This window comes from Mya arenaria, chromosome 10 (genome assembly GCF_026914265.1).
Source record: "Mya arenaria isolate MELC-2E11 chromosome 10, ASM2691426v1".
In the NCBI taxonomy this organism is placed as follows: domain Eukaryota; kingdom Metazoa; phylum Mollusca; class Bivalvia; order Myida; family Myidae; genus Mya; species Mya arenaria.
This window is the reverse complement of record NC_069131.1, coordinates 57,615,768-57,727,660: the sequence shown is the minus strand read 5'-3', so window position 1 is coordinate 57,727,660 and position 111,893 is coordinate 57,615,768. Positions and strand designations below refer to the sequence as shown.

At 35.3% G+C, this 111,893-nt stretch overlaps 3 protein-coding genes and 1 long non-coding RNA gene across 5 annotated transcripts; 2 read left to right on the top strand and 2 right to left on the bottom strand.

The window, feature by feature from the left end:
- Positions 1-3,150: 3,150 nt before the first annotated feature.
- Positions 3,151-5,512, top strand: LOC128207007 (uncharacterized). Its single transcript, XM_052909791.1, has 3 exons — positions 3,151-3,471; positions 3,706-3,902; positions 4,121-5,512. The coding sequence occupies exons 1-3, from the start codon at positions 3,157-3,159 to the stop codon at positions 5,172-5,174; spliced, it is 1,566 nt and encodes a 521-aa protein (XP_052765751.1). The 5' UTR covers positions 3,151-3,156; the 3' UTR covers positions 5,175-5,512.
- A 1,206-nt stretch (positions 5,513-6,718) lies between these two features.
- On the bottom strand, positions 6,719-9,427 carry LOC128204848 (uncharacterized). Its single transcript, XM_052906255.1, has 3 exons — positions 9,011-9,427; positions 8,506-8,669; positions 6,719-8,033 (listed from the first exon to the last, which is right to left on the bottom strand). Exons 1-3 carry the CDS (start codon positions 9,425-9,427, stop codon positions 7,646-7,648), a joined length of 969 nt encoding a protein of 322 aa, XP_052762215.1. The 3' UTR covers positions 6,719-7,645.
- A 2,318-nt stretch (positions 9,428-11,745) lies between these two features.
- LOC128205272 (uncharacterized) lies at positions 11,746-13,784 on the bottom strand. Its single transcript, XR_008256206.1, has 3 exons — positions 13,756-13,784; positions 12,496-12,580; positions 11,746-11,898 (listed from the first exon to the last, which is right to left on the bottom strand). It is a non-coding gene; the product is annotated as an uncharacterized LOC128205272 (long non-coding RNA).
- Positions 13,785-23,500: 9,716 nt separating this feature from the next.
- Positions 23,501-73,076, top strand: LOC128206975 (uncharacterized). 2 transcript variants are annotated; one of them, XM_052909739.1, is made up of 3 exons: positions 23,501-23,591; positions 66,106-66,188; positions 66,421-73,076. In XM_052909739.1, the coding sequence occupies exon 3, from the start codon at positions 66,602-66,604 to the stop codon at positions 67,934-67,936; it is 1,335 nt and encodes a 444-aa protein (XP_052765699.1). In that variant the 5' UTR covers positions 23,501-23,591; positions 66,106-66,188; positions 66,421-66,601; the 3' UTR covers positions 67,937-73,076. The 2 variants fall into 2 exon arrangements, with proteins under 2 accessions (XP_052765699.1, XP_052765700.1); XM_052909740.1 differs by lacking the exon at positions 23,501-23,591 and adding an exon at positions 26,696-26,783.
- The last annotated feature ends 38,817 nt before the right edge of the window (positions 73,077-111,893 follow it).

The following is a 111,893-nucleotide window of genomic DNA, read 5'->3' as shown; positions in this document are numbered from 1 at the left end:
GGAATTTCATTAAACATCATTCAATGGTATTTAGCACAACGAGAGGGAGTGCAGTGCACAATGACTATAGCTGTATTTCAGCTAATTACATAATTATTGCCCTTTGCCGCTTTTTCTTGACCAGAGCATTACTTTAAAACTACTTATGGTATAGAAATAAAACTTGGTATATGGGTAGGTGGCAATGACAAAAAGTACAGTGCACAAGCACCCTAATTCTGTCGTGTTCATTAATGTACCACACCCCTAATGAAATGTTCAACTTGAAACTCTTCAATTTCAATGCTTTTGTCTATGTTGTCAAGCAGAATACTACAAATATTTTGAGAATTTCATGGATGCGGTTCAATGCACCATAATATGCTTGTTGGCCTTGACATTCCTTGTTTTTCAACATATAACAAATGCATAAACTATTAAACGGCGCCCTTTGATGCTTTGCATCAATGGTCTTTCTTGTTGATATTTGTATTGGTGGGTAATAGGACTTGATGGGAACTTGTAATGCGGCACTCAAGGCATATATTTGGGCCATGTATGCATTGATCACTACTACAGTCAACATCACATATAGCACAAGGAAACTCATCCATCTTTAGGGATTTCAGAGTGAAAAGTTCTATTAATTAATTTGGACTCCTTTAATACCATCAGCAATAACTTACCTTTTACTCGCGATTGTTATTTATGAATCTTCAAATGAAGCCGTTCATTTGTGTGAAAATCACCCGCAATTATAAATGTGCACGTACTGCAGTCCTTTAATGCGTAATTATTATGGTATTTACTCAACACGTGTCACAGAGCCGAAAAAGGTTTCCCCAAATAAGCATACTTCCAGTTATACCAAACTGTCCCCCCAAGAACGTGCCGCTACTTTGTGGGGTGTCATATACCGGGTGATAATTATGTTGTTTTAAACATAGCCTGATTTTGTGTATTTGATGTGGTCTGGTTAATATTGTCCATAAGTAATCAAATTTATTTGAAGATGAGAACTTCGCTGTTTAAAAGCTTCTTTTTCCAATTTTCATATATTACTATACTATATTATACTTTGAAAGCACTAAACCATAGATCTAAGTTAGTTTAAAAGAAAATGATTTTAACGACACTTTCGACCGTTTTCAAAGGCAATGTTTCAAATAAATTCATAAATATTTTCAATTGCTGTTTATTGGTCTAACATTTCCATAAGAATATAAATGCTATTATTTGAATCATAACTCATAATCATTTTCATAATCAAACAACTAATAAGTTAATTTTAACTGACGCGTTAATTCGTCTTTCGGTTGGCGAAGGGAGACAACTATTTCACTGACATATCTTTATTCAAAATGACCAATAAGTAAATATTTTCATTAACTTTTTCATTTTTATGAGTGTGTTTTAGTTATATGAATATTATGTCGTCATCAATCGGAATAATTGTGTATTTTATCTGTCTTTCGGTTTGCGAGTCGGCACGCGGAATTCGATCTCGAAAACTGAAATTTCAACTGCCTATAACATTTGGTTTGGTAATGTATTTGTATATTATTAGTATAAAAACAATAAAATCATTAGAATGCGTCTTTCGGTAACTTGCATGCGTATTTCGGTAATTTTATCCGTCTTTCGGTAAATAATCGTATTTCGGTAAGTCCCGAACAAGGACCTCCTCATCAACACAACCAGCTTGTACATGTACACTATCTGGAGCCGCGTTAAGTATGCATTCCATTTCGTCATATTTATCAATTGGACGTGTTTTTTTCCTTCCTGTTATTCGATTTTGGCGTTTTTTACTCAGTAAGGTTTAGAATACGCTTTTCTGTCCTGTCTTCAATCCCTATACTAATTTTTACCGCTAGTATGTGGTAGCATTGATTAACGGAAACACACTGGCACCTGTAAAAAACCTGCACCTATCAGTAAAAAATGCTCATGGGTAGGTTATTTCCTTTTTATGTCTGTTGTGAAAAATATATTTATAGGCGCGAAAAATTAACTGTTTCCAAGTTTCCAAGTTTATTTCGTATAACTCATGTCACAAAACATGACAAAAAGAGTATTGAAATATATATATATATATATACAACTATGTAAAGAACGAGAATAGTCTCAACATTTTAAGACATAATCTATAAGAATAAATAAATTCAATCAGTGTCATCCAATATTAACATTATACCTTTATAATGGAGGAGGCATTTAAAGGGAAACAAAATGCATCAATGTATGTATCCTTATGAGAATCTAACCATTATCTCTTTAATAAGCTTACATAGTTTTTTCAAAATGTATACCTGAATCAGGTCTTATTTGCATTACTTGTTTAAATTTAATAATATTTGGATGTCTAATATATTTATTATCAAGACAACTTTTTTTTACCAACAAATTCTTGACATTCCAACAAATAATGATATTCATCTCCTATGCTATTATCGTTACAAAATAAACATTTTCTATCGTTGTATTCTACATTATTCCAGCTTCCACATGTAATTTGTTATTTCTAGTTCTAAATTTTATCATATATCGCAAGAGTTTGTAAGGTGTCTGTACAAGATAATTTTCAAATTCAAACTTTTCTTTATACAATCTACAATCTATAATTTATACATTTTCTAGAAGTATTTATAGTAGAAAACCATTCATTAATAAAGAGATCGGACAACTGTGGATGTACTTTCTCACTTAATTGTTCAAAATTATTGTGATTAAATGAGCCCACTACAGTGATAATTGTTGGAATTTGTTTCTTTTGTTTCTTACCTAAGTTGTTATCATTATCTGGAACCGATGTTTGATCATTTTTAATTAGCAAACATTAAACAGACGACCTTTTAATTTCGTAAAAACGTATTGTTTACAAATTGTTTTGAAATTATAAATGCACTTCACAAAACATGTTTTCATATTTGCATACTAGATACTTTTGAAAATAATATGCACTAAGCTGAACATTAATTGTTGTTTGTTAATATTATTATTATTGTCCGGTTGCCAGTCTTTAATACTGAGCCAAAATTACGAACGATTTCCGTATTGTCCTTTCCGATAACTCGATTATCTTTCCCTGAATACTCTTCAAGTGGGCATGCGCAGAAAGCGGAAATTTACTTCCGGGGACTACACAAACCAGGAAGTAAACAGCAACAAGTGAAAATGGAAAGTAAAGATTCAAAACTAATAAAGAAAACGGGCAGGAAAACCCCTAAGTACTGTTGTATTTGTAAAGGAATTTACAGAGGAAAGGTTATTGATGGGAGAAAAGTGTCATTGCACCGTTTTCCTCAGAACAAACGTTTAAAACGTGTGTGGGTGCAGCGATGTAAAACGGTCATGAGATCGTTCCAGTGGAATGAACACAGACGATTGTGTTGTGAGCATTTTGTTGGCTTCAGAGGACCTTCATTCCAGCATACACTTCCATCTATGTTTCCAACTGAGACTGGTGCTACCAAAACCTTCCAGCCAACGGTATTTTTTTATTTCTTATATTAGTTTAAGTTCTTCCTTACACGCACCTCAAAATGAATTATGTTATATCAACGGTGCTTAAAAACAATGTCACAGCACTTATTTGTAAATTTTGTAATTTAAGAAATGATTAAAGAATTGTTTTCAAATACAGCCTGGAAAAATGTGTACCATATAGCCTGGCAGATTTTGTACCAAAACAATTATCTTATACAGTTTCATTTGCAATTTCAGCTCCTTGATGAAGACGTAGGTGATGATGATGATGGTGATATGGTCAATGACGATTTAGACCTAGAACTGTCAAATGATGATAGCATACAGCCACAACTGTCATTTGTATCCCCTTCCGGACATGCCATTGATACCTCTGTCCACCTGCATGATTACTGCATGGGACCAGTACTACAGCCACAGAATCAGTCCTTTAGGTATTGTTCAATATATATATATATTGCTTCTTGTGCTATGAAATCGATCTGATTAGTTAATTACTTCTGATCATTTTTCTTCATTCTTTAACAAAAATAGGAAAATTTAAGTGTTTGTAAATGTTTAAGGCCAAAAAAACAAACATTTGGTTAGGGTTACCAGACTGTACATGTAAGATGTGGTAAATGGGTACATGATCAATTTGTATATGTTTCAGATGTTGTGACACACAGACTGAGAACAACTGTGCAGTGATGGAAGTACAAACTGAAGAAAGTTTCCTGGGAAAAACAGCAGACTTCAGTTCACAAACAGAACATTCTACTAGAGACTTTGGTGTACAATGTCAGCTACCTATGCTCACATATGATGACGTAAAATACAATGACGATTTGGTCAGTTTTTACACCGGAATCCCTAATCGAGTTGTGTTTGAAGCTTTGTTTGATGAAATCAAGGATGAAGCTGAAGTGCGGACATCAAGGCGGAAACTTAACTATAAAGATTCAGATGGAGGACGGCCAAGAACTCTAAGTGTTCTGGATGAATTTTTCATGGTGCTGATGCGCCTACGTCTAGGTCTGTTATTTGAAGATCTAGGTACTAGGTTTTGCATATCCACTTCACAATGTAGTGACATTGTTGAAAGATGGATCAACTATTTACATGTACAATTATCCTTTCTTGTTCAATGGCCATCTCGTGAGGTAGTGAAAAATAACATGCCTGAACAATTTAAAGAGAAATATTCTAACACTAGAATTATTATCGACTGCACTGAAATTTACAGTGAAACATCCAGTTCTCTTTCTTTGAAAAGTTTAATGTACAGTGATTACAAGTCTCACATGACTCATAAGATTTTGGTGGGTATAAGCCCAAATGGTGTTGTAACTTTTGTTTCTGACTGTTGGGTGGGCTGTACCAGTGACAAGAAACTCACAGAAAAATGTGGACTCTTGGACTTGCTTGAAGAAGGAGACGCCATAATGGTTGATAAGGGTTTCACTATTACAGACCTTACTACTCCAAGAGGCATTCATCTCATTATTCCACCATTTAAACAGAAAGGAAAACAATTCTCTAAACGTGAGGTTCTCCTTACAAAAGATATTGCAAGTTTACGAATACATGTTGAAAGGCAAATGGAGAGAATCAAGAACTTTCGAATATTGCATGGCAATATTCCTATAACACAGTCAAGGAGAATTTCTAAAGTGTTCAAAATATGCACATATTTGACAAATCTATGGCCACCACTTGTTCAATAATAACTAATGTGTCAATGAAAGCGTTTGTATATATCAAGCATTAGATTTAGGGATAAAAACTTGTATACTTCTAACTAGAACAATGAAATTGTAATTTTGTTTTAAAATCAATTTTTCGAGCAAGTTATATGATAACATATGAGATTACACATTTGATTCAGGTTTGACAAAAATGGATAAGGAAATATGCTCATGTGAATGGATTTCAAGATTTGATTTGAAACATGTATGCATTAACTGATCAATTTATTGATATAATTTTTTGTTTGTGAAACATCTGCTTTGTATTTTGTGGTTTTATTATTTGTAACATTTCTAAGAATAAAAGTCAAAGATCACTTATTAAGTTTGGCTCTGAAATGAGTTTTTTTTATTTGCCATGTGTAATTGATCTACCACGTACTTCAAATCATTAGTATTGAATTGCTTAAAGGATTTTTCAGTATGAACCATTTTCATATCAGTTTCATAATTGAACTAAGTGGAAATAAGAACAGGCAAGAGTGCCATAGATCAAACTGAAATGCACGACAAATGTTAACTTTAAGATACATTAGATTAAAAAAACTAGCCCCATGCTAAATATGTCCCAATTTTTAAAGGGACTGTACACCAGATTGGCACCAATAAAGTTTTTTTCTGTAACAAATCTCAGGACAAATTATTTAATAAAATGTTTTACTCTTCTGATATGATAATTGTAAAGAAATACCAAAATGTAAAAGAAAATTGAGCTATGGTTCGAACCAGTGTCACCAAAATAGCTGTCCAGTGTTGTATCCACTTTGCTACGAAGGCTTACCCGAAACCATATGAATGTTTAAGCTAATATACCTTACTTGGTTATATTCCATGATATCATTAACTAGCAAATCACGCATAAGAATGAATTCTACTAGGTATACATACCCAGTAAAAAAAAAATAATGGAGAAATATGGAAAAAATAATGCGAAAATAAATTAATTGTATACTATGTGGTACTTCAGTTAGTTAGTATTAATGCATTGTACACATTGATACCAAGTTTATGTCAGTTTTTGACAAGTTTCTTTTTTTTCGATATTTCATCACACGGTGTATAGCCCCTTTAAGTTTTGCACCCTGCAAACATAAGAAAGTAACACTCATTTGTTGTTTTTAATTAGCAAGTCAGAAAAGGAGAACAACTCGACAGTCTTGAGTTATGGGCCGTGCAGTAGCTACATGCAAACCAATATTCAATTGAACATCTTCAATTGTTTTAGAGTAAAACTCAGCTACTTCTTTAAACAATGGCAATATAAACGCTATCACTATCCTGCACACAAAATGCAATAATAACACACTTGAAAGGTTAAACATATGTCCATTTATTAAGCTCAGAAATACATCCCTGAAAACTAGATAAATGGAAAGGAAAAGTAGAAAAGGTCAAACATAAAACAAGGAAATAATTAAAGTAGATTTACAGCATCGCATAATCACAATATGTTGACAAAAGTACACATACTTTCAAAATACTGCCCAAAATTTAGATTTACAACTTTTTTATTCATGGTTTCAAATTCATAGTAACAATACAGTCATTTTGGAGTTTCATTTTGAATATAGTTATGAAAATAACTGAAAGCAAACAAGATATTCACATAAATTGCCATTATTGATCATTCAAATGTACATGTATGAACAACACATAACTAGACGATGTACAAATCAATTGAACAGACTCATTCCCCTTTTAACACGTTGTGCGTACAGTTCAGGAATGTATGATTCAAGGCAAAATCTGTCAAGTTGACACAACATTTTCAGCCAAAATGATTCACAAAATGCAATTCTCTGTATAGAAAGACCTACACATGTCCAAACTACAAAATCACACCATTTCCTCCCGGTGATTCCCATCTGCCCTTGGACCTGGTAGTAATATTTGTGTGTTTCCTTGAGTAACACCTTGCCATTCTCTAACTGACAAAAAAAATCATTGTCTTCACAGCATTCCTCAGGCGTTTGCATCCTCCATTTCTTAGAGGCAGGACACTTAATCTCAACCAGACCAACACTTTCTGTACAATGTGAACAGAACACAAGCCCATCTGGACTGGCACCAAGGTAGGGTCTGTCGGCACATACAACTAGACCACTGTCTTTAACTGCTAGTCCTTTGTGGTCAGTTTGCATTGCTTTCGCATACATTCTCTTTGCAGCCTTCTCATGTTTAATTCCATATTCTGTGTACTTGCTTGTGAAATTGGAATACAACATCTGCCGCAGGAGTCCGTCAGGTTCAGTTGATTCTTTCCTACGACAGATGCTGCCAAAGTTTGAAGCTGTTAGGCGTTCTTTTCTGGCCTCTTGCCATTTCCCACTTTTTTGGCCCCTTGTTAAGATTTCAGTTAATTGAATTTCTTCAGCGCTTTGCTTCAAAGAGTCAAAATGATCCAAAAACACTGTCTTACTAGAACTGTCCCTCAAGTTTACACTATCATGTTAGTTGAATGGCACAGAATGTAACACAGGGAGATCTGGTTCATTTTCAGTTGTTTCAATTTCAAAGTTTTTTAACCAGCCTACATTCAACTTCGAACCAACCAGTTTCTGCCTAAATCTGTCAATGTTAACAGTGCATCCATTGATAGAGTTCAGTTCATGGTTTTTGTTTACAGAAACTTTACGCACTGACACGTTGTACAGTTTCTTCTTTGAGAACATAAGATCTTCAGATTTCCTAGGCGACAGCTTACGTTTCCGTGGTGCAGACAGCATGCTGAAGTTGTTCCAGGCACAGGGTTTGGATGTTGGAGCAAGGGTTTTTTTACGCGTCAGGTCTTCAAGTCCATACAGCAGGGCACCAATATGGTTGCAGCATTCACCTTCACTAGATGAAAATAAAAAAAATCATTTACATGTGTGCCTTTTTACTTGTTATACTTACATGTATATTCCAAAACATTAAAGTTTGAAAATGGAGGTGAATACACAGTATTTTACACTTAGTATTTCCTGGTAGACCATGAACATACAAAACACAAAGAGTGCCAGAAGTAAACACCAACACGGTGAAGGGAGTTCATTGAATCAATACATAAGCTCGCCTGTTCTTTCATTCAGAAAAAAATAGCAAAACTCAGCTAACCATGAAAGCCAAAATTATGACAGTTATAACATGTGCTTTTTTGTCTCTTGTAACAAGTGTACCAAGTTTGATAAGAAGATATGAAATAGTTTGAAGAATGCCCCAAGTTTAAGTATTTGATAATACTGACAAAATAGCCTAGCGTGTGTGGGTTTGACACCTTTCATCAATGCAGATCAGAGACTTTGATTTATCACAAATTAATTCAACTTACCCAGCTGGACAGTTGCAGAACGCAGAGTGTATGCAGCCAGTCACTTTCGACAGAAGGATCCAGGGTTGGTACTCTGGTGACTTTCTTTTGTCTGCAGTTGGAAATGATGGCAGCACGGAAGCTTGAACATAACAGTGGCTGCACTCTTCGCTTATGAGATGGACCTGAAGAATAAATTATAAATAATATTTTAATTTAAATGACAATAAATAAACAACATACATCATAGAACATATGAAAATTGTACAAAATACATTATTTTTTTTAAAATTAAGATAAGTATATAGTCAGTGTGGTTCGACACATACATGTGCTTGCATCCACCCCACCCCCCTTAATTGTGGCTAGCCCCGCTATACATAAAAATGTTAAGTACATTTTTTACACCAAATTATTTTTATGTCCAAGTCAAAATAGTCACCTTGAGCTAATTATATAACTAGATAAAGTAAACATGGCAGAAAAAACAGCCTCAGACTTATTATAAACTCACTATTTGACATACCTCAACTTTCTGTACATGTCCGTCCACATAATAAGTCCTCGCCTTCAATTGACGTTTCGAGTCTCTTTTCAGTACAATGTAGTTGTATATATCCTTTTCCTCTACAGCAGGAAACAGATCAATAGTGGACTTCCATGCCTTCAGTGTTGATGGCGGTGGAACACCCTCGCCACATGGGAGGATAAAGCGTTCGGTTGCTCTTCTCTCTCTTTCTTCCCGATCTGTCTCCTCCAGCACGCGTTTGTCAGTTATAGAAAGTCTATATGCGCCTTTTATCCTCTCAATCAATTCGCATTTAAGACCTGATACATTCAATTTCCGGTTCGCAAGGAATCTTTTCAAATCGACGACCTTAAATGGTGTCAACTCATTGTTATTCATACACGCCCCAGTGATCTCATTGTCTACGTCGGCCATCTTGCAAAATGTATTCCCCGGAAGTAGGAAATGGAGTAGCCTCCCTTAGAAATCAGGGGAAGTAACCAAGTTATCGGAAAGGACAATAAGTTCGGAGATTTCCGTTGATTCGGATTTGGTCCGGTCCGGCCAGTCTTTTATTAGTCTGGTTCCCTGCTTACTGACATTCCATAGTACGTCAGGCAAAGACCAATAAAGGTTGTTATTTGATGGTAACGAAGAGGATGTAATGATAATATAAATAATTAAAAAATCAAGTCAAAACAAAAAAAACACAGACTTAAACAACTTTCCAAATTAAGTTACGTTTTTATCATTATAAGTAGCAAGAGTAAAAGCACAATGTGAAGTAGTACTATGTGATGATAACGGCGAATAAATTCGTCGAAGTACAAAGAGATCACAGGCGACAACAAGCCAAAAATTCGACAAAACAACAACAAGCGCCCTATAAGGTTACCATTTATTTTACTTTTGTTGATCAAGTTAATATCACAACGGCATTTGAACACTCTTTATATGTAGAATATAATGGTACACTCGAGTTTTGGTGATCACATGTCTGGAAAGAAATATTTTGACAAAAGTGAAGTTGACTTAATTCGGACGTTGTTTATTTTCGGATGTTTGTCAATTGGAAATGAATGCCTTAATATAGACTTATTTGACTTTAACTTCTTTGTGATGGTTAAAATGGGAAATTCAAATGAATGATGGAACTATGAAATTTAAATATACCACTGTATTTATTGCATGATTTGTTTGGTTGCATTACAAAAATAATGTTTTATGTTTCAGATTTCCCAGTTCTGATGTTGGAAGAAGTTTGCTGCTTAATGACTTGCATCACCTGATTTAAACATTCTTATTGACAAGTGTGTCGGTTTATTTCCATTTGTCATAAGAGTTTTCTATCTGGGTGTGTAAGCTTTCATCATTGATAACAAGCCATGTCACCCCTGTCACTCCAGAGAAATTAGTGTTGTGCCACTGATCGACTATAATCGACAAGTAATCGGAAAGGCCTACGTCGGCGACAATCGATAGTGAAATTTGAACAATTGATTTTAGTCAAATCAAGTCAAGTCAAACAATGTTTATTCTCTCATACCATATTATATGGCAAATGAGGTATATTAAATGAACATAAATGACATGACGGCAGATACATGTTTAAATTTAGAATTATGATACCCAACATGGGTTTCGGAGAGAATATAGAAACAGGGGACGTAACCGCTACCAACAAATTTTCTTATTTCTGGTTAATGCTAGTTTATGTCGAAATGTTAAGGTCTTGCTATGTTATGTACTCATACTCATATCAAGTCAATAAGTCACTAGAGTACCTTATAACAAATTTTCTTTCTTCTTCAAACATATTACCATTTACTTCTAACCATGTAAGAATTTAGTTTTTTTTCTGAAAGAAACTGATCCTGTTCTTGTAAAACATATAGAATATTCAACTGCTTGTTGTACTTGATACTGACTGATTAATATTAAAAAGAAATTGTTATCTTTATTTGTTGTTATTTTACACATCATCATGTATACAATACTGAATGTAAGACAATAATTAGAGTCTGTGGTCTCATGTTCTGTATTGTAATAGTTACTTTTAAACTCTAATAATTGGTTGCTTTCTAAATAAATAATGTAATTTATATAAAGAAATCTACAAACAATATTGTAAGGGAACATTGGTGCTTAAAACTGATGCATGTACTGTATCTGTTTGCCTTTAATATGATGAGCAAAGATAATTAAAATCGATTAATAACCAATCATTGATCGTTTTCAATAACCAATTATCGATAGCTTTTTTTCTGTCTGGTTCCCAACTCTAAGAGGACGACCCTTGAATTGGCAAAAAAAATCCTCAAAGTGTCCACTCTTTAAATTTTCATTCACATCGCTATTCACCAAACCTGGTGAAATAAAATGAGGACGGGCATATTTTGTGACAGTCAGTGACCTCATCTTGTTATTTTTATATTTTGCCCCAGTTTGACCAAGTTGGTGTGCATTACTTTGCACATGCTGGTCATTCTGTCAGTAGACCAACGCTTGTGAGGCTGAATTTATAAATGCTCAAACCTAACTTGGTACTCGCACTTGGTAATGAGATTGGTCATGGGTACTAGATGACTCCTTATTTGAGATCTTGTGGTTAAAGGAAGAGGAAGGTAACCATAAACACATTAAGCTTGGCCAACTACAGAATGTTATGGCCAAATATATCTTCAGGATGACTGAAGATATAACTACCTTTACCAAATAAAAAGACAAAACAAGGATTAAGGCAACAATTTATTGACAACAATTTTTACATTGTAAGATAAATAGATTGAATCTGTGTCTTTGTGCCTGCTCGGCCACATCAGTTGCCAAGGTCATCTTACAATTTATCCTAGATCGGAATGGTCATAGCCTCACTGACTGAGCTCTCTGAACTTGGCACACGTAAACTGAAACAAAAATAGCTTTAAATCTGAGTAAACATATATTTTAATGTTAATTCATCCCCATAACAATCTGAATAGTAAAAACATTGTTTTTCTCATAATTACCTCTACTGATACTTATCTCGAGATCTAAAAATAAAATCCTAATATGATCTGCTGTTTTCTAAAAGTTTTCTTTTGCCAATAAAACCTTGAGTGACAATATTTCCCCCAACATGAAACTGGTTTAAAAATTGAGAAATGAAAATAATTTTGATTAATAGTTTTAAGCGTGTTTATCTGTAATGTGTTAGGTTCTTAAAAGATCTGGTCTATAAGGAGGTTAAACTCATTAAATGTAGCAGAAATTTTTCAATAATCCTTAAAATAAAACAATAAAACTAAATCATCCTGTTGTATCTAGTCTCCATTTGTGCTCAGAAATCAGTAAAAGGTGCATTACAACACCAGACAGTTCTATATGATTCCTTCTGTATCTATATTTATTTAACTGCATTTAAAATATAGACACAAGTTTATGTAGATCACAATTATCAATGATGGTCAAGAATGTGTAACATAAGCAGCATTAAGCTCTGTAGAACCTTTTAGCTCAGTTACCTGGTATTTGGACTACAGTTTTGGCCAGACGAGCTATCAAAACTATCCCATTCCAGCAATTTGGTCCCTAGGTTGATCTCTTGTTCTGTGAATAATATAAGAAATGTGTTTAAGTATGCTATGATGTACAAAATAAGCAATACTTTGTTCCTAAATGTTGCATTTTTAATACTTCATACAATCCTTATAATTGCAATTGATCAAATGAGATAGTTAGGTAAGCTAAACCTGTCCAAATACTAGGTAACTGTGGTTTTTAGCAATGAACCTATGTGTAGATTTTAAATCTGCTTTGAGTATGTAATAAAGAACCATCTATTGGTTATAACCAGAACTATTATCAACAAAACTCCAGGTGGGGGTCGAACTCGGGACCCTCTGATTCAGAGTATGATTAGCTAACCTCTCCATTGCCACTACTGTAATACACGTAACAAATAAACATTGAACTGTTTTATATTGACATTAATCCAGAGGGGATTTAAACCAAACCAGGTCAATGAAATAGTAGTTCTATCTATCTCTGTTTAATGTCAACTCCTCTTCCGAGTGTTACTGACATGAACGGTGCGCGCCGGCTTGTTAGTGAAAAAAAATTAAAACACTGATGAGGCAAATCACATCAGAAAAGTGAGAACTAGGGTATAAAAGAGAACACAATTTAGGTAACATGATAAAAAGTGATTGGTGAACTGGTAAAAGGATAAAAACACTGATAACTGATCACAAGGGCAGGATGTGTTGTTTGCCACAGCCCTATGGTCCTTATCATTTCCAAAAGGGCAAAATTATTCCCAGGCTGATATATAGATATGGGTGAATTGTTACTAGTCCTAAATCACAACCACATGCCTCTTGTTTCTGTCTAGTCAAGAAATCACTAAAAATGAATTGTGCCATTTCTACCTAATATAAAAAATGTTCAAATACTGTTGTTTAATTATAATGCACCAGTCAATTGTTACCATGGCCTCCCCAGGTCCGGGAAATAGCGGGGACTTTGACGTTCAGCCAGGTCCTGGTAAAATCCCCGCCCTGCGGAGACAAACTGATGGTAAAATCCCCGCCTAATGCCCTTGCACCCAAAGGACCCTAAGTAAGGCCCATTTTCCACTATATTTGGCGCGAAGACAAAACAAGTGCATTGAACCCCCGGTACTGCAGGACCACCTGGAAGGTAAAAACACGGCCCATTTCCACGGCTATTCCTGGTTACAATTGACTGGTGCATGTGAAAACAAAAATAAAATAAATGGTAACCTTAAAGTGGCCATTAGGCACTGCCATTCTTGTCCTAATGTATGTCGGTGAGCAGGAAACACCTTGCGACATCAGAACAGGAAACTTGTGAAATCTAAAACATGCAACAATGAACATCTCCATTTATTTTTCAAGTGACCAAACAAAATCATGCAATAAATACAGTGTTATAATTCTATTTACTTGTTCCATTGTTCATTCGAACTTCCCATTTTAACCATCAGTCTTAATAAGAGAAGGTGAAGTCAAATGCGGCATTTATTTCCCATTGACAAACATCCGAACGTCCGAATTACGTTAACTTCACTTTTGTCAAAATATTTCTTTCCAGACGTGATCACCAAAAATCGAATGTATCTTATTTTCTATATATTAAGAGTGTTCAAATGGCGTTGATTTATTAACTTGATTAACAAAAGTTAAATAAATGGTAACCGTATAGTGTCCACTAGCTAAAGAACTTCAGCGAACACGTTATATATTACCTTTTTGGATGTGTTGTAAACATCAAAAAAATAAATATCAACATTAAAGTTATGGAAGCCAGAACTAAGTGTCCACAGGGCGCCGCCATTATTGGTCTTTGCCCGGTTACTCTTAATACCGAATAATACCGGATAATACCGAATAATACCGGATAATACCAAATAACTACCGAATAATACATTTATTTTGCAAATAAAACTTATATTAGTATAAATTTAGGTGAAATATATATATATATAAATAGTTTAAATATTTAGTAAAAAACCCTGTTCTGAGCATATCTATGGCCTATTGTTCAAAATGTCTGTTTCATATATTTTTGAGTGTTCTCCCTTTAGATGTATAAGAGTGTTTCCATTTGTTCAATCCATCAAGAAGTCTTTAGATTCAAAGTGTTTATTTTAAGTTGTGTATCAAGTTATATATAAAATAATTGTGAAAGAAAAATAAAACATATTGAAGTAATATGTAAAAGGTTTCGTTTGAATATAAGCATGTAACAACATTGCAAAATAAACTACTAAGAAGTTGTTTAAGGTATTAGCACGTATGAAATGATTATGTAGTGAACTAAATGATTATGACAATATCTAAAAATAAATTTAGAAAGGAATTATATTCTGGAATTGTTCTATTTATTTGCGCTCTTCGATGACAGGTTGGTTGTCATATCAGAGATTGTTCATAGAAAAGGGGTCTCCATTAAAGCATTTAAGCATACGACATACATGTAAAAATATAAATTAAATTGAAATGATGACTTGTTTTTAAAGGATATGATATAATGAGCGTCGAAATGACCCGTAAAAAGCAAAATGTTTCATTTCATTGGTAAGCTTCTTGTTTACATATCATTTGAAACTCACGAGTTTGAGTGTAAATGTAAATATGATTTCATGAGGTTACGTACTCAGATTGCGTATAGCAGTGCGCGTGGAACGCATGGGACGTAAGCAACATATGAAACGTGGAACAGCTCAAATTCAGACACGAACTAAAATCATATTGTACAAAAAATATCATCCACAAATATAAGCCATATGTTTAAACATTATGTCCATTGATTAACACTGTCTATTATTGATTAGTAGTTTAACCACCAATGTAGAATACGTCAGATTTGTGTCATTGAAGGGTTAAAAAGTGACGAATGCAATCCATAGAGATAATAAATTTGGCTAATTTATACCATTATGAAACTGTGTCCTTTAGTTTGAAGAAATATTACGAAGTTTATTTATTTAATGCACAAACTATTTTTTTCTATTTGACATGTTAACGTCATTCTCGTTCAACGGAGCTATAATGCTACGTGAACAATATGCGTTAATAAAGCATTGTCGAACTTGAGGACTTGTACATAATATAAAATTGAATCAGATATTGATACTTTTTTATCCAATAATTATGCCAGTGACGAATAGTGTTAATATAACATTGTATTTATAATTGAAAATGTTATAAATTCAACACGTGAGACTAATTGAACATTTCCAGGCAAAAAAGAAGAATCCCACCTGGACGGAGGCGAACACGAAATATCAGCAGTATTGTTCATGTAAAATTTACCCTTTATAAATTATTTGAAAATATTCATGACTTTGTCCATTGCATTTATTTTATGTGTATATGCTATTGCTTTTCTAAATGGTAAAATAATTGTGAATAAAACATATATGGTATAAATCGTTATGAATTCTTTAACACGACGATAAAAAGTGTGTGACTTATTGGACCCACTCAATAAACTGTGTATTGACCCCCCACTAATACCCCTTATCTGATCGTTGAAATATCCTATTTCTGCGCGTTACTGATACCCGGATTAAGAGGAATATTGATGGGCGTGTCTTAGCCAATCGTACTGTTCAAAAGTTCTGCTAACCCCTATTCGTTCATCCAATCAGGGAGCACGCTGTATGAACAGATCAGCTGGAGGCTGCCCCATGAAAAGAATGTTTTTAAGTTCCGATTAATGGAAAAATACTAAATACGCATAATTTTTATCAACTAATTCGTAAATTTAAGCCTCAATACCAAACATGTCTTTAGCATCTTAAATGAAATATAGTAAAAGAGAAGTGGTATCAGCGTAACATTCGTATACACTGAGCAAAATTTCTAAACGTCCATTGTTTAAATTACATTTTTTTAAAGAACGGTTTATAACGTATCGATTTATAGCGCTGTATGAACAGGGTTTTAAACGGGTTTTCACCATTATGATTTACGATCATGTTTGTATTAATAAGGCAAACAATGATGGAGAACGTAACCAATCCGAGCAGAACTCCATCATATGGTGTTATATATATATATATATATATATATATATATATATATATATATATAATATATATATATATATATATATATATATACTAATCAAACTTTACTCATTAGAAAGAGTTTGCCTATGTTTGCCTTGTTATTCACAAAACAACTTCGAAAATGAAACAGATTAAAGAGAAATGGTTTCTTAATTAAAATGATGAAAAATTAAATAATTTCAAACAATTGTAGATATATATACATCATATAAAGTTAGCATAAATCTTTAATTTCAAAACTTTTTTTCTTCATTGTCTATATGGTCAGCAACTCTCTTCTATTTCTATATCGTCAGGTTACTCGTCAGCACTTTAGCACGTTTGTTATTCCCACGTGGGCTATCACGTGATGTTTTAACCAGGGAAACTGTGCAATGAGACCATTGTTGCTTTCTAGGTCATTCCAGGTTTTAAGATGATAATACATTTGTAATTCCTAAGCGAGGGTGGGTCTATATGTCCAGGTTACCATATGTAGCAGTTAAAATTCAAACAACAAACACAGTGTTCTTCAATATCTCTATATTCAACATTATCGAAGGTAGATATAATATCGGAGCGTCATGAAAATATAAATATAAACAACCATAAGATAATGAATAATAACATGTTTATAAGTTAACATCTTATATCTTATACCAGGTACGATTTAATCGTGTGCAGTGGCAGATTAAATTAAATGGCTAAAGCATATAAAACACACATATAATACAAGCGATTACAACAACAACAACAACAACAACACAGTACATCATAAAACAAATCATTGACATGGAACTTACTGATTTATGGAAACAAACACTTCTACTCCCTCGTATTAGTATATGGAAAGAGGCTAAAAGAATCTAACGGAACTGCCATTCTCGGTTTAAATACAAAATCTGCTGATGTCGTAAAAATACATGACAAAACTAAATAAATGCAGCTGAATGAAATCATGATCATTCCAATCCATTGCTAACCCAAGACAAACACAAAAGACTACAAATGCAAATTAATACTAACCATCAGAACATCAGATTCCAAGTAAAACAATCAAGTTTTCTAAAAAAAAGTAAAACAAACATCTCTGTAGACTTCAAATGTGCACGACAATCAATCAAGCTTGGATTTCCCGCTTCTTCTTTACAAAGGCAAGGTAGAGAAATCTGATTAACTTACTGCATTATCTCATTACAGGATTATCTCTCTTCGACTGTAAATTCACTTGGCTTCATTATTGTGTCACGTGATTGAATGATGCGCTTAGAGTGGATAATAATTCTTTGTTTACGTTTCGGTGTTCATTCATCTTTTGGTGCAGGGATACTTCTTTAATGTTATCTTTATCTAAGTTCAACAGATTAAATTATTTAAATAGATATTGCGTTATGATTGCTTCTTGCTTTGTCAAATCTACCTCGGTTATTTAAAACATAGCTTGCAATTAATATAGTCTGCACTTTCTCAAACTATATTTTTGGTGGTAAATCGGCTGGCGACATTTGTAACTATTAATAGGAATTTTCTGTTGTGAGTGTCGAGTTTGTGGCTACACTGAACAGGGTTGAAACAACCCTGTTCAAAAACCACGATCTCTTTATGGTTGACATGCGGTAAGGTAAACCCGATTTTCACCATTTGGCACGTGGTACACGTGTACAATTCGGTAGGCGGTAAATCTTTTTTGGGTTTAGTCCAAATTGAACGCCCCGACACGAAAAACAGAAATTATCGGATTTTAATCTCTATTCAACAATGGCAATATTGAGGAATGTATAATGTAATATTGTATAACTAATAAAACAGCGGGAAAGATCGGCGGAGTCTGAAAATCTTAACATTATTTCCATGAAGACTTTTATATCATAATGTAAGATCATCCGATGTTTTGAAGACAATACATAAGTAATTAATCAAATTCTTATCACTACAACAAGTTCTGGAGTTTTTCATATATATCCAGTAGACAATATGGCGTCATATATATACATCCGGAACCAGAACGTGTCGGGAAACAGAAGGCCAGCACACCTTTTCACATCAGTGACACTTCGTTGTCATCGCTGGACATGTCCGCCGTCAAGGAAGACTGCGCACCAAAATCTACAACATGGCGCATGCCAAAACGGAAACACATTTCGCGAAAGTCATTCGTTTCCGTGGAGTCGAACATTAGTCTGACTAGCAGATATGACGTGTTAAGCGAAAACGAGACAAGTGCCAGTGACACCGACGATGATGTTCGTATGATGGATGATGATGTCAATATTGTGAGAGATGATGATGATGATGATGTTAATGTTGATGTTGATGTTGATGAGGACGTTGATGTTGGTGTTGCTGTTGTTGATAATTATGATGATGATGATGATGATGTTGATGATGATGATGATGATGCTGATGTTGATGTGGGTGTTGCTGTTGTTGATGATGATGATGCTGATGTTGATGTGGGTGTTGCTGTTGTTGTTGATGATGATGATGATGATGATGATGATGATGATGATGATGATGATGATGATGATGATGATGATGATGATGATGATGATGATGATGATGATGATGATGATGATAATGATGTTGGGTTTAGTGTTGATTCAGAATTGCAAGGACAATTATCGGGGAGATTTTAGACGGCAGCTCAGCCGTAAATCTATTATTATCAGATAAATGTGGCTTAAAATCTGTACCTACGGGGGTTAAAGAGAACGTGTATTTCGTCCTTGACAACACAAGGAACTTTGAAGAAAGGACTAAAAAGAAAGCCAGTTGCTTTGGAGATGACTGTGGTGCATGGGACAGTGCATCAGGGACATCCCCAAAGTTCTACTATCTGTTAGCTTCGGATGGTTCGCTAAGTACCGTCTTCCTGCGCCAGGAACAGTACTGTGTCCGAAAAGTTGTCCAGAAAAAGGTTGTGTACGTACCTGTGAACCCGCAGCCAGAAAAGGCTAAGGTTGTCGTGGTTCACAGGTACTACACAACTTCTAAACTTGATAACAAATACAAAAAAGGGTCACTTGGCTTGGGGATAGGGGTCTTCAAAGTTCCTTAGCTGTTGTCGAGTACTTGGGGAAATTCCCAGGTCTTGCCCCACACGGAAAGGCATCTAGTAAGTCTAGTGAGTATGTAAGAAGCGACAAAGAGGTGTTCACAAATATTGATGAAATGACAGATAAGGTCAAGCCCCACCAAATTTACAACCATCTGAAGAACAATTTTGATGAGGCCACTGGTCCGTCAGATCGTAAACAGATCTACAATAGGCAGTATTATAAGCGAGTCAAAAGTAAGAAGTCTAATGGTCACTCAAATAACATGGCGGACCAAATTCTTGAGTTAGAGAACATGGTCTCTGAAGGTCATCCCTTTATTAAGTCCATCATCAGAAATAGTGGAAAGTCCCCTTCAATCCTCCTCTACACCGATGAGCAGTTGGCAGATATAAAGACTTTCTGCTGTTCAGGTCAAACTGTTCTCGGTGTCGATAAGACATTTATGCTCTGCAAAATGCATGTCACAGTGATGTGTTACAAGCAATTAACAGTCACCAGATCTCTAACAGGAGAACCCCCCATCTGCATAGGACCTATGTTCATTCACGATTGCAGTGATTATGAAACATACGCCCAATTTTTCCACCATCTTAGGCTAAAGTTACCAGGTGCCAACTTAGGAAAATTGGTTATTGGGTCAGATGATGAAAGGGCACTGGTAAAGGCAATAACGACAACTTTCCCAGAGTCCACCCATATACTTTGTACCCGGCATTTAGAACAAAATGCTAAGCATAAAATGACTGATGTAGGGTTAGGTAGGAACGATAGGAAAAAGATGATGAAAAACATCTTTGGTCATGATGGCATAGTGAGTGCAGATGACACAGTATGCTTTGAGGAGCGCTGTGACGAATTTGCCCCACAATACTCCTCCACATCAGGGCCCTTCTTGGATTATTTTAGGAAACAGTTAAAAGCAAATATGCAAACCAAGGTCAACGAACCCTCTAGGAAAGCACCATTATGCCAAAAGTGGATGAACAACAATTGTGAATCCATCAACCATTTGTTGAAGCAAACTGTAAATTGGAAGTCAAAAGGTTTAACCGAATTTGCCCAGTTAGCTCATGATCTAGTAATAGGTCAGTTCAAAGAGGTCAAACGTGCCCTGTTAGGAACTGGCGAGTTTCGTCTTGCCCCGTCCCATAGCAAATTCAAGGTTACTAAGACTGAGTGGCTGGCCATGACAGTTACTCAGCGGTCAAATTTGTATAAGAAGTTTAGGTCACATAGGACAAACAAGTCCTTGGTTAACTCTACTGATGGACGTTGTATAATTGTTGAACCCCGCGCCAATGGAAAAAGCCTGGAGCGCGAAAGCGCAAGGTCAACATCAAAACAAGAACATCCAAGAAGGTCAAACACCAGGCTCCCATTGACCCCACTTAGGTCTAAGGTCTTGGTCAAACAACGCTGCTCACAACTTCTTTGTGTCTTTTCGTGTGGGGCTAGGATGAAGCTTGTGTGACGTTACGTCATTAAGCCGTTACGCACGATGTTGCCATTATTAACGGTATCATAACTTGACGTTGGCTTTACTATGCCATGGTAAAAGTATATTGTAAATACCATAATCGCTTTACAATTGAATGTTCTACGATTAATATCGGAATTGATACGCTTATGCAGAGACATAAAATAAAGATATGTATTATATGGCTCTGGCTTAAGCGATAGGAAATGCTGCATACATATATTACACCTAATTTCAAACTGGTACGTGTTTCAATTCGGAGATACTTATAAATAAAAATGAACACTTTCTTTTGCAATTGAGTATAATTATATTTATTGAATGTTGAAACAAGGATCGCGGACTTCCATCTTGATAATATGATATTATTATTCATGAACTGATAGCGGGAAAATACAAAGGGAGGCAAATCTTGGATAAAATAAAATGTTGATAAAAACAATAAGAATGTACCTTTTTACGTCATATTTATATATACTTCAGCTAAAGTTATACTAATATAAGTTTTATTTGCAAAATAAATGTATTATTCGGTAGTTATTTGGTATTATTCGGTAGTTATTTGGTATTATTCGGTATTAAGAGTAACCCGGTCTTTGCCTGACCCGATAACGATAGTGTTAGGGGAAGGAACTCGGATGTCGGAGACTTCGTACCACTTCAATATCGTACCACTATTATATCGTACCACTCTTGGAGACATCATGCCACATATGCACTATATAAGGGTTTTCTAAGGCGATTAGTAGGTGCTAATTATGTGCTAACATGGTCGTTAAAGGAGACAATTGGGATACTTGAGGTTAAGAATGGTGTTGAAAACGGGTATAACAAGTGTTATACGATTATGTAGATTTATTCAAGTCCATGGAAATTTTTCAAATTATAGCACAAACATACAATCATACCAACCAAACATTAAAACAGCACATTACATATACAATAATGAAATGCAAATACAACTTAGATACATAGATAGATGGATTTATTATCTTATTTACATAAGCACACAAGAAGTTAAAACGGCAAATGATCATGAATACAAACAGACATCACATATAGCACATTACAAAAAAAAATAACAAATAGAAATAAGAACATAAACTAATGGATTTTAAATCCTTAAAAACAGTGAATATCACTACATTTTTCTGGGCGCCATAGCGTGCCTCCATGTTCTTCCGATGTAGTCTACCAGGTCCAATATATATACGCTCACTCTCCGACTCCACAGCCTGCTCCCTTAGTGTAAGGAAGGCAGGCCTGACATGCTCGGCGGGTAGGTAGGGAAGAGCTAGCAGCTTCCTGACAAAGTAATATACTCCTCCCTTCTGAGTATAGGCTGGTGCCAGTCCCAGACGTGTCGCCTTCCGGTATACCCGCTGCAGCCCTTCAAAACGGTGTAGGGAAATACTTCCCGGACTGCTTGCCATGCCGCAGCTTCAAAATCTAGCATGAACCACTGAACAATTGGATCACCAAACCGTTCCCTCACCAGTCCGTGTCTCGTCTTCAGCCATCTCCTCTATGAGATTGTTGTCAATGCTAAACATATCTAGTGACGCCAATCTCGTCTACATATCCATGGTCGTGGAGTTGGCTTGCACATTTATATGAGTGCATGGGTCACACGACCACGAGAGCTGTTCTAGGCCTTTTGTCACCCTCCTGTATGTGTCTTGGCTAATGCCAGTTCCACATACTCTGTGCTGCCAACCAAACCAAACTCGCATTCAAGAGCCTGCTGACGTTGACGCACTTCTTTATCACACTTAATACATTTATTGTTGTCCATGTTTGACTGAATGATCAAGTCAAGTCAGTGAAAATATATATGCAGCACGGCTTGTGTTTACTACATTCCGCGAACCTGTGAGCAGCTCATGCCACATTCCAAATAATTAATCACAGTAATTACGTCCCTTAATTGAACAATTAAAATTGATTAACAAATATGTGAATAACCGTCGGCAATTATTTAATTTGCTAATAGTGTGAAGATAATTTCATATTTGGTTTTACTTTTAAATGCAAACGTTGGTTTTATATGTTTTCTTTAAATTTATTTCAAACAAGAAATTTACATTTAAAGTTTATTTTGTTTTCACTAAATTAACCATTAAAACAATAACCAAAATACAAACATTGTTCAGAACTTGAACCAGCATTAAATTTCGTATTTATATATTGCATATATATCTATTCTCTTAATTGTCTATACATTTCTAAACACAAAAATTATCAAAAACGTATATAACTATACAATATATATATATATCCGGTACGACCTCTCCAGCCGAATGGTACGAAGTCTCCTGGTACGATATTGAAGTGGTACGGAGTCTCCGTAATTCAAGTAACTCCAGACTAGTGTTTTATACCCAACCCCGTATCCAAATGATATTTGATGTTGTGAGAAAAGCAATCTGCAGAGTTTTGGCGCATTTTAGTTCTTTGGTTTAAACTGAGTTCTGGAGTCATTTCCATAGAGCATTTCCAAGTTAGGTATGTATTAAATGAATTCTAGGGAGCTATTCTTTTAATTGTAGTATGTTATATTGGTTGTGCATTCTGTATTTTTGGAAGGTTTGGTAAATTCTGTTTCTTTATCAGTTTTTCAACACACCTTTATTTATGATATGTCATTATGCTAGTGAGACTTGATGAATTGATCTGGTTCTGGATTTGTGTGAGTACCAAATAATGCCTAAAATACCACAGTGGCTTGATGACAAAGGCTCATTAAAGTCACAATAAAAAAAATCAACTAGCCAAAATTATATTTTATACATACTTGAACATGTATATCATCAATATAATACATTGCAATAAACATAAAATGAGATTTGAAAAAAAAATACCCTTTACTGTCATTTTATGTTTATGGCAATGTATTATTTTGATGATATACATGTTCAAGTATGTATAAAATATAATTTTGGCGGCTACCAGACAAATCGGCCCCTTACCAAATCGGCCCCTAGCTCAAACGGTTACCTTTTCGGCCCCTTACCAAATCGGCCCCATCCCGTAGACGTTTCGGCCCCTGATTACCGAGACGTTTCGGCCCTTATTTATATTTTATTTTTTTATTTCTAAATATAAGTAAAAAACATGTAATTTCATTTTTTTTATTTTGATAGACAAAGCGGAAAACGGAAGAGTTGAAAAAAAAAAACTTCATTTTTTTTTTTAAATAATCTTTAAATATTATACATAACTATGTTGCTAATATTATGTATAATGACATGTCCATTGTCTAACATCAGTCTTGACTAAACACCTATCGCCCGCCGTAGATGGCACCAACATTTTTCAGGAACTCCTCGCAGGTGACCTTATGCGAATCGTATGAGTCCCACTCATCCATGATCCTGGCGTTGATGTCCCTGTAACGCTCTCGATATAAGTTATAAATTTTATGAAATTCAGTAATTATATTCAAATCAGGTATATATAAGGATGAAAAAAAAAACTAGTATTAATCTTATATTGAATACGTATGCAAAACCATACTGGCTTAAAAGGTGTTTTTAGACAGACGGTCTTATGGCGAATTGTCACATTCCACAGGGGTATCAGGCGTTGGAATTATGACACTTTGTGTTTACAAGCTTATAAATATGTGTACAAGGTTTGTTCCGACTTTCCCAACCGCTAATTCTCACACTTACAGAATAATACCAATTATCTATTCGCACCTCAAACAGAATATTATTATTTTATTACGGATATATTGTTTTACTCTTTTTAAAATGCATATTTATTGTAGAATATCTGTAGAACTATCAAGTTGTCACTTGTTTACAAGTCATATCTATAAAACAAACATTATTTCCTAATTATGTATAGATAAGACACTAATTGTCAAAAATAATAATTTATAATTATTCTGGAGCAATAGTATACCACATACATAACAAATTAATGGTTGAAACGTAAAGGCATTTTTAAAAACCTTGCTTAATAACATAAGTTCTATTCTATCATAAGTTTGATAAAAAATATTGTGAGAATGCTATCGATATTAAGGTATAATATGAAAAGGTAATGATTTCGGTGTTATACATACCGCAAGGTACATACAACACAAAAGAAACAAGAATATGTACATCGCGTATGTCCTAAGGATCTACAGAATTATGTTTAAACACTACCGCATTTGATACAATAAACATAACAAAGAAACAAAGCAAAGAATTTATACTAGGGAATCACAAGTCAGACACGCGTGTAATCAGGAATGATTGCAAAATAAAAACCACGAAAGCCAGTCCAGTGTCAATGACAACAGCTTTGATATACCTTTGGCGGTACGTGCATTTTAATCTAAATTACATGAGTTATGGGAGTACTTAGCGGTAAACATAGCCATACCTGGATTATATAAGTGTTATACATTTATATTTATACGTTTTTTTGTGTCTATAAAACATATTACTTGCATCTACCTGTATCGCAGACTCGATGCTGCCAACGGTCTCACAACCTAACCTCACTCAATACAAAAATCTGAATCAGACATTACAAATTTTAACAAAATTCCATTACACAGTAAAATAAAAGTAGAACAACAACGCGTTAATAATGTCCAATACACGAAAATTTAACAGTAGCACAGCAACACGTTTAAAACAAATGGTACCCACTAAACAAATGGTTCCACTTTTAGAAACGATTTAATATATATACTTATGGTGTTTATATTACTCAGATCTTCTTGAATCAACTGTAAATAACATTAAAAAATTAAAGACAATTATTGATTCACACGTCTTTGAATGTCTTTTTCACACCCACAACACTTACCGTTTGCCTTGTAAAGAACGCATGGTTCAAAGACACATTTTCTTTGAAGTCTTTAATGATCAATTAATAATTATAACAAATAAACTTTCTTAGATTATTTAACATTTTATATTAAAAATCAGGGTTAATAGTTATTTAGATTTTAATTATATTTTTTATATCAGTCATATCAATGTTTTTCATGCATATTTGTCTATTTGTAAATTTAAAGATGTTATTTACAGATCTCATTTACATTTATAAGACGACCTACAATGTTTTTCTTTATACTCAAGATAAAAATAAAATAAAATTAAGGGGCCGAAATGTCTCTGTTAAAAATCACTAAGGGGCCGAAACGTCTCGAGTCATTTTAATTAAGGGGACGAAATGGCAGGGCCGAAACGTCTTAGGGGCCGATTTGGTAGTAGGCCGATTTGGTAAGGGGCCGATTTGTCTTGCTCCCATTTTGGCTAGTTGAATTTTTTTATTGTGACTTTAATGAGCCTTTGTCATCAAGCCACTGTGTAAAATACTAAGAATTTGCAATTTATATACTATTTTTTTATTTTAAATAATGCACCAGTCAATGGTAACCACGCCCCCCCCAGGTCTGGGGTACACATACCGGGGAAATGGCCTGTGTTTTTACCTTTCAGGTGGCCCCGCAGTGCCGGGTGTCAGTGCGATGGTTTTGTCTTCGCGCAAAATATAGCTGGAAATGGGCCTTACCTAGGGTCCCTTGGGTGTGGGGGCATTTGGTGGAGATTTAACCATCAGTTTGTCGCCTCAGGGCGAGGATTTTACCCGGGGTTGGCTGGACCGAAAGTCAAAGTTGCAGCTATTCCCCAGACCTAGGAGGCAGTGGTTACAATTGACTGGTGCATAACTTAAGGATTGCAGATTCTGGTATTTAACATGTCGGTAGTGATTTTGTAAAGTAAGAGTGAGATTTCACTTGCATGAATAATAATCTGGTAAAGGTATTACTAATTAAACCCCTACATCATAAGTGCATTTTAATATAAGTTACTATTCACCACAAATGCTACTCATTTAAAGTGCTGCTATTTTGAAATACATTGTGAAAAATATTTGTTTACATTTATCAGCTGTTGAAATACATTGCCAGTATAGCTTATAGTGACCTGACCCAGTTTGAGGCCGCTGGGTGTATACACTATTACAGGTGCAAATTTCTAAATCAAGGTTATTTTGCAATATTCAAGGATTAGGAGTTTAATTTCCTTCTGCAATTAATGTAATTTGATTATTTGTGACATTTATTTGGACTTTCCATTGATATTTGTGAGGTCAGACCTGGGATTATTTCTTGTACCTGCATGGGACTTGTTGACATTGAATCATTGAAAATTAATACGCCATTTATACGTCATGTGACTTGCATTCTTGTCAGGTGATAAGGGATTCTATTTATTATCGTTGCTCTCATTGGTTGATTGTGGAGTTTTCCCTCTGTGACATGTATCATTAAATTTACTGTCATGTGACACTATCAAGTGATATTCTTACACCGTAGTATAGGTATGACGTCACCATTGCGTCATATGTACTTCCGTTGTGTGGAAAATTCTCAATAAAAAAAAATGTTTTTATGACTGATAGACATGTTTTCACATGCTCAATACACTGTAAATCAAAAATATCATTATTCCTGGTACTTTTATACCTTGAGTATCTATTATTGCTTGATTTGTCATTTAGAATAGAGATTTAATTAAGCATAAACTGCTGCCCTATAGTTGAAAGGTCATTTTGGAAGAACTGTCATGGCGGACAGTGGAATTTTTAGAGTTTGTTTTTCAAGTGGAGAGATTTTTCTTAGGAATGACTTGACCCCCCTTTTTTATTGGCTTAAAGGGTAATTTAAAGCTTGTACTTTAAGAATACATATGTTTATCATAGTCTGCATTCGCTCGAAATGCCTTTAAATGTCGTCTAAAAATAATTATATCACATCGAATTATAGAGGAAATAAAAATGGTGGTGTGTAACCTTATAGTTAGATAAATACCTGTAGTGAACTTTAGAAAAGTACTACCCGACAAAAGATAAATGTAGATTGATACTATTTTGTGCTTTATAGTTAATAAGTCAAAGTATATTGTAGTATTTAGAAAGACGCTTTAGCAATTAGTTGCATAAGTGGTTGTTAAATTAGACAAATTAAAAATTCATTTATTTATTTAAAGTTAGACATCTTTTTTGTACTCAAATGATTTCATTCAAAATAAACATTGTTTTAAGTGGATTGAAGGAAATGTGTGAAATTATCATTGTATTTTATTTATAAAATACTTTGATGATACAAGTACATAGAGAGAACATGTACATGTACAATTATAAATATTTCTATGTAAATAATAGTATTCGTAAGGTTTTATTTGCAAATAACAGGGTGTCAAAAAAGTAATTTTGACTATTGTATTGAAATCTATAATTTTTTGTGAGGAAAGTGTGACATTAAATTAAATATTTAAACTGGTTATATATTTGTGTGTGAGGTGAAAGATGCTTTTGATGGAAAGTGAAACAAGACAATCCAATTTTAGAGTGAGGAGTTGTCATGTTTTAGTTTGTTTGAATTAAAGGTAGACCTTTAGTGTTGACGTGAATAAAATTAAAGGGACAGTGTCGAATGTCATGTGAATTAAAGGCACAGTATGGAACCGTGTGTGAATTAAAGGGACAGTGTCCATCTTTAATTAAGTTTAAGGGACAGTATTGAACTCTGTGTGAATTTAAGGGACAGTGTGACAGTGCCATGATGAATTAAATTAAAGGGACATTACAAGTTGAAATGCTTGAATGAGTTGTCTGATATGTGCATTGGCATTGTGTATTGAAAAAACCATGAGGCCTAAATTAAAATTAAGTTTGTTTTAGTGTTTTAGCTTAAGCGGAATGGAAGGGCAGCCCCCTAACACCCTTCTGGCCATTCAGATCGTTGTTCATCACAAAGTTACACCCTTAAAGTATTTCATTGGTCAATGTGACCGTTTACTAATCTGTCACAGATCAGTGTGTGCCAAGGGACAGTACCGTCATCACCGCGGGTCTGATTGATAGTAATTCACGCCTATAATCAAGATGCTAATTGCTGTTCATTATCTCCTAATCCAATAATTGGGTCGTCTATCATCCAATTATCGAATTGTCCCCAATTGGCGGAGCCATTGGATGTCAACCTATCAGAATGTACATAGAGAAGACATTGGTCAAATGATAAAAAGTGTGTTAATTGCGATAGAAAAAGCGAAGAAACTATGAAAAGTGTTTTCAAGCATTAGTAAAAAAATTGATACTTACAATGTAAAAACAAGGAACACTTTTTAGAACGTTGTTTCGTTTGAAGCAGAAGGTCCATTGGCAATGTGGCGCTAAGAAAATCAAATACTTGACTCCATGACAAATATTTGATAGTTTTTGTGTTGAATGTTCATAATGAAAATTGGTTTTGTAATCTCAAAACTTTTTTATTTGCTTTATATAGCGTTTACTTTTTCTCATTTGTACGATGTTTAAAAGTCGAAGATTCGGCGAGTCACCGCCATTTTGTCATAACATTTTTCGGAGTTTATTTCTCGATTTCCTAGTTTTATTATTAAGTACTAGTGAGTTTTTCAGAGATTTTAAATGTCATTTTGTTTTAAAATGTCAGCATATTGAAATGTATTTAACCAAAGACAAGTAAACAACAGCAAAGCTGAATGTGACATTCGTACCCTATCCTGATCGTACCAAAACAAGATTCGCCCCCTGCACTAAAATGTTTTAACAGCTCATATATAAAGCAAGGGCTCTCGAGAGGGGGTGACATGGGCGAAGTGGTCGCCTAAAATACCCAGACTTCGCCCATTTGTATTTTCAAAGCGACATTGACTTCGCCGAAAATTTTAGCACATTATACATCTGTCAGTCAGCGAGTATTTGGCCACTGTCCCATTCGTCAACACATGGCAGTAGGCGGAGCTATTAAAAGTTAACCAATCAGAATGTACATTGAGAAGACACTGATCAAATGATATAAGTTTGTTAAAATGTCATTGAAAAGGCAACATAATTAAGAACAATATTTTCAAGCATTTAAATCAAGTTAAAAAGTAATTGATATATATGTATTGAACAAACAAAGCAAGACATTTTAAACATTGTTGCTTTTGAAGCAGACGATCATAGCCATCTCGGGCCATGGGCAAGGTGGCGCTAAGAAAATCAATAACATGACATATTAACAAATATTTGATTAGTTTTATTGAAATGTTCATGAAAAAAAAATTCTTTTGTAATCACAAAAATAGATTTTTGGCCTTATGTAAAGTTTACTTACAATATTTTTTTCCTGTTCACGATGTCAAAAAATTCGGCGAGATCAGCATTTTGTCAGAACAATTTTCCGAGTTTATTTTTACAACCTCCCATTATGTATTGGTAAATTTTTCAACAAGGACAGTAATTTAAATGTCATTTGATTCTTCAAGGGACTGTCTCACAGATGAAAAAATAGCGAAAAAAATTAAAATTGTTGAAAAATGACAAACTTGGCATCGATGTGTTCAATGCATTGAAACTTAATTATTAAAGTACCACATAGTTGACAATTTATTTAAGTTTAGCAGTTATTTCGTATTTTTCCATTAAAAAAAAGTTACTGGGTATGTCTACCGGGTAGAATTCATTCCTTATGCGTGATTGGCTAGTCGGCGTTATCACGTGATATTACCGAAGTAGGTTTATAGCTTAATTATGTCACCTTAATTGTGTAAGCCTTGATAGCTCAGTAGGGAAGACGCCAGACTTTAATTTTGGCGACGCGGGGTTGAACTCGGGCTCAGACACATTTTTTTTAGCTCACCTGTCACATAGTGACAAGGTGAGCTTTTGTGATCACAATTTGTCCGGCGTCCGTCCGTCCGTCCGTAAACTTTTACTTTAAACGACATCTCCTCATAAACCGCTTAGCCAATTTCATCCAAACTTCACAGGAATGTTCCTTGGGTGGTCCCCTTTGAAAATTGTTCAAAGAATTGAATTCCATGCAGAACTCTGATTGCCATGGCAATGGAAAGGAAAAACTTTAAAAATCTTCTTCTCCCAAACCACAAGGCTTAGGCCGTTGATATATGGTAGGTAGGATCACCAAATGGTCCTCTACCAAGATTGTTCAAATTATGGCCCTTGGGTCAAAATTGTCCCCGCCCCGGGGGGTCATGGGTTTTCTCAATATGTTTATAGTGAAAACTTAAAAAATCTTCTCCTCTGAACTTACTTGGCCTAGAGCTTAGATATTTGTCATGATTCATCGTCTAGTGGACCTCTACAAAATTTGTTCAAATTAAGGCCCTGGGGTCAAAATTGGCCCCGCCCCGGGGGGTCATGGGTATGCTCTATATGTTTATAGTTAAAACTTCAAAAATCATCTCCTCTGAACTTACTTGGACTAGAGCTTAGATATTTGGCATGATTCATCGTCTAGTGGACGTTTACAAAGATTGTTCAAATTATGGCCTTGGGGTCAAAATTGGCCCCGTCCCGGGGGGTCATGGGTTTTCTCTATATGTTTGTAGTAAAAACTTCAAAAATCTTCTCCTTTGAACTTACTTGGACTAGAGCTTAGATATTTGGCATGATTTATCGTCTAGTGGACCTCTACAAAGATTGTTCAAATTATGGCCTTGGGGTCAAAATTGGCCCCGCCTCGGGGGGTCATGGGTATACTTGATATGTTTATAGTTAAAACTTCAAAAATCTTCTCCTCTTAACTTACTTGGACTAGAGCTTAGATATTTGGCATGATTCATTGTCTAGTGGACCTCTACAAAGATTGTTCAAATTATGGCCTTGGGGTCAAAATTGGCCCCGCCCTGGGGGGTTAGGGTATTCTCTATATGTTTATAGTGAAAACTTCAAAAATCTTCTCCTTTGAACTTACTTGGACTAGAGCTTAGATATTTGGCATGATTCATTGTCAAGTGGACCTCTACAAAGATTGTTCAAATTATGGCCCTGGGGTCAAAATTGGCCCCGCCCCGGGGGGTCATGGGTATATTTGATATATGTTTATAGTTAAAACTTCAAAAATCTTCTCCTCTTAACTTACTTGGACTAAAGCTTAGGTATTTGGCATGATTCATCGTCTAGTGGACCTCTACAAAGATTGTTCAAATTATGGCCCTGTGGTCAAAATTGGCCCCGCCCCTGGGTGGTCATGGGTTTTCTCTATATGTTTATATTAAAAAAAATCAAAAATCTCCTCTGAACTTACGTTGCTTAGAGCTTAGATATTTGGCTTGATTCATCGTCTAGTGGACCTCTACAAAGATTGTTCAAATTATGGCATTGGGGTCAAAATTGGCCCCGCCCCGGGGGGTCATGGGTTTTCTCTATATGTTTATAGTTAAAACTTCAAAAATCTTCTCCTTTGAACTAACTTGGACTAGAGCTTAGATATTTGGCATGATTCATTGTCTAGTGGACCTCTACAAAGATTGTTCAAATTATGGCCCTGGGGTCAAAATTGGCCACACCCCGGGCTGATGGGTTTTCTCTATATATTTATAGTGAAAACTTAAAAAATCTTCTCCTCTGAAATTACTTGGCCTAGAGCTTAGATATTTGTCATGATTCATCGTCTAGTGGACCTCTACAAAGTTTGTTCAAATTATGGCCCTGGGGTCAAAATTGGCCCCGCCCCGGGGGGTCATGGGTATGCTCTATATGTTTATAGTTAAAACTTCAAAAATCTTCTCCTCTGAACTTACTTGGACTAGAGCTTAGATATTTGGCATGATTCATCGTCTAGTAGACGTTTACAAAGATTGTTCAAATTATGGCCTTGGGGTCAAAATTGGCCCCGCCCCGGGGGGGTCATGGGTTTTCTCTATATGTTTGTAGTAAAAACTTCAAAAATCTTCTCCTTTGAACTTACTTGGACTAGAGCTTAGATATTTGGCATTATTCATCGGCTAGTGGACCTCTACAAAGATTGTTCAAATTATGGCCTTGGGGTCAAAATTGGCCCCGCCCCGGGGGGTCATGGGTATACTTGATATGTTTATAGTTTAAACTTCAAAAATCTTCTCCTCTTAACTTACTTGGACTAGAGCTTAGATATTTGGCATGATTCATCGTCTAGTGGACCTCTACAAAGATTGTTCAAATTATGGCCCTGTGGTCAAAATTGGCCCCGCCCCTGGGTGGTCATGGGTTTTCTCTATATGTTTATATTAAAAAAAATCAAAAATCTCCTCTGAACTTACGTTGCTTAGAGCTTAGATATTTGGCTTGATTCATCGTCTAGTGGACCTCTACAAAGATTGTTCAAATTATGCCCTTGGGGTCAAAATTGGCCCCACCCCCTTTGGGGTCATGGGTTTTCTCTATATGTTTATAGTGAAAACTTCAAAAATCATCTCCTCTGAACTTACGTTGCTTAGAGCTTAGATATTTGGCATGATTCATCGTCTAGTGGACCTCTACAAAGTTTGTTCAAATTATGGCCCTGGGGTCAAAATTGGCCACACCCCGGGGCTGATGGGTTTTCTCGATATGTGTTACAGTGAAAACTTAAAAAATCTTCTCCGAACTCACAAAGACAAGTAACGTCTTAATTTAAACTGGATAACATATTTAGTACACATACCAATTTTCAATATGGGCCACATACAACAATTAATAACAAATATACATATATAGATATACACGTAAAATCAAGTAGTGACAAGAGCTTAGACATTTGGCATGATATATCATCTAGTTGACTTGTACCAATATTGTTCAATCTTTGGCCCTGGGGTCAAAAATGGCCCCACCCGGGCGGTCATGGGTTTCCTTATATATGTATATGATGAAAACTTATAAAATCTTCTTCTCTGAAACCAAAAGGCCTTAGATATTTGGTATGAAGCATTGTTTATCGGACCACTATTCAGATTGTTCAAACTTAAGCCCTGGGGTCAAAATTGGCCACTGTTCAAACTTAAGCCCTGGGGTCAAAATTGGCCACGCCCCGTGTTCATAGGCTTAGGTTTTCAATATTTTTATATAGTCTTATATAATAAAACTTTAAAAATCCTCTTCTCCAAAATATAAGACCTAGAGCTTTCATATTTGGTATATAGTGTTACCTAGTATTTAGTGGACCTACACCAAAGGTATTCAAATTATTGTCCCGGGGTCATTTGTTTTTACATTGTCTTGTCACTTAAACATCTTTTCCTCTGAAAGTAAAGGTCAGAATGACTCCATACTTGATATGTAGCATCCTTACATGGTCCTCTCTCAACTTTGTTCAAATGGTTTTGTTTGGCCCCTTTTAGGGGTCACCAGAGCAAAAAATAGAAAAACCTTTAAACAACTTGATCTTATTAACTGCTTGATGGATCTTCAAGTCTGAAGCATCCTAGCATGGGCCTCTGTCAGGTCTTTTCAAATAATTTTGTTTGGCCCCTTTTAAGGGCCACCAGAGCTAAAACTAGTAAAAAAAACTTAACATTTTCTTCGCATGAACCCCTTGATAGATCTTCAGCAAATTTGGTTTGAAGTGTCCTTGCATGGACCTCTTAAATTTGTTCACATAATTTTGTTTGGCCCGGTTGCCATGGCAACCTAAAGGAAAATGTCAACAATTGGTTATAATCATCTTCTTCTCCTAAACCGCTTTGACAATTTTGATGAAACTTCATAGGAATGATCCTTGGTTGGTGCTTTTTCAAAATTGTGCAAAAAAATTAATTCCATGTAGAACTCTGGTTGACATGGCAACCTAAAGGAAAAGTGTCAACAATTGGTTACAATCATCTTCTACTCCTAAACCTCTTGGACAATTTTGATGAAACTTCATAGGAATGATCCTTGGTTGGTGCTTTTTCAAAATTGTTCAAAAAAATTAATTCCATGCAGAACTCTGGTTGCCATGGCAACCTGAAGGAAAATATAGGTTGTCGTGTCCGCGCTGTGACTTACTGTTATAGGGACAGATTTTAAAATGACTTGCCATATGTTTTCGACATACCAAGACAACGTGTCGTGTGCAAGACCCATGTCCCTACCTCTAAGGTGAAAGATACACTAAGTGTTTATTCACAATGGAATGCTGAATATGAGGACATAAAGAGTGTTGGCTGTCATTTAGTATGATTGGTTTTTAGACTGTCGGCTGCAAGCCGACAGTCTTTAGAGAGCGGTATTTCAGAAACGCGACTAGTCACCTGACACGACATATTGAACATGAATATATTAATACACACCACCTGCGTAGCAACAGAACTACTTACGTGAATGTGGGGCGTCAAGTACCTGCTTATGTGTATTTAACGCGTTATTGCCTTTTTTATGACAAACATTGCGTGTTACTCTTACACGGCCTGTAAACACCAGCTCCACCACTTTACGGTGGTGCAAAGAAAAAGAGCTGTCGACACTTCCGTGGTGGAGCTGTGCCCTATGTTTACATGAACAAACGTGAGTATGATTTATATTTTATTTGATAATTTCACTTAACGGACATATTTCGGAAATCGGAGAATGTGGTACCGTGTAAGAACACTTCTACTGTAAGCTGGTTACTATTTCGTTTCAATGTTGTGCAAACTGTGGTGCCAGGAGCTTTTCTCCCGAATCGAACATGTGCATATTTTGAGATCTGATTGCATAGCAAGTACATTTCGGTGCTTACACACCCCGTAAGAACATTCTCACGCATGCAAACATAACTGTTATGTATTGTACCTAAGCCGGAACACAACAAAACTAATAAGCACTTCTTAAAAAGGAAAAAATGCACATATTTATAAAAGTGGTGTCTTGGAACGGGCCAATTTATGTGAAAATGCATGTTAACCATTCATATAAGATTGCTGACAATAAATTTGTCAGAAAATGTTTATATTTAAGTTCAAAATGTTTTATGCATTTTTCTTTAACCGTTAGTAACGCTTTAAGCCATAAAACCTTTGTTTTCGACCTGAAATATGGAAGTCTGCAATCTAATATTTTGTCAGTAGTCTTATATCACTGGTTTGCAGATATTTTAGCAAAAAAATAGGTCATTCCAAGACAAAAAATACAAAAGTTGTAAAAACAGTAAATCTGTGAGAGTGCAGCTTTAAATGACTAAATGTTTTGATTTGGCTCAATTTTGACCTAAAATCTTATAGTTTTGTGGCATCTAAATGGTTTGTTTTTAACAACATTACATGTGCATATGTATATATTTGTTCTTAAATTTGTAATTTAGATTGGAAGATTCATTCTCTGGAAAGTAGAAAAGGGCATGTTACATACTGTTATCACTGCCATGACAGAAACCATATTGAGGAGCTGGTCCACCTGTAGGAAGAATTGCGCTATTGGTTGGAGCAGCACTATTACCCAGCCATACACCAGCACTTAGTTTGTCATAGGGAGCATTTCTGAGCAGTTATGGAGACCACTAACTATGCAGGTATGTCATAATCAAAATCTTGGTTTATATATTTTTTTATAATTTAGCATCTGTTGAGAAGAAATTTATTTCTAGATTGAAGGCACACACTATAGATTGATGCCCAAAAATATATTTCTTATTTTAATGCATTATCATGTCTAACTCATTTGACTTAAATGATCAAAGCAAAAGAAATGCAAATGATTAATCTGCAGATATACAAATTTTATGTAAGCTTTTTTAACTGGGGAAATTGTTGCCACTTGTCTATTAATTAAAGAACACATTTATAATTAATAATGTTTAATCTGTACACAAATCATATGCCTTCTTTGTTTTAACCATCAATGTCAAAGAGTCCAGCATGATAATGCATTAAATTGAAAAAAATGCATTAATTTATATGAACCCTTTAAAACAAAGACATTTCCTAAATCCCCAAAAAAATAATTGAATATTGATGCAGAGTTCAGTTAGAATATATTATAACTTTTTTTGCAGTTGTTGCAGTGAAACTTGCACCAGTGTGTTTTCTGTGGAGATAAAGAGATAGTGTCCAGCAATGAAGACCCAACTCAAGATCTGATCTGGAAACCTGCAGTCAGGAATGCACGGAAATCATCAAAAGAACAGTGTTAAATTAATATTGAATAACTTGACATTTATTTTGTTTGACATATTTATTCATGGTGCAGTGAAAACATTCTTTTTTTCTCATGGTTATTTAAAGTTAGAATTGATAGGAGGGAACATCACTATGTAGTTTCATGTTCATAGTCAGATCAAAACCCATGTACATGCCCAAATGAGCATTCGAAAATATCAAAATGGTACTTGTTGTATGTAAGATAATTAACATAATAAACAAAAATATTTAATCAATTTCAATTTATTATGCCCCTTTCAAAGAAGAGGAGTATATTGCTTTGCACATGTTGGCCGCTACGTCCGTCTGTCTGACAGTAGACCAAAGCTTTTCTGGGTGATAACTCTACAATTCCTAGACCTATTGTCAAACTTGACATGAAAGTTTGGTTTAACCAGTAGATGACCCCTTTTGATTTTAGGGGTAATATGGTCAAAGGTCACAGTGACCTTGAACAGGAAGGTGTCAAATCATACATCTGACTGATAAGTTGACAATGCCTGCACCTATGGCCCTCAAACTCAACATGGAGGCTAAGTCTGACTATTAGAAGATCCTATTGATTTAAGGGGTCATTGGGTCAAAAGTCAAGGTCACAGTGACCTTGAATGCTAAAAGGTTGTACTAATAATGACTGGACAAAGCCTGCACCCATGGCCCTTGAACAACTTGACTTTGGGGTTGGGCCTGACCAGTAGGTGAGCCCTATTGATTTGTCACAGACCATTGAACGCAAAAAGCTTGCCTGTCTGACAACTCGACAAAGTCTGCACCCATGGCCTTCAAACTTGAAATTAAGGTTTGGGTTGACCAGCAGATGACCCCTTTGGATTTGGAGGTCAAGGTCACATCTCCAATATTGGTCATTAAAACTATGTCATTTACTTATTCCCTGCTGCTAAGAGGATACATGTTTATCAGCAAATATCAGCCATCATCTGAATATGAGTGAAAACTGTACCAACTACCCTCATACTTTGAATAGCATAATCTTAAAACTGCCTCAAAGGCATCTTTTGTCAATGAAAAACCAGCTGTCATTTCGGTCCATGCATATTTCATTCAATTGTCCAGATATTCTTGACAACATGGCACTAATTAATGCTGCAGGTTTGAAATTTAAGACATTAGTTTTTTTTTCTTCAGCACCATGCAGATTTATTAACACTTTTATAATAAAAACAAACTAGCAAACAAATTTTAAAGATATTAGTTTTTTTCATGGTATGATGCCACAGCACCATGCAGATTTGTTTTCACTTTTATATCAAAGAAAGTAACTCGAGCACAAATTTTGTAGATATGTGGACTCTGTTGATTGAAGTTCTGGGAGGCATTTTTAGGCTTGAAAGAGCATCATTTTAAAGTTATATTTTTATTATGTCCCTTGCATCTTGGGTATAGTTTGTATTGTATTTGCATTTTAAAGACATTGGCTTAAACAGACCCTAATGAAATGAAGGAATGTAATTGCTTACTGAAACTGTTATAAGTGACGTCATAAATTGAAGCAATTTTAACATAATGAATATGCATTTAACTAATTTAAAGCGGTTCAAAATTAGGAAATTTGAATTAAGAATCTTGTAGGCCATTGGATACATGATTAAGTAGGGCCAATATATTTGTACTTATTATAATCACATTTATCCTTCTTCATCTACCTTAAAGAGTGTTCATCATTTGTATGAAATCATTTGATCACGTTTCATTTGAATGAACTTTGCGGTAGTGTTTGCTTGCTTCAGTTACGTCACTGACAGTCTTGCAGCGCTTTCAGCGCTTTGATTTTTCTTTGCTCAGAGGCAATTTAATATAACTTGCAATATGTATTTGACACATAAAGGCAAGATCAACTTTTTATGTACTTGTTCATAGATCAATGTCACATTGGGGGGCATTTGTCACATACTTTGACAGCTCTTGTTCAATATTCTTTGAGAAACAAGCTATATTAATAACAAAGGTTAAACTCTTTTACTCAGGTGAGCGATTTAGGGCCATCATGGCCCTCTTGTTTAACATTTTGGTTATTTTTTTTTACAATTTTGACATCAAAGCGTAACACATTCTATTAGATAATTGTCCTGAGGTTCGTTACAAAAAAACTTTATTTGGTGCCAATCTGTGAGACAGTCCCTTTAAATGTCAGCATATTGAATATTATTTAGCCAGAGACATGTTAATAACAGCATAGCTAAATGTGACATTTGTACCCTATCCTGAATGTACCAAAATAATATTCGCTCCCTGCACTTAATGTATTTTGACAGTTCATTTATAAGGTCATTTTGATTGTTTCAAATGCTTAGCTGTCTTGGGTTTGTTTTTTTAGATGCTTTTTGGAGATAAACTATGTGACATTGACAAATACACTTTTGCTGAGCCAAAATGAAACATTTTTTTATGAACATTTCATATAGTTAAAGCAATCAATTTGAATGTGAATATAAACTGAGGTGTGTGGTATGGCATAGTTTTGTATCAGGTGTTATAAAAAGTATCACTTCTCCCTTAAGTCTCCCCACTTCTCCCTAATTTGACTGAAGGGAGAAGTCACTTCTCCCAAAATTTTCAGCCTAGTGAGAGCCCTGAAGGCCATTCTGATTTTTTCTAATGGTATGCTTTTTAAATTTCTTTTGTTTTTATTTTAGATGCTTTTTGGAGGTAAACTATACATTGCAAAAAGGAGACTCTAGACTTTTGATATGGGCTATTTCAAAAAAATGGCTAGTTTGAGTATTTCCTAAATAAAATGAATAATATACAAAGTATCATCATTTCTTCTTCCCCATATCTTGTATTTCTGTGTCATCTAAAAGTCTGGGAAGTTTGACTGAATTAGCTTTAGCGGAAAAAAAGTTATGCACAAAAAACAGGTCAAAATTGTCAGGAGTGTAACAAAAAAACGTGACACTTTACAAAAAGCACTCAATTCAAAGCATTACTGTAAACAACATTGGCGAATGACAATGTTATAACTTTATTAACCAGAAAAACACATATGTTGACCTCAAGGTAATATAAAAAATTAAGCAATATTCCATTATTTATGCATGAAATATTACTGATACTGATAATGTGTGTTAGGAATTTTTCCACATTTTTTTTTCTTTAAAAAAATCTTTTTAAAGTATAGCTTGGATGAATTATCATATAACTTACAATCTTTTTATTTAAAGTTTAGGTTAATATATCATTATTTCATGCGTACAATATTTTGTGTGTGTTATTACTCTTTTTGATGTTTAGCTTTCTAGAAAGAAGCTGGCCTAAAAATGTCAGGAGTGTAACATTTGGTATAAAATGAAACACAGTGTTGGGGAACAGTTAACAAATGTACTAATTAGGGTGTTTCCTGGAAGGCTATGTCATGGAGTGATCATGAAAAATTATCATGAGTGAAAATAGTGGTTGGTTACTGAGCATGTAGATTATACGTGCCCGTCAGGAGTGTAACATTTTTTCGCGAATTTTTGGAACATTATTATATCATCATTTTCAGAAGTATAACAGTATATTTGTACAAATGTTAAGATTACAAATGAGAAGTGAAGGATACATTTTCAATCTGATGTAAATAAGGTAAGTTTTAACCAATTTATGCGTATAAATGTTATAAAAAATGTTTGAATTTAAAACAACTTAATTAATATGCAACAAAAAGAAAAATCATACAGTGACAGACAATCAACAAATGGTATTTTTTGGCTACAATGAGGCAAACTGATGACCCTGTTCTATAATTTAATTCATTTAAAACTATGTGACTTTAATTTTCAGCATGACTATTGACATGTCCTTCACTGTTACACTCCTGACCAAATATTGGTTATGAGTGTGAATACTATTTTTTACAGATGAAATATCATAGGAAATAGGGACAAATTAATTGTAAGCCTTCCAGGTTTCAAAGGGGCACAAAGAAACAAGAAAAGTTTAAATACAAGGAAGAAAGTCATTAAAAGTAAATCAGAGTAAAGAATTAGGAAATACAGAGAAACTCTTAAAAATGACAATGTTCAAAATTAGTTTTAAAAAATGAAAAAGAAATAAGAAAACACAGGAAACACGAGAAGCAAGCAACAATCAGAAAAATAGCTGTGTTATGAAGAATCTTCTAGAAAAGCCCAGAGCTTGGGCCAAAACAATAAAGCTTTTATTGAATAAGGCAACTGCTCACAGACGATAAAATTGGTTGACAAAGATGACCATGAAGTGGTGGAGGAAACCCTTGTAGTAAGCAAAGTAAGCTGTCCAAAAGTATGATAACAAAAATGTCAAAAGTAAGTTGGCATCTGCAAACAAGAAAAATAGTTAGGCCAGAAGAAAGTCATGTCTAAATAGATACATGAAGATGAAAGATACTCAATTGAAAGTACACTGTCAAAACCAAAAGCATATAAAGCAGTTTGGGAAGATAAGCTGTACAGTTTTTTTCTTGAAAGCAATTCCAGAATCATGCCCAACAAAAGAGACACCTTGCATATAAATGGAAGTCATGTACCAGTACCTAAATGCCAATTACTAAGTTCAAAACTGAAGTCTAGAACAGCAGATAAATGAATCGATAAGGGCAGCCCAGGCAAATTCACTGACCATAGAGAGCTGTCTGACATATCAGTATGATAATGTCCTTTTGACACTATACCTGGGACTGTGAGAATTGGGGTGCAGACTAATATTCATAATCTGTATGAGCCATTTCTTTCAATTTGTACCGGATCATTTTGTGGCTGATAATTTGACAGTTAATGCAGAAAGAAGTCTCTACAGTGACACAGAGGTGACATCACTTTATTGATATTGTGGCCACAACTTAGTAACTTGAGGGCACAACTTAGTTACTTCGTTGTGGCCATGACTTATTAAATCGTGGCCACAACATAGAAATTAATAGTTGTTACTTAGTTGTGGTCACAAGTAACTAAATTGTTGCCACGGTTTAATAAGTTGCGGCCTCATATAAGGTACTTAAGGTTGTGGCCTCAAGTTACAAAGTTGGTGACACAATTTACTAAGTTGTGGCCACAATATATATCAAGTGTCACGTTAGTGCCACTGTATTAGTGTAAGTCTCTTTACGTAGCAAATGTAAAATAAATATTCAACACTAGATGTGCAATAAATTTATATTATTACCGGGTATATTATTCATCATATATGATAGGACAGATATTTATGCCCCCTTTTGAAAAAAGTGGGGTATATTGTTTTGCACATGTCGGTCGGTCTGTCTGTCTGTCGGTCGGTCGGAATACCAAATGGTTTCCGATCAATAACTTGAGAACGCTTTGACCGAGGGACCTCATACTTGGTATGTGTATTGGTCATCACCAGCAGATGAACCCTATTGATTTTGAGGTCAGTGGGTCAAAGGTCAAGGTCAGTGTGACCTTTACATGAAAAACGGTTTCCGATCAATAACTTGAGAACGCTTTGACCCAGGAACCTCATACTTGGTAGGTGTATTGGTCATGACCAGCAGATGAACCCTATTGATTTTGAGGTCAGTGGGTCAAAGGTCAAGGTCAGTGTGACCTTAACATGAAAAACGGTTTCCGATCAATAACTTGAGAACGCTTTGACCCAGGGACCTCATACTAGGTAGGCTTATTGGTCATGACCAGCAGATGAACCCTATTGATTTTGAGGTCAGTGGGTCAAAGGTCAAGGTCAGTGTGACTGTAAGCTGAAAAAAGGTTTTCTGATTGTCCATATTTTATTTAAGTGTCCAAATCCTACTAACAATTTGGCTCCCAAGGGGGCATAAATGTTTCACTAACATCTCTTGTTTATATACATGTTGTAAAATATGACTTTCTAATGAACATGTCTTAAAAGTGGATGATCGCTCAGATATTTAGATCAGATTTATGCAGTGAGCTACCTTCAATGGGATGTACACCTGCTCAAATGCAGATGATATATCATGGCCATCCCAGGAATGATATACTAAGAAAACCATCACTGCCAACACTTGTGTCTCAGTTTGGGGTTAAAATTGAAATATGATACATAGTAACTTGAACTTGAGATATTTTGTCAGGAGTGTAACAATTCGGAACAGTTGTATTTAGTTACTTAACACTGAATACCATTAGTTAAATGAGATAAAAGTGTTACTGTTGTAGCACTTAACTGTTATTTCAATTGAGTTTTGCAATTTTTTACAAGTTGAGCAAGAATTAAGTAACAGTAACACTTTTGTATGGTTTTGAAAAACCTTTCTCAGATTATGTAAAATCCCAATTTGTCATTTGCTAAATTTGTTTTATAATGTTTCACTGGCTATCAATTACTTTGTAATTGCATTTCCTTTGATTTATACTGAGAAATACTAAGTGAAATCTATTTAATGGTTGTAATCTACATATGTCAGGAGTGTAACAATTTCTTAAAATATTGTTCCTGTTTTTATTTTTCTTCTGTGAAGTGAAATCATAATGCCTCCTATGATGTTTTTGTGAATGTTACTTGTTATTGTTTAAATTCTATGAACATGTATTTTTTTTTAAATTTAATTGCACAATTTGAATAGAAAATAAAAAAATACCTTTGAATATCACATTTCATTGGTAAAAAAAGTACAAAAAATCAAATTTTTCAGGAAATTGGAGCGACTGAGTAAATTCAACATTCTATTAATGTATGCTGCCATTAGAGCTACTAAAATAATAATTGGGAGACATGTTTACTCAGGTTATTTCAAGAAAAAATGACATTAAAGGTGTTCATGTATTTGGTGTTTTTATTCCATGTTTAGTTAGATAAAAGTTTGATAAAAATGTTAATATGAGTTGTTTTCTCCATTTAAAACCTATTTTGCACACTACAAAGATTGTTCATCAAAACTAGGCATACAGCCTTGTATTTTATTATGATTTAAATTTAGACCATTTTTCAACTTTTCTAACCATTTTTTTTGAAATAGCCCATATGCCAAAAAAGAACACTTTTTACGGACATTCCGTCTAGTAAAAGCAATCAAAGTAAATGTGAATTTAAAGTTTTGTGGCCTGGCACAATATTTATATCAGGGTTTACGATAAGTACCTCTTCTCCTTAAACTCTCCCAACTTCCTCCCTAATTTGACTGGTGAGAGAAGTGACTTCTCCCCCAAAAATCAGCCTTGTGACAGTCATTGAAATTAGACTTTCGGATAAACAAGCCCGAATTCTTTTACTATTGCATGGAATCATATTTTTTGAACAAGCCCTGCTATATAAACTTCAGAATTTGAGCAAGCCCGGAAGACATTTTACCAGTGCAGGGCTTGTGGGCTTGTGCTAATTTCGACCACTGTTGTGAGAGCCCTTGTGACAACAACCTGAGATGGTAAAGAAAGTGTCTGAAGTGAAAATGAACAAGGAAGAAGAATTAAGAGTATTTTGTAGGGTGTTACTACAAAGTGTGCATGGACATGTATGGTCTTTGAAAAGGTACATGGTCGTTTTACAACAGTACAAAGCTAATATTGTGCGCATTGTTTTCCCATTTACAAAAGCACCATGCCCCTATTTTGGCCCACCCTGCCCTTTTTTTGCCCACCCTGCCCTTTTTAATTCCTGGCTAAAACACTATTGTTTGGTCTTTACCGACCGAACTGAAAAAAAATTATTGCAAGATCATCCAAGAATATTTGTTTATTCGCCTCGGATCTTCTTTATATTTTCTTTGCGGTATTTTCTCTTTAGGTTCCTTTATATCGATCATGATCATGTATGCGCTTGAAAAAAATACTGTTGAAGAAAAACACGCGTTTTGTGATTGAGATCTCGACTTTCCAATAGACCATAATCCTTTGCGGCAGGGTGACTTCTGGTTTATTTCTGGGTTATAAGGAAGCATAATAACATCGATAAATACAGACTTATTATCATTCCGGATTTGTTATAATTTATTTATCTTTATTAGATTTGTCATTTTAATGAGTTTATATTACATTGTAGTGATATTATTTGAATGTCATGAGCTATAAATCGCTCAACTGTGTACCTAGACAGTTTGTTCTGGTGGGTCAAGGGTAGATGGTTCAGAAAAGACTGCGGTTACTATTCTATATAAATCATCATCACTATAAATTATGATATTTATACTGCTGTGTGTATTTTAATACTATGTAATAAACATTTTACTTAGAAAGAGTAACATTTTACTTAGAAATAGTAATTATGTCATGCTGTCACCGGTGTAGTTTTCTGAATGATTTGTTACTAGTTAGTTTTGTTTAAATATTATGATGGCCACCAGACTAGTCGCATATACACCAAGGCCTGGAATTAAATCTGGGTCCAGATTGTCTTAAAACCCATCCATAAATAAATCTGAGAAAGTCAATTGTAACCACGATCTCTTTTGTTGGTTGAACTGTTGTTTTTTGACTGCTATTATTGATATTCATACATGTATAATATGTTAAGTCCTATTCTAAGTATTCAACACTTATTGTTATTATTATTATTCAATAGATTATAATCATATTAATATATATATAACTAAATATTTTTATATGTCGTTATACTTTAGTTATGTTTTACGTCATTTACAATGTGCATCATTATGTTTTATTCTATGAAAAACTCTTTTTTATAGATACTTTAATAAAAATTATTCTGTACAACCATTTTTTGTTCGTTTGGCTATTATAAATTTGTATGATAGTATTTGACATTTTCTACAGAAATGATCAATTTGTCATAAAAATTTGCACATAAAAATATCAGAGTTCATGGTGTTCATTATATGCTGATTCTCATCAAAATGATAAGTTGAATTGCATCATTGAATGGTTTTTCGCATCAATTTATGATTCTTTAAGTTCATTAAATTTGATGAGATCTCCTGCCAACTGACCTTAAGGGGCCTGTACCTTTAAAACTGTAATCTCACAGATTAACTGATTTTGGTATCATTGCCTTCAGTTCAGTCAATCATATAAGATGATTCACAATAGAACAGATCTCAATTGTTTGAAACACTGTCAAAAGACTCCATTTCTTTTAAAACGTTAGTAACGCTTGCATGTGTATAACCATAAATATCAATTTTCAAACGAAGATCTGTAAAAATGTGATCTGATCTTCTATCAGCAATCTTATATCACTGGTTTTCAGACATTTTTTTGTCAAAACGGTCGGTCTGTGAGAATGCAGCTTTAAACTTGAGCACTGTATTTACAATGATTAACAATCTCCGGTATGAAAATTAAACACATAGATGTATTGATGTTAAGAAAACAGTGAATTTGCTTCTCACTTGAACCCCCAGGTCCACTTGGTACTAGGGTTGCCTGGTTAATGACTAATATGGCTGTGTACCAAACCACCACCCTTCTTAGCTATGTTACAAGCACGTGAGCATGCTACAGTGGAATGTTGATAGTCAAAAGGTGAATACATAAGGCCAAAAAAAGAATTGTTTGTTTAGGGCAACCTTCCCAAAATTTCGAGGTAGGGTAGGTAGGGATTTTTTTTCTTCTTTTTTTTTTAAAAATCTGTCGTAAGTTCAGAGTGTTTTCTTGCACATGGCAGTCTTTACTACATTACTGTCATTGCCTGACTTTGTTTTATCATATAAACAATAATTCTGATTAAAATCTGCATTTATCCACCCTTCGTAACTCTCTATTCGCTAACGAATAATTTTTTTGCTCAGAAACTGAAAAAAATAGTTAGGGTCGGCACATTTTTTGTGTCGCCTGAAAAGACGACAAATAGGGGTTACTTTTGTCGGCGGCGGCGGCGTCCGCGTCCCATTTTCGCTTGTCCGGGGTATATCTCCTAAACTATTAGTGGTATCAACTTGAAACTTCATATGTACATAGATCTAATTGAGGGCAAGTGCAGTGCACAAGAACTGTTACTCTTGCTTCCATATTTTTTGAGTTATTGCCCTCTGTTATTTTTCAAGCTTAAAGTTTTGTCCGGGGCATATCTTGTAGAATATAAGAGTTATCAACTTGAAACTTCATATGTAGATAGATCTCATTGAGGGCAAGTGCAGTGCACAATAACAGTAACTCTTGCTTTCTTAGTTTTAAAATTATTGCCCTTTGTTAATTTTCATGTTTAAAGTTTTGTCCGGGGCATATCTTGAAGAATATAAGAGGTATCAACTTGAAACTTCATAGCTAGATAGATCTCATTGAGGGCCAGTGCAGTGCACAATAACAGTAACTCTTGCTTTCTTAGTTTTAAAGTTATTGCCCTTTGTTAATTTTCATGCTTAAAGTTTTGTCCGGGGCATATCTTGAAGAATATAAGAGTTATCAACTTGAAACTTCATAGCTAGATATATCTCATTGAGGGCAAGTGCAGTGCACAATAACAGTAACTCTTGCTTTCTTAGTTTTAAAGTTATTGCCCTTTGTTAATTTTCATGCTTAAAAGTTTTGTCCGGAGCATATCTTGAAGAATATAAGAGGTATCAACTTCATAGCTAGATAGATCTCATTGAGGGCAAGTGCAGTGCACAAGAACCGTTACTCTTGCTGCCATATTTTTAGAGTTATTGCCCTTTGTTAATTTTCTTGCTTAGGTTTTGTCCGTGGCATATCTCGTAAACTATAGGAGGTTTCAACCTGAAACTTATTCCGTAGGTATATCTGATTGAGGGTTCAAATGCCACCTACACTTGAAGTTAAATGGCAACATTATTGTCTATAAATGAATAAAATGCCAATCTAACAGCTATAATGTCGACAGTAAATAATTCGTCAGGCGACACATCCGACTCGCGGAGTTCTAGTTATAGGTAGGGTCGGGTTACCCGAAACGGACATTTTTTTTTAGGCCTAAAGAAAAACACAATTACAACATCTAGATCACCATCATACTTTTGAAGCAGTTCTACTTCTACAATGTGTGTTAATATATCATATTAGGTGCATAGAATATTTATAGATAAAGCATATAAAAGCATTGAATGTCAGACTGCAAGAAACATGAGATACAGTTCTTCACTATATTAAAGAGCAAGTTAAATACATGTACTTTACAACCTTTTTCTATTGATATAATTGGAGGATAGATAGGTTTACAATGCAATGGTTAATAAAATATGTCAAATATTTGTCCCAAGTATTTTCTTTGAATTTACCTGATAGATCACATTTTCTAGAGAAAAAATAAATATTTTTCCTACCTACCGACCCACCTGTAAAATTTAGGGTCGGTAAAGGCCAAACAAACAATTTTTAGCACAACTATTCAAAGAATAAGGAGGGTTATACTACTTGCCCAGCGTCGGTGTCCGGTTAAAGTTTTAGGGCAAGTTGGGATTTTCACTAATAAGTCCAATATCCTTCATTTAATTGACTTAATACTTCACACAGTTGTTCAGGGCCATCACATAATGAGGTTAGATAACTCCATATTATCCTTTATACAAATTATGGCCCCTGATTGGCTATGGAACTTAGGTTAAAGTTTTAGGGCAGGTTGGGATATTTATTAATAACTTCTATACCCTTCGTTCAATTGACTTTATACTTCACACAGTTGTTCAGGACCATCACACAATGAGGTTACATGACTCAATATTATCCTTAATACAAGTTATGGCCCCTGATTGACTTAGGTTAAAGTTTAAAGGCAGGTTAAAGTTTAAGGGCAAGTTGAGATTTTCACTTATAAGTCCAATACCCTTCATTCAATTGACGCCCAGGGTCAAATTCTCAGACGTTTTTGGCGATTTTCTGGACGTATAATGCGTCTACGTCCGCTTATTGAAACCCCTGATCCTTAATACAAGTTATGGCCCCTGATTGACTTAGGTTAAACTTTTAGGGCAGGTTAAAGTTAAAGGGCAAGCTGGGATTTTAATAAAAACAACTTCTATACCCTTCATTCAATGCACTCTATACTTCGCAGTATTATTAACGACCATCTTACACCAAGGAACATAACTCCATTTTAACCCTAAATACAAATTATGGCCCTTGAATGATTTTTTTTATTATTATTATTCTTTTAATTTCTTTTGAAAGGCACATTTTTATATTCTTAACCACATTTTCATAAAGGGAAAACAAGTTATTTGAATGACTTGCGTCATTGTTCGGGTAGGCTGGTGGGAAGGCAGCGTCAAAGTCACCTTATGTATTGAATAATTTTAGCTAGGTTTGACATAAAGAGTCCAAACTTGGTATATATGAAGAGCTTATGGAGACCTTTAATGGAAATGTGTTTGAGGCCCCTAGGATCAATGTCAAGGTTACTTTTAATAGAAAAAGGGTTGGTATTGAATAACTTAAGTGACCAGACTTGGTTTATAGGAAGAGTTTATAGAGACCTTTCCTGAGATTGTGTTTTGGGCCCCTAGAGTTATGGTCTAGGTCAAGGTCACTGTTGCTATAAATAGAAATATGGTAAGCAGGGTTCTCAATAAGTTTTGGTTGAACCGTCTCAAATAGTTAAGTAAACGACGAGCTTAGTAAACGACGAGCTTCTACTTATTCTACTGAAAATTCAGTTTCAATTTAGTTTTCCAAATTTGAACCGGCCCTATTGCCATTTGAACCGTCCATTTTGACTGGCAGCCGGTTCTTATTGAGAACACTGGGTAAGTACTTAATCACTCAAGTTAGGGTTGACATAGTGTGACCAAACTTAGTTTATAGGACAAGTTTATGCAGAGCTTTCATGGATTGCCTTTTGGCTCATTTGGGTCAAGGTCACTGTTCATAAAAATAGATTACTGTTTCAATTATGGTTGACATACTGTGACCAAACTTGATATGTAGGAAGAATTTATGGAGGACTTTCATGGTATTGTGTTTGTGGCCCTTAGAATCAAGGTCACTGCAATTTTTGTTACAAAAAATAGAAGAATGCAGTTGAAACTGAATCTCTTCTGCCAATCATTAAAAACCTGGTTTTGTCACATCGCGATTCTTGTTATGACCCCCTTCGAAGAAGAGGAGTATATATTGCTTTGCACATGTTGGTCTGTAGGTCGGTTGGTGGGTCGGTAGGTCGGTCAGTCAGTCCGTCGGTAGACCAAAGCTTGTCCGAGTGATAACTCAACAATCCCTCGATGTATGGTCACCAAACTTGACATGAAGGTTCGGTCTGACCAGTTGATGACCCCTATTGACTTTAGGGTTCATCGGGTCAAAGGTCAAGGTCACAGTGACCTTGAATAGTAAAAGAATTTTAAAGCTTGTCCGAGTGATAACTCAACAATGCCTAGACCTATGATCATCAAACTTGATATGGAAGTTGGGCCTGACCGGTAGATGACCCATATTGTTTTTTGGGGCCATCAGGCCAAAGTTTAAGGTCACAGTGACCTTGAATGGTAAAAGGTTGTCCGAGTGATAACTTTACAATGCCTGCATCCATGGCCCTCAAACTTTACTTGGAGGTTGGGCCTGACCAGTAGATGACCCCTATTGTTTTCGGGGTCATCGGGCCAAAGGTCAAGGTCACAGTGACCTTGAATGGTAAAAGGTTGTCCATGTGCTAACTTGACAATGCCTGTACCAATGGCCCTAAAACTTGACCTGGAGGTTGGGCCTGACAAGTTGATGGCCCCTATTGTTTTAGGGGGTCATCGGTCCTAAGTTCACAGTGACCTAAAATGATAAAAGGTTGTCCGAGTGATAACTTGACAATGCCTGCAACCATGGCCCTCATACTTGAGTTGGAGGTTGGGCCTGACCAATAGATGACCCCTACTGTTTTGGGGGGTCATTGGGCCAAAGGTCAAGATCACAGTGACCTTGAATGGTAAAAGGTTGTCTGTGTGATAACTAAACAATGCCTGCACCCATGGCTTTCAAACTTGACTTGGAGGTTGGGCCTGACCAGTAGATGACCCCTTTTTATTTTTGGGGGTCATATGTCCAAAGGTCAAGGTCACAGTGACCTTGAATGGTAAAAGGTTGTCCGAGTGATAATTTGACAATGCCTGCACCCTTTGCCCTCAAACTTGACTTGGAGGTTGGGCCTGACCAGTAGATGGCTCCTATTGATTTGAGGGGTCATTGGGTCAAATGTCAAGGTCACAGTGACCTTGAATGATAAAAGGTTGTTCTTGTGATAGCTCAACAATGCCTGCACCCATGGCCCTCAAACTGGACATGAATTTTGGGCCTGACCATAAGATGACCCCTATTGATTTTAGGGGTCAAAGGTCAAGGTCACAGTGGCGTTGAAAGCAAACTCGACAATTCCTGGACCTATGGTTATCAAACATGACATGAAGGTTGGGCCTGACCAGAAGATGGCCCCTCTTGACTTAAGGGGTCATTGGGCCAAGGTCAAGGTCACAGTAACCTTTAACTCAAAAAAGTCAACAAATCTTCTCCCAGTGATATTTCTACAAAGCCTGAACCTATGATCATCAAACTTGACATGGAAGTTGGGACTGACCAGTAGGTGACCCATATTGACTTAAGGAGTCATTGGGTCAAAGGTCAAGTTCACAGTGACCTTGAATGCAAAAATGTTTTGATTGATAACTCGACAATGCCTGTACCCATGGCCCTCAAACTTGGGAGTTGCATCTGACCTGTAGATGACCCCTTATCGGGTCAAAGGTCATGGTCACAGTGACCTTGAACGAAAAAAGCTTGTCTGTGTGCAGACTTCCCGAAAGTTATTTTGGAGATTTTTATCTGTTTTAATTTTCTCCCCGTAGAAAACTTGTGCAATCGGCGCAGGTCATTACATGGTTTTCCTTGTCATACACAAGCCACTTTCTGTTTAATTGCCATTTTTCAGTAAACTTTCTTTCGGGACGTTTCAATTCATATTCTTTTTTCTTTTCAGCACGTTCATTGACTGTTAATTTTAATTTTAAAGAAGCCATTTTGGCTGAGCGACCGACAATGTTCAACGATGTAACACGCATACTGATTGGTTTTTCTACGGGCACTGTGCCATAATCGGCCAATGAAAATACGTTTAATGTTTTTCAAAAGCCTTCATTCAAAATCCCGGTTACCGGGTCTTTATGCTAAAACTCGGTTACCGGAAATAAAAATAGCCGGACAGTCGGACCGATATCTGTTCAGAAATCGTCAGACCCGATCAAAATTTGCCGGTCATGTCCGTCGGTCCGACGACTTTCAGGAAGTCTGCTGTGTGATAACTTTTCAATGCCTGCACCCATGGCCCTAAAACTTGACATTTAGGTTTTTAGTGACCAGCTGATGATTCTGAGGTCATAGAGTCAAAGGTCATGGTCATAAAACACTCTATCCTCACACTTTGAATGGTCCTTATCTTAAAACTGCCTCAACGGCATCCAATGTCAGTGACAAATCAGCTGTCATTTCGGTCCATGCATATTCCATTCAATTGTCCATACAATCCTGACACCATAGCGGTCAGGGGGGCATAATGTTTGACAAACATCTCTTGTTCACTTTTAATTTGATTGTTTTATTGCTTTCGACAGGCACATATTACATCATTATTGTATTCACTTCTAAGTCAAAGCGGCATAGTTGAGCGCTGTATTACGACAGCTCTTGTTTAATTTAGGCCTAAAAGAACATTTATAGTGAAGCAAAGTGGAGTTGAATACATTCTGACTAGAGAATGGAACAGACCTGTTTGTGATACATTATGATAATTTGTGTGAAATTGGGAGACATGATATTGTGAATTAGATAATTGATTATTCATACGGAGTGATAAGTGATTTTGTGACTTGCTCATTATCACAGGTTTTGTGAAATAAAATTATGGTGTATGGTTTAGGACACTAACGATGTGAATTGTGAATTTCATTTTGGAAATTGAGTTTATTTGAAGTGATTTGTAAAATAAATGGTTTTGATAAATTGAGATCATAGTTGGTGCAGCAGTTGTGCCGTTTGGACTTATTAGTGCGAATTTTATGTTTTATTTGTGCTATTAAAAGTGTTGTTTTTTTTTTAAACAGTATGTTGTGTTTAGAGACTTAGTGATTGCAAGTGGTACTTACAGTAAGTAAATACTGTGACGTGATTAAATTGCTGGTACTACATAGAACAAAACAGTTCATTGAGATGTTATTGGTCAAGTGAATTATTTGATCTTTGTGTGATGAATTTGGTGATCAACTTGTAAAGATTGAGTTTATTTGTAGCGGAAGGCGAAAAGTGAACTCTTGGATTTAACCATTATGAACATAGTTCAACTATGGGAAGATATAGTGTGATTTTAATAGTTTTTTGACACTTTGACATTGTAACTTTAGTGTTATACAGTGATACGACCTAGTGACATTTGTGATAAAGTTTTGTGAAGGTTAGTGCTTATTGAACGAATAATAAAGATGGCTGAGTTTATTGATGATGACAGTGATATGGAGTGGGAGCATGAAACTTACATGTTCCCGCCATTATCCACATTAAGTGGAAAAGAGTTGGACAGCGATGTCAATTGGGATACATTCAAATTTGAAGTTGAAATGTTGGTGGAAAGTTATGTCTGAAAATGAGATTCTTATGAGTGTGCGGAGATCAGTAAAGAGCGAGGCATTTCATATTATGAGATATCTTGGTGTGAATGCGACTGTTGATGAAGTTTTGGTGAGGTTGGATAGCAACTATGGAATTGGAAAGCCAAGCAGATGTATTTAGAGACTTTTATTGATTGGAGCAATGTGTGGAGGAATCTGTGTCTAGTTTTTGTGCAAAAGCTGAGAACTCATTATGCCCCCCCCCCCCCCTTCGAATAAGAGGGGTATATTGCTTTGCACATGTCGGTCGGTCAGTAGGACGGTCCATCCGTCCGTCCACCGGTCAGTCGGTAGACCAAAGCTTGTCACTCGACAATTCCTTGAAGGATGGTCACCAAACTTGACCAGAAGGTAGGGCATGACCAGTAGATGACCCCTATTGATTTAAGGGGTCATCGGGTCAAAGGTCAAGGTCACATTGACCTTAAATGGTAAAAGGATTTTAAAGCTTGTCCGAGTAATTTATCAACAATAAATAGACCTATGGTCATCAAACTTGACATTGAGGCTGGGCCTCACTAGTAGATGACCCCTACTCATTTTAGGGATCATCGGGTCAAAGGTCAAGGTCAGTGTCTTTGAATGATAAAAGGTTGTCCGAGTGATAACTCAACAATTCCTGAACCCATGGCCCTAAAACTTGACTTGAAGGTTGAGTGTGATCAGTAGATGACCCCTATTGATTTTGGGTCATCAGGTCACGGCCACAGTGACCTTGAAGGCAAACTTGACAATTCCTGGACCTATGGTCATCAAACTTGACAGGAAGGTAGTAACAAAATAGTGCTTTAGAATAATTAATTTTTTGCATCAACCTACATTTTGCCTAATTATGATTTTCATTTTGAAATTAGAACATCACTTTAAGCTTGATTAAAGAGAAAAGTAAACACAGTTCTTGGTAGAGATAAAACTTGACATCATTGTTTACTACAATATTGCTCCCCATTTGGATTAGCCTCACTTCATTTAACCAATGATAAAAAATGTTAAAATATAAGCTATTCTTTTATACAAAACATTTGTTGTCAATGACATTTCTTTAAAAACAAATACTCAGTTTTAGAAGATACTGCCAATTTTCAATAACATTTATTAATTATTGAAAATGTAAATATTAGTAAAGATCACATTTTTCTTGCGTTATGCTGTATGAACGAATAACTAAGAAATGAAAGAGTGCTTCATGCAATTTGCTGGCATGTGCTATTGTGTTCATACAGCATATAAAACGCAAAAAAAAAAACAGTGTAATCAATCCTTAAAATATGTCAGTTTATCAATGACAGTGTGTGTATACCATGTACTAAATTGCATCATAAATTCTACTTCGGAAGGCAATATTTTCCCTCGTATGAAGACTTTAAACAAAGAAAACTTTCCTATTTCTACGACATTTTAAAGGAAACATAGCGCAGTCTATGCCGCTTAAAGAGCCTGGCCTTTGGTCTTTTACCAGAGTTTGATTAAGAGTGTAGTTTCTTGAAACACTTCGACAAACCTTTTCACAATACGGCCGTCTGACGGAGCACTGTCAAAACCTTATTTTGGAAACAGGTTTGTCGAGGTGTTTGATGAAACTAATCACCTTATCAAACTCCAGTAATGAAACGAAGGCCTGGCTCTTTAAGCGGCATAGACTGCCCTTTGTGTCATTCCAAATGGTGTTGTAAGAGAAAAGTTATCTTTGATTTAAGTCTTCATTTTTGCTTAAAATATTGCCTATATGACGTAATTTCCACACTGCAATAACCATAGTATTGAAAAGTATTACAATTGAGCATAAAGGCCCGTAATTGTGGCTTAAATATGTAGTAATGGTATGCCCCTTTGTCGACATCTTCTTTGACTGCTCCAAGTATTTCATTTTTTACTAGTTAATGCAATTAAACAAGTTTGATTTTCGAAAAAATGAATTATTATTACTAAAAAAGTGTATCATAAAACTACAAGAAAATACACATGACAAAATACATTTGTAATTCCACCAGTGTAATTCTGTGTTTCCTTGTGCTGACATCATATCATTATTAAAATCATGTTAAAATAAGGTCATCAAACAAAAAAGTGTTAAAATGCAAGAAGAGGGGTATATTGCTTTGCATATGTCGGTCCGTCGGTAGACTAAAGCTTGTCCAGGAGATAACTCAACAGTTCCTGGACATATGGTTACCAAACTTGACATGAAGGTTGGGCCTAGGGCTCATCGGGTCAAAGGTCAAGGTCACAGTGACCATAAACACGAAAAAGGTAACAAAGCTTCTCCCAGAATCCATATCTCAAGAAAGCCTAGACCTATGATCATCAAACATGTCTAGGGGGTTGGGCCTGACCTGTAGATGACCTCTTTTAATTTAAGGGGTCATAGGGTCAAAGTTACAGTGACCTTAAATGCAAAAAACCTGTCTGTGTGATAACTTGACACTGCCTGCACCCATGGCCATACAACTTGACTTTGAGGTCCATGCATATTTCATTCAATTGTCCAAATACTCCTGACAAAATGGCGCTCGGGGGGGGGGAGGCATACTGTTATACAAACATCTCTTGTTTTATGAAGCAATAAAACTTGATGGATTGAAACATAGTGATACAGAGATTTTAAAGAGGGCTGTGCATAAGGGCTTGAAATGAGAAATAAGGCATCTATAATTCTATAAATTGGACACTGTGCAGGACTATGATAAATTTGTTTTGAAGTTACAACGTCTTGAGATGGACTTATCTAGAGATAGGAATGTAAATTCTGAAGCACATTGTAACTTAGCACAGACAGAGGGAAGTGACTGTGAAGTAAACATTGGCAATGTCCATGAGCTGATTGAGAAATTGTACCATAGAATAGAACTTTAAGAAAAGGAACGAGAAAGTGGCTTATTCTACAGCAAATACTTATAGCTTTGGAAGAAACTTGAGAAGGTATAAACCACAGTATGACAGGAGACGGCCAAGCTATTATCCTAGACGGCCAACATATGCACGCGCATTTGCACCTGCTTGCTTCCAATGAAATGAAAAGGCCCACATTGCCAAAGATTGCCCAAAGATAGTATCTTTGCACATTGTGGATAGTTCTAAGAAACTGAAAAGATAGACACAATTAGTAGGAGAAACTAATGAAGCCGATGTTATAGTCAACGGAATAACAGCAAGAGCACTATTAGACACTGGAAGTTGTGTGAGCGTTATGTCAAAGGCGTTTTATAACAATTCTCTAAGCCACATTAAAATAGAGTCACTTAACGAGGTTTTAAATGTGGAATGCGCTATTGGTGAACACCTACCATATGAAGGTTGCATTGAAGTGGAGTTGGAAGTTAGACAAGGATTACAGTCAGCAGGATCACAGCCTTGTTTATTTCTGATATCCGTGGATACCCGTTACTCTGATAAAACTCCATTGATACTGGAGACTAACACCCTACACATCCTTCTTGACGAGTGCAAGTCAAATTTTAGAGACCAATTATTTCAAAGGGCCAAACTTCACATGCCATGGTACGTGTCCTTTAGGTGCATTGTGATGAGAGAACGTGAGCTGAAGCGATGCAAGAACCGAATAGCCATTATAAGATCTATGAATAAGAGAGTCATATTAAAGCCAAAAGAAAGTCTGGACATTTAATGCTACACAGATAGGGAAATGAACTACCATAACACCACTGCACTTATCCATGAAACAGAAGATACTTACCTCCCTGACTTTGTTGACATCACACCTGGAATTAAACATTATGAATTTAAGGAGAACAAACCAGTTACAGTTAATATCTCAAAGCTCACCACCAAAACAGTATCCATTGCCACAATATCCATTATTTGAGAATTACAACCTGTAACGATAAATGAGGATGTCCTTAACCATATTGAAAATATGTCCTCAAAGAAGTTCATATTGATGAAAACAACAAGCTTAATGAAGAGCGAAGAAGACAAATTGATGAATTGTTAGAGAAGCACCGTGATATATTTTCAACAGGAGAAACAGATATAGGCGTGTGTGATATGATAAAGCATGGCATTGATTTTCTTTCTGGATTTGAATCACCTTTTAAACAATGACATAGACGCATATCACCTGACATGATTAGCGAGGTTCGAAACTACATAGAGCAACATCTGGCTGCAGGCATCATACAGAAGTCGAAGTCACCATGGGCCTCCAATGTAGTTAGGAAGAAGAATGGCAAGCTTCGAATGTGCGTTGACTACAGACAGCTCCACAATCGATCAGTCAAGGACACCTATGCACTACCTCGTATTGAAGAGGTGTTCGACATCTTTCACGGCAGCCGGTTCTTTTTCACTATCGACATGAAGGCCGGCTATCATCAGGTGGAAATTGAAGAAAGCCACAAGGAGCATACAGCGATCACCGTAGGACCACTGGTCTTCTACGAATACGTCTAGATGCCATTTGGTATGTCCAACAGCCCTGCGAAGTATCAGCGGCTTATGGAGGGGTGCCTCTGACCCTCAACATGACAATTTGTGTCATATATCTTGACGATCTTATAGTATTTGCTGATACATACGAGGAACCCCTGAGACGATTGGGCATCGTATTGACAAGGCTGAAGGAATTTGGACTAAAGCTATCTCCAGAGAAGTGCTACTTTATCCAGGAGAAAGTTCATTTTCTTGGTCATGTTGTTAGCGAAGAAGGCACAGAGACTGACCCTGCCAAGATACTAAGGGTACAAAATTGACCAGTACCAAAGAAAGCAGATGAACTACGCTCATTCCTTGCCTTCACTGGATATTACAGGCGGTTCGTGAAGGACTTCAGCAAGGTTGTTAGACCACTATCTGATCTCATTCCGGGCACTGCGACGAAGAAATCCAAACAGAGTAAGACAAGAAAACCTGAAAAGGAATGGCAATGGACAGATACAGAGCAAGACATATTTATTAACTTGAAAGAAATACTAACACACCCATCGATCCTCGCCTACCCTGATTTAAGTAAACCATAGTCCATACCGATGCATCATTCAAGGGACTTGGAGCGATACTGTATCAGAAACAGACAAGCAGAAAAGGGTTAAATGTGTACGCGAGTCGATCACTTACAAAATCAGAAAAGAACTATCCGGCATACAAATTGGAATTTTTAGCATTGAAATAGGCAATAACTGAAAAATTCTCTGACTACCTGAAAATGAAACCATTCAAAGTACTTACCGACAACAATCCTCTAACTTATATACTTACCTCTGCAAAGCTGGATGCTACTGGTCAGCGCTTGGCATCTGCACTTGGACAATACGATTTTGTGATAAAATACAGGGCCGGGCTGAAGAATGCTGATGGCATGAGCAGATACCCCCATGTAGAATAAAAGACAGAAGATTAAAGAAAGATCAAGACAGGGCGGTCAAAGCAATATGTAATATTATTGCACCACCATATATGAAGACATTGCCGGCCATGAATATCAATATAGTTGATGCTACGGAAACGCCAGGTCAGACTGTGGCCCTGAAAGAACTGAGAGAAGTTATAAAGAAACAAAGGGAAAATCAATTGATAGAAAGATGGAGGTGAGCAGTTATTGATCAGTAATTGCCCAGATACAATCAAGGACGGAACGATATCACAATGAAACGTCATTTCAAGAATTTTACGATGAAGAGGGGAGTTTAATATAAACAGATGAAAGACCAAGAAAATTGTACTGAACAACTTGTGTTACCTGAGGTATACCGGAAAGAAGTTTTACAGGGGTTGCACAATGATGTTGGTCACCCACGACGAGAACGAACATTATCTTTACTCCGGGAAAGGTATTACTGGCCAGGTATGACCACTGACGTCGACAAGTAGATAGTAGATGTGACAGGTGTTTACGGAGGAAGACGCCAACTAACACCAGGGCACCATTAGTCTCCATTAGCTTTACATACCCATTGGAACTAGTATGTATGGAATTCCTGACCCCGAAGCTGTCGAAGGGTGGGATCACAAACATATTGGTAGGGACAGATCATTTCACCAAGTTTGCTCAGGCGATACTTTTGAAAAACCAGACTGCAAAGACAACTGCAGAAGCCCTATACAGCAACATTATTCTGCACTACGGCATACCAATAGTTCAACATTCCGATCAAGGGGCTAACTTCAAATATGAAATTGTTCAAGAGCTTTGTAGAATTACCAACAATATGAAATGCAGGACAACTCCGTACCACTCAATGGGCAACAGCCAGACAGAGCGTATGAATCGGACACTACTAGGAATGTTGGGGACGCTCGAGCCCGGCCAGAAACTCAATTGGAAGAGGTTCGTGGCACCTCTCGTGTATGCATATAATTGCAAGCCCCATGAAACAACGGGAATAACACCCTTTGAACTTAAGTTCGGGAGGAAACCAAAGTTACCGATTGATGCGGCGTTCGAGGTCGATACTGGTACGAGGGAGTATTTAGACGATATGCAAGAAAGAATTACCAAGACAAAAGAGATAGTTCAGGAACACACACAGAAGGCTCAGAATGAGCAAAAGCAGTATTATGACCGAAAGGCCAGAGCAGCAAAGATACAAGTCGGAGATAGGGTCCTTGTAAAGATACTTGCTTTGAAGGGAAACATAAGATTCAAGATCGATTTGAGGAAGAGATCTATGAATGAGGTTATAGAACAACCGAGGGTAGACATCCCAGTATTCAAAGTGAGAAATGATAAGACAAAGGAAGTGAAGACTCTGCACAGAAATCATTTAGTCCCATGGTGTGAGAGTGAATGAAGTACCTGAAGAAACATCAGCTAAGAAAGAGAATGATGTACAGGTAGAAGGACCATCAGATGGTGAGAAGGATGAAGAAGTAAAAGTAGCGAAGGATAAAGAAAAAGGTGTCGACACACATGAAGAATCGGAATCCGATTAAGAGTTGGGGTACTTTATGTAGCCACTACATCTAAGAATGGGGACGCTCGTTTATCTCAGATGTATAAGAGTAAAGAAACTATTGAAGTAGTTGAAGATGAAGGAGGAAATAGCGCTTCAGATAAACATAGAGTGGTTAAAGAAATCAGGCCTGATGTAGAAGAGAGTGGCGGAATTCCACCTCAGCGAAGTGATGTTGAAGCTGTACACGATGGTCAACGGCAGAATACTGGGGATGAAAGGCAAAATAGCCAAGAAGAACACAACGTAACTGTTACAGCTGATAATAGACAAGTGGAAGTACAACCAATAGAACCAAGAGTTTAAACAGATGTAAGAGAACCAAATGCTGACACCGACGAAAGAGTAAAGACAAGAGAAAAAGAAGTTGACATTATAGAGCAAGATGTAGATCTGAGAGAAGAAACTCGCTGTAAAGTGGTTAATGATGGTGGACGACATAGAAATAGAGAGAGAATAGAAGATAGATCTGAAGCAGTAGGTGTACGACCTTCTTAGACTGAGGAGAACAGAGATGATGAAGATGCACCGAGAAGATCATCCAGACAAAGAAGAGTGCCTGTGAGATATGATGCGTATCATATGAACAAGATGATACCAAGACCACATGATTCGAGACTGAAAGCGTTGACGGAGTTAGTAGAGTCTGGAATATTGAACAATATTGACACCATGATACAGAAGATAGTGGATTCAGTTAGGAAATAAATTATATTGCTGAAATTGATTTTAATGTATTCTATTGATTTAATTGAACTAAATAAACTGTTATAAATTTTTATTTAACCGAGTCAAGCGCGGACGCTTATTTTGAGGTGGGAAGAAAGCAGCAGGTTTTGGTATTTGAAATCCTGATTTAATAAAAGAAGCAGTAGGTAATTGATTTGAAATTTTGAAATTTGTGTTAAAAAAAATCATATAGTTATTGAAATGTTTTTAAATACTTGTATGATTACGTGGTCATACAGTTACTAGTAGTTACTATGAGTTTTAGGAGTAGTGATACTTTATACTAGAGTATTTACAGACTAGTTAATGGAATGTTGTTCGAAGTAGTACTTTGAGTTGTTTACATGTTGTGTAGAAGAATGACGAGACGTCATTTCTCAGGGCCGGGATTTATGTAGCCTTGTGAATATTTCAACATTCGTTTAGAGTGTTGTCTGCTGCATTTCTAATATTTTGTGTTGTCTGTTTCCCTTGATTGATATTTGATGTTGTTAGAATAGTATAATGACGTGAATGTGTGGATGCTGTCCTGATGCAACTCACAATGAATGTTTTAATATTCTCCACAATATAAATACACGTATACAGTTCTATGGAACACCAATAGAAATAAATCATACAAAGTTATCAAAATTGTCTTGTAGCACAAGTGTATAAGTATGGTAAATTTGTAACACAAATTCAATGTCTTTTTAAACTGTTCCTAATAAAAATATTTATTTGTAACACAAATTTATTGCCCTTGCCTTGGTGACACAAAGTATACAGTAATGTAAATGGAACACTATACAATTCGAAGTCTTAAATTAAAGTGACCCTTCAGGCTTTTATATCCAACATAGTATTGTTTTAAAAGGTTAAGAAATAACAGGAATCTTTGAAATGTCTCTCTCAGGCTTAGCTATCAAAACTTGTCTAGCTAAGCATGTTGCATAAAGATTATCTTGAACATAAAATAATAAAGGTGCTAAAATAATAGGAAACATGTGGACACAAGAAATAACAGTTAATTGAAGAATTAAGAACCATTATGAAACCCTTGAGATGTAAAAGGAAATGAATAAAATGTCTGAAATATTGCATATAATTTAAAGGTTCTATATTATAAAGAATATAAATGAATTCCTCATAAAATAACAATAATTTTCATACCAAATATCATATATTTTATACCAATAAAAGATTTACATCTGAACAGCAGAAGAGACAATATGTACATCTGACTTATGGGACAGAAACATTAAGAGATATTAAATAAAGATAACAAATATTACCAAGACAAATTGACACAAAATTGCTTCATAATAAAAGCAATCTGCAGGGTTTTGGCGCATTTTAGTTCTTTGGTTTAAACTGAGTTCTGGGGTTATTTCCATAGAACATTTCCATGTTAGGTATGTGGGTGATTTTCAAAATAATGAGGCAAAAGTGTGACATAGGGGTTGAAAATTCAAACCCAGTTTTCATGATTGTCACTTATTATACATGAAAGTAAATACTTCAAATTACACAGAAACAACTTTGGGAAAGTATCAGGAAATACAAATAAAAAAATATTTTGACCTTAAATCCAAATATTGCGAACATTTCTTATAATATGATTGATTTATAAAAGTGTCTTATGACAAGAACCTTGCATAAATCATATGCTTTTTCTGAATTATATAATCAGTAATTGGTACCTGTGTGTAGTCATGTGCATAATAACTCAGTTGTTTAAGAAAAAGAAAAAAAATCGACACATTTTTTCTAAATTTGAAACCAAAAATAAATTGTTACCTCACCTTATGTATCTTTATAGACCACATACCAAATTTCAAGAATGTATTGTAACTTACAATTGCCAAATTTTTCATTTCAAAATTGAACTATTTTTCGGTGCACAGGGGACACATATTGAAAGCCAATATAATATGCATTATTAGACACTTTTATGTTAATAAAATAATGATTTGTGATCAACTTAAGACATTTCTGTGTATATGATTGAGTGTATTCCTCAAAATTTCTTCAGTATCACATTTTTCACAACAATCTCCTCAAAATTCAACAGCATGTAATGATGCAAATGGAAAATAGTGGCTAAGAGAACAACTTACAGCAAACAATCACATATATAACATTTATTACTTCATATTGAGTCTAAAAATAAGAAAATATCATCAATGGTAATATAAAGTACTAGAATTCATACAGGTTTAATACTTTGTTATGTAATGGAATGGGTGCACAGGGGACAAATCATAATGCAAGCAATATTTTTTAATTATGTAATTGTTTTTGTAACTTTTCCTGGTAAACATTTTTACAACAAGAGGAACTGTACTTTCAGTAAAGCTTGAAACAATACTGTAAATGTTTGAAAGATTATATTAGAGCCCACAAAACTAAATTTCTAAACAATGGAATAAAATATGTCCACAGAGTGGAATCAAGTTTTTGGTCTCAATGCACCTGTTACCATTAAACACTTATGTGAACATGTCTATATTTAAAAGATGCCTCTTTGCCTTTGGCATCCTATTCAATAGAATAGTATCTTTTTTATTAGGCATTATTCAAGAATTAAATTCAAGAAAATTCTCAACTTTTGGTTTCCACAAGGATTTAAATTCACCTGACTTTGACATAGTTTTACTTTGGTCCATTTTTAGGCGCTCAAATTCTCAAAGACTTTTCTTGCAACTCCACATATTTTTAGCATTGCTTGTGTATACTTGCTGCCTTTTTGTATGCCCGAAGGGTCGTATTATGTTATGGCCTCCATCGTCTATCCGTCCGTTAGCAATTCCGTGTCCAGGCCATAACTTGGTAACTAATAAAGCGATTTTCAAATAACTTCATACAAATCATCACTACATTAAAAGGATGTGTCGCGCGCAATTTCCAGGTCCATACCTCAAAGACTAGAATCACCATGGGGGTGCGTTAGGAAATCCGTGTCCGGGCCACAACTTGGTCACTAATAAAGTCATTTTCAAATAACTTTATACAAAGCATCATTACATTAAAAGGATGTGTCGCGCGCAATTTCCAGGTCCATACCTCAAACACTAGAATCACCATGGGGGGACGTTAGCAATTCCATGTCCAGGCCATAACCGGGTTACTACTAAAGCAATTTTCAAATAACTTTATACAAATCATCTCTACATTAAAAGGATTTGTCAAGCATGCTTTCCAGGTCCGTACCTCAGAGGCTAATTTCACTGGTGGGCGTTTAAGCCTTTGTTGTAAACACTTCACACCTAGTAAGCAGTATACTAGCATAACCTTAATGTTTATTAAAGACCTCAAGCCGAATCTTCTTCGGGCATATAATGCTCCGTTTCGCGGTGCTCTTGTTATTTTTTTCCTGATTAAGTTGGTATGCCTACTTATCTTATGACTATGACTGACAGACATCACCAATTGTGTAATTTTCTACAACATGACTTATTTTAAGACCTTCACTTTGGTGTGGCATTCTTTACCAGACGGTTAATTGTAGAGGCCCATGCCATGGAATCCCTCCGAAGGGGTTGTTTTGCATGTTGTGCTTTTTCTGAACTGATGCTGCTTCAACTGTATTCATACCTTCTCATTTTAACCTTTCTCCTTTTATTCTGTCCATCATTTTCTGGACTTTTGTTGTTTCCTCATTTCGCTTCATTTGATTTCTTCTCTGCCCCTGCTTCTTTAGTTTCTCTTTTTCTTTTATTTGTAAATCATACATAGGATCTATTCGTCCTCTTTCTTAGCGTTTGAGCAATACCTGGCAAATTCTGCTCTTTTTCTCAGTATCTCGATCTCTGTCATACATTTTCTGCAACTTTTGATCTTTCCTACAAGTCATTCTCTGCGCTTCCTAGACTTCATTGTGTTAATGTTTTCAACAGTCTTTTCTTCATTTGTTTTCATATTTTCTATGTGATCTCTTTTAAAAAGGAGCTTAACTACAAGGTTTTCCACTAGGGTACTTTTTTCCTGTACAAAATTATAATCTGGTATATTTGCTATCCATATGAAAAACATTGTCCCCTGGGCACTGAATTGAGCATATAATACCTTGCACTTATAAAAGCATTACATGAATAATTTCAATTTGATTTGATGTTTTTAATTGTCATGATAAAATCAAAATAGAATATTTAAACAAAATATGTTATCTTATGTGCCTCAATACTGAATCTGTATTAAAATTAATTTGATAAACCTTTAAAACTCAACATTTAATGGCTTTATAATTACATAATAAAAAGAAGTATTTGTAACACACTTACCATCAAGTTGCTAAACTATCAAGTGATGCCTAAATATAACATACACATTTCTCAGAATGTGCAAATAGCACCATATTTGTTAGTTTATGACATTTTATTGAAATCTGCTAAAACAGGGTGCACAGGGGACATCTCTGTATGTGAGAGGCTGAAAACTGTTTTTGCATCTGTTGCAACTTTCTTTTCTGAAAACAAATACAGCAGAATATCATTTTATTGAAGAAATTATAGAAATCTGACAACTAACAACCAAAAAGGTGCACAGGGGACATTTTGGGGTTATAAGTCATGCATCTGAGTTACGGACAAAATAATGTATGAAATAATAAAACTATTTCAGTTTCAAAAAATAAAACACATTTGAATAAAGGTCTTCATGTAAAATGTCACACTTTTTGGGGTGCACAGGGGACAAATTTAGCAACATATTCTTACATAACTTTGCAACATTTTTGCTGATTGAGCCATTCATTTGAAACTCAACAATTTTCTTAACAATATTGATTGGCCCATAATGTGCCTGAAAACACTTCCCAAAAGTGAAAGGATTAAAAGTTAGGAGAGATAAAAGAAAAAGCCTCATTATTTTGAAAACCACCCATGTATTAAATGAATTCTAGGGAGTTATTCTTTTAATTGCAGTATGTTATATTGGTTGTGCATTCTGTATTTTTGGAAGGTTTGGTAAATTCTGTTTCTTTATCAGTTTTTTTCAAGATAGCAGCTCTTTTTAAGTAACCCTTTGCATGACTGTTCCACTGTTTGCATACTTGTTTACAGATGCAACCAGTGTCCTTAGTTATCACAGATGTGAGTTGAGAGATACAGAGGTTGCCAGTGACAACAACCAGTTCCATAAACTTGTAAGTGTACTGTATGTAGCTGCAAATGTCATGTATGTCTTGTTATTGTTGTCATGTGTTTTAAAAAGTTTACCTTTCTATTGAATGTCATTTATCTCAGTAGTTGTTTGGAAATACGGGCCACTAAGCACTTTACGATATTGTATGAGATAAATCTATTTTTTAACAGTTAATGTATAATAACTAAATGTGATGTTGCATTTAACTTAATACTGTTTATGTTTTATTTCAGTGTGTAGATTCATCTGTATTGAATCCTTATCGAATCCTTCTAATACGTGAAAACTAAACAAAGCAGTCTAAACCGCACACTAATTGGACAATTACCACGGTTTGTTCTTGCCGCGTGTGTGTGTGTGTTTGTGTGTGTGTTTGTATTGGTAAAAACCTCTTTGTTTCGTTAACCGTTCGCGATGGCTGATTTCTTCAATGAAGACACGCCTCATGGATGGCTTAAACGAGTGATATATAAGAAATATCTTCAGGCGTATGTAGCAAAGATATTAAATTTTAATTTGAACGTTGTGCTAATTGATGGATTCGCTGGTGAAGGGAGATATGGGAGTGAATGGAGAAATGAAATAGAAAGCTATGGCTCTCCATTGATTATGATCATGGTAGTCTTGCAGTTTTACTGCAATTTTATCGACAGAAAAAATCAACAAACGATTGGAAGCACATGGACAAATCTCCATGAAACTGCTATCCGTCGATTTATGGAAGAACTTACCGAAGAGGGTGAAGAGGTCCGACGGCCAGAGTTAGTTGGCATTGGAAAAACTTATATTTACCTCGTAGAGAATAAACCGAAAAACTTTAAAGCCTTGAGAAGGAATATACAATTGTACCTGGGTTCATTTTTCCGTTCAGACGTGGAATTAGAAACCTCCGAACGCGACAAAAGTGTCGTCATACAGGTGAGGCATCCCCAGTTTCCTATTACAATAAGTATTTCAAGGGTAACGTTCGATGAATTCCAGCGTGAAAGATTTCATAATTCAAAGACATTGACTATTCTTGATCCTTTCGGTTACAGCCATACCCCAATGCAACATGTGCAGGAATTTGTTGACCAAACAAGTGAAGTTCTGATTTCGTTTATGAGCGGATTCGTAAATAGATTTTGTCGAAAAAATCCAGGGTCTGTTGCAGAACTGTATGGCATTGACAGGCCAAGCGGAAATCTTGAAGAGTTTCTGAGAATCGTAAGAGACAACGCAAAAGGTAGTACAGCCGAAAATCCGAAATCCTGCACCAAGAGTTATATAGAGCACATGAAAAGGCGCACTGGATCGGCGTATGCTCAGTTTTATGAGATGAGAGGGAAACGAAATAATGTCATATACCATCTTATTCACTTTGCGAATCACGATAAGGCGTTAGAGGCAATGAAAGAAACGTTAAACACCTGTACTCAGTATGAAGGAGTGTTCAAAATGACGGACTATAAAGTACTGGTTGAGGGAATTCCGCTCGAACTTGGAAATGCGCAAAACGAAGAGGAGCTTGCAAGAACAATATTTGGAGAATATTGTGGAAAGACCGTGAAGCTTGTGGATGTAAAGAACTTTGTTTTCGAGCACACGCCGTTTGTTTTTAGAAAGAACGCACTGAAACTGTTGGAAAAACAGACCGATCCAAAGATAATAAATGTTGTTGATTCGAGAAATAGCACGGAAAAACGTCGCAAATGGACTTACCCTGACTGGGGTGACTGGAAACTAACATTTCGTGGCAGTGATACATGATTATGGTGAAGTGATTAATAAATATAGTTGGACATAGCATTGTATGAGGCATGTAAGATGATACGAACGTACTTTTGTGGCACACTCAGACCCTCATATTTCACAAGCAATTATTGTTCTTTTTGAATATAATTTAACATAATATGACACTGTTTTGCAAATAATCATAGTGTAACTATTGGAAATATTATTCCATGTGGAAATGTGTAAATTGGTTGCGAGTAGCCTTTTTCCGTCTTATCCTAAGGGTCATTTATTTCTACTTAATTTTGTCGGACACTGCTTTGGTCAACCTTATGTTATTTTGTGATTAAGTTGAGTCTTGGATTGTTCAACAGAAGTCAGTTACATTGGTTGTCAATTTGGACTGCTCTTAAGTGAAAAACCAGGCTAGTGTCTATATGAAACATATCGTAAAAGCCCTGTAACCATAAGTATAAATACTTATTTCAAACCATTAGATGGCATTTCTAAGGAAGAAACATTACAACGCATTCAATCGTGCCTTCGAGACATAATATCATGGATGAATCTAAACATGCTCAAACTTAACACTGATAAAACAGAAGTCATCATGTTCTCATCTCCTCATAACTCCAAACACATCGAAGATCTATCGGTAACCGTCGGTGACTCGAAAGTTAAACAGTCTGTTAATGTAAAACATTTAGGTGCCATCTTTGATTCAAACATGAACATGGAAGATCACGTTAATTCAGTATACAGATCATGTTATTTACATCTTAGACAAATAGGCAGAATTCAGAAATATCTGACAATTGATGCATCTAAACAACTTGTGACTTCATTGGTTATCTCGCGCCTAGATTAATGCAATGCACTACTGTATGGAGTTTCTCTAACATTAGTCAACAAACTGCAGATCGTTCAAAACACAGCTGCCCGCATCATCACCAGAACCATGCGATACGATCATATCACACCTGTACTTAAAGAACTACATTGGCTTCTAGTGCAATACAGAATTCAGTTTAAAATTTTAACGCATACCTACAAAGCTTTTAACGGAAAATCACCAGAATATTTGGAAGAAATGCTATGTGTTTACAAACCACGAAGAAATCTGCGATCTCAAAACAAAGCACTTACTTTAGTGATACCAAAAGGTAAAACTGTAACCTACGGCGACCGACGTTTTGAATATGCAGCTCCGAAACTGTGGAACGACCTACCATCCGGTGTGAGAGACTCAAGTTCATTGTGTTCTTTCAAACGTGCACTTAAAACACACTATTTCAAACAGGCGTATGTGTAGCATTTTTACCAGGAATGATCTGTGACAGTGATTCACGAAGACTGTGTGACCATTATGTGATTTTAAACATAATTTTACAACCTGTTTTAATTATACCATGATCTTTTAGTACAGTTACCTATCCTATACATAACTGTTTTAGACTATTGATACAATATATAAATGTAATTTAGATGTCAGGCGTAAATTATATTAATATCATTTTTAAATTTGTTCAAAGTTTCGCTAGACTATTTTTTATCGTATGATATTGATATTTATTGTTTTTAATTCAGACGACCAGTTAAATACCACATTTCATTTTATTGTGTTTCATATTTTTTGGTATGTTGTACATTTATTGTTCAAAAGCTGTCTAGTAGTTAGCTATCAGATTATATAGTTGTAAAGCGCCTTTGAACGTGTATATGAAAAGGGCGCTATATACGTTTGGTAAATAATAATAATAATAATAATAATAATAATAATAATAATAATAAATAGCGTTGTAATTCACCCACAATGCATTGTGCAAACAGACTTAGACGTACACTTACAAAGGACCTCTGATTAAGAAATTATTATTATTTTCGTCTCTCTATGTTTCTTGCTTGTTCATGAGTTACGACAGCTGTAACACTTATTGTAACATTTATTTTTGCATAAAAAACACATATAGATTCATCATTAAATACTTCAAAACGGATGCAGGAAATTCAAAGGTATTTTCATAAAAGCGTATTTTCCAGAGCACCTTCAATTACTTGCATTTCAATTTGGGCAAGTTTTTGAACCAGGTGCTACGAGATGTTTTTGTGTATTGATTATTGTTTTTTTATTTCATCTTTTATTCCTTTATTGGAATAGAATAATAGAAATAAGTATTCAGTGCATTGTACAACGCATTAATGATAATAACCGCAAACAAAGAACATATACAAAAATACATAAAGTATATGCTTTATCTTACAATATTATTACATTAACATCGTCATCATTGTGTTACAACTTTGTGCCTTATAACATGTAATATATATTGCTGTATATACTGTATATATCACCGTTTGTTTGTTTAATATGTTTAAATCACTTTGGGTGGTGATAAAGAGAATGATAATACTCAGACATGGTATTATAATGCAGTTATGATGTATATTATGTAAATATTTATTAATGTTTGGATGTCGTAATAATGTTATATTTCAAGTGTTTTACTAACATATTTGCCTAGATGTTTTTTTTGTATTTTGAAAAAAAAATCAGCTTAATTTACCCACTTTGCAAGAGTGATTGTGTAGAAATTTTATCCCAAAATAATAACAAAAAAATATCCACGGAAACTGTGTATAAACTTTATACTCTCATTATTCAACAAATATTCGCGGGAACAGTGTATACTATTTTTACCTTCAGATATGAACATATATCCAATGTGACTGTTTATAAACTTGATACATTCAGAAGCAAAAAAATATCCGTGATACTGTGATTATATTCAATAATCATATGTCAGGTGGTGATTTCAGAGGCGAGGAAGAATATAATGATTTTATAGGGGAATTTGATTCTGGTTTAGACCATAACTCTACTTTCGAGTCATTAGATGTGCCTATTTCAGATGATGAAATTTTGAAAGCTATCAAGAAGTTAGGTTCGAATAAGGCACCCTCTATTGGCAACGTTTTATATGAGTATTTTAAGGTATAAGTACCACACATTATTAGACCATTGAATTCCTTTTTTAATCATATATTGAACACGAAATCGTTCCCTCGATCATGGGCAGCTGGTGTTGTTATTCCAATCTACAAAAAGGGAAACCAATCAGACCCTAACAATTACAGGGGGATAACTCTTACTAGCTGTTTTTCAAAATTATTTACTATCGTACTAAATGAAAGGCTAAAATTGTGGGCTGAAGAAAATAGTATTTTCACAGATGCTCAGTTTGGTTTTAAAAATAAGTATAGTACTGTTGATCATGTCTTTATTTTGCACTCGTTGATTCAAAAACAGTTTGAAAGAAAAAAGAAGCTGTTTTGCTGTTTTATTGATTATAAAAAAAGCTTATGATTACATTGATAGAAGTAGGCTTTGGTATAAGTTTATAAAATTGGGAATCGACGGTAAAATTTTGTCCATTGTTCGATCTATGTATAGCGAGGTGAAACTTTGTGAAAAACACCTGGGAACATTGTCAGATTTTTTCAACAGTAACCTTGACTTATTTCAAGGGGAGATAACCTCTCCGATATTTTTCTCACTTTTCTTGAACGATATTGAAATGCATTTGTAAGAAAATATAAATGACGGCATTACTGTCGACCAAATTTCAATATATCTACTGTTATTTGCAGACGATGCTGTTATTGATTCAGAGACAAATGATGATTTGCTGAACTCTTTAAATAGTTTATATTCATATTGTCGCAAATGGAACCTCACGGTTAACATTGATAAAACTAAGGTTATGGTGTTTAGGAAAGGTGGTAGGTTGGGCAATAATGATAAATGGTTGTATAATAATCAGGAAGTTGAAATTGTTGGTTCTTTTAATTATCTAGGTGTTGTTTTTACCAGTGGCGGTTCTTTTATTCAAGCTGCAAAAACACTTGCAGGAAAGGGGTTGCGATCACTGCACGCACTTATGGGGCTGGTTCGTAATATTAAAGTTCCAATTAATATCATGTTTAATCTCTTCGACTCCTATGTGTTATCTGTTTTAAACTACGGCTCTGAAGAGTGGGGTTATATGAATGCGGAAGTCTCAGAGAGAGTACATAAGAAATTTTGTAAATGGGTGTTAAATGTTAAACAATCCACTAACACTTTGGCCTTGTATGGAGAGTTGGGTAGGTTCCCATTGTACATAGAACGTCATATTAGAATGGTGAAATCATTTTTAAAGCTCCACTCAGTAAAGCAAGAAAACTGTATTTTAAATGCTATATTACTTGATCAAATTTATAATGTAGATAACAACGTGTCCACCAAGAGCTGGGTGTCAAGAGTTCGTGACATCCTTTGATCATCTGGTCTTAATGAAGTATGGCTTTATCCTGGTTCTGTGAAAATTGAATGTTTTGTGCCTGTGCTTCGGAGTAGACTTCGAGATATTTATATTAGTAATTGGAGATCTGGGCTAGATTTATCCTCTGCTCTAGATGTATACCGTGTAATTAAAACTAGTTTGGAACAATCAGCGTATATCAGTCTGGTAGAAAATACAAAATATAAAAATGCTTTGGCTAAATTACGTCTTTCTTCGCATAAATTAAATATAGAGATAGGCCGACATAATAAAATCCCTAGACATGAAAGAAAACGTACATTGTGTATTTTAAATGATATTGAGGACGAATTCCATTTTGTTCTTAAATGCCCTGTGTATGCAGACCTTAGACGCCAGTATATTCCTAAGTACTTTTATACTCATATTAGTTTGATGAAATATATATTTTATTGATGTAAAGTAGTAATAAAATACTCATTAGAAAATTAGTAATGTATTGTGATAAGGCGTTCAAACTTCGTGATTCGTTGATATAAAGTATGTGTCATGGATGTTTTCTATCTTATTTTGATAGGGTAAAAACTCATATTGGGTTGGTGTATTTTCCCTATGTTTTGTTATTTCGGTACATGTTTGCATCATTTTCCTGGTCCTTACGATGTAATCAAATATACTTACATTACCCACTATACGCAGTCATATGCGGCTATATACATAACCAATGCATGATTACTGTTTGATCAATCTTAAATAATGTCCGACAGTATGTAATATTCAATTAAAAATTATATCATATAATATTAATTCATTCTCACATTATATCCCAGAAACAATCAAATCAAATGTATTAGCGGATAATATGCTATGTGTTAAAATTGTTGAATGCCATATACATAATATATATATATATATATATATATATATATATATATATATATATATATATATATATATATGTGTGTGCGCGTGCGTGCGTGCGTGCGTGTGTGTGTATTTTTTGTTTGTATATGCTATTATGACGATAAGCTTGTTATGCTTAAGTCTAATAAATATTCTGTTCTGTTCTGTTCTGTATATTTATACCTTATCAATTAAACAATTATCCAAAGAAACTCTGTTTAATTCCATACTTTTATAAAATATCAAATATCCATTGACACTGTGTATAACTTAATACCATAATGAATGAACAATTGCCCACAAGAACTGTGGGTAATGTGTCAGAAATTAACAATTATCCATTAAGGTTGTTTATAAACTTTATACTCTCATAAATGAATGAGTATCCATTGAAATTATGTATCAATTGTATACCCGTTTGAATAAACAATTATTTATTAAACTTCATTAAAAACAAAGCAGTGTTGCGACTTGTTGTCTTTTTTATCGAATCCTTGGAACCCTATCAAACAGAGAACGCTGAATTTAGAATACATAAACGTGTACAGTTTGTTTTCAATTTCAACAAGGCAACATGCCTTGGACTCTACAAATAAATAAGTAAGGCACATCTAAACTTTTTATACGCGTACCAGCAAGAAGTCTTTTAGAAACTAACTACAATTAAGTGTTTGTGAACATCGGTTGTGACCCGTGGTGAGTCATGTGGGAACTCTTTTAATGCACCAGTCAATTGTTACCACGTCCCCCCACCCGGTCCAAGGAATTGCGGGGATTTTCGGTCCAGCCATTCTCGGGTGATATCCCCACCCTGCGGGAACAAACTGGTAAAATCCCAGGATACCGGGGTAAGGCACATTCCCCGCTATTTTCGGTGCGAAAACAAAACCACTGCATTCACTCGGCACTGGGGGGGGGGGGGGGCGTGGAATGTAAAAACTTGGCCTATTTTCCCCGCTATCCCCGGTATATCCCCGCACTTTTGAGACCGTGGTAAAAAATGACTGGGGCAAAAGTCGCATGATAACTCACCCTGTGGTAACAAAACAGATGTGGCAATATAAAGAACAATGATCATAGCAAAGTGGCGGATCTATGGTCTACTGATAACACACTTGACTGTCAATCCAGGGATCGCAGGTTAGATTCCCTACCGCGCCACTTAATAAATACGTATCGGACTTTAAATTAAGGTCCCGTATGACATTGCTATACTTAAAAATAAGGTTAGCTCTAACCAGGGTTACATTCTGTCTGTGCACTATGCTCTTAAAAACATAAAACGACTAACAATCTTATTAGAACACTCGCCTAAGCTTACACACCACCACTGTCGTAGCAATAAACCAATGCCGGTATTATCCTCAAGACTGCCTGCAATGCTACTATCCGATTGGTCAGATTTTTAGCTCTTAGTTTATGCGATGGTAATGTGTACGTCGTATGTGCGTGCGTTAGTGCGTCTGTAAACAGTTACTTGTGAACACGATACAGTCTTCAGTTTTGATTGTATCTCGATGAAACTTGTACAGTATTTAGATATCTATCCTTTCGAAAACTAGCCAGATCCGCCCATGCATGACTACATTATGGCCATTGGAAGTATAAAAAATGCTCTTTTTAGCCGAATCTTCATGTATAGCCAAGTCCAGAATTAAAGAGAGACAACTTGTTTTTCGGTTGTGCAGTTGATTTTATGTTGTACTCTCCATTGCCCTTGTAGAAAGAGATCAAAATTAGTTTAAAGGGGTTGATTGATTTTAGCTCTATTAACCCAAGGCCATTTTAGCTCTATTGGCCAACGACCAGAAGTGTCTGTCGTTCGTCCATCCATCTAAACACAATAGCGTGTAAATGTTTGTTCAAATTATGCCTCTTTGGTCATTTCTGGCCACGCCCTTGGGTTCACAGGTTTGGTATACTTAAATTGGGAAATGGTTGAATGGTCCGCTACCATGGTTGTTCAAATTATGCCCTTGGGGTCAAAACTGGCCCTGTCCCGGGGCCACAAGTTTTCTAGAGACTTATATAAGTAAAACTTTTAAAATATTTTTGTTTAAACCACAAGGCGCATACCTTTGTTATTGTTGTGGATCATCATATGATACCATCCAGCAAAACAGTTGAAGTTATGCCCCCGGTGCCAAAGCTGGGGGCCTTTCGACCTCCTTTTTTTATTTTTAAAGCTACAGCAATGTAACTTGGACAATGTGTACAGTTTTGCATTAATGTTGTCCTCGGATTACCTTGACTGTGACCTTTCGACCTACTTTTCAATTTTGAAGCTACAGCAATGCAATTTGGACCATATGTACAGTTTTGCAAACGAGCATCAATGTTGTCCTCGGATGACCTTGATTGTGACCTTTTGACCTACTTTCTTTTGAAGCTATAGCAGTGACATTTTGACCATGAGTACAGTTTTATTAACAAATATTTTTTTCCTTGGATGACCCTGACTTGGCACATATTAAAACAGTTCACGCATTTAATCCGCTTACAACACGTTCTATCCTCAGATGTTGAACGCACAACGTTTTCAGCTAACTTAAACACAAAACGCGAACTGTATGTTTCTTACCTATTACCCATACATGCATGCTCTGGATTGAAAATGACCACAAGAGCCATGTCAGTAGAGCATAGGCCTTCATGGGCCTCTTGTTTTTCGAACCTATCTAAAAACAGAAAAGATTGTTTGATATTTGGTATTATCCGGTAGTATCCGGCTTAAGGGTTATTCCGAAAAAGCATACATTAAAATTATTGTTAGTGTTATTTTTTCACTTCTTTCGCTAAAAAAACAGTGTGTGTATACCTGGCCCCAATTTCTCGATACTTCTTAAGCTTAACAGGCTTAAGTCGCTTATTTTAATTAGCCAAAATACATACTGAAAATGGATTTTGATAATTCAAAAATGGTTTATTCTGATAATCATACAGATTATTCCTACATAATTTCTTAATATTATTGTAGAAGTAAATTTAACACATTTTATAGAACAACAAAAATAGTGAGATTAGCTTAATCCTGTTATAAGGGACTTAAGAAGTTTCGAGAAATTGGGGCCACGTGATTAATTAGGACATACGTGCTTCATCGGAAGGAAACATTTTGTTCGAATGAAGACTTAAAACATAGATAAAATTTCTTTTATTACACCATTTTAAAGCTGCACTCTCATAGATTGAAGGTTTTGACAACTTATTTTAATTTTTGTCTTGGAATGAGCCAATTTTTGCGAAAATGCATAGATGCCAGAACTTATATAAGACTGCTGACAAAAAACAAGATCGCGGATTTTTATATTTATGTTCAAAATTTTATGTTTTGTGCATTTTTCTTAAACCGTTAGTAACAGTTTAAGCCATAAAACATTAATTTTCGAACGGAAATATGAAAATCTGCGATCTGGTCTTTTGTCAGCATTCTTTGTCATTGGTTTGCAGATATTTATGCAAAAAAATGCTCTTTCCAATACAAAAAATAAAAAGTTGTAAAAACTGAAAATCTGAGAGTGCAGCTTTATAAGAAATAAAGGGCGGTCTATTGCGTTTAAAAAGCCCCGCCTTCGTTTTATTATCGGAGTTTGATAAAGTGATTAGTTTCATCAAACAAACCCGTTTCCCAAGTAATGTTTTGACAGTGCGCCGTCATATCAGACGGCCATTTTGTGAAAGGTTTTGTCGAAGTGTTTTAAGAAACTAAACTCTCAATCTAACTCTAGTTAAAGACCGAAGGCGGGGCTCGGTAAGCGACGTAGACTGCTGTTGTAAATGCTCCATTTTAAATGATGAAAAAACAGTAAAGTTATCTTTGTTAAAAGTAGTCTTCATTCAAAGCAAAATGTTGCCCTCCGACGTGGCATTTATGACGCAATTTATCACGTGGTATTAACACACTGATATAAACCCCTGTCAAATGATCACACAATCTTAGGGGGAAACCAGGCAGCCATTCTTTACATCGTTGAACATCTTAATAAAAGCAAGATCACAATGGGATCAAGACAAATCGGCCCCTTACCAAATCGGCCTACTACCAAATCGGCCCCTAAGACGTTTCGGCCCTGCCATTTCGTCCCCTTAATTAAAATGACTCGAGACGTTTCGACCCCTTAGTGATTTTCAACAGAGACATTTCGGCCCCTTAATTTTATTTTATTTTTTATCTTGAGTATAAAGTAAAACATTGTAGGTCTTCTTATAAATGTAAATGAGATCTGTAAATAAGTTGTAAATAGCATATTTAAATTTACAAATAGACAAATATGCATGAAAAACAATGATATGACTGATTTAAAAAATACCCTGATTTTTAATATAAAATGTTAGAAAATCTAAGAAATTTTATTTCTTTTAACTGTTAATTATTAATTGATCATTAAAGACTTCAAAGAAAAATTGTCTTTGAACCATGCGTTCTTTGCAAGGCAAACTGTGGGTGTGAAAAAGACATTCAAAAACGTGTGAATGAATAATTGTCTTTAATTTGTTAATGTTATTTACAGTTGATTGGTATCATTCTGTAAGTGTGAGAATTAGCGGTTGGGAAAGTCGGAACAATCCTTGTAGACGTATTTTTAAGCTTGTAAACACAAAGTGTCACAATACCAACGCCTGATACCTCTGTGGAATGACAATTCGCCATAAGACCGTCTGTCTAAAAACACCTTTTAAGCCAGTATGGTTTTGCATACGTATTCAAATATAAGATTAATAATAGTTTTTTTCATCCTTACCTGATTTGAATATAAATTACTGAATTTCATAAAATGTATAACTTTCTTTCCATGTGTTTGTTTTTTATTATTTAATTGTAGTTAATAAGAAGATGTACTGTATAATAGTTCTTATAAAATATCTGTTCTCTTCTGTTCATAAATCATTATCCATCAATATCCATCTTAAAAGGCATCTGGTGTTTGGTCAAGACTGATGTTAGACAATGGACATGTCATTATACATATTATTAGTAACATAGTTGTGTATAATATTTAAAGATTATTTAAAAAAAAATAAGGTAAACATTTCTTCTTCAACTCTATTTCGTTTTATAAAAATATCTCGTAAAGAAATCTTTACATGTTTTCAAGTGTACAGATATTTTCTTTAAATCTATTTTTATCTATACCTTTGTATGCATGTATACAGTATAGCTTTGTCTATTAAAATAAAAATATATGTTTTTGTCTTATATTTAGAAATAAAAAATAAAATAAAAATAAGGGCCGAAACGTCTCGGTAATCAGGGGCCGAAACGTCTACGTGATGGGGACGATTTGGTAAGGGGCCGAAAAGGTAACCGTTTGAACTAGGGGCCGATTTGGTAAGGGGCCGATTTGTCTGGTAGCCATCACAATGCCACTCAAGATCAAATATTTTAGGTAATTGGAATCAATATATTATAACATTTAATAACAAAAGTAACGGTTTACCCCAAATCAATTGCTTAGGTAGGGCATATAGAGCCCACAAATACCATGTGGGACCCATATGGGTCCTTGATTGAGCCCTGTTCAAAAACCCATGTGGGACCCATATGGGTCCTTGATTGAGCCCTGTTCCAAAACCCATGTGGGGCTCATATGGGTCCCACATTCAGCCCATATGGGTTGCCCATATGGGATCAACATGGAGCCCTGTTGCAAAACCCATGTGGGGCCCAGATGGGTAGCCCACATGGGACCCATATGGAAACCAGTGTGGGACCCATATGGGTCCCATATTTTTTGCTGGCTGGGTTAAGACTTGTTTGTTGTAAAAATATCCCATTTTATTTATTTAATAAACAACAATATCATCCATCTAGTTCAAAATACTACGATGTAGAACCTATAAATAGCGGGGAAATACCTTTCGTTACTAAAAATAGAAACATCCTGTACTGGCAACCAAAATATGTTAGATGTTCGTAGCAATCTGTTACGAAGACTGGCGATATATTTCAATGTTATCATATCGAAGTTGTACCGGTAAGTGTTGAGTTAAAAAGGATGCATGTATTACTTGTTATGTAATCCGATGCATCCTTGTCAAAATCCAATGTGCGATGACATTGGTCTCGCTTTTACTTTTAGTTTCATTTTCACCTTACAGTAGGATTCTTCCGGAAGTAAACAAAAACATTCAGCGTTCCAATTGCCAATACCCCTTTATTGTTCCTTTATAAAAATGGCAGAGCAATCAACATGTTATGTAATAGAACTTAACTGTGGAAAGACCAGGATTTACGTCAAATATTTCTCCTTTCACTTTCATTAAAATTGACAGGAAGTAAACGTAAAAGCACCTGTTTCCCGCGCTTTTTGGACCATGTGCATGCGCAGGAGAGCTAGACGAAAAATGTTGTGTTTTTTACGCATTTACAAACTTCCAAGATTTAACTTTTATTTTTAGCTAATGGGCGAAATTGAATTAAACATTTCAATTGTTGATATATAAACATTGTTTTTCGTAGTTAGCTAAAACTGCCGAAGGTATCCATTTACATATTGGTGGAGTTATTCACGACATTGAGTTTGACTCCTGTGAATGGACAGGGTTGTTCACTTGTCACTTCGGGCGTTAATTGCTATTGACATGCGTTTACTTTAAAGACACTTTAATTGAATAAACAAACATTCAGCACATGGTTTGCGGTCCTATATATCTTCAGTTTCAGGACTAACGACTCTTGCACTGAAATTCTCTCGGGTCAAAGGTGACACTTACTTGCGAACTTCGGGTCATTGACGATATCTCACGAGAGGTAGGGTCCATTGAAAGCCCTGTTTAAATATCCTTGTCGGATAGCATGGTTTATTTTTCGTATCCAGTACCGTTCTCCCGGGACTCGGGTCTACAAAAATCGATTTTGGGGCAAAAAAAGTACGGTCGGGGGGTAAAAAGTACGGTCGGTCGATTTTTTATCAATTGTTACGGTCACTAGACGTATTACGACTTCAGTATTATTTGTGTACAAGATTATCTGAAGTAGCATATAAATATGTTCAGTCATTCTTTTTTTTTTGGAATTATGTTTACTGCCTGTGCCTTGCAAATGGGAAAAAGTCGACTTTGGGAAAAATACAAAATCAGGCCAAAATAGCTAATTTAATATAAAATATACATGTTTTAACTTTTTTATGCATTCATTATGCTGTGAAAGAGTATGTCTTGTCAAGATTTTATTTATTTTTCAAGAAATTCATTGCTTTTTTATTCATGAAAATAATCTGCATTTATCAAATTGTGAAAAAAATATAAAGTTTTGGGAAAAATGGACAGTTTTTTGCAAGTGGAAACAGCCTTTAAAAGGCAGTAAATTGCAGTCATAGAAATTAATAGTTGCAGTCACAAGCAAGTCGGGCCAGTATATCACAAATTTTTAATAGCCCGAATGAAAATTCACTAGCGGATATAACTTAGCACTCGCCCACTTGCAAATGGCGACCTATTTCCGTTCTGAGCGACTGAAGTTAAAAAAAATTCGCCCGAGTGGCGAGTCCGATTTTTTCGTAGGGATCCGAATAATATGCTCCCGGTCGCCGAGAAATACCTCTTGCAAAAGGGAGCGAGACAAATCGGCCCCTTACTGATTTTCAACAGAGACATTTCGGCCCCTTAATTTTATTTTATGTTTTATTTTGAATATCAAGAAAAATATAATTTGTCAAATTTTGATTTCAAAAGAAGTTGTAAATAAGATCTATAAATTCACAAATAGACAAATATTCATGAAATACATTGATAAGATTGATAAAAAAATCATTTTAGTCTAAAATTAAACCCTTATTTTTAAATATAAAATTTAAAAAAAATGTAAGAACGAGATAAAGGAAGCTTGAAAAATGGCGGACGCAAAATTTTAAATGGCTAAATAAATAATCAAAACAGTTGAAAAATAATTATAACTAGCTATATTTTGGAATAATTTTGTGCAGATACTGGACATATATAATAGTAAATTAACTGTGGCATCGTGTATTCTTGATAAACATGGCGGATAAACAAAATAAAGACAACAAAAAGAAACAGAGTGGCGCCAAGCGCACGGACAAAGGACATGAAGTGGGAGGGGAAAGTTGGCCTGCAGATAAAACAGATAAACAAAATATTCTAGGACCTAGCATCTCTATTGTTACATATCCAAATGGCAGTGCAAATATCCCATTTAACTATATGGCACCATCACAACAAAGCCAACACTCTGCCCCACCCACCCATGGTTCTGGACAAACAAATGGTCAAACAAGTCTTTATGGAAATCTTGTACATGGCCAAATGAACTATAATCCTGGAAATGGACATTATCAAACTTACCAGAATGCTTGTGCGTCCCCTAACACGGCACCTCAGGCACCTCAAACGACTCAGTGGAATCAACATAGTTCTGCAACTCCTGGATATCCCCCTCCAAGTTATGACTCTACTATAAACATGGTGCTTGAAATGATGCACAAACTTGACAATAGAATGCAATCCATCGAGTCAGGAATCAGTAAGATTGACTCAGTGAAACATGAAGTAACGCTCGTGAAACGGAAGTGGATAACATCAGGCAGGATCCATGAAATCTGCTCTTGGTGAATTTGAAATCTTTAGACACTCTATAAGTGACTTCATAGATGACTGTAATTGACACACAAAACAGAATTCCTGTGACATCAAGGACATTATTATTATTATTTTATCAGCCCAGATTTCTACAATGAGTGCGGATATCCAAACACTGATTTCGCAAAACTCCTCCCAAGCTGAAGAAATCCTTGATTTAAAATGTAGAATGCGGGACAATCTTGTTTTTTGGGGAATACCCAAAAACTATAACATTGACACTGAACCAAATCCAACCACAGATATCCATGAACAAGCGCTCCGTACATTCCTTACACAACATCTTGAAACGAACACTGATATAAATGCAAACGGTACAATAAAGATAAATGACATACATTTTCACAGGGTACATATGATAGGAGGCCCGTCTAGAAATTCACAGCCAAGACCGATGGTGGCTAAATTCGAACGCTATAGTGATCGCGAATTAATCCGTAATGCTGGCATCAAACTGAATATGAAGCATTCGGGGTACTACATCAATGAACAATTTCCACCCGAAATCGACGAACGACGGAGACAACTGTTGTAGTGATGAGAAACTATAAAACAAATCCTCAAAACAATGAAAGGTGTCGTCTAGTTCGAGACAAACTGTACGTAGGGAACAAAGTTTACGACCCCAAAACCGAGTCACTAGTGTATCCTAATCACCAAAACACTCAGACACGAGACACTGCGATGCAGGAAACACAGCGCCCGGAAATTAGAAATAAAAAACAAAATAATAATAAGGGCCGAAACGTTTCCGTAATCAGGGGCCGAAACCTCTACAGGATGGGGCCGATTTGGTAAGTGGCCGAAAAGGTAACCGTTTTAACTAGGGGCCGATTTGGTAAAGGGCCGATTTGTCTGGTAGCCTTGCAAAAGCGTACCGGGCGCCGGAAAATAGGAAATTACGATAGCCACAATCGTAACAACTCGGCCATCTCCGGCAAGCTTCGAGATAGACCTCGTAAATAGTAGTAAGGATATACGAAAGTGCGATGCGGCTGCCGGCGATTAACACCGTTTTCAATCCACGTAAAGAAGGCCCATTATAACAACAAAGATATGGATTGTGTTAAATTAAATGTGCTTGTTTAAGAGAAAATATTTATTGTAACCTCAAAAAATGTTCGTTTTATGAATATTTAGATGTTTTCTTATAGTTGAAGCACTCAATTTCTTCTAGAAAAATCGTGAGCACACAGAAAATGTACTTGACAGTCATTGAAATGATCATACGGTTCATGGCATGCATGAATCATTACATCGGATTAAATGCATGCATGGACTAAATGTCAACATTTTCTCAACAGTTATAGGAATACCCTATGAAATGTAAGTTTTAAGTCATACTTTGCCGTGTTATTTTTCACACCATGCCATGCCATTAAAACAACATTACTATTCTGTAAAATCATTGATTGCATTGTGCAGACTTTTGTGGATTGTGGTAGGATGGGTGTGAGCTTGGCACCCAGTCAGCTTTACCAGCTGAAATCTATGCATGCTTTTACTTCAGCATTATTGGGTTTGGGCTGCAGATTTTTTTTGTGTAAACAGTTCTGTGGGGTTGAGGTGGGGCGGTGACTATCCACGCAGTAAGCTCAATTGTTAAGAGTACCAATACAACGTTCATGTGGATATGCATTAGACAATTGTAACCACGGCTTCCCCAGGTCTGGGGAATAGTGGGGACTTTGACTTGCAGTACAGCCAACCCTGGCTAAAATCCCCACCCTGCGCGGACGATCCAATGGCAAAATCCCTGCCAAATGCCCCCACACCCCAGGGACTCTAGGTAAGGTCCATTCCCCTCTATATTTTAAGCGAAGATAAAACCACCGCATTCAACCAGCACTGCAGGGCCACCTGATAGGTAAAAACACGGCCCATTTCCCCTGGTTAACCCCAGTATTCCCCCGGACCGGGGGGGGGGGGGTACAATTGACTGGTGCACTAAGTTGACAGATCTTGTCTTAAAATTGTATTTGTTCAAGGCAGATCATGCTTCACTTTACCTCCTAGGCTGTGGATAAAACCCACTCATTAGAAGTTTCCTTACACATTATACTTGTCTAAATCTATAATTATTAGTCTCAATATCTTTGAGTAAATTGTCATTTTTTATTAAAAACAACAACACCAAAAGAGTAACTGATAAGATACTCAACTGATTTATTTTTTTGTAAATAAAAGCCTTAAACAAATATTTAGCCAGGTTACTAAGCTTTTCAACAATGTATACCAGACTTTTTTCAATAATACTTAATCTATTTTGAATAATTAGCCTTTAGATCACTCTTCACCAAATGACTCTTTTATGTCCAACTCCATAAAATGCAAACAAGAATAATTACAGTTTGGATCAACATGTCTCTTAATTTTATTTTTAATACTAGTCAAGTAATAACAGAGCCATGTGTATGCAATCCAATGTAAAACTAATGATAAATTAGGTTTTGCTCCCATTTTTATTTTCATTTCTGTGCCAAGCCCTTTTAAGTGCATTGAGTCTTTTGGGAGACTTCACAATATTTCTGGCGCTTAATCCCCATACATTTATATGGCTTTAAGTTGCCATACAAATTTAAGTCTTCATTACAAAATATACTGTATGTCTCCACTTTAACCATAAACACACAATGAGAGGACTATTTAAAGCATTACCATGTGTCAGAATTATAGATCTTTCTTGACATTTTATTTGTCTAATTGTATTACCGGTCTCTTTAGCAATATCCTTGTGCCTCTTTGAGTACTTGGCTTGACAGTTTGGTTTTTAATACATTGTTTTGAATGTTTTATTTGTACACAACAATGATGATGATGATGATGGCACTATGCTATGCCAAAACCTCAACACATTTTCTTCAAACAAAAAAGGACAGTCATTCAGAATAACTTTTATTACATCATTTGAGAAAATAAACTCATACAATCAACGAAATAAACATGCATCTGTAAAATCACAAGTCATGTTATGTGTTCGTTAAATTCAACTTAATAAAGAAAATAAATATTGGTTGCAGTAAGCAATGCGCATCACTTCTAATAAACATTCCAACAGACTGAAAAATAAATTAACACAAACGGAAAAACTGTTTGCAAGTCAGCTAGTATCTTATTTTATGCCTTATCAGATTGCTATGCAAGCTGAAAGCTTACAAAATCACTCTTAAGTCTGTTGCCTAAGAAGAAACAAGTATGGACTTCCTTTTCCTGAGGTCAAGAGAAAGTATCTTGGAGGTCTTGTACTCACAATCTTGAATTTGGGGCTTATCCTCTAGACCACTTTCACCTTTTCACATTTTAAAGAGCCCAGTTTACAATTTGGCATTTGCAAGGATGTGCTCTATTAACAGATTTTCTGAAGTCTTAAAAATTGAACTGAACAAAATAGTTCTCCTTTATTTGGTCTGCCGATGCCATCTGTTTCTGTTTTTGTAGTTATCTTCCCTCCATAATATAGGAAAACCACTTAAAGCGTATATAAATCCTTTACCATTTTACCCTTTTAAAATATATGTTCGGATTTATTTAATAATCACGGACCAACAGATGACTTTTATCTTCAACTTCACATCAGTATGTAAGTCATCAAATATTTGAGATGACAAGATGTTCCACTGAACGCTTTGTTTCCATCTTGCACTCTTTTTTCCAAGGAAGGCGTTGCAGTTGTGTTAAGATGATTGCCATGCATTGCAGGTCAATCCTCAAACAATGGCATTTTTGATTACATTCGGATTCCAGTACCTGAAATAGAAAACAGAAAATACAACAATAATAGGAATTATATTTTCAGATCAATTATTTTAAAAGCCTGTACAACAACAGAAAAGTATTCACAAAACATTAAGTGCAACACCAATTAAAAGCTGCATCCTCACAGTTTAACTGTTTTGACACCTTTTTTATTTTTGTCTTTAAACGAGCCAATTGGCAATTATTGTGCAAATGTATGGAAACCAGTGATATTAGACTGCTGACATAATATCAGATCACAGTCTTTCATATACAAGTTTGAAAATTTGGTAAAAATTCCTCCAACTAGTCATATAAGGTCACACATAATAGAACAGATTTCAATTGTTTGAGTATTTTTTTGCTATTGCTTTAAGCCATATAATTAATTATATGTGTAAATTTAATTTAATTACTCCTTTGGGCTTTTGAAGAATGACCAAGAAGAACTGTCAATCTGTGAGAGAGCAGCTTTTAGCTCTGGACTGCTGGTTAATTAAAAAATATGAAATGAAATTGTTATCATGCTTAAATTGATCTACAATGTTGATATTTTAATACTGTCAATCCTTGTTGGTTAATTGTACAAACATGCAGGTACTTTTGGGCTTAAACCAATAGGATACTTGACTGTTAAATTATTGTCCAAATTTCGAAAATAGCACAACCATTACCTCATCTGCCTTTTTTCATTAGAACAAGCCGGGAATCAGAGTCAGCTGCACCCCTGGTACCATACTCTTCTCTGAAAATGACAATAAGATTAAAATTTAAATGTCTGCACTTCATTGGCACAGTAAAAATGTCAGCATTTTCAATGTTTCTGCATCACCACCACTGGTGGATATCAAAGAGTTTAGTCTTGAAAGAAATCTGTGCTGGTTTATGCGTTCAAACTCATTTTGTTAAACCAATAGAATGAAGATCTAATTTATTTAGAGAACTATATTAGTGTACAGGGCCGAGGTATTCAATTGTGCCATTACATTAAGTTGTTTGCTACCAACACTCACGGACATATAAACCATGCATCCTTGGTTAAAAGAATGTAAATTTTAATCATAAAAAAATAAAGTTAATGAGATGAAATGTATGAGATAAATACACTGAGAAAGAAATTCTAACCTATAGAGGAATTGCACGAGCGGTAACAATTTACCATAACACCGGTTGATCCGCCATCTTGGAGGCTCTCGCGTAATTTCAACTTTCTTCAGCAATTTATCGCACGATTTTCTTCAAATATATCGGTAAATCAATACAGATGCAGATTTTATTGACACAACATGTCTAAGAAACTTTCATTTGCTACGGAGTATAAAGATAGCCTGGATAGTGTTGCCAAAAAGCGCTACGAGCAGAAGATAACCATAGTGGGTGGGGTAGACCCTTACGCAACTGATTTGGTTTGGTCAAAAGTCCATACACGAAAGAAGATTTGAAAGCTTGGAAATCACTTGATGCTGTAAACCAACTCTGCAGTGGATGGGTGTAAGAGAGATCAAGTTACAAGACAAACAACCATGTCATAGTCACTGCAAAGGTATATAACTCAGCATTAACTATAATAATGTCTGTAAAACAGTGTAAAATTTTGAATAAATTGTTTTATTTCACTCACATTTTTATGTGTAATAATAGGTAAGTTGGCAATGTAGTAAACTAGGGGTCCAGGAAACAATGCACCCGACATGGGATGCAAACCCATGACCCACGGTATTACCAATGTGTTACAACATTGATCTGTCTACCCACTGAGCTTGCGGGCCGCCTGTCTTGAGTCAGTATCGATAGTCACTACACTCCTACCAGCTTTATTTCTCGGTAGGATCATATTCTCACCCAGCCGCCTCTGACTGCTATAACCAGTAAAATTAGAGAAGAGAGTTTATCTCATGTGGGCTCGAACCCATGATCCCCGGTATAACCTGTTCCTTGCTCTACCGAGCTAGCTGGGCACCTGTCATTACTTATTAATATAATATTATCATGGATTTCTTTTCAGGTATTACATTCACAACGACTTAGAGAGAAACCACTTAGACCCTGGGTCATAGTGAAACCAGATGGTGTTGTGGAGGGGGCCCACTGTAATTGTATGGCTGGTCTTGGAGAAGCATGCACCCACATAGCAGCTCTTCTGTTTTCAATATCTGCAGCTGTGCAAATAAGAGATTCGCAAACGTGTACCCAGTCCGCAGCATATTGGAAGATTATACCAGCATCAGTGAAGACCATAAGGTATAAAACTGTAAGCAACATAAACTTTACCTCAGCAAAAACTGCCAAAAAACATTTTGATGATAATTTGCAGTGCATGAATAATGGAGAAATCCCAGTTACAAACACCCCTTCAGTAAGAAAAGTTAAAACACCTAGAGCATCAGAGGCAGATTTCATGTCATTCTGTCAAAAACTGTCAGTGTTAAAATCTAAACCAGCCGTACTATCAGTCATAGAGCCGTATGCTGCAGATTATGTTCCAACATGTGAGAAACGAGACTTTCCTTTAATACTTAGTGAACTGAAAGATCCGGATATGATTGGTGAGCCATTGTGCACAGTACAATCTAAATGTAAAAACATAAGGGTTTCATGCAGCAAAGAACAATCCGAAAATGTTGAGGTTGAAACTCGGCTGCAGTCAAAATCAAAGCTATGGAACCAGTTCCGAGCTGGTAGAATCACAGCATCAAACATGCGAAGTGTGGTTTTTACAGACCCTGACAAGCCATCGAAATCTCTTGTAAAGAAAATATGCTATCCAGAGACCCAGTGTTTCCAGACTGAAGCCATGAAGTGGGGAACAGTGAATGAAAGAGTGGCTCTAAAGCAGTTTGTGGAGTATACCAGCCCAAAGCATGAAAACCTGCTAGTGAGAGAAAGTGGATTTATTATTTCAGAAGATCTACCCTGCATTGGTGCTTCACCTGATGGTATAACTGCCTGTGACTGTTGTGGCAATGCATGTATTGAAATTAAATGCCCCTTTAATGCTAGAAATGATAAAATTGATGAGAACACATGTGATTTCTTAGTTTTAAAAAATGATCAACTCCATTTAAGTGAAAATCACAAGTACTATTACCAAATACAAACTCAATTAGGTGTATGTAAACAGGAAATGTGCTTCTTTGTTGTTTGGACATTATGTGATTTATTTATTGAAGAAGTGAAATTCAATCCAATTGTTTGGGAAGACATATGCAGCAAGTCAAAAGGTTTCTTTGAGTGTGCGGTTTTGCCAGAATTAGTTGGTAAAGTATTCACAAGCTTGCCAGTGCCAGCCAAACAGCCGGTATTGAATACTACTGATAATGTCAAGCAACCGGTATTAAAAGCAATAGAAAATGTTCAGTGTTCTGATACCCAAATGAAACCTGTCTTACTATCAGACTCCGAGGAAAGATATTGTTATTGCGACCAGGTTGAATCTGGTAAAATGATAGCATGTGACAATAACGATTGTTCAATTGTTTGGTTCCACTTTACCTGTCTTAAGTTGGAAAATTCCCCAAGAGGAAAGTGGTACTGCCCAGACTGTAGAAAGTTACCTGCATTCAAAAGACTCAGAAAGAAATGAATTGTTGTCTGATTTTTAACCCTGTACTGATTATGGACCCATGGATAGTGTGTGATGTATAGGGCTTGTTGGAAAAATATTGATATATATTAAATGTGTGTATCTGAAATAATTACGCACAACATAATTATTTCACATCATGTACTTATGTTCATATCATTTATATATCTGACTGTAAACATGTTTGTTGCTGTGGAGTAAAGAGCTAGATATAATTTTGAAAGGTTATCAATAATATATCCAACATAATACTCAGGACTGTTTTATTGTGTTGTACATTATGTTCATGTGTAATGACTTATTTGCTGAATGCTGTTGTAACTATGTTTGGTGTTCATTTTCAATGTTATATTTATTGCTATCAATCTATAAGTGAATTAATCAATTATACCAAGCTGGATATATGTTTTAGATGCAATATTAATGGTTCATAAATTATTCACTGCAATAAATAGTATCAAAAAACTCTGTTTGTCTTGGTGGTACATATACATTAACTACCCAGGTCATTATTAAAAATTTTAAGTTTGATATTATTGTAATTATTCCAAAAATGAAAATTAATTAATTTAATGAATTGATTCTTATGTTCAGTTATCTTAACCAAATGTATTGAACAAAATCATTAGTCATGCTGAATGTTTTCCCTTGTTTTTGGTGTTTGTATATTATATAACGAACAACTATTTTAATAATGACCTAGGTAGATTGTGTACAGATACTGGCTACATAAAACTGATTGCAATCAAACAGGAAATAAGAATAATTACTAGAATAAATTATAATTTTATTTCATCAGTTTGTAATAGTACAACATAAACATGTGACACAAGTTATAAAATTGACAACTGAAATGTCATCACTAAGACATGTAATGTAGCAGACATTAGGGACAAAAAGAAAATTCCTGGATGTGCTTAATTGTCGTCAACACACATTTAAAACCCACTATAACCCTCTACTCAATAGAGAACTCATCCATTTACATACAATACACTGATTATGAAAGTCATAGAGTATATTAGGCATTTGTTCCGTAGCATAGAATTAAACCACGACTCCATACATGCATTATCATTTTACTTTCATCCTTCAGATCTTAATCTACAGCTACAATGGAGTCATTAAAATTAATCAGGGCACAGCATATCAATGCTATTTTGTCTATAGTTGACACATGATTTTCATCCTTTTGCATCAGAAAACGAATAGGAATGACACTATTCAAAAATGTGTACTTCTGGCGAACAAGTCCGATCACTCTTTCAACATGGATTCTGACATTTGCTAGTTTGCGTGTTGTTTCAATATCAGCAGCTGAAAGTTGATTTTGGCCTCGAGTGAACGCTGGAATATGAACATGACCGGCATGAGACCCTACACTTGCACCTATATCAAACCCACGGTCAGCTAACACTAAATCTCCTGGCATGATCTTGAAAAGAAATCCACAGTTTTCAGTCAAATGTTTATCACTGGTGCGACCACCCCAAGCTTTAGAAACAAAACAGACAGTGCCCTGAGGAGTTATACCAATTAAAAAATTTACAGTGTGGTGATGCTTATATGAAGACCATGTCTCGGCCCTGGCCTCTAAGCGGGAAGGTCGCTCGATGAAAACCTCGAAACAATCAATTATGACTGCACATTTTCTGCCAAAATGTTTCCTGAATTGCATCGGCATTGTCTTCTCAAGTGTTTCCCGGGCTGGCCAGTATATGGATGGATGCAGTCGTTCATACATAGCATCTATTGTGCTAGAGAAAAGTCTTGACACAGTCGATGGTGACACTTGGAATAAATACGCTATGAACATAGATGAAAGATTCAATCTCAATCTCATGAGTGTCATAATGAAAATTTCAAACTTTGAAAGTGACTCGCTGCATGGTAAAAAGTTAGCAAGATACTCAAATACTACCATCAACACAGCATATGTGTTTATACCAGTCAGTTGTTTCACTTTATCATCATCCTCCACAAAGAATTCTTCGTTGAACAGCACTGTTTGTTGCTTTTTAATGCTTTCAAGTTCAGAACGAAGACTATTTATTTCACATTCCATCCCATTGATAAAACTAAATGTAATGTCTGTCTGCACACCTGTACTCACAAACTTGCTGTTGACATTCACATCATCGAAGTCTTCTATCACACAGTCAATTTCATCTCCACGTATCTCTTCTGAATACAACCTGCGCTGGGTCCGATTCTTGATTATGTTATAGCGGCTTACACTTGGAGTTTCTTCAGGTACTGCGAGGATCTGTGCTCCACGAAGACCTATGCTTGGTGCCCAGTCGGGATTTAGTCTGTCATGCAGATCTGCTTTCTTGCCTGAAAGTTTTCAATATACCATGTGAGTTTCATGTTGTACAGACCGTTATAACTTGACAATAATTATGAAATAATGGGGTGGCATATTTTGGTAGCTTGAAACACTCTGGACTACTAATCCTGGGGTGCATGGTTTGAAACCTGCCTGGGGCACTGGGGTTAGGGTTATGGTACTTTTCGACTAGCGATGAATTGGTTCGACACACAATATGCTCGGATGTATCGGCAATAGAGACCACTCATGTTAAAGAAGGAATGGGTCTATTGGAAAGATCTGGGGTATCGCACCCAGACTCCTTGTATCACACATCTGTCTCTCCCTTGTGTATACCTCTCAGGCCATTTGCAATAATCCTTTAGGGAACAATGCTTATTACCTGCCAATAATACTTAAAGAGGGTACAACAGTACACGTCATGGAAATTTATAATATAAAAAATTCAGCTTATATATATATACTGCATGTACATTTGCAACTCATTACTGAAGTTCATCAAGCTACCTCAAGCACAGTAGTAAGTGTCATACAGTCAAGTCATTATAATGTTAAATATAATGTAGCAGCTTTTCTATTTCATCACATACCGCTTATGAAGTGAGTTGAACATATTCTAACATTGGTCAAATTTTTCGTGCTGAAGTCTTGGTTAATTCTTGCTAGCCATTCTCTTCTTCGGTCTGCAGTAAGTTTTTCCCATTCAGCGCCTTGATTTGTAATTACTGCAGGTAATCTATAATACTGCAGGTCTTTTTCACGATCTTTTCTGTGATTACAGCCATAAATCGAACATTTAAGTACCATTTTTATTGACTAACGATTTGTTTACATCGATCAGCTGTTCGGATGTGTTAATCACCGGATATTCCGTACTGCGCATGGGCCTCCAAGATGGCCGCCGACAAAATGATTACGTAACATGAAATTCGTCTATTATCGATCTAAGTAAAGTCAGATTCAGACTTATTTGTTATTAAAAAAAAAACAAATAGAGTATTTGTTTTCTTAATTTTTTCCACTGATCACTGGAGCTTCAAAATTGTTATTTACTAAATTAGAATCTGTCAAATGAAAGAAGACTTTACCCCACCCACTAAGAATTAATGACATTTCCAATTAGTTTCTCATTAGGGCTCTTTTAAAACTATTTTTATATTTTATTAAAATACAATAAGTATAAAAATAACACTTACACACAAATAAGTGTTAAAAGTTCGCTCCTCATTCTGTCTTTGGACTAACATATCTCTTGGTTGTTTGAACATCTTCTTGGTCGGCCATGATGGACTATTTTCTTACGACCCGTATTATATGTTGATACTAGCCGAGGAGTTCCGATTGGGGCGATACTATTTCCCGGTCCCGGTCTCATCCGGTCCCGGTCTCCTCCGGTCTCTGTTTTCAAAATTTTATTGTAACTATCGGGCGTGATCGAGAAGGTGTGAATGACAGCGGGGGTAATAGGATTACAAAAGATTACAGTTAAATAAAACATTAGATATTTAATGATAATTATTTCACCATTTATTTCATATTTGATATCAATAAAACAAAAAATAAATTAAGGCAAAGATAAAAACATAATATATGCACATGTTCTAAAATTAATGTAATGAATAACAAACACATTGTGTGTTTTTTCCTTATTAAATTCAGTTATAAATAAACTTTTGATAATAGTAATATAAATAGAAATGCAAGAATACATGTAAATCAAATGTGTAAGTTAACTCAGTACTTCATAAATTCAAACATTTTTGTTTTGTTTAACTATTGATTTTGTTACAAGAGATGCAGTGCCACGTCCAGTTCCTGCATGTTCTATTTTCGCAAATCACTATCGACGAATTCTAGCAGTTCACATAAACATAATTTAGTTAGTTTTTTTTTAGTTTTTTTTAAGTCTAAGGGATCGCACCTTTTCATTTTCTTTATGAAACGGTTTTTTATGTTTTCTAGACTGACAACGTTTTCTCATTTCACTGACAACGAGTTTGGCATAAGTATTTACACAGTCATTCTTAAAACAAAATTCTACAGCAATTGCAAAGACAGGCATGTCCATTTGACGGTTGTTGTAAACAGGTGCATAGGAAGGAAATTGACAGTGGGACCGCCGAAGGGGTGTGTTGGGGAGGGTGTCCCCTCCCGTCGAGATTTTATTGCAGTTTTAAGCATTGAAGGACTCGATTTCCTGTGAGTTCAGGTTTTATTTTCGTGTTTTTATCTGAACCCTTTTTCGGTTGAAATAACATTGTAAGCAACAGCGATATGTTAATTATTGTGCAATCATAAATTATTATAAACACCAGTATTTATTTCTCTTTAAATATTCATATTTGCACAGTCTCCCAATGTATGTTAAATAACTAATTGGCACAGTTCACCTCTTCATAGTGAAGCCACGAGTGTCTTTAAAACCATTTCGTGTTGAATGCCCCATGTTCAGTTTTTTAGTGCCAAAAGATCTCTATGGAAATCTTAAACTTCTAGGCAGATTTGGAACGTCCATTTTTAAGTCAAACTTTAATGTGATGAGTTTGAAATAATACATATTGCTGGCTATTTAATGGCAATTCTATTTTAACGATCATGACGACTTTAAATAATGATTATTGTATTTTGCAAGTTATATTTCATTTGTAAAATAGCATTCCAAATATTTCAGTAGTTTATTTATCATTACTATACTTACTGTTATTATTGTCAAGGAACTCTTCATAACAGGTTTATGACAATACACAAAAATGTCATACCATGAAAGGTGTAAATGCGATATACAACGCGTGTCAGAGATTAGCGCATGTCCCTCGATCGTTAAGGACATGATAAATGGATAAGCCAGTTTTATTACACACGTACGGCTTCTATTCGGTTCATACCTTAAAAATATGGTTGTTTATTATAATAAATGATTGTTATGCAAAGGGTCTAGTAAAGTTAAGAAATAATACGATAATAACATATAACCAAATTCAAAAATAATCAGCGTCAGATTTCTTAAACAGTTAGAGATTTATTGCAAACTTAAAGTTGACAAATAAAATATATTCTGCTAAAGTTGTGTAATAATGACGAAGGTATTCGAATTTATTCAATGTAAGCGAAAAGCACAAAAATATATACGAAAAATGGAGACGTAATGTTTTTCTTACTTAAGAATGGCGCAACTTCAAATAAACACTCTTCATCTAGTTGTAGATCTTGTGTACTTTTCCACCATTCATTGATTTACTTGTTTACATGCTATGAACACTGTATAATGTTTTACGCAATAAACATATCTTATCGTAACGACATGCATGGGTCGGATATGCAACCATGGAAACGTTTTCAATTGTAATCATTAATTTTACACAATGCTTCAAAGAGAACCGTGCACACTCATAGCTGGACTGCTTAAACAATATTATGTGTGTTTGTTTTTAAACAGAAGAGAAAAACAATAAACCAACTTGACAAAACATAATTTAAAACGTGCAATTCTAAGTTTCTTCATACTCTAGCCGTCCTTAATCCTTTATTAAAAAAAAATGACCATTTTTATTGCCATCGCATCTTTCTCTACACTTTTAACAAATTGCATAAATAGTTTAGGCCTATAACAAATTGCATAAATCAAGACAAAATGTTTATATATGTTATTCTATTTTGTTACATATAAAAGCAAATAAGATTGTAAAATTAGTTTAACAAACATCGGCAACACAATCCGTCGCCTCGGGCCATAAGTTATGAACCGGGAATTATGAGACCGGATGAGACCGGATTTTACGAGGAGAGACCGGGAAATAGTATCGCCCTTCCGATTGCGATAGCCAATCACTAATCAGAAAAATCCAATATGGCTGCGCCCAGGGGACTTTTGCGACCGATTATATTTTGATGTTAACGTCTTAAAATCACTAATAATCCTGCATGGTGAGCACACTATTTACATAGATATAAAATAAAACTTTCTACAATTATTTTTTCTCTTAATAAATACTAATTCATTCTCTAAAATACAAAAACATCACCCTATCGATGTAGTCATTCTAAAATGCCGTCCAGGCTTTTGTTTTTTAATGATGGTTAGCCATCATTAAAAAAAGCCTGGACGGGATTTTAGAATGACTACCTATCGATGACACCCTCCTCTATCTCCATCTCATCGTTAAAATCAACACTGTCATCACTGTCATCCAACAGTTTACCCTGAAAATAAATGATCAAATTTGACCAGACATTCTGACAGTAAAAGAAAAACGCATTGAATTTGTTTAGGTCAACCATGTCATATTAAATCACCCTTGGTAATTTGTTATAACATCAGCCATTTACCTCCCCATACAATCCCCATGAGGATGTGCCTGGCTTAGTCCACCTAAATGGCCGTCAACCAGTCTTTGACGATTTTTAGACTATGGCAGACTGGTGACAGGGATACACATGAAATGTCAAAATAATAAAAAAAAGTATCCCTGATCGCTCATTATTGTAGCTAGTGCCTGGCTCTGTCTCAGTTATCTGCTCCTCTTCTTCTTCTATGACTACAACTTCTGAACCTTCAGGGGCTCCCTTTTCTGATCACATATTACCACCAATTCGCCGAGTGCGACTGGATGCATTCTGAAAAGAACATCGTGAAAAATAAAGAATATGTTGGAATACAACCTGTACACATTACAAAGAGGACCATCTTGACTTTTTATTGTTGCATTTTTTTGCTCTTCATAGGTTCTAGAGTTACAAGAAATAAATCCTTGTTAGAGGCACAAAAGCTATAATTTGTCTAGAGAAATAAGATATTTACTCACAAAAGGTAAGTCGGGAACATCTTGATGATGTTTATAACATTTAATATCATACTAGATCACATATATGGCCTATAGCAAATAAAGTGTGACATTTTGTCAAAAAAATAATTGCCTTTATATTTATTTTTTCTAGTTTCAAATTAGAGAAAAACCATCAAAGTTGATAAAAAAAGTTTATTTTTGGAAAACAAAGAAACCGTTTTTGAAAAAAACAACATAGATACAGCCAACTAGCACAAAAAACCTAAAAGCACATGGTAAACTTACATTGAAATTGACACAAAGTGAGTTCTTATTGATACCAAATAAATTACTTGACATTTTAAATTTTTGAACTGCTATTAACGATTAATGCATGTTTTAATACACTCAAAGTTTCAAAGTTCTAATTAAACACACAGTTTAAATCTGACATACTGTGCATATAATACATCAATGAAATGGACTACAAAACATGTTTACATGTATAAACTACACTTTTTATCAAAGATACATTGAATATCATTCAGCAAGACATTTGTTTAGCTTTAAGGGTATGCTAAAGCAAAAGTGAATGCAGAACACTTAAAAACTGACCAATATTAAATTGAAAAAAAAAGAGAATGCAAATTTTACACATTAAAATACATAAAAATTGCACTGTATTAAAACAATACATTACATTTTCTAAACATTGTTTCAGTTATTTCAATATTGGAAAATGTCAATAAAGTGAAATAATTACCAATTTTGTAAATAAGGAAGTAACATTTTATGAAGACATTTGAGCTTTAATATTGTGAAAACAATTCCTGAAAAACTAAAAACCAAACTAGACCTAGATTTGAGTTTTAATAACCCTTACCATGTGGGGTCCTAGTTGTGTGTTACCCGATCCATACTACATGTAAGTCCGGATATTTTTGGACGGGGATATTTACCATGGGATGTTCACCAAATCCATTTCAAATTCAAATCTTGCATCAAATTACCACAACAGTACATAAAAATCACATAGCAAAATAATAAATCTAGCATGTGACTTAACTTTATGTACCAATGATAGTTAACTGACAGAGAAATCCATAATTATGTATCGGATATTTTCATCTTCTCCCAACTCCGCCATTTTGTGTATACATGCGTTCACAGGGCATCTATACTTCATGCTTGTTTATTTTTCATTTTAAAGAGTTTTCCTTGTTTACAACAACAAATCTCATTTATAGTGACATATCAAGTTCATTACAAATTGAAATGGACTTATTCAAAATAGTTTTCCGTGTTGTTTTATCTTAATGTTTTGCACACAACTCCCGGCATTAGCAAATGTCATTGACACATGTGTTTAACTCTTTCATTGTTTTTACTCTAATATTAACCCACACATGAATAAACATGAAATCTAGAATAAACACAAGCTTTACATTGACTCAATGACAAGTATTTCCAAACCATTCTATGATTTAAAATCCATAAACACCACCGACCGAACTTGTGAAACTTGGTCACCAGTGTCAGCTTAGAAATTTTACTTTCAATTTCACCACTCACACTTAGTGCACTGTTATTTGATATTTAACCATAAAATTTTATTATAATGTTTTTCTCAGACATAATTTACAGATATTTGTGTCTACTAATTCGATGGCAGCCGCTGACACTTTTATTCTTTATCTATAAACAACAATATTTTCATGACCTAAATTGGCGGGGAAAAACAACAATCATGTGACAGTTATTGTTGGTGTCGGCTGTTAAATTTTCCAATGTTTATTGCTATTGTTATTGTAACAACTCCTGCATATTTTTATTAATTATTTCATACAAAGAATGACTGCTATCGTCAATTCCGCTATTGCCAACGGCGCTGCCATAACAGTTGACTGACTCACATGCTATCACTATAAACTGGCAAATACGGCTATGGAACAACAAACCAGTCAAGATCTATTGCATTCGTTATCTTATCTGTTGGTTTTTCTTTCGTTTCGCACCAAAATCAATACGGTCAGGAAAATAATTTTGAAAAAAAAGTAAAATTCACTTTTTTATTGTTTTTGTACTTTTCGGAAAATTAGGCCCGCCGGTTTTGTAAACCAATTTATATAAAAGTAGTGGCCTAGCAAGTCGGGCTAGTACATAGAGAATTTTCACTAGACCAAGAGAAAAAATACTAGTTTTTGCTGTCGGACTAACTGCTTACTTCGACCACTGATATTGCACCAAAAAGAATCACTGATGTTTAATAGTAAAAGTATAAACATGCAATTTATAATTATAACTGTGTATTTATTGTTTTTCCATTGTCTATTTTCAGTATGTTATTATAGAAAAGATATATCATCTTCACGGTTGTGATTGTTAGACGATTTATCGTTCCAGGACCAGAGCAGCCAAGGCAACTATAACGTTCAGGATGGAGGACCTCGTGTTGCTGAACATTATTGAGATCAACAGTGAAGGTTAGGACAATTTATCATATCAATTGTGAAGATTAGCGATATCATTATTTGTAATAATGAAGACTAGTGGCCAAGATCCAGTACATGTAATCAGAGGTTCATCAGATTTGTGAGTACAAAATAACAATTAATCACTATAAGGATTTTGTTATTTTGCATGTTTCATCTTTTAATATTAAAAATCATTATTTTAATATTTGACAGGCATTTCCTAATAATTTTTGACAAGTGTGCATTTGTAATTGAGTCTGAGAGCATTTTTTCACTTGCATGACATAACAGACTGTTGAAGGTATTAAGTTATATCTGTTCCCTTTCTCTTCTTTGAACCAGTTATAACATTTATCACATCTGATACATGTTGCTATTTTTAGAGGTATTCAGCTTGTTTGTTTACCAACTCTCAACTTGAGGGTGATTTTTATGTTGACACCGGTTTCCAATCGCTCATTGATCCATAAGTTTTGTATAACAACAGAATTACTTTGGCAAATTGGAATGACATATAATACATTTCATTTACTTTTCGTTGTCTGCATACCATATTGCATTTTGCTAAAAAATTAGTTTTTGTGCTGACAGGACTACTTTTTCAAATGCATAAATTTGTCCGCCATCGATGTTTCATGTAGCACCATTTTTCATTGGTCCCGTGATATCATAGGCAGTTGTAAAATTTCATTGGCTATCGGATACACACGCCTGGTTTACAACTTGCTCAGTATAGAAGTAGAAGTACCATATTTGGAAGTAGGTCAAACACAGTGTCGGAACTCTGTTAGATAGTGATGTAATTAGGTACAAACACAGTGTAGTGCACACAGTATTGTGAAGTTTATGATACTTTAGGGTGTTAGGTAACTTTGAGTTTGAATACTACAATGTAGATTTACTAGGCAAATATAGTTTAATTTGTCTTGGAAGTAATATTATTAATTTGCATTTGAAACATTTATTGTAGTAAGTAATTTAGTAATCTGTCAACTTTGAAGTTATTTGAATTTGAACAAATTGACAGTTGCTGGGAATAATGAAGATGTTATTTGACATTCTTCTGTATTCTTGGTGAATGGTTTTGGAATGCCCGTGTCAAAAAACCTTCACTAAAGCTTCGCAAAATTGGTGTTAAAAGCTTTGCAAAAGCGGTGCTAAAAGCTTCCCAAAAGCAGTGCTAAAAGCTTCGCAAAACGATGCGTTATTGGCCAAAAAAGCGCATCTTTTGCGAAGTTTTAAAAAAATTCACTGAAAAAGCACAGCTTTTCCAAAAAAAGTGTGCCTTTGCGAAGCTCCTTCGTTTTTACCAGAAAAGCTTAGCTTTTGCGATGCTTTGTGCGGTATTGACAAAAAACACAGCTTTTGCGAAGCTTTATGCCACAAAATGCACAGCTCTTCGCAAAAGCTGCGTTTTGTGTTTGAAAAAGCGCAGCTTGAATCAAGTGCAGCTTTTGCGAAGCTTTGTGTGGTATTGGTCAAAAAAGCGCAGCTCTTCGCAAAAGCTGCGCTTTTTGTTTGAAAAAGCACCGCTTTTGTGAAGCTTTGTGCCGTATTGGCCAAAAAGCACAGTGAAGAGCTTCACTTTTTACTATAAAAGCACAGCTTTTGCGAAGCCTTTTGTCTTTTGGGGTAAAAAACGCAGCTGCATTTTTACTTTAAAAAATTGTTTGCGAACTTTTGTGCAGTTTGGCCAGAAAACCCCCCACAACTTTTGCGAAAAAAGCTTCAGGTTTTTAAAAAAAATAAAAAAGGTTTTTTTCAGCATTTACCCTCAAAATTGATGTCTTCTATTAAACCACATGAAAGCATATTCTAAATGTTTAAAATCAATATTTATTCTTAATATTGTTTATTTTTGTTTAAATCTTCTAATTATCTACAGCATTAGTTGGTGTAGAGGCAATTATAACAACCTTTCAGTATGATACCTTAATTGTAAACTATTTTTTAAACTGTCAACTACATAGGCCAAATAAAAAAATAGGTCTGTTTCAGGTTACCCTACCGACCCTATTTTTTTCCGCCGGCCTATTTTCCCTGAAAAAAATTTGATTTGGGTACGAAAAGCATTTGTTACGAAATAATGTTTTGATTTTTATTGTTCTATTGATGTTACAATGAGTATTACTGTATGATTATTGCTTCATAAAGTCTATATTAAAAGTGTGGTACAAGTTTCAAAGTTTATTGGCGGATCGTTTTACTAACATGTCATTTCTGTGTTTTCTTAATCTCTTGATTGCCCTTGTTGTTTCTTTAATCCTCCATTATTTAAATATATCACACATCCTTTTCAACAGGCAATAAATCTTTTAGGATGGGTAGTAACTAACTAACTTATTACAGTGATGTGTCACCGTGTGACTTTCTCTTTCAAATTCTGTTAGAAAATTTATTGTCCTTTTTTTTGGTTACATCTTATTTTTCTATGATATTTACTTTCATAATTTCCTAAAGAGACTTTTGTCAGTCATTCTAATTGCAATTGAGTGTTTTGACATTTCTGATAAGATTTTACTGCTTCCTCTTCTTAATTATTATCAGTTAATTATCTCAGATCATAATCATAAACCTTACTCTTTGAGACTTTCTCAATTATCTCAGACTTAATCTAATTGTAAATTTTATTATGTCTCCCCCTCTCTGGGGGAGACATATTGTTTTTGCCCTGTCCGTCAGTCCGGTAGTCCGTCAGTCCGTCCGTACGTCACACTTCGTTTCCGATCGATAACTGGAAAACCGCATGACCTAGGATCACCAAACTTGGTAGGGAGGTTGGTCGTGAGGTGTAAAGGATCCTTATTGTTTTTGGGGTCACTAGGGCAAAGGTCAAGGTCGCGGCGACCCCCAATATAAAAAACATTTCTGCTCAAAATCTTGAGAACGGTTTGACCTAGGTTCACCAAACTTGGTAGGGTGGTTGGTCATGAGGTGTAGAAGATCCCTATTGTTTTTGGGGTCACTAGGTCAAAGGTCAAGGTCGCGGCGATCCCCAATGTAAAAAACATTTCCGCTCAATATCTTGACAACGGTTTGACCTAGGTTCACCAAACTTGGTAGGGAGGTTGGTCATGAGGTGTAGAAGATCCCTATTGTTTTTGGGGTCACTAGGTCAAAGGTCAAGGTCGCGGCGACCCCCAATGTAAAAAACATTTCCGCTCAATATCTTGAGAATGGTTTGACCTAGGTTCACCATACTTGGTAGGGAGGTTGATCATGAGGTTTAGAAAACTCCTATATTTTGGGGGGTCACAAGGTCAAAGGTCAACGTCGCTGTGACCTCTAATGTAAAAAAATATTTCCGTGCAATATCAGGAGAATGCTTTGATCTAGGTTCACCAAACTTCATGTCCATCATTTATTTTTTCTCAGCTACGACCACACAATAGGGGAGACAAGCGCTTTTTCAAAAAAGCAATCTCTAGTTTTTGACAATAATTATTTTTGAGTGACACTTTCTAAAATCTTCGATCATTATCTTTTTATTACTTAATTCTGATTGGTAACTTCTACTCTTTAAGTTAGTATATAAGTATGTACATTTTTCATTTAAGGAAGAGAAATATATACATTAGAGATACATATAGACTAGGAACTTTGTACTTCTTCTTTTACTAAGTAAATATCTTTGAACTACTTTTTTTGTGACTATATAATTAATTCACTTACTTTCATAACTTAATATATCACATGGACTATTGAATGTTTCTTGTTAAATAAGTCTTTGGATTTATCTTTGTTAACTATTCAACTTAAATGTGGAATTAATAAAGAACCAACTTTTAAACATCTTAATTGGACTTGAGTTTTTAATCAAAGTGAACCATTAAACGTGATCTGAACTTAAACGGTAACTCGCAGTTGTGCCAGCTAATTCCCCAAATTAATGGCCAACTAGCTGCACGTGCCCCTTAGACAGTGTGGCTCGGGCTCGGTGACCACCCCTACTATACCGGAGTGTATATACTGGCCCGTTCCCGACGCTGCATGACATAACTGGGGTGCGCGGTGCCAGATGTATACGGTTAGGTAATCTAGCCAGGCATTGTAACGATAAAGATCAATAATTTTTGTCTGTGAGAATTAGTAAATGTAAAAGTTACAATCGATGTCCTTTGGGTGTCCGAATATTAGGTACCTAAAATAAATTATTTTTGAAAATAATAATGGAGTCCGAATTTTTAGATTGTCCGAACTCAAAGGTGAATTACGGGTAGTTTGTGCTTGTGTGGCAGGTATATTTCAATTCTTGAACTATATTTTCTTGTCAGATACAAATGTGCCAGATACTGACTTTCGGATTGATATGTCAGACTTAAGTGTACAATTTTGGCAATAAAACCTGCATGTTACTTAAAAACTTCTGATAAACCTGAAAATTGATGACTTAATTTTGTTACTTTCTGAGTCAACAGTTACTGAAATCAATATATCCCAAAAAAATATAAAAAAATAAAAAAATATTCCGACCTAATACCCTATATTTTTTGGCAGCGTTACCTGAAACGCACCTATTTTTTTATTTGGTCATAGGAAAATTACATTTTCCAAACTCTGCCTTATATTGCCTTTTGTTAAATGTGAAACAGTCAACCAATACTTTGGCTTTGTATGGAGAGTTGGGCAGGTTCCCATTGTATATCGAAAGACATGTAAGAATGGTTAAATATTTCTTAAAACTTCATTTAGTCATTACATACATGCCATATTTCTGAGAGGCATCCCAGGGGATTTTGGACTGAATTCCAGGGGATTTTGATATTACACCAGGGGATTTTTACACGGCAAAATTTTGCGCAATATCAACATTTATAATAGAATAATAAAAACAGAAATACACTCAAATTACAATAATTTTTGGACTTATAGTCATCATGGTCTTTCATGGAATTTCACACTCATAATATTATGGATGCTTTCCACTGTCAACCTGAAGCAAGTTTAATTTTATTTTTTTTTAATTCCAGGGGATATGGATCCCCCGGCGGGGGACCAGGGGATGGGTCGAAATTCCGGGGGATTTTTCACTCCGCCGTTGGATATGGCATGTATGAGTCAAGCAAGATAATTGCATTTTAAATATTATATTACAGGATCAAATTTATAGTGTTGAAAATCATTCTTCTACGAACTGGGTATCAAAGGTTAAGGAAATTCTCCAATCATCCGGTCTTTATGAAACATGGTTATATAAATACCCTGAGTCGGTAAAAATGGACGTATTTGTTCCCGTACTAAAAAGTAGACTCAGAGATATTTATATCAGCAACTGGAGGTCTGGGTTAGACTTGTCTCCGTCTCTAGATGTGTTCAAAGAAATTAAGACAAATTTTGAACAATCTTCATAATTATCTCAGTCTTGTTGAAAATACAAAGTATAGAAGTATTTTATTTAAATTACGCCTATCATCCCATAAACTAAATATAGAAATAGGTCGACACAATAAGGTTCCTAGGAATGAAAGAAAATGTTCACTCTGTAATCTAAATGATATATAATATTGAGGACGAATTTCATTTCGTCCTCAAATGTCCAGTACCGGTATATGCGGACCTAATAGACGTCAATATGTTCCGAAGTATTTTTACACTCGTACGAGTTTGATGAAATATATTGTTTTAATGCAAAGTAACAACCAAACCACCCTAAGGAAGTTAGCGCTTTACTGTGATAAGTCCTTCAAATTACGTGATTCCTTAATATAGTATAAATTTTTGCTATGTTTCTTTGTTATCTTGATTGTATCATAAACCGTAGTGTTTAACTTAAAACATAAATCTGTAGATCCTTATGTACATATTCTTGTTCCTTTTGTGTGCGTGTGTTTTGTTGTTGTTGTCTTTTTTTTGTAATATTCATATCCTTACACAGTAGCCACAAAGTTGTATGTACCACGCAGCTTGAACCTTAATTGCGGCTGTATTAATCAACGTTGAGCAATATTTATATATAGAGAGAAATTCATATAGATTTTTATAACACCGAAATCATTACCTTTTCATATTATACCTTAATATCGATGACATTCTTGTTATTGTTATACACACTCTCACAATATTTATATCAAACTGATGATTGTTGTGACGATGAGCTTTTTATGCTTAAAGTCGAATAAAATTTCTGTTCTGTTCTGTTAAATTTAGAGGTTCCTAACAGCTCTGTAATTAGTAATTACACAGTGTGAACTACCAGATGGTTACTTTTATTATGCCCCCGAAGGTGGGCATATTAAAATCGCACCGTCCGTCCGTGTGTCCGGCTCAATTACTTGTGTCCGGGCTGTAACTTTTCCTTGCATGGACAGATTTTAAAATAACTTGCCACATGTGTTCCACATACCAAGACGACGTGTCGTGTGCAAGACCCGTGTCCCTACCTCTTAGGTCAAGGTCACACTTAGTGTTTATTCACAATGTAGTGCTGCATATCGTGTCCGGGCTGTAACTTTCCCTTGTATGGACAGATTTTAAAATAACTTGCCACATGTGTTCGACATACCAAGACGACGTGTCGCGTGCAAGACCCGTGCCCCTACCTCTAAGGTCAAGGTCACACATAGTGTTTATTCACAATGGAGTGCTGCATATAAAGACATAGAGTATAGGTTGTCGTGTCCGGGCTGTAACTTTCCCTTGTATGGACAGACTTTAAAATAACTTGCCACATGTGTTCCACATACCAAGATGATGTGTCGCGTGCAAGACCCGTGTCCCTTCCTCTAAGGTCAAGGTCACACTTAGGTGTTTATTCACAATGGAGTGCTGCATATAAGGACATAGAGTATAGGTTGCCGTGTCCGGGCTGTAACTTTCTCTTGTATAGACAGATTTTAAAATAACTTGCCACATGTGTTCCACATACCAAGACGAAGTGTTGCGTGCAAGAACTGTGTCCCTACCTCTAAGTTCAAGGTCACACTTAGTGTTTATTCACAATGGAATGCTGCTAATAAGAACACAGAGTATAGTTTGGCGTGTAACTTTCTCTTGTATGGACAGAATTTAAAATAACTTGCCACATGTGTTTGACATAACAAGACAAGGTGTCTTGTACAAGACCCATGTCCCTACCTCTAAGGTCAAGGTCACACTTAGTGTTTATTCACAATGGAATGCTGCATATATAAGGACATTGAGTATAGTTTGTCGTGTCCGGGCTGTAACTTTCTCTTGTATGGAAAGATTTTAAAATAACTTGCCACATGTGTTTGACACACCAAGGCAACGTGTCCCGTACAAGACCCATGTCCCTACCTCTTAGGTGAAAGATACACTTAGTGTTTATTCACAATGGAATGCTGAATATAAGGACATAACAGTGTAGATTGTCAAGTATGGGTGGTATTTTTTATGTTCAGAGGCAATTTAAAATAACTTGCCGTATGTATTTGACACGTAAAGGCAAGATCAACTTTTCATGTACTGACATTGTCATAGGTCAATGTCACTTTCGGGGGACTTCGTCACATACTGTGACAGCTCTTATTACTTTACATAATTGATCAATCCAATTTTCAATAACTGGAAGGCCATCTGGCAGATGGCAGTTTTATTACCCCTTGAAAAACAACACTGATTCTAATCAGATGTACTTTTAATGAAAAAAACATTCTGCAAATCTTGATATATATTTTAATCAATCCATATAAGGGTAAAAACAAGGAATCAATGAGTTTTGAAACTACATCTGATAAATTTCATTATCTTTTTATGAACTGGATATCATTGAGTCCAACATGTTAAAGAGTGGCATAGTTTAAAAAAAGTCACCAGTTTATTAAGTAATTTATAAACAACTAAAATATGTATACTTAAGGAAACATATAAGAACTCACCAGTATTGCATGTCATCTTTTACAAAACATCAAATGATTTGATTGTCATATTCCAAATCATAGTCCATGTTCATCTGTTCTTATGATAGTTATATCATTAATTTATTTAATATATCACTTTAATCATCAATGGTTGTTATTTGTTTAAATTCATATATATTTATTCCTTTAAAAACATCCAACCCTTCTGCTGCAGAAATCCCAACAAAATGGCCGCCTCTGTTTCAAATTTTGTACTGACTTCTGATTGGTCGTTGTACAAATATGGCATATCATGGGAATGGATTATGAACAAAACATTTAAATCTATGATGATAACAATTGTATAGAAATTATAATTATATGAATTCTGTGAAAATTCAGTTACATGCAATTAATAACTGTTTATTTGGTAAATGTATTATGTTGCATAATATTATAAAATTATGATTTGTTACATTGATTTATTAAAAAATATCCTTTTTCTATATTATTTTGAATCATTTAATTGATAATTAATTTATTAATCCATTCATTAATTTATTTTTTGGTTTCATCCATTTTTTTCCATAATTCATTCATTCATAAAGATATTGAATACTTCATTCATTCAGGACTAGAATGTATGAATTTATGAATGATTGAATATTTTTAACCAAGTTTTCACAAAATTGAAACCTCACAGGTTATTAGAATGACAAACGACGTTGTTCAGGCTTGCGGGCAGGCTGCCAAGTGGGTCAAACTCACCTATGAAACTGAATAATTTCAGTAAGGGTTGACATATCTTGACCCAACTTGGTCTATACGAAGAGTTTATGGATACCTTTCATGGGATTGCGTTTGGGGTCCCTAGAGTCAAGGTCAAGGTCACTTTACTAGAAATAGAAAAAAACAGTTGAAACTGAATAACTTTTGTTAGGGTTGACATATGTTGACCCAACTTGGTATAAAGGAAGAGTTTATGGAAACCTTTCATTGTGTGATTGCGTTTGGGGTCACTATGGTCAAGGTCACTGTTACTAAAAATGGAAAAACAGACACAGGCTGAAGCTCTTCTGTCAATCATTGAAAACCTGGTTTCTTGTTTAATGTTATTGTAGATTTACCCATGGATAAACTGAAAGAATTAAATTACTGCTGATAAAAGAAATTCTTAACTTGAACATGAATAATCGAGATGAAATGCAGAATTTCGTCTTTTCTTCCAAAGCTTCGTCTTTGGTTGAAATTCTTCGTCTTTTCCAATAATTATTGACCATCTCAAATTTAAAAAAAAGATGAAGCTTTTTATGCAAAAGACGAGGCTTTCTATGCAAAAGACGAAGCTTTTGTTTTAAGGAAAATATGGCTTAAACAGAAAGACGAAGCTTTTTTTCAAAAGACGAAGGTTTAGCGAAGCTTTTTTACAAAAAGTGAACCTTTCATGAAAAAAACACAGCTTTTGCGAAGCTTTTCAAAAAGAGCGAAGAAAAAGCCAACTTATGCGAAGTTTTTGAAGAAAACCCAGCTTAAGAGAAAATCGTCAGCTTTAGCGAAGAAAAGCTTCGCTTAAGCTGCGTTTTTTTTATGAAGCTTCGTTTTTATTTGGCACGGTAATGAAGAAATGAATTATGTTTCTCCCATTTGTGGGGGGACATATTGTTTTTGCCCTGTCCGTCAGTCAGTCCGTCAGTCAGTCTGTACGTCACACTTCGTTTCCACTCAATAACTATAGAACGCTTAGACCCATGAACTTCATACTTAGTATGCTAGTTGGTCATGACTAGTAGATGACCCTTAGTGATTTTGAGATCACTAGGTCAAAATTAAAGGTCGCCAGACCTTGAGGTGAAGAAACAGTTTCCACTCAATAACTAAAGATCCTTTTGGTCCAGGAACTTCATACTTGGTATGCTAGTTGTTCATGACTAGTATATGACCCCTATTGATTTTGAGATCAAAAGGTCAAAGATCAAGGTAACCTTCAGGTAAAAAACAATATGCTGGCCATCACCTTAAGCTTTAAAATGGTTACTGCTCCGTAACTAAAGGAGGCTTGTACCCAGGAATTTCATACTTGGTATGCTATTTGGTCATGACTAGTAGATGACTCCTATGGAGCTTGAGATCAGTTGGTCAAAGGTCAAGGTCACCGTGGCCTTGAGGTGAAGAAACGGTTTCCGCTCAATAACTAAAGATCCCTTTGGTCTACGAACTTCATACTTGGTATGCTAGTTGTTCATGACTAGTAGATGACCCCTTTTGATTATGAGATCAAAAGGTAAAAGGTCAAGGTTGCAGTTACCTTGAGGTAAAAATGATATGTAGGCGGTGACCTTTAGCTTAAAAATGGTTTCTGCTCAATAACTAAGGAACACTTGAACCCAGGAACATCATACTTGGTATGCTTGTTGGTCATGACTAGTAGATTACTCCTATAGATTTTGAGATCAGTAGGTCAAAGGTCAAGGTCACCATGACCTTGAGGTAAAGAAACAGTTTGCGCTCAATAACTGAGAGAAATTGTTCAACACAGGAATTTCATACTTGTTATGCTAGTTCTTCATGACTAGAAGATGACTCCTATTGACTTTGTGATCAGTAGATCAAAGGTCAAGGTCACCGTGACCTTGAAGGTCAAGGTAACCGTGACCTTGAGGTGAAGAAACACAATGGTTTCTGCTCAATAACTTAAGAACGCTTGCACCCAGGAATTTCATATTTATTATGCTAGTTGTTCATGACTAGTAGATGACTCCTATTGACTGCGAGAGTAGGTTAAAGGTCAAGGTCACCGTGACCTTAATGTGAAGTAACGGTTTCCGCTCCATAACTAAAGAAAACTTGCACCCAGGAACTTCATACTTGGTATGCTAGTTGGTCATGACTAGTTAACGGCTCCTATTTATTTTGGGATCAGTAGATCAAAGATCAAGGTCGCAATACTTTGAGGTAAAAAAACAGTTTCCACTCAATAACTAAAGAATGCTTGCACCCAGGAACTTCATACTTGGTATGCTAGTTGGTCATGACTAGTTAACGGCTCCTATTTATTTTGGGATCAGTAGATCAAAGATCAAGGTCGCAATACTTTGAGGTAAAAAAACAGTTTCCACTCAATAACTAAAGAATGCTTGCACCCAGGAACTTCACACCTGGTATGCCAGTTGATCATGACTTGTAGATGACCCCTATTGAATTTCAGGTCAGTAGGTCAAAGGTCAAGGTGACCTTGAGATAAAATAATGGTTTCCGCTGATTTATTTAACAATACTTTGGCCCAGGAACTTCATACTTGGGTTGCTTGTTGATCTTGATTATTAGATGACCCATATTGATGTTGAGGTCAGTAGGTTCAGGTCAAAGTGACCTTTAGGTAAAAAACAATTTGTTGGTCCCCAGTCCCTACGTCACACTTCTTTCTACTCAATAACTAATGAAAACTTGGACCCAGGAACTTCATACTTGGACCCATGAACTTCATACTTTGTATGCAGGTTGGTCATGACCAGTAGATGACCCCTATGTTTGTTCGTCTCCAGTCCAAAGGTACAAATTTCATGTCCATTATTGATTGTTTCTCACCTACGACCACACAATGGGGGAGACAAGCGCTTTTTCAAAATAGAAATCTCTAATTTCTTCTGTTTTCCTTGTTGAACAAAATACCAAAGAATATATACTTAGGAAATATGTTGAAAAATTTGATTTAATTTGTGTTTACATTTATGAAAACTTAGGTTTGTTGAATTGAGTGTGTGCGTATTGTTACTTTTCACACTAAAATTCATTAAAAAAAATTGCATTTTATTTAATTTCGAATTAAAAGATAGTTCTTCATTCAATTTTGTTAATTAAATATTTTAAGGAAGTAAAAAGTCTCATAACTTGCAGCATTAGATAATTTCATTACTCATTTTTAATTAGTCCACTTTATTAATAACATTGATTAAAAAATACTATTTTTGTATTGATAGGATTAATATTCTATAGTCCGATATTCTTTTAGTCTTGATAAGTTTTGATGTAAAATTGTGAATCTGTAAATGTCATGGCAAGTGAAGACATTGTATGCGACAAATCTATGGTGTTCAGTTTGTGTCATGATGATGACTAGTTGTGTAATATAAGAATGTTGAAATTCTTTGGACAGTATCTTTGATTTGGAAATTGTATAATTGGAAGGTTTTGAAAAAAAATATGGTGCATTATTTTTTGTCATAATGTGATGTGAATTGTATATGAAGAATATCAGTGTTGAAGGGATTATTATGTGGAAGTGGTTAAAATAGGATCTTACGCTAATAGTAAGCTTAGAGAAAGTTAATTAACATTTTGCATGGTGATACAATTGAGACATAAGTGAATTGTGACATAAGTCACAATGGAAGCATGTGACATTAGAGTGTTGTGAAGCCATGCTACATGCGAATAGTGCATTGCATTGAGATGAATAAGAACTTTAAGTAACGTACGATATGGTGGAACATTTGTGCCATACATGTACAAGTGAAAGTGCACAATATTGTGAATAGTTTAGGCCTTTTGCTACTAAGCTTGTTTCTGTCGTTTTTCACATAAGTATTGTGATAATTTACAGTGAATTGCTAAAAAAAGTGATACTATGAAAACTTATGTGATAGTTTATAGTGACATTTGATACACTTAAGTAAAGCGACATGTGATAGTACCATTGTGATAAACAATCAGTGATCATATTGAAATGAAATTGATCGTTAGAAAACATTTTTGTGAAACATTGATAATGGCGGAAGTGGAATTTGATGACAGTGACAGTGATTATGAATGGGAACATGAGACATTCATCCTTCCAAGGTTACCCATGTTTTGTGGGGTGGATGAAGAAAATGAAGTATGATGATTTCTAACTTCAATTGAAGAAGAAACTAAGAATGATGTTCTCATGGAGGTACATATAGATGAAGACAAGAACTTAACAGAGGTGCAGAAGAAGCGGATTGTAGAGTTACTAGAGCGACACAGAGACATATTTTCAACTAGCAATACCGACATAGGTAAATGTGATCTCATTAAATACAGAATAAACTTAGTCCCTGATATGATATCAGAAGTACGTCAACATCTCGAAAAACTGTTAGCAGCCGGAATCATAAAGAAGTCAAGATCACAATGGTCATCAAATGTAGAACTGGTAAGGAAAAAGAATGGAAAGTTAAGGATGTGCGTTGACTATCGCCAATTGAACAACCGATCTGTGAAAGATGCGTACTCTCTCCCAAGGATTGAGAAAGTATTCAACATTCTACATGTTAGTCGTTACTTCACGACCATTGATATGAAGGCGGGATACCACCAAGTAGAACTTAAGGACAAGCACAACCAGAGAACTGCATTTACAGTTGGACCGCTAGGCTTTCGGGAATACGTAAAAATGCCATTCGGCCTTAGCAACAGCCCAGCGACCTAGCAGAGGCTTATGGAGGAGAGCTTGTGAGACCTCAACATGAATATACCTGTCATCTA

Bases quoted from the DNA above. Each gene is read 5' to 3' on its own strand.
- LOC128204848 (XM_052906255.1), bottom strand. From the start codon at position 9,427: ATGGCCGACGTAGACAATGAGATCACTGGGGCGTGTATGAATAACAAT. The intron at 8,670-9,010 runs GTATGTCAAATA...TTTATTCTTCAG, and splicing joins GACATGTACAGAAAGTTGAG to GTCCATCTCATAAGCGAAGA. The intron at 8,034-8,505 runs GTAAGTTGAATT...ATTTTCATCTAG, and splicing joins TTCTGCAACTGTCCAGCTGG to TGAAGGTGAATGCTGCAACC.
- LOC128207007 (XM_052909791.1), top strand. From the start codon at position 3,157: ATGGAAAGTAAAGATTCAAAACTAATAAAGAAAACGGGCAGGAAAACC. The intron at 3,472-3,705 runs GTATTTTTTTAT...TTGCAATTTCAG, and splicing joins CCAAAACCTTCCAGCCAACG to CTCCTTGATGAAGACGTAGG. The intron at 3,903-4,120 runs GTATTGTTCAAT...TATATGTTTCAG, and splicing joins CCACAGAATCAGTCCTTTAG to ATGTTGTGACACACAGACTG.
- LOC128206975 (XM_052909739.1), top strand. From the start codon at position 66,602: ATGGCTGATTTCTTCAATGAAGACACGCCTCATGGATGGCTTAAACGA.